The 106,408-nt window shown below is 38.7% G+C and overlaps 9 protein-coding genes across 13 annotated transcripts; 4 read left to right on the top strand and 5 right to left on the bottom strand.

Moving 5' to 3' along the window:
- Positions 1-600: 600 nt before the first annotated feature.
- On the bottom strand, positions 601-4,417 carry pym1 (PYM homolog 1, exon junction complex associated factor). The gene is made up of 3 exons (XM_041066293.1): positions 4,151-4,417; positions 2,252-2,345; positions 601-1,952 (listed from the first exon to the last, which is right to left on the bottom strand). Exons 1-3 carry the CDS (start codon positions 4,179-4,181, stop codon positions 1,439-1,441), a joined length of 639 nt encoding a protein of 212 aa, XP_040922227.1. The 5' UTR covers positions 4,182-4,417; the 3' UTR covers positions 601-1,438.
- Positions 4,418-5,867: 1,450 nt separating this feature from the next.
- Positions 5,868-20,697, top strand: spats2 (spermatogenesis associated serine rich 2). Its single transcript, XM_041060205.1, has 13 exons — positions 5,868-5,974; positions 8,209-8,478; positions 9,524-9,603; positions 10,508-10,616; positions 11,178-11,227; positions 11,512-11,734; positions 12,759-12,938; positions 13,089-13,224; positions 16,496-16,554; positions 18,269-18,378; positions 18,601-18,703; positions 19,483-19,631; positions 19,764-20,697. The coding sequence occupies exons 2-13, from the start codon at positions 8,457-8,459 to the stop codon at positions 20,013-20,015; spliced, it is 1,473 nt and encodes a 490-aa protein (XP_040916139.1). The 5' UTR covers positions 5,868-5,974; positions 8,209-8,456; the 3' UTR covers positions 20,016-20,697.
- A 3,371-nt stretch (positions 20,698-24,068) lies between these two features.
- pan2 (poly(A) specific ribonuclease subunit PAN2) lies at positions 24,069-50,840 on the bottom strand. Of its 4 annotated transcripts, none has more exons than XM_041060997.1 (26): positions 50,710-50,840; positions 49,834-50,139; positions 34,481-34,650; positions 34,236-34,356; positions 34,012-34,089; positions 33,661-33,931; positions 32,862-33,207; positions 31,342-31,438; positions 31,105-31,224; positions 30,864-30,983; positions 30,596-30,724; positions 30,283-30,482; positions 29,982-30,130; positions 29,737-29,843; positions 29,533-29,631; positions 29,346-29,434; positions 29,009-29,153; positions 28,785-28,922; positions 28,640-28,699; positions 28,461-28,551; positions 28,208-28,365; positions 27,902-28,045; positions 27,116-27,295; positions 26,891-26,984; positions 26,198-26,401; positions 24,069-26,077 (listed from the first exon to the last, which is right to left on the bottom strand). In XM_041060997.1, the coding sequence occupies exons 2-26, from the start codon at positions 50,119-50,121 to the stop codon at positions 26,043-26,045; spliced, it is 3,633 nt and encodes a 1,210-aa protein (XP_040916931.1). In that variant the 5' UTR covers positions 50,122-50,139; positions 50,710-50,840; the 3' UTR covers positions 24,069-26,042. The 4 variants fall into 4 exon arrangements, with proteins under 4 accessions (XP_040916931.1, XP_040916939.1, XP_040916924.1 ...); XM_041061005.1 differs by having other exon boundaries at positions 26,210-26,401; positions 50,689-50,763; XM_041060990.1 differs by having other exon boundaries at positions 50,689-50,763.
- A 6,990-nt stretch (positions 50,841-57,830) lies between these two features.
- On the top strand, positions 57,831-61,979 carry ormdl2 (ORMDL sphingolipid biosynthesis regulator 2). The gene is made up of 4 exons (XM_041066883.1): positions 57,831-57,961; positions 59,355-59,528; positions 60,451-60,602; positions 61,246-61,979. Exons 2-4 carry the CDS (start codon positions 59,355-59,357, stop codon positions 61,379-61,381), a joined length of 462 nt encoding a protein of 153 aa, XP_040922817.1. The 5' UTR covers positions 57,831-57,961; the 3' UTR covers positions 61,382-61,979.
- Positions 61,980-64,457: 2,478 nt separating this feature from the next.
- Positions 64,458-69,233, bottom strand: nemp1 (nuclear envelope integral membrane protein 1). Its single transcript, XM_041046131.1, has 9 exons — positions 69,108-69,233; positions 68,012-68,133; positions 67,498-67,714; positions 67,290-67,362; positions 67,113-67,206; positions 66,899-67,013; positions 66,045-66,270; positions 65,510-65,686; positions 64,458-64,647 (listed from the first exon to the last, which is right to left on the bottom strand). Exons 1-9 carry the CDS (start codon positions 69,214-69,216, stop codon positions 64,485-64,487), a joined length of 1,296 nt encoding a protein of 431 aa, XP_040902065.1. The 5' UTR covers positions 69,217-69,233; the 3' UTR covers positions 64,458-64,484.
- A 3,364-nt stretch (positions 69,234-72,597) lies between these two features.
- cd63 (CD63 molecule) lies at positions 72,598-79,270 on the top strand. Its single transcript, XM_041053631.1, has 8 exons — positions 72,598-72,721; positions 73,615-73,700; positions 76,990-77,172; positions 77,323-77,397; positions 77,492-77,590; positions 77,817-77,960; positions 78,223-78,306; positions 78,830-79,270. Exons 2-8 carry the CDS (start codon positions 73,635-73,637, stop codon positions 78,893-78,895), a joined length of 717 nt encoding a protein of 238 aa, XP_040909565.1. The 5' UTR covers positions 72,598-72,721; positions 73,615-73,634; the 3' UTR covers positions 78,896-79,270.
- A 1,228-nt stretch (positions 79,271-80,498) lies between these two features.
- On the bottom strand, positions 80,499-85,371 carry letmd1 (LETM1 domain containing 1). The gene is made up of 9 exons (XM_041053618.1): positions 85,221-85,371; positions 83,842-83,984; positions 83,384-83,499; positions 82,587-82,669; positions 82,160-82,346; positions 81,849-81,950; positions 81,559-81,711; positions 81,364-81,460; positions 80,499-80,845 (listed from the first exon to the last, which is right to left on the bottom strand). Exons 1-9 carry the CDS (start codon positions 85,334-85,336, stop codon positions 80,766-80,768), a joined length of 1,077 nt encoding a protein of 358 aa, XP_040909552.1. The 5' UTR covers positions 85,337-85,371; the 3' UTR covers positions 80,499-80,765.
- A 438-nt stretch (positions 85,372-85,809) lies between these two features.
- Positions 85,810-88,454, top strand: zgc:56699 (uncharacterized protein LOC405758 homolog). Its single transcript, XM_041059532.1, has 7 exons — positions 85,810-85,840; positions 86,551-86,675; positions 86,773-86,879; positions 87,401-87,527; positions 87,630-87,713; positions 87,910-87,967; positions 88,079-88,454. The coding sequence occupies exons 2-7, from the start codon at positions 86,591-86,593 to the stop codon at positions 88,158-88,160; spliced, it is 543 nt and encodes a 180-aa protein (XP_040915466.1). The 5' UTR covers positions 85,810-85,840; positions 86,551-86,590; the 3' UTR covers positions 88,161-88,454.
- Positions 88,455-92,721: 4,267 nt separating this feature from the next.
- Positions 92,722-98,317, bottom strand: nr4a1 (nuclear receptor subfamily 4, group A, member 1). 2 transcript variants are annotated; one of them, XR_005896462.1, is made up of 8 exons: positions 98,189-98,317; positions 96,547-97,345; positions 95,301-95,430; positions 95,053-95,216; positions 94,756-94,958; positions 94,458-94,636; positions 93,502-93,932; positions 92,722-93,418 (listed from the first exon to the last, which is right to left on the bottom strand). XR_005896462.1 is itself a non-coding variant. In XM_041064703.1 (7 exons), exons 1-7 carry the CDS (start codon positions 98,242-98,244, stop codon positions 93,676-93,678), a joined length of 1,788 nt encoding a protein of 595 aa, XP_040920637.1. In that variant the 5' UTR covers positions 98,245-98,317; the 3' UTR covers positions 92,722-93,675. The 2 variants fall into 2 exon arrangements, 1 of the variants encoding a protein (XP_040920637.1); XM_041064703.1 differs by having other exon boundaries at positions 92,722-93,932.
- Between the last annotated feature and the right edge of the window lie 8,091 nt (positions 98,318-106,408).

Genomic DNA, 106,408 nt, shown 5'->3' on the forward strand with positions numbered 1-106,408 from the left:
TTTTATTTATTTATTAATTTTGGGGGTCTCCTGCCCTGGGTTTTGCCTCTCAGGTGTAGCACAAACCTCTCCTCCTCAGCAAACTAAAACTGAAGCTGTGTTCTAAAGACACAGTGTGACTGACATCTGTCTGCATATGTATTATAAAACTTTCTCTTGGTATAAAACAGTAAAGTAGTATATGTAGTGTCAAATGAAGACATAGCATTAAATGGAAATTTCATCAAATTTCTAGCAAGACCCTCTTGTCATGAACAGAGTGTAGAGTTTTAAAGACATGGGTATTTAGCAGTTACCACTGTATTGCTTTATGGGATGGTGCTGTCCTTTGTTTTGGAGGCCTGACCCCTACAGGGAACTAAAACTCAGCATGTCTCAGGTTCTGCTGCTTCCATTCCAACTATTCTACTTTTGATCTGTCTTTTGTGAGTTCACCAACTTTATGAAAATGCAAGATTAATATGCCAATGCGCCCCTTTAAGTGGTGCCTGTGGCTCAACTCAGGCTAAAAATTCTCTAAAATTACTCTGTATGTGGGCTCAGCTCAGAGTAACTACATTACCCATGTTGGTCATAACAAAGGAACATGTGATTCAGTTCAACAGTGCGGGTCATTGATTTGTTTTTAATAATTTTTGGAAAACAATGGAGCTCCATGGCACAGAGGAACAAGCTATATCAGGCTTTGGCTGCACAGACAATATTTCATCCATTCATTGTTGGTTTTTTTGTCTTTTTGTGGGATTTACTGACAAAAAGTAAAACATACAACATCACCAGCCTCATCCTTTAAGTGCATAACTTGTTTCCAAAATATCCAATGACACCAAAATATAGTTGTTTTTCTACAAATTTACGTCCTGCCTTCCAAACGCTGCTACTAAAAAGCAATATGAGATAAACATTTATGCAGCATGTAGCTTTAATGTAATGACTGTATAGACTCAACATTAGTGTGACCACAAGAGGCCATCCAATGATTGACAAAACTGTTAAAGCAGAAAGGTCAACAAACTACATTCTCTTCAACAGAAAACATTTTTTTCAAGTGAAACCTGATGCTATGAAAGGTACAAAAATGGAGATGACAGACATGCACAAAACAATTCACAATGAAGTCCTTAAAGGATATTTATAAATGAATGACCTGGCCAATACAAGTATGTGAGCAGGAGTCGTAATGTTATTTAGAGATTTGAATCTAAAGAACAGGCTTGTCAGTTCTGAAGATGTGGTGCCTGCTACGCAGACATCCTGTTGTTCTCTGCTTGAAAGGCGCTGGGAGGATGTTCACTTCCAAAGTTCATAATGAATTTCAAACAGGTAGAATATGTTTAATGGAAGCTATGACCACAAAGCTGCAAATGTCCCTTCCCTGTGTTTCGGTGTGTAGTTTGTATGTTCAGTCTGTCTGACTCTGCTGCTGTCCTTTATTGCTTCAAGAATCACGCTCGAGCTGCTGTAACTCGTCTTGTAAGGCCTTTGCCCGACCCAGCTTATCCAGCTGATCCTTTGTCGGCTGTTTTATTTCCCCTGAGTCCACTTTCTGCTGCAGTTCCTCAACTTGACGCAGCTTCTTTTTCAGGTTTTTGATTTTCTTGGCCTTTTCAGCTGCTGCTGAGGAATCATCGGGAGACGAGACAGAGGGCGGCGCTGCCGTCTTGTTCGAGGACTCGCCGCCCTCCGAAATGGAGACGTTCTCTAGAGCATCGCTCACCAATTCTACATCCGCATCTCCATCCTGGCCCTGGTGCTGCTGCTGTTTTCGTTTTTCTTTCCGCTTCATGTTGCGTTTGGCTGACTTTGAGAGACCGGCTCCCTCACTGTCTGCACAACCGGGGATCTTTTGCTGCTGCTGCTGCTGCTGCTTTGGTGGAGCTGCCTCAGCCGGGTTCAGGCCGGGTGGCAGGTCTGGTTTGCTCTTGAAAAACTTCACGTACTTGTTTTCATAGCTAAAAGAGCAAGAAAGAGGAACTGAAGTGAGAGGACAGAAGTGGTCCCAGGATACGTCTTAAAATATTATTTTTTTGTTTGACCTTTAGTCCAAATCCCAAAGACTGGCATCAGCAAAAGTTTGGCATTTTTTGCTTAAAAATTACTAAAACAATTCTTCAGTCATAAAAATTGTTACCAATTCATCTTCTGTCGATTGACTAATCAACTAATCGTGGCATCTGTATTGATTTCTCAACAGAATTATGATTCATAGTGCGCTGTGTACAACTGGAGGGGAAAGCAGAAGTGCACTTACACTGGGACTTCCTCCTGTGGAACATAACCATCCTTCACCCGCCTCGGCTTCCTCCATGTTCCATCAGGTCGCTGAGTGGCAGCAATATATTTCCCTGAAGAACAGGTACAACACTTTAAAGAATACTGAAATATCTGCATGATGAGCACACCTGAAAATTTTCAGCAATTTTAATGTATTTTATCAACTGTGGGCTGGATTTGTTTGTTATCATGATGAAGAAATACAGTACAATTTTCATGGACATTCACTAATCACATAACATTGCGACTCATAACATAAATATCGACCAAAACATTAAAATACACGAGTCCACAGTGGACACTGGGCCAACCACACACCATGAAGGTACATTAATATTTCCTGTCAATAGAAATATATCATGTGTGGGCTTTTTGAACATTTTTTGTCATTTATTACTGATTTTACTGCAACATAGTGCACAATAATATGTGTATTTACTGCAGCAATTCTGAAGAAGATTTTTTTTTAGATTTAATAAATAACACATACAGCAGGTCTCTTGGACTTTTATTACACACAGGAGATTGAAACTATAAAGTCTGTGAGGTGTTGTAGTGCAGTCTTGAAGGGCTGCTATAAGTTTTACAAACCACCAGATGTCACTGTGCACGTTGAGATTAAAGCCCCAAAGCTTCAACCTGTGAGGCTTCATCACTGGTTTGACAAACTGTGCACTAAGTGTATGTGTTTGTTTGTTTGTTGTGTGTGTGTGTGTGTGTGTGTGTGTGTGTGTGTGTGTGTGTGTGTGTGTGTGTGTGTGTGTGTGTGAGAGAGAGAACACACATATTCAGTCCCACACTGAATCAATCTCACCCTAAGTCTAAAAACCCAGAACAAGAACAAAACAGTGATTATTAGACCCTGGAAATGTTCTAGTAAAATACTGACAATATTAGTAAGCAGGCTTCATATTTTGTATTTATTGTAATGTATTTACATACTGTAGTAAAGGTTTGCAATACATCAATATACATCATGAGACTGCCTATTAGTTAGACTGTTATACTGTCATACAGCTTGTGTTGTTACAACTAATATAAATCTGAAGGACCATGTTTTGATTGACAAGACAGGAGTGGGATGGACTTTTCTAAAATACTTCTTCTATTTCTTTCTTTTAACATCCTTCATAGTTTTGAGGAGTATCCAAATCAAACAAACTGAGAGGAGAGTCTTAGGTGAAACTACTCAAATGCTTTGTATGTATATACTAACCATGTTCTGAGTTCATCTTACGCTAGTATTCTTGTGAACAAACAGTGAATACCTGTTTGACCATCATGCAGTACAATAACCCACGCTGCCGGTTAATGTGAGTAATTTCTTTCTCTTCCAAGAGACTAAATAATCCTGAATGTTACATGAAAACACCATATTTTCACACGCAAACTTTTATCAATACAAAACAAAATAACTGGGTCTGTGAATTAAATATCGCGATGGTTGTGGGGGGTTTTTTTGTCAGTAAACTTTGATTGAACTTGACTACCAGCAGAAGAAGCTAATTAAACGTTAGCTGCTGGCTAATGTAGCAACTGTCAGCTCAATATGCATAAAAGTAATCAGGCTTTTTAAAACTCTACAAACCATAAAGTTAATCAAGTAAAACAGTAAATGTGTACCTGACAGGAGCATGTATATATACTATTTTCAGACTGATAACTACGGACGTGCGGTAGCTACAAGCTAAGCTAAAGCGTTAGCCATTTCAGCTACGATTAGCATCAGCTAGCTGCAAAACAACGTGGTTTATCACGTTATTATTGTTGACAACAGAACGGAAAAGAAAGACTCGGCCTCGATTGTAGTTTCTCTGTTTAATGCAGAGGGTTTTGTTTCAGTTAGACAAAGCTCTGCCACATGCAGCAGCCTTACCAGATTCGTCTGTCACATACGGAGTTGCCATTTTGGTGTAATGCGCGGCTCCGCTCCCCTCAATCGGACGGTGTCCTCAAACGTCCCCCCGCTCACTTAGACCCCACGCAGTAAAAACAGCTACAGCTTTTTAAACATTTGCTTTAAAGATGTATCTTCCCTCCATGTGAGAGCTGTCATGACAGCATCTACACACAGCTAATAGAGTGAAGACTGTGGCCCTGGATGCCAAACAACGATCCCTGAACCGTGCGTGTAATCGGGCGGTACAGGGTGATAAACCGAGCGAATCCAATTCTTCTACTTCGGAAATGACGACATGGATCGCGGGTTGCCAGGTTTGGAAATTTGGACGCTTATTTTTTTAACTCTTGATGCAGCGATGTGTGTGAAACACTGACCTGAAGTTTAGTACTATAGAGAGGCATAACATGTAAACAATCAAGTAAAGTGTACGTTCCTCAGAATGGTACTTAAGCACAGTACTTGTTACAAGAGCTTGTTGAAGTAAACACCATCGTCCTGCGTCCATTGTACACAATGGTCTCACTCATGTCGGTGACTGACAGCTTTTTCTGTCAGTTGTGTAAAACATCAGGCTACTTTTGAGACTCACTGGTTGAACACTTTGCTTGCTTTGTGTTCACAGAGGCTATGATTGTCTTTGATAAAAACACAAGACAGACAGACCAGTCATAAATTAGAACATCACCATCAAAGTAATACTGCTAAAAAATAAAACTACCTAATGTATAATAATGAGAAGACTGGTAACAATAAAAGTAATCATAAATGTATAGTAATACCACTAAAAAACTCTGAAAAGCTATGTATGATGTTTGAGGGAACTTAACTCATTTTGCAAACAGAAATTCCCCCAAATGGGCTGTTTTCAGTGTCTCAAATAAAAAGATTTTCTGTTTGGGTTTTGGACTGTTTCTTTAACAAAACTACACATTTGAAGACATCACCTTGGACTCAGATAAACTGATGGACACAAAAAAGCAGATTCTGAAAGTTTTCCTTTGCACAGTCTCTTTAAAAAGGAAAACATCAAACAGTTATTGACGTGTACATTGTTTTAATAATTGTCTTTCTTCAGAGGATAAACTAACAGGTAAAGATAATATTTAAATGGAGGCAAGCTCATAGAAAAAAGTGACTTAAACAAACTCTAGTAAAGATAATAATCAAATAAAACTGTGTGCAGAATTGCATTTTATTACTTTATGGAGGCAGAACTATATACAGTTCTTTATTTCCCATAAAAATGTTAAAACTGTAGGAGTTGAATGCAGCTGGTAGCAGCGGTTTGAAAGAAGAATACATCCTTTTGGCTTACAAAGTCACAAACAAAGTAACACTAATGGGAAAAGAACAAGAGGTGACATTGAAGTTTCACACTAAAAACAGCTGAAGTAGTAAGTCGAGGTGTGTATGTTCATGGTATAACAGCGATTGAGCAATTATTCATACATCTGAGTGAATTTTACCTCAGTGTGCATGTGCAAAATGGACTGTGAACTGACGGAGTTTGAAAGAATGCACTTTGTGTGAAAGCATTGAAAACTGAGCCACAGTTTAGTTCACGCTGACTGCTGCTGTGCCGACGAAGATTTTTATGAAAAAGTGAACAAGTTGTTTAGAAATGCTCGAAACCTATTAAAAGGAGGGGTTCTTTGAGCCCAACCTGGCAACCCTGAGGGAGTCTGGTGGAGGAAAATATTGCCCACAGCAGACTGCTTGGCATTAAAGACGGCTGGCGGTAGGAGCTGCGGTATCCCGTTTCCAGAATCTACTGTTCAGTTTTCTTGCCAACACCAAGTACGTATTTTATTCATGTTTAACTACTAAAAGGGTGAACTAATCACTGATACGAAAACTAAGGCTTTAGTAGTGTTTTCTCTGTTTGATTGTGGAGCTAAGTGGGGGTTAGCCTTACAGCAGAGCATTGAATAATAAAAGCCAAGCAGTGTGCTAGCTGCGCGCTAGCTGCGGCTTTATTCAAGGGTCCATCTATAAAAAAGACGTTTATACTTCATGCTGCATGGAGTCTGTGTCGCTGTTGTTTTGCTATTGTAACGTTAACGGCAAATTGTTGCGGACAGTCGCGCAGGGCTCTGCAAAGCTAATCATGTAACGTTAGGTAATGCTAGCAAGCTAACGTTAACGTAACCTCCGGAGTTGAGCCAAAAATGTGAAATGAGCTGCACTGAGATGAAGGAGAGACCCTATTGTGCAGGTAAATTTTAATTAGAATATGTTAGGGCTAGAAAAGCGAGCAATTTAAAGCATATATGTGTGAGAAGAAATCTAGTTCACACCGTTCAGCAAACAGGGTCAGTTAGCTAACATTAACACGAAGTTGGTTATTTAATGGTCAGGACGCAAAAAGCTAGCCTTATCATTTTTCTGAGATGTTGGGCAACCTTGTCTGTTTGGATGTGTGTGTGTGTGTGTGTGTGTGTGTGTGTGTGTGTGTGTGTGTGTGTGTGTGTGTATTTTACAGCTGTTTTGCAGTGAAATCCGAATTCAGATTTGACTTCTGCAGAAAACCAAGTGACATGGGCGACAGTAATTGAAATACATTATTATCTCAGATGATAGCAAGTGATGATAGGGATCTCCGTCTATCTTTCTACAGCTCAATGTTATATGGTTTTAATTAAGGATATTTTAGCCTGGATTAAGAAATGCACCATGTTCGACTGCACTACGAAGACATTTCATGCTTTTTATGTCAGGAGATTAAGTTATTTAGCAGTGGTTGTGAAAAAGATTTCCAGTTATGCTGAATCTCAGTGAAAACCTTGTTTGAGTTTGGCTTTATGTGGCTTGTTAGTGTGACAGAAGCCCCTCTAGTTTCCCACTTTGAGGTGCCACTCATATCCTCCTCGTTGAGACGGGCAAACTTCCTCACTTTAAATGCCTTTATTTGAGTGCTGAGTTAGCACTTCTCCTCGGTTGCATCACTCAACACAAGTGCACCTGGCTCTGTTGAAGATTCAAGCACCATCCCTCTTGATAAACACAATGCATCCTAGTGTGTGCATGACTAGCTGCTGCAGTGTCACTTGTTGTACGTGCGATCTTGACGTCTGTAAAAGGTGTGGCGGAACCAGGACTGTGGCATGCCAAGTCCTAATCAGAAGGGTGTGAGTTTGTACAGCTTCTAAGTTTCCCTTTCTAGAGAACCAGGGTCAGAAACTGAAACCTAAAAGAGGGAAACAGCTGGCTCATAAAAATGGGTTCAGATTACTGAGCGTCTGGCTCAAGCATTTTTAAGGCTAGAAGGGGACATAATTAAAGTAAACTCAGATATGGCAGCAGTCAGCGAGAGAGTCTGACGTACCAGTACAGTATTGATTGTTCAGCGTGCCGATGGCATCAATTCCAAGATGATACTGCTTTTTCAGGAACGAAATTGAATTGCGATAAAATTTAAACCACATGGAAAGGTGAAACAGGGTCCAAGAGCACATCAGCTTGCCTGTGGGAAAATCCAAAATATTTGAAGTCATTTTTGATCATTAAAAACAATTGTCATTGTGTTATATGCTTTAATTTACAATCATCGTTAGCCGATTCAAAGGGCCTAGACTGTGAATGCATGATAAATATTGTGTGTTGCCCTCATAACGTTATCACCAGCCACTCCTGCAGAGAGCTGAGAAAAAGGAAATACCCTTCAAAGATGTGTTGCTCTGAAGCCCTACTAACTTTTTCCCCCAAACTAAATTCAGCAGTATTGCCAAGGACAATATTAACTGCAGATTTTTTGGAAAATGCTCTGCCAGACAGACAATAATTTATTGAAATCTGTTTTTCATTCATGTTATATTGCCGGAGGAAATGGATTTCATCTGATTTGCATTCACAGTTTCAGATCTTACGAAAGTGGAGGTTTGCTCTCTGTGCATTTTTGCTTCATACAACATAGCTACAGTCACTTTCAAGGGTACATTAATTTTCTACATTTAAGAAGCTGGCATAAAAAACATTTTTGATCACTGTTTCTTACAGCACAGCTGAGTTTTTCCTCCATTTTCCTCCCACAGATTTGGATCAACAGATCAACGTGGTGAAGAAACAAGAAGAAAAATCTGAATCTTTGCTTAAATGTTGGAGGATTGATCTTGAACCTTGTTCTGCCAGTCCTCCTGCTAGTTGTGAGGCTCTTTGGCATCTCAAAGAAGAAAAACTCGAAGTGAAGGTTAACACACTTGGAGCCCTTATTTGAACACCAGTCTTGTAGTCTTGAAGGAGCATAAAACCAAGCATTTCTCGGATACGTCTGTATGACAACATGGCGAAGAAAAACCAAAAGGGTATGTATTTGTTATATAAACTCTTTTAAAAAAAGAATGGAGCTCAAATAAATCTGTATTTAATGTTTTGTATGCATTAAGTGCACAAAGGCACAGTGAAAATTTGTTTTAATGGCTACTGCGTTTAGCTGAAGAAGGTCCAATTTATAATTTATCTATCAAGCGAATGTGTGCATAATTGTTCTCGCATGCAATCTAAAGGAGTTCTCTCAAAATTGTGGCTGTGATGTAATGGACAGCAGTACTTTTTCACAGAAATTTTGGCTAGTTTCAAAAGGAAAAATGCTGTTGATACTTACGGTGACTTTAACCTACTTTCATGCACAGGAAAAACAACTTTTACAAGGGTCCAGCAGTGGGTTTTTTTTTCTGTCTTGTCTATAAATGGCCGTAGATTAACTTTGGACTTTACCCCGACTCATCATACTCAGCTGTTTCTCAGCCCGGTTTTTATTTCGCCTGTGATAGAAGGAACTCTGAGGTTGTTCCTCTTGCAAGAATGTCTTTTTGGAGGCCTTCAGTGGCTATTAGTCACTGAAATCAGACACAGATTCCAGACTGTTCAGGCACAGATGTGATGAGTTTTTGTCTCTTTGTATTTTCACAAGGGCTTGCTGATTGTGCTGGTAGCTGAAGTTGCTGTGCTTAAATGCCTCAGTAACATGTCTGTCCTCCTCCACATTGCACTGAGTAGTGATGCTGGCGCCCTCATTTCCTCATTGTGTGTCGTTTTAGACAAATAATTCTGACACATCAAATCAGTTTTCTACTTATTAAAGACAGTTGTTTTGTCTGATTTGTTCTTGTAGATAAACATGGCTGTTCATGTGTCTTTGTGCTTGAGATGAAGACAAATGACTTCACAAGCACAAACCTGCCAGTATAATATGATTAGGGTTAACAGACATGGCCGACAACCCTTTGCTGGAAATCTCTGAAGATGTTTAGCAGTTGTTTTGTTTTGCAAATAATGTTCTACAGTGGTTTGCAAATGCGATTCAAGGCCTGAACAGAAAATGGAGATTAGTATTCGTTATACTTCCAGATACTTCTGGGGTGGTGTTTGACACTCGCTCAAAAATGGTCATGTCCCAGGGAGGAACGGCTGAGAGGATGAAGGAGAAGGTAAGAAATATCCACACACTGCACGTGCACATCTTTTTTTTTTTTAATGTTAGTTAAAGGATAAATTTGAAACAAAAATGAAAGAAAACACTAAATTTGAGGAATATAATTGACTTCTCCCAAAGTTAGGCATTTCCACTCTGTGTTGGTGGACTATTTGACATTCAGCAATATTAGTTATGGGCTCTGCTCAACAGTTTTCCAGTGAGCTGGCTTTTGGCATCAGTAAACACGAGAGGGCAAGCTGTCAGAGTGTGAGCAACAGTTATAGTATGAGTGTTGACTCATGGATTATTCCTGTCTAAATGGGCAGTAATTTATCAGTGTCTCTAAATGTTACTGACATGGTCAATATCTCAGCACTTTCGATTACTTGAAATTCCTTGGAAACATGACTTTGCTTGAGGTAAATCCTTACGTAGTCTCACGGCCGGGAGCCTCTGTCCTCTTTTAAAGCTGTTAATCTATAATGGAACAACTTAAGGAAAATGGGACATTGCAGTTATATGGTGGTGTCATAATGTTTTACATTGAAAGTAGTCCCAAAACTGCTAACACACTTCTTGATTATCAGAAACGGTGATGTGAGTTAAGGATAGCAGTTCAAGAAATAACAACATAGAACAACTCAGCTGTTGATTTTTAAAATTTTTTTTTAAATATTTGCACTGGAGCTGCCTGTGTGTGTTTTTATTGGTTTGCAAAAAATAAGTGAGTGTTAAAATATTTGTATTTTCATATTTGTAGTATGTGAATAAGACCAAGAGTTCAGTGATGTGTTTATTGAAATGTTATGACACATTCAGTGTGAGTTTACAGTAAATTGAATTGAGAGTCATTTAAGATCGCTTTAAATCCTGTTTCTCTTACACTTTGTGTGTTTTTTTTTTTAATTGTTTCACAGATCAGTGCTGTCAGGGCAGTTGTCCCCAACAAAAGCAACAATGAGATTGTGCTGGTGTTGCAGCATTTTGAGAACTGTGTTGACAAGGCCGTTCAAGCTTTCCTAGAAGGTATGATGACGTCCATGTTTGACCCCAAGGCAGGGAAATAATTGGCCCTCAGAGCTTGCTTAGAAATGCTTTCACGTGAAACTAGTAGTATTGCATGTTTTAGGGCAGTTAGATGGTCATGATTACACCACACAAACAAAATCATTTTAGATAGCCTACTGTATATCATGTAAGCTAATATGTAATCCCTACTTCCACATATATTTCAAACACTTTGCAAACTTCTTTCCCCAATGCATTTATTGCATTTGAGTCAAACCTGTTGTCCTGTTGTTCTGACCGTAATGCCTGTGCTTCACCTTGAGCACAACTTTTTTTTACTGTCATGCATTCCATGCTTTGCATTCAGAGGCCGAGCGTCACATGCGTGCCTTTAGTTTCGCAGGTTTAATTTTAGAAACAGAAGGTTGTTCCCGTACGTCAGACTGCTTTGTTCCTCATTTAGCAGTGTCTAAACAACGCCTCAGGGCATTCTGATGTTGACATGTCTATTACAAGGTTTTTAACCTGAGTCATGTCACTACTGTACCTTCGTCATCATTGTTTGCTTTTACGCTTTAGGCAGTGCGGTTGAGATCCTGAAGGAGTGGAATGTCACAGGCAAAAAGAAGGTGGGAACCGGAACTTTTCTTTCTTGAGTTAGCAGAGTTATATCACCCTTAGTTATGAAATATTCGAAACTGATTGCTGTACTTCTTAAAACTTGATGTTTAAAGTTCCCTTCATTAATTGTAAACTGTGGTTTAAAGCAGTTTTGAATTGTGAACGCTGTTGTGGCACAAATGTCGTCTTTATCTGAGCCCAGCCAACCCTGGTGACTGCGCTGATTAGGAAAGAGATAATGAACAAAGATAACTTTAATAAAGGAGTCTGACACTGATATTTCTGTGTCCAGCCCAAGAAGAAAAAGAAGCCCAAGCCTCAGCCAGAGGCCTCAGCAGAGCCTGCTCCCCCTGAGGCCACATTGCATGAGGAGGGCAAAGATGAGATGAACGGCTTTCATGCCAACGGATCTGTAATGGATGGAGAGTCACTTGATTCTCTGAGTGAACAGTTGGACTCTGCCTCCCTGGATGCAGCTGAGCTGGACTCTGAACCCGCTACATCCGAAACCACCGGTAATAACAGCTCTTCATCCAAAATGTGGTCAATGATAAAAGCAAAAAGAGCAAAGGCTGAGGGATTTTAGGAAGGACTAATTCTTTTTTTTCTTATGCTGCCATGCTGAGGTGAAGATTACCTGCTTCACTGAGTGTAGTTAGTGTGGATATATACAAGTCTGCCCTTATCACCATTTAAAGAAAAAAGATTCCTGCACTAGTCTGGATGTTGGGCTGCAGTGTGGAAAGCTTACAGGGCACAGTGCTGAGAACTGTTTTCGCAAAGGTTCAGTGAACTGTGTTTAAATTTGGTAAAAATGGTCCATATCGCAAGAACCATTAGTATGAACAGATTATAGTACTTACATTTCAGGAACAAGTGATTAAAAGAACATGTTGCATTCACCAGTTGTCTGGCAATGTAATAATATTGGAAACTGTAATAATATCTGTCAAGTTTCCTTGACTGCCTCCCATTATGGACCACTTTACTTTTTGAAAACATTTTTTAAACATCTAACTTCATGTCAAACCGTTCCTTCTTTATTGTGGTTGCAGCACAGTGCTGCTCTAAAGACATGACATTGACGGCTGTATTACTATGTTTAAGGTATTCATAGGTCCCTTAATGCATCTACTGACAATTTTACATTTGTTATGTTTTCGTCTTCTGATTTCTGTCAACAGGACTTGGAAGCACTGTGCTGCTGAAATTTTTGTTTTTGCTCTTTTGATAACACATTTGCAAGTGAAAGTTTCCCACAAAGCACAGATCAGAACAGGAAGTCTTATATAGTAGTTTGTGGACCTTAATTATGTTAACAAAAAGATCTCATGAGTGCGCACATACTCACGTTTCCAGTAGTCCGAAGTAGTTTTTGATAATCCAGTAATTTTTTACAGTGTCAAAGATGTGATGATATGAATCTTGGGTATTTAAAAAAAAATTACCAAGTCAGGTAATTGTTGTCAGCTACTCTGGGGAGAGTTAGTTTTGAAATGACTTATTTTATTGGTGGTAAAGTTATCTGTCGTCCCACAGGTGCAGAAGCAGAAAGTCAAGGTAGCGCTCCAAGTCCCGCCTCTCAACAAGAGGGCAGGAATCACCAGGGTCCCAGAGGCAACAAGATCCGACGCAGGCCAGGCTCAAATTCACATCCCCCCACTTCCTCATTAGCACCCACCACTGATGAGCAAGGATCACCAGCAGTCAAGAAAATCGGTTAGACACCTTTAACTCCCAAATTAATATTAGTATATAAAATATTTAATTCAATAATTGATAAAGGACTGTGAGTGGTTACGAGGGCACAGGTCCAGCATGGTCTTCCTTCAACATGTCCATGAGTCTTTTTTAAAATCTGCCCCTCAGCTTCCAACATAGACCGCTCTGTGAAAGACCTGCAGAGATGCACTGCCTCGCTGACTCGATACAGGATGGTGGTCAAGGAGGAGATGGACTCTTCAATCAAGAGGATGAAGCAGACGTTTGCTGAGCTCCAGAGCTGGTACGTAAATTTCTTTTAAAATCTGTCTCTGGTCTTGGCTGCAGCTGAAATAAAATATTTAATGCGTGTTGATATCAGATATTTAGCATACGTTTAAGGTATTTAAGCCTCCACAGAATCGGTCCCATGGGACCAAGAACTTCCTTTAGGAACTCTTGAACTAAACCTGCCTCTCAACCGAAAAAGAACCAGGGACTAAATTTATCTCCTATACGAAAGTTCCAGATGTAGAAAGAGTCAGTGCTCTGGGGGTGGTGCTTTCTGATGGTTCAGGAACTTTAGGAGTGGGGTTTGCAGGGCTCGCCATCACCAGTTGTTATTGTTATCGGAAATCAGTTTCAGTGCCTTAAGGAGGAATTTAGTTTCTTTTGCTCTGCTAGAAAATCACTCGTGGCAGTATTAAGTTGAAATGTACGACTGAACCATGATTCCAGCTTAATTCAGAAATAAATAACCAGACTAGGGCTGCAGCAAACAATTATTTTCATTTCTTTATTAATCCTCTGATCATTTTCTCAGTTTAATTGATTAGTTATTTAGTCTATAAAGCCCATTTACACTTTCTCCAAACCCACAGTCATGTCTTAAGTTTACTTGTTTTCTCTGACCAATAGTCCCAAACCCAGAGGTATTTAGTGTACTCTCATTTATGACAAAGAAAAGCAGGAAATCCTCACATTTAAGAAACTGAAACCTGAGAATATTATGATTGACTAATCATTGCAGTTCTGCATCAGATATTTTTCACATTCAAGTTAATATATCTAGGTCCATAGTTCCTGGAACCACTGGGTTGAAAAGAGCTGTTTGTGTTCCATGATTTTTTTTTTCTTTGTGTTGCGTTTTGGTGACGTGGTGTAGGTTTTGCTTTAACATTATTGAGTCAAAGGGCATTTTCTTACCTTTGTCCTTCTTGATGACTCTGGGACAGAGTTTTGCATAATAGGAAACAGACGGTTTTATATGTTGAACCTTGGAAACAACACCAAGAAACAAGAAATGATCATTATAGGTCATTCGCTTTGATGGTCTGTCTTTAAACCTTGGATGAATTATTTTACATATAAATCTGTAGAATGTTTTTTATGGAGGTTTTAGTTTTACCCTTTTTTTTAGTAATATATTACAAGCAAGACTCTGTGGTGGGAGGCATGAAATGAAATAAAGACCATAATACAAAATAAATGAATTAATTTATTAAGACGGAAAAAAAAATCCAGATTCAGCTCCGTTTGGCATTAACCAGTTTAGGTCATGACAAGTCATTTGAATGAGAAACTTTATTAATTTTTCTTTAATGAATTTGGTAATTGCTGAGGATGCCAGTAGCAGATAAGTAGCTCACTGGCTAACTGATGGTAGTAGGTTAAAGATTAACTTTTAATCCTCATTAGAAAAGAAGCATCCAGCATACTTGACTCCAAAATCTGAAATATTGTAAGTATTTACTGCATTTCTCGTAGTGAGCTGCTCCGTCATTCTCTCTGCAGAGCTGAAACACGATGCCGTGGTTTCTGGTCGATATTCTAAGCTGAATGGGATATCCATTTAGCTCCTCTCTCAGCTCCCTGCCTCTGCTGCGCTGGCCTGTAAAAGTTAAGCACTCTGTCAGTTTAACAAATATAAAAGACAGATTGTTCTGGTTGTGTTCAACACCTTCAGTTCTCATGAGACTCTTAAAGCACTTCTGTGGCTAAGACTAACATTGCTGTTGATGTAATGGCAGCCAGCACAAAAGTAGATGCTCACTAACCGTGGAAAATAGACAGAGAACTCCACAGTAAGTCATAGATCTGCCTTTTAACAATTGGATATTCGACTGGAGGAAAATAGATAATGTCAGTTTAATTTTTCAGCCATAGAAAGTGTTTGATGACAGATGAAAAAGTAGGCCATGTGTGCAGCCTAATTCATGCTAATGGCTGTCAGCCAGCTGTCAAAAACACTGTATAGTTATCCACATAACTTGTGAATATCTACTTGTGAACTTGTGAAGCTTTAAAATGCTGCAAGGCAGAGAGAGAGATCATGACTGTAAAGAGATCGGTGTTCTCGAACTAGGTTGAACAATGTGTCATCCAACCGCCTGAAGGCAGAATTGTTTATCTTAGACCCCAAGGATCAGCGCAGGGCTGTATTGATATCCAACTGTCTTAAAACATCTATGTGTTATATCTGTTCGCAATGCCTCACTCAAAGGCTGTGCAAAAAGCCTGCCGTCATATTCTCTCCCTGGCTGCATCGTTCTTTTTCATGTCTTGTAGTCTCAACACAGTAGATTGCACAAAAATTGGGGGAAAATGGGGAATGGTGTTCATTTTTGGCCAGTCTATCCTTGAAGGCATCCATGGTGTTGTATTGGGAAATATTAGAGAGGAAAAGAAAAGAGCCTGAGGGAGCCCTGCATTCTTTCTCAGCTCCGCACACCTGGTTGATTGCTCTGTAAAGCGGCCATGATTGCCAGATTGTCCTTTTTTTTCCCATAAAATTATATAAATGTATAAAAAAAAATATCCCCAGTTCTGCATTCCCTGTCAGACGATCCAACAGGCTCTTTGTTTGAATCGCACTGAGGTGTTAAATGTACCCAAGTTATGTTTAAATGTGTTTTTCTTTGCCAAGACCCGTTGTGGGTATACTTGACACCTAACAACAAAGGTGAAGAATGAAACATGTTCCTCCTAAAATAAATCCTTCCTCATTTACATCCGTGTTCTCCTTCACTGCCACCATCAGAAAGCAAAAAGCAGCTGGAATGTGCGTGTGCAGTGTCGCCTGTGTGCGTCCTTAGGAGGACGCGCTGTGCTCCACGGTGCTACTAGTCATCCAAAACTCCACAGGGCACCTTTAAGTGGACTTGGATCTGAAACTAGTGCCAAGAAATGGAAGTTTTTCTTTGCATAATTTAAATGTGCTTTGTCTCCCAGCTTCTTGTGTCTTAGTTGTCTCTGCAGCTCGTCGTAGATACCAGAAATTAAACTGTGATATAATAGCAATAATAATTCAGCATCATGTGATTATGGTCTGAGTATGTACTAACTGTATTGCACTTGCTGTTTTACATTGTCATCCACTGACGCTGCTGTATTTCTGATCCCAAAGTGATGATGCAACCTCCTCTTTGTTTAATGTTATTGGAATTACTCTGCACTCTGAGTGCAAAGTCAGCGTGCACAATATTTCTCCTTATCTTGGACTGAGTAAAGAAAAATGACCCTTTTCTCTCTCTCTCTCTCTCTCTCTCTCTCTCTCTCTCTCTTTTTCTTTCTAGTTTAATGGACAGAGAAGTGACTCTACTGGCAGAAATGGATAAAGTGAAAGCAGACTCCAGTAAGTACTGCATTTTCCAGTATGTAGACTGCTTGTTACATACCACCCAGGAACTACTAGTATTCTTCACATAATACGATCACCTGACTCGAGGGCCTGGAGAATCTGACCTAAATCACTTCCAGAAAAGCAGTAAAAGAGATTGTTGTGGAACAGCAAGTCCCAGTTTCCTGAAACCTGCAGTGTTGCCCTTAGGGTCCAGATATACCTAGAGCATACCATTGTGGGTGTGTTTGTGTGTGTGTATGTATGTAACATGACAGAGCAAGACCACATATTTGTCCAAGTAGGCCATTCTCTCTCATTCTGTCCTCTCAGTGCAGAGTGTTGTGTGTTCCAGGCCTGGAAAAAGTGAATAGTGTCAGGTGTCAAGGGAGACTCAATGCTGCCTTTGTGCAAGGTGTGTGGGGAATTGAGAGGAGAGCGAAGAAACTGCAGCACGTCTTTGACATTACAAAAGCCAGATTTCCTCAAAATTTACCTTCCACTAATCTCCTTCCTGCATTACATTAATATTAACCGACAGGTTTCCTTAAACCATTTTGCTCTCCTGAAGGAAAAGATGTTACTGATAAACAGCACTGAATCCACACGCTTTAAAACATAAAAAGATGTTTGCTCTGTATAGTACACTCCAGGATATAATGATCCTTATTCATCCCCACTGTGGTACCGCAGGGACCAGTGGTACCAGACAGCGGTATTGAAGCTGATACTGCTTCGGGCTGCGGCTGTCACTTTTTATTATCTATTAATCTGCAAATTTATCAATTAATCGGCTAATCATTTGGTTTATAAGTGTCCATCTCATCACAGTTTCCTAAAGTCGAAGGTGATGGATCCACATTCCACAGATATTCAGTTTACTTTTTAAAAAAAATACGGCCATAAAGCAAAAAATAAAAAAGCAGCAAAAGAAGCAAAAATTCTTCAGTTAATAATGATATAAAACTGAGAAAAAAAGCTAATCAAAGCACTGGAGAAGTTAGGAGCAAAGAATAGTTGGTATTTTTGCTCAAAAAGTGACTGAAATAATTAATGGATTATGAGAATTGGCAAATAATTTTTGTTTGATCGACTCATAGCTTCAGGTCACCTGTGGTCCTGGTTTTGGACATTAAACAGCCTGTTGTTAAATCACTTGAACACCATTGCTAGAAACACGTGAAAAGCTGTTTATGCTGTTTATATTCATGATAACATTTCTTATATTTGCACTAAAAACACAAGATCAGAATCAAAACACAGCTAATACACGAAGGGTGCATGTTTTTTTCGTGTGACAGTCCGTCTGGATCAAAAGGAAAAAGCTTCTGTGTAGATTCAGTGTTTTTCACAGACGTTTGGCATCGTACAGGGCAACTTTACAGCTTTACCTTTGACCCTTGTTTACCTATAGATGCTGAGTCAGCTGCACTTTGTACTACTTATTTCAAAATAGCAGATAGAATTCAGGAAAACTGAAACTTACTGGTACCATGAGGAACATTGCTATTAAGGCTCAAGCATTTAATTGATTACCCCGTTATTCTGTCACTAGAAAATTATTAAAATTTTAAAATTATAATAATCAGTATCTGAGTCACTTTTTAAAGCATAAACAACATTCTGTACTTCCTGCTTCTCAGGTGGTTTTATGGTCTTTTTTTGTTGTTGGTTTCATTAAAACCAGCTTTGTATTTGTTAAAGATCACATTTTGTGTCTGTGTTTCAGTGATGATTTTGGACGCTCGACAGAAGAGAGCCGAGGAGCTCAGACGGCTGACAGATCAGTCGGCGTCCATGTCTGAGGAGCAGTTGACTGAACTGCGTGCAGACATCAAGGTACCTTCAACATACAGCTGCTCCAGTTTGGCCTGGTCTGTCTCTGTGTCACAGTGTGTTACTCAGTACTTTGCATCAGAGTTGACTAAATGTGAAATAGCTGTTAATTGTTCAGCCGCAATAGAAAGCAAGTTACAAAGCTCATTTGAAGTAAGTTGTCCTTTCCAAGTCTGTTAATTATTGCTGGTCGTTAATATAATTGATAATATCTTTTTTCCCCAGCACTTTGTGAGTGAACGTAAATACGACGAGGACCTTGGGAAAGCAGTAAGATTCACATTTGATCTTGAACCGCTGAAGACGAGCATCTTGGGGTTTGGATCAGGTACAGAATCCTGTTTGTCTCTTCTTTATCGCCCTCCTTATCAGTGTTCGAGTGAAACGTTCTGAAAACGCTCCCTTCCTGTGTTTCACATCCTGTGTTTCATTTTGACAAAATGGATTACCAGTCATGTCCAGGTCATGTTCAGAATCAGAAAAAAATTATCCCCGCAGGGAATTTTTCCAATTGCGGCAACATCTCTGTGAAACGCACAACTCTACACCCACAGAAGTCCCTCTAGTTCTGTAAGCACTAGGACCGTTAGCCTGTCCGTCTTAGAGTCCAGCGAGCTCACGTTGCCCATGACGATAGACGGGATACAGCTTAGTCTGTGTTGCCTGAACGTAGCTCTCTTCCCTCGTCGCCTCTGCATCCTCTGTGTGTTACCTCCTGATTTATATGTTAATGTTCGTTGCTCTGGTCTCCATGCTGACCAGTCCCGGGCGCAAACAATGCAGCTGTGGATTTGGTGCACAACAGTAAAATAATTCCACGGTGAAAAAAACCAGACAAGATCTCTCTCTGCTGACATGTTTATAGAGGATGCAGCTTAAATAAATAAACATTTAAACATTTAAGTGTCAAAATATGATTATAAATATTAGTAAATTCATGTTCTGTGATCTTTCAGTTGTTCTGGTTTGTTTTCTCGCCTCACATGCGTCTCGCAGTGACGTCACTAAGAACCTCAGATTTTCTCGGCTCAGTGACCAGGATTCAGTAATCCTGCTTCATAAGACCAGTCCCAGGATGGATGATGATTTACCTTGTTTCTTTTACAGTTTACCATCCACGTACAGGCTACTCAAATCGGTCCCGTTGTAGTTCCACGTCCTCCTCTGTCGCCAGCCCAAGCCTGCTGGAAACTCCTCCTCCTCCTGCCCAGACCCAAAGCACCCCCAGTGAAACCCGCCCCCCACCAACCAAACAGGTCAGCTGGAGCACTGCTTATATTTGTCAGACATTCAGATCATGAAGCTGCCACATGCTTCACAGATGTTGCAGATGCTGATGCGCAGATGTTTTTTGTAGATGCTGACTGACTTTTTAATTCTGTCCTCAGATTTTCCAAGGTAACAGGCGTACTTTCCAGGGACAGGGTTTTCACTCGGGTGGTCAGCGGTATAACGGCGGCTCCTACCACGACAGGAACGCTGGGCGTGCTAACCACCGCTACCAGAGTGATGGCGGTCACACTTCGCAGCACTCCAACAACTTGAGAGGTCCCTCCCATTCCTCCTCGTCATCCTACAACCAAGACCGACCCTCTCACAACGGGCTGCCCCAAAGGCCTCCGCGGACACACTGTCCTTGACATTGGAAATCTTCACCTTAATCAAACCTGTCTACTAACCCTTGCACTCTCCCCCCCTGTACCCACCCCATACCCCACACACTCTCCCACCCTACTAACTCCTTCCAATGAAGAATAGAATACAAGTTTACATATTTCCATCAGTTGAGCTGTAGTGCCACCTCTCTACGTCGATCCATTCATCCTTCAAACTTGAAAAGCTCTCTCTGTTCTCTCATTGCTCTTCCTTTTTGCATTTCTCCCATCCTGGTTAAGGTAACGGCTTCTATCTTTAGCCCCCCCTTTGAGAGATCTCATTGCTATGCTACTGTCAGGATCTGTTGTTAATTTCTGCAGTTAAGTGGTCTGCCAGAAACTGACAGGATTATCTGCAACACTTTGTGCACTATTGAAGTTGAACTCTTAGTACTATTTCTATTTTTGCTGTGGCTTATGTCAGCTCTCTGATTTGCACCTCAGATCTTTTATTTTTCTTGTCTCCTAGAACCATTTCAATGCCTTCACCGTGGAAAGCGTAGTGAAAGTGCACAACTAGTTCTAGCATGAACCGGGATTTTTTTTTTGTCATCAGGAGAATAGACATGCAATCAACACTACAGACTATCGTTAATCTTTGCAAGGTTTAAAAAAAAAAAAAAAAAAAAAACATGAAACATATCAAACTATAATCCAGAGCTTTTCGTATGGCTGCTACAAACAGTAGGGAACTTGTTAACGCTAGGACTTAGATGTGTTGGAGAGGAACGCAGAAGTTGCTCTCAGAGGAATAGTTCCCAGCATTTGGTAAATGTGCTCATTTGCTCTCTGGCTGAGAGTTGGAGAAGTTCGATACCAGTCGTGTCAGAACCCTTAGTATGAAGCTACAGGCAGCAGCTGGTTAGCTTAGCTTAGGAGAAAAACCAGAAACAGGGGAAACAGCCTCGTTACCTGTCTTATTGTAACAACATGACTCCTCCCAACACCTCTGCAGCTCACTAATTAACCCTTCCTGTCTTGTTTATTTTTGTACAAAAACTTAAGTGTAAAAACTACAAGTTGTGGTTTTACGGGGACTTATGTGCCAGGGAGAGCAAGGCTAGCTGTTTCCCCCTGTTTTCACTCTTTAAGCTAAGCTAAGCTAACTGCCTCCAGGCTCCAGCTTTACGTTTACCATAAAGACGTGAGAGTGGTATCTATCTTTTCATCTAACTCTCGGCAAGAAAGCGAATAATAGCATTTCCCGAAATGTTCAACTATTCCCTTAAATATTGCCTAAGGCAGTGATGTATCGCCCTCCCACTGGGCCACAGGGTTATCATTTGTGCTGTTGTTCTTGGCTTGCCGTCAGTTATTTTTTAACAAAGAGAGGGCTCATTACCTTTTGTAGAATAAAGTTAAACGTTGTGTTAAAACCCACAACAGCGGAAACTGTCCACGTGCTGTTTCATAGTTATTGACATTTATTCAGGTGGATTTTCTTCCACTCGTGCAGTTTGTTCTTTGTTTTGGATTTTTGTTTTTTTTGTGTGTTATATGCACATGAATGGCATACTAATGACATGCTTGCCTTCGGTCACAGAGAGACTTCACATTTGCCTTTCTAGAAACATGGATGTCTGCATCATGACAGCTTTCTAAACAGATGGTACTTGTACAGCAGACATGCGAAACGAGCGAGAATAAGGTGCAACATCTGCTCTTCCCCTTGTTATGTACTCACTTTATCCCATCTGTGAAAGTAAAATTGATCAAACTGATGAATGCATTGGAAGGTCGGTATTGGCTTCACAGATCTTTTTTATGGCTGCCAAGTCTCTTCGTAGTGTCCACAGTTTGTGAACAAAAATCTGGTGAATACCTCATCGCTGATCTTTTGACACGGCCTGTTCTCAGGCCGTTTTCTCGTAGTGGGCTCTTATCAAGGGACGAGGACCCCTGGTGTTTCCTCATCTCTTATTTTTTCTTGTACTTATATACTTAGGCGGAGCTGCAAGGCTGTAGAGTAAAAACGGTTGTTACACTATTGCTGCATCTTCTTCATGTGTTGTCTTCCCTCGAGCAGACGTTTGGAAGAAAAGAAATTGAAAAGAAAAATTTTGAAAAGAAATTAATTGAAAAGTTTTTCCCCCCTCCCCCATTTCTGTTTCTTCATGACTTTTGTTTTGGTTTTTTTGTCAGTTAGCCGAGCTTAATTATTTGTTATAAAGTTGTGTTTGCTTTTTATAACACATCACAGGAAGAAAAGGAAACAAAGCAAATATTTGAACCAAGTGAACTTTTGCTTACAAAAAATTACCTGAAAGATGAGTTAACACAATTATTGTCAGTGAATCAACTTATCGTTTCATCTTTAGAGTTCAGGTTCTGCCATTTACAGTGACGATCGACAGGCCCAGCAACAAATGTTTGCCCCTTAGGAGGTTAATCGGCTGTGCAGTGGCGTCATATGTGGTATCAGTCTTCTAATCTAACTCTAGGTAAGAAAGTGGAAAAAGTGCGTTTCCTATAATGTCTAACTATTCCTTTAAGTGCTTTAAGGGGCGGTAACTTGATTCTAATGTCACAGAGACTTTTGTTAAATTGTTGAGGAAACTTTACAGCTTTCCTCAGCCACTTTTCCTCTGCGTGTCGATGGTGAGCTGCGGTTTGAACTGATCAGAGTTGCAGGTCAGACGACAATTCAGCTTTTGTTCCAGCATCTCCACTGTCAGAGGTGCTGGACTCGTTCAGTCACGACTCAAACAGTAGTTTTCTCATGTGGGATTTTGTCTGTCACACTTTAACCACTTTTTTTTTTTGTTTTTTAACATTCCAAATCGGAGGAATATTAGGTTATCGCCAAAGAAATCATTTCTTCCTGTTTATAAAATTGCTGCCTTTTTTTTCCCTCCCTTCTTTCTTGGCCTGTAAAGAATTCCAAAGGGGATAAATCCAACACGTCACCTTTTATTCTTTCCACCCTACTTTATTTTCTGATTCCTTACTGTATATACATATATGTAGCTATATAATTTTTGTGCTCACGTGGGGCATTTTGTATGTGATATTCATATTAGACATAATGGAAGTGAAAAAATCTAGTTCATTCATTCTTCCAGTAGACCTTGTGTCCTTCTTCTCAAGACAACTTTTCTGAGACAACTGTAAACTCAAGTGCCTTTTCTTGTCTCCCACCGATTCATTGACATCCCCTCCACCAGAGTATGGACCAAAGACATCAACCGTCCCCGACACCCCTGCCCTCTCTTACCCAAACCCCCCCCCCCTCACTGAATGGCACACTTTTCATTTACTACAAATAAACAGTTTGCAATACTGACTGTGTATGTTTTGTTTTTTTGTAGTTATTTTCACATGTAATGGAGGGATTGACATCCATTGGACTGCATGTCAGCAGGAGCTGAAGCAGAGGTAACGAGTATCAAATTAAAATTTTAAATAGATGAAACACCAAATTTTCCAAGTCAGTGTTTTCAAATTCATCTCCCAAATATGTGCACAGTAGCAGGTGCAACCAGCAGAGGGCACAATTATACTTCAAAATGTTAAAATGGGAGTTTTGAGAGGGAGTTTTGGTGGAGGAAGAATTCAAAACTTTTACTTAAAAGTAATTCAACAATGTCAAAATATTCTCTTACAGGTAAAAGTCCTGTACTCAAATACTACTATAAAAAATATACTATATAAGTCTTAGGGGGTGAGAGATGATTAATGCACTATTAAAGAGGAAAAAAACAAATTCTGCTGCACACATTTGTTGTCATTTTTGGGATTTTCCCTAATCTTTGCTGTTTTTTGAATTATTGGTTAAAAACATCTGAGATGTTTAGAGGGGAAAAGTTTCTTTAGCAGAACTGATAACAACTCGTGGACACCTGAAACCTGTCAGCCCCCAGCGAGACACTGCTTTCTTTTTTTTGTAAGAGTTTACAAGTCAAATAGATTAGGAACCAAACAATGCAGTGTATTTTACAAGCATATCACCTTTATGTTAAATCCTCATCAGAAAAGTAAGAAATAACTGTCAAATAAATGTTATAGGGTAAAATATTTCCCTCTGAAATGTAGTGAACTATAAAATAACAGAAAATGGAAATACTCCAAGGATAAGTACCTAAAAACTGTACTATTGTACAATACTTAAGTAAATGTATTTTCCACCACTGTCAAACAGCAGTCAAAAGGTCACTGACCTTTTTTTTTTCTTTGGAACCTCAACAATGGCCACTCACTTCCACCCGACGCTCAGTGGCCACTTCAACAGATACAACTGTACAGTCTGTTGCAACGTCCCTGAAATAATATCTGTCTTTATTAAGGTCAGTTCAGTTTTTCTTCACGCCGTCAGAAATCTGTAAATTCAGCTGGCGTCGCTGTTAAAGTTGGTGTTGTACTGGACGACATTGCGCTGAAAGGTGAGTACAATTTTTTGTTCTTCCAACTTACACGCGAGGGGGTCAGAATATTAGAAACACCTCTGAATATAATGCAGTCCAGTGTAACACCGCCACTAACTATAACCTGAACGTCACAGGGATCTTAAAAATAGACGTTAAAGCAGAGCAGTTCTGAATTACATTAAACTGTGCAATTGTAAAAACAGCCACTGGGTTTAATCTAAATTATCATTTTTGGTTTAAGAAATGTCCTGTCCTCACTGTCAGAGGGAAAAGACCCATTAAGCATTTTCCTAACAGGAACAGTCCAACTGCGGGAAGTTCCATTGAGGCAACAACTGGAAACTTAAAAAATGTCTTTAAACCATCAATAATCCCTCTTTAGAGATTCACGCATATGTAGACTGATGCCAAGCAAAGAGTTGGTCATCTGCAGAGTGATCAGACCTCATGTCTGCACTCACTCTGCTCAGGCTACAACTGTCTACACGAGCAATGTCACCTGAACAAAACGACTCGTTCAGTGGTCCAGTCACCAGCAACATTCCTCCTGCTCCACTAGTCCTACAACAAGCCACTAACAGCAACGTCAGGTCACAGCCAACAAAAGAAACAAACAAAACAGAAAGAGAAAAGGTAGAAGAGGTTAAACTGTGGTTCATCTTCTCTGTGACATTTCTGATGCAAAAATTCATCAAAGATGCAAAAGTGCCAAAGAGGAAGTTTCTTCATGAGAACGGCTGCAAACACAAAGCACAGCAGGTCAAACAGAATCAGGAGGGGAATTCGAGGCTGGATGTACAGTTACAATCATTCACGGGAGATCTAGATTTTTCTGGATTCACTGGATACAAATTTATGAAAATCATGTTTGCCAAGAACCTGGATCCTTTTGTCTTTTAGAAAAACATCATGAGCAACATAAAAATGGTTAGGTTGAACCAAATGTTTTTACAATTTCACAATTAATAATTATTATTCGTTAAATGTATTTATTCATTTTTGTTTTGTATGTAATGTATGCATTTTAGTAAGTGAGTATCTATTTTGACAGTTGGAGCTTAATCCATTTGTCCTTAACTTGGTATTATTTCTTATGAGTAAAAAGACTGTTTAAAAATAACTGACTGTACTCAAATCCAGCAACAGCACTAAGACTTGTCAGGAAAAACAGCAAAATGTGAAACCCGAGGATGTAGAACGCTAAAAATTTCACAGAGGCCTAGGTTGTCACTGATAAATCTGAATAGACTTTTCTAAAAGACCAAAGAGTTCAGTCCGTTTTGATAAAAAGTCTCACTTATTCATGTAAAAAAATATTTTCCACTTCCTGGAATTAACATGAAGTATCTTATAGTGCTCATGATACATTTATTTATTTACATGCACCAAAAAACACAAACCTTTTTTTTTGTTCTTTTTTTGAAAAATCATAAAATATAAATTCATTCACTTTTTCTGAAAACCTCCATGAAAAGTACAAATTCTGACATGATTAAAACTGCACAGTCACCGAGCGGCAGTGGGTTACACAGGTAACTCCGTCGACACTGTACACAATGCAAAAATAAATTCAAATGAGTACAAAATACGACCAAACTAATCCAGATCAGTCAAAACCTTTCCAGGGGGGAATGCATCGTGGTGCGGCTCACAGCCCCATCACAGAGGGAAACGCAGCAGCACCTGTTGAAGGAAGGACAGTGCTCTGAATCCACTCAGACTTTTTCTCGTGATGCCCTCCCACCTAAGCTCATTATTGCTTCACTAACACCAGACTACGTCTAAGTCAACACTCTGTCGTACTTTTTGGGCTACCTTGACCATCTCCAGTGTCCGAGTCCGGGACTTTCCAGTCCAGCTGGCGACCTTTTTCATAGAGTCCCTTCAGGACCTTCCTCACTTCGTCGTTCCCACCTCCACGACTCAGCTCCAGGTACTTCCTGTACAGCTGCAAAGCGGTGCGTGCATCCTCTATGCTGTCGTGGGTTTCCCCCTGGATGTTGAGGTCTGTGAACAGAAGACACACGATGAAGATGACAATCAGGAGTCAGGAATGACTGGTCATCACGATGCCAACGGCTGCATTTCAGCCATTTAGCATCATATTACAATTTGGATACTGGGAATTAGCAGGGATTAAAACTGTGACGCTCCCATGCAAAAACACAAACACATTTAAATGATTCACAGGGACAGTTGAGGAAGTAAACAGACCATAGTATCACATTTCCAATTCCTTCCTATTTTCCTTTCTGTGATTTATTTGCTGGATAAATATAAGACAACAGTCATAGATTAGGACTGGATGGACTGAGACAGATATGGACGTGAGGTGAGCCCTACTTGATGCCCTGTTGGTGTTGTCTTTGTGTGCCTCTCTTTCTTCCTGCGACTACTGGTAAGCTAACCACTGATAACATCTGAGCTGTACTGTATTATCCCTGGTGACCTGTCTGTTCAGTTCTCCTGTGTTCTACGTTTTTCATCTTAACTCACCTAAAAAGTACCAGGCGAGAAATCTCAGAGAAATCATCCTCTTGCGGGGCAAATGGAACAGGTAGACAGTGTCGATGACTTGGTCTTTGAGAACCTTAAATTTTTTTTTTTTAAAAAAGCAAAGACAGAAACAGAAAGTTAAAATTCTGCCATGCAAATGAGAGAACTGCCTGCAAACCAGGCAACAAAACAAACCTGACTTACAGTAGATGTTAAATAACTTACCAATAAATTAATAACCCGAAAGTCCTTCTGTAAGCCGTGACCGACAAAGCGAACTCCTGTGTCAATAAGGAAGCGCAGCTTTAGGTAGGTGGACTTCAGAGTGGTCAAATGCTTTGAAGAAATCTTTGCATCCAGGTCTCCTGGTTTGATGCCAGAATATTGTGTCAGATAGTCGACCACCTGGAAGAAGAAGTGTTCACGAGTATTAGGGGTGTACATGCGAGCAGCCATTTCACAGGAGTAGTGCAGCTTTAATCTTTACGGTTAAACAGATTTTTCAATCACGTCAGCAGATAGTTCTCTGGCCTGGTTACGTAATAACTAAACAAACAAGGGATAAGTAATCAATCATCTTGATCTGGGCACAATAAAAGAAGCTTTAGAAATGTTCCTGCGATGCTTACTGTCTGCTTACTGCATCACAAAAAACACCACAGCTCATGTGCTACTCAAACTCTGCAGAGCAGCTTGAACCAAACTGTTCTTTAAATGTTTTGTTATTGAGTGAATTTGTGACAGCTCATCCTGCTTTCTTCTGTTTTGACTCATCAAGTGTATTATCACGCCTGTGAGTGTATTATCAACCCTTAACAAAAGGACACACTGTCTAATGACAATAGAGGTAACATAATAGAGGAAGTGTTGGGAAAAGGTGTCCCCCCCTGCACAACAGTTTGGTCAAATGTGTTCTATTTCTACAACAGCAAAAAAAATTCCTGTAACGTTATGTTACCAATGTATTTTCTGCTGTTAGGCCATCTCGGTGTTTACACTCTGCAGTCTCACCTGTTCCTGAGTAGAGATGTAGTCATCGATGAAGGGCACGCCCTCGTTGGGCCCCTGGCCCCTCACACAGGTGATCCTGGCTACGGACATCTGACTGGGCTTGATGGTCGACTTGGTGCCGTCACTGCGCAGCTCTGCCTCTTCCTGAAGACGAGTCAGGTTTGTTTAAAGTTTATTATCACGAGAGGATGATTTCACAATAAAAACAGCTATTAGTAAGAGCATCAACACAGGGAACTATATAGAAATATTTCCGTATTTAAGACCATCTGTTCAGGTCAACACCCTGTGACGGATCAGACTCACCTGATTGAGGGTGACAAACTCTGCGTCCAGCCCCACCAAGTCGCCAGCCTGCGGCATCTCACTGACCATGAGGGGGATGAAAGTGGCGTGACTCTTCCTCTGCTTCCGAGCCAGCGAAGCTTCCGTCAGCAGCACGCTGGCGTCTATGGGATTTTTGACTGAGACAAACGGCAAAACGAGAGCAGGTAAATGGATGCACTGAATGCAAAACTACAAGAAAAAAAACGGCAGATTTAAATGTCCTAAAACTTACTGCGGAGGTCGTATTTGGTATGGTAGTTCCTCTTGGCGTAATATAGAATAGCTGGCACTTTCCAGCTCACATCAAACTGTGCAGCTTCAGTCTTTGACAAAAAAAAGAAATGATACTTTCACATGTCTGAAAACACAACATTTCATTACCATAATTACAATAAGCGGTAAAATATTTACCTTGTCGATTGGCTCAATTAGGAAATCATTGAAAAGGTACCACTGCTGATGTGTGACTCCCTGAAACAAACACATGCATTACTTTAAAAGGTCGGTTTTGATGTGGCCCAGTGTAAAATACCAAATAACTTGAGGTCTCTCTCACCTCTTTCCTTTGATGGTAGGTCTCTCCCACTTTAATATGTGCAACCAAGTTTCCACCAGTGCGAGCGTCCAGGATGTGGGGCACCGTGACCACCAAGTCGTAGAGAGAAGCGCCCTCCGCCTCTTCAGCATCACTCAACTGGCGGGAGATGATATGACAAGTCATTAAAACCAATTAATGGTACAGCTCATAAAGTCAAAATCAAAATCAATGTTTTTCCCCACCTCCTCTCCTTCAGGCCAGCTGCTAATCTCCAGTCCCTGACTTTTGCTGATGGACATTTTGAGAGTGGCAGGGATCCAGACGTGTCGCAAGTCCTCAGCCCGAGTGTCAAACGTGAAGCCCTCCATACTGCATATCTCCTCCCCGCTGCGCAAGGATGTACAGCAAGAGGTGTTTAGACAAATTCAACATCTCAAATGTAAATATCAGCTGTTGTCCTCTCCTTCATACCACTGTAAATTGACTATCTTTGGGTCTGGGACACAATTCACTTCACTAAAATTCACTGAAAACATCTCTTCATACAACAAATTTCTTTGATATTACAAAGGATCTTACTCCAGGCACCACTCCGTGGGCATTGGTGGGGGTTCTTTAGGTTTTGCAGGTTCCATTGCCTCTTTTTGCATGGCCTTATTGAAGGCATACTGTGAAGACAACAAAAAAAAACAATTATGTAATTCATGTGACCAGAAACATGTCAAACTATATTTGAAACTGGTCAGAATGGACATTAAACCCAAACCTCTGCCTGAACCTTCCAGAACTCAGCCTCTTTAGCACTGTTCACCTCACAGTTTATAACCAGAACATCTGGCAAACAGCGGATGTTGCGTGTTTGCACCTGCAGTCGATCACAAAAACATTATCACACTGGAAAATGGACTTAAATCATCATGTTTTAGTTAACATGATCCGCTGATATGTCTGAACGATGGCTGTAACTCACTGTGGGCTGGTACTTCTCACAGTTTTCACACCACGCCTGAGTGCTCTGCTCCAGGCAGATGCTCTTCTTCAGGATCTCAGCAAAGTCATACTCCTTTATTGTCTTTTCTGATGAGATAAAGTGAAATGAATATTAGTTTCATGTCAACAAATACAGAACTATTTCACTGTCATTTTGCAGACTCTATGCTCAGCCTACACAAGAACATCCATGCACAGCAGCGGGACAGAGCACCTGGGACTCACCTTGGGAGTTCTGTTCAGGGTAATGCATGGTGAAGAGCAACGTGAGGGAGGAACGCACGGTCTCCTTGCCACAGCGACACAGGCTGCTGTTCTCAACTTCACACCCAAACAATTTTCCGATGACAGACTCACCAGACGAGCCCAGAGAACTACAAGAAATGCATCATCAAAACAACACAAACAGATAAGCGATCACATTTCCATGAACTAATTTCTGAAAAAGCTTTGTGCCTAAATACCTCCAGGCCGTGTACTGTGCATGTCAAACTAAGTGTGATGTGTTTTTGTTGGTTGCTCTGACCTGCTGCTGGCTCCCCTGTAGGCCTGTGGACCCTCCTGTTCCTGTGTCTCCTGGTGGAGCTGAGTGAGGATGAACCGGTTCCAGCTCTGGATTAAGCGACCGAGTCTGGCCTTCCCTGTTTGTTCGTCCGAGTCTGCGAGGATCAGGCCCAGCGCTGAAGCTTCAGGGATGGTGCGAAACGCTCGGAGGAAGTTACTGGCCTTGAGAAGAGGAGAAAGGGGAAGTGGCGTTGAGAAATCTACAATGTTCATCCACAACACAACGTGGACACACCTCTGCTTTGCCCCAGGGATCCACAATAACAGATAGTTACCTGACATGGATCTCCTCGTGACAAGTCCAACATGTGGAAGAGGAAGCCGAGCTCACAGGCCAAACAAAACTCCTTCTGGCACAAATGATTCTGCACTAAACACCGGATTGGCTCCAGGAAATATAATACCTGATGTGCCAACACAAAAACAGGAGAACAACAACTCAACATGAGTAAAGAACAACAACAACTTTTGAATTTTGTTTCAAAGATAAATTTCACTAAACAAAAAAGAAGAAAAAGACACCTAACCCTCCTAGCTGCTCACCTGGATCATGCAGTTACAGTAGGCATTGGGGATGTGAGGCTCCAGACCAGCGAACAAGGTTCTGTTGTAATGTTTGAAGTCAAAGTCCTCAAGTCCAAGTTTAGAATATTTAATTGTGACCTGGTACAGCACAAAGATGTCTTCATCACATATTTCAGAAATCAGAACATATTTTTGTTAAACAGCAACAAAAAACAAATTAAGATAACACAAAAATCCACCGATCGTGGGGAAATCATACCTTCCTGTACTTTTTGGGCACCATGTAGAGATGAGGCTCTTCATCACGTCCAATTGGCGATTCAGGGACCTGGTTGTAATTGTCATAATCAAGCTCCACATCTTTAATTTTATAAGGAACCTGAAACCAACAGAGAAAATATACTTTAAATGATTGATATTGATTTTGAGTTTTTTTTCTGTTTACTGTCCCTTCTAGGAATTGGCACAGTACTGCATGATACATGATTATACACGCCTGGTTTCGAGGGCGGGTACGAGGATTTGCGGCATATCCAATGAACCCGACAGTTTTCATTGTGCGCAGGATTTCTGGGTCCACAGGAGGAGCTCGTCTGTTGGAGAGAACCATTTGTTTAGGTGAAAATCCTTATTAAATGGCTGCAGGTCAGAAACGACATACAGAGAAACACGAGCCACTAGCCAAATATACACCCAAATGCCAGGTTATTATTCTATACACCTAGCTTTAACTAATGTACTCTAATTCAGCAGCCCAGCCCAAACACACTGACAGGTGTTTCTAATATTTTGTCAACCCCATTTATATCAATTAGGGATGCTAAGATTTATTGCACAGCTGTTGTATTAGACATTTTCAGCAGCCTAATAAAGATGTTAATTGATGTTAGTATTTCTTCTACTCTAAGAGCCACTCAAAAAAATAATAATCTGTTGGTCCTATTGCATGACTGTTAGTCTCTCAGACTGGGAAAAAATGTCAGCTGGTCAAAAGCGTCAGGTGGTTACTCAGTGTCCCACTCAGTGTCCCACTGAGTAACCACACTTTTCAAAAAACCGTAGTAAGAATTTACAATTCTTGGAACAGCAGCCCACATTCCACATATAACCACTCATGGTGAGGGACTTGTCACGTGTCTTTGAAATGTTTCCATGTACCACCTCCAACGTGACACAGAGTAAAGCACTGACATCACTTAAAGTATCACTTAAATAAGTTGACAGTGACAGAAGAAAACAGAAATTAATAAGTTCCACGTTGTGACTAAATCTTATTATTACATTATTATGGTGTGAGATCATACTTCCCCATTTTTAGTCAAGCTGCAGTTTGATTTGTTTTGGTTTCATATTTTTAAGCTGTGCCACCAGTTAAAAGGTAAGGTTGGTGATATTCTGTATTTCTGCTAGTGTCAACAAATCCCATTAAAAGAACAAAGCAAACAATGTGTGAGTCTGTCTCTAAATACTTTCCAACTTCCTTATCATGTCTGTGGCACTCTGTCCCAGACCTACTGGTTCCCACTGAAGACGTAAATCTTGAAAAACAAGTCACAATATATAGTTTCACTGTTAACAACGGCTCAATTATTCCCTAAAACAGCTAAAGTTACCATTAGTGTTTCAGTTACCATTACTCAAGCAGAAGTATATAAGAATACATGATGGGACTATTTTCAGTTGTATTTTAAGTGCACTCAAAATAAACTGCAATGGTCGTGTTCCGGGTAATGAAAAGGAACATGAAGTCACCCTGTGAAACAATCATGCTGACACTTATGTGTTTTTAATTAAGCTCTATGAAACAGAGGAATAAGATATGACCAGGCTTTGGCTACACAGATTTGTTACTAGGATCAAATAATTGTTGTTTTGGTGTTTTCAGGAGATTTGTTGACAATGTGGAATAAAAATGTGGAATATCACCAGATAGGTCGTTTAATGTGTATGTTAAGTACATTTTTACATTGTTCACGATCGCCAAAAGTGCAAATGTAACCCATATAACTGTGTTACCTGGGGCTGGGTGTAGCCAGGGCAGTGGGCCAGTCTGACAGCAGCGGCTCAGTGCTGGTCAGCGGCATGGGGATGAGCGAGAGGGGCAGCAGGTCGTGGTTCCAGTCCAGCTGAGGCAGCGTGTCCACAAGGCACGGAAGAGCAAACTCTGTCTCTCGAGAGTAGTCATTAAATGAAACCTCTGGAGCATCAGACCACAGGTGCACGCAGCCCCCGGAGTCCCCGAAGGCCAAGGCCTGTTTGCTGGATGAGACGTCAAAGCTCATGAGCAACTGGCCCACGGTGTTGACGTGAAAAATGTCCGCCACATTGGCGAGGCCAGTGGGTTCGCAGAACTGGCACTGACCTGAAGAAAGAAACAGGGGGAAGACAACTACAGCTGAACAACATATTCAGGAAACATCTCCACTCAGATATCATGCATCTTATCTATGGTGAAAATGGCTCCTAAACATTAGCACATGTAACCTGGACAATTATTTCCAAAGAAAATGTACTTGTACAGTATATGGAAAACATTTCCAATGTAATCACTTAGATATTTCTAGTGCAAAAAATTTCCACACAGCGGACATGTGCTGAAAAGCTGGTTAGCCACGGTGCTGCTCAATGCCCGCCTGCTAGCTGGCTGCAAACAGTGGAATGGATTCCCGAAATCTCCGCAGGTTGGATCGGAAATTTTCGATTCGTGAATTATGTCGGTATCTGAACCGATACCGATGCTGGATCGGATCGGCCCCATCCCAACTTACAAGTCAACGCAGACACACACAAGGAAACTGGTATGAATGACTGATACCTGTCTGTGAGATGATTGCCAGGCGTGACGTGTACGTAGGAATGAAGCGCAAGAAGAGGGGGTCCACATGCACCTGAAGTGGAGTTACTGCTCGCATCATGCGGAGGTCGTACACCATGAGAAAACGGTCACATGCCAATCCATTCAGTCCTCGGGTGGAGAACCCACACGCAGCCAGAAGATTTCCATGAACGTCAAAGTCTGAGAGGCTGCCAGAGAACGCATCAAACTCGTGCTCCATCTTGAAAGTACGCAAGTCCCGAAGCGTTATCTGGTTTTAAACAAAGGGATGACAGTGAGAGTTGTGTAAACCTGAAAAACATCTTTCACAAACTGATATGATGAACTTACCTTCCCAGAAGTGTGCCCACAGAAGAAAAAACGGTTGGTTTGACGCATTATTGCCACTCCTGGTACCTCAACAGTGAACTGTCAAGTAGACAACAAGGAAGTAAACAGCCAATCACTTGCTTCTAACTAAATTATTCTTACATTATTTGGCAAATGAGAAGCCATGAGGCCCTGTGCCATATACATGGGAGTGGATATTGATAAACTTAATCCCAATGTCTCACCTTTTGAGTTTCTTGAACAGTATTCAAGTCAACTTCAACCACATAGTTTTGTAATCCGCCCATGAGCAACATATTGTTGTCAGTCATGAGAAGACTATGCATATCAGCTCCTTCCTCCATCCTGGAATGAACACATGCATTAAACTTTAATCAATTAATTAAATGAGAGAATAAATCATTTTGCAGCTGTGGCTGTCTACAATCGACTTCAGAATTTGTTCCACTTAATCTTTAGTGACACGTACGGATAATCAAACATGACAAGGCCCCCACGAGTGTAGCATCTGAGGTTGCCCTTAGAGAGGAACAGCACGCCTGTTTCCAAACTCTGAATGTGTCGGATGTCATCTGTTGCATGCACTTGGAAAGAAGAATATCGGCCCATTGTAGGTCCAAAGAATGAGGTTACATGGCCCTGGAGAGAAGAATAAAAGGGATAATGCAAAATGACATAGATGAAAAGTAAATTCCACATTTACATTAAACTGGACACAACCTGTGTATGCTTCAGAAACAATATATACTTAATAATCAAGGGTTTCACTCTGTGGTTTCCCATCCAGAGCATTTCCTCCTGGAGATCAAAATGTGTTGTAGTGACTGGAATGCCAACTTCTGAAACTACACTGTGCAGCTCAGAGAACATCCTCTCCATAAGGCGCACTTTTAGCAGTAAGTGATTTTTTAGTAAGACCTCAAAATGTCATAAAACACGTCATACGGCCCTAAGAAGTGAAAAATATGACAAAAAAAGTCATTTTTAGTAAGACCTCAAAATGTCATAAAACACGTCATAGTATACTAAGGCGTGGAAATATGACAAAGAAGGTGATTTTTAGTAAGACCTAAAAATGTCAAAACACGTCATAGTATACTAAGACGTGAAAATATGACCAAAAAAGTGATTTTTTAGTAAGACCTCAAAATGTCATTAAACATGTCATACGGCCGTATGTCGTGAAAATATGATCAAAAAAGTGATTTTTTGATATGACCTCAAAATGTCATAAAACACGTCATACGGCCGTATGTCGTGAAAATATGACCAAAGAAGTGATTTTTTGGTATGACCTAAAAAATGTCATAAAACACGTCATAGTATACTAAGGCGTGAAAATATGACCAAAAAAGTGATTTTTTGGTATGACCTCAAAATGTCATAAAACACGTCATACGGCCGTATGTCGTGAAAATATGACCAAAAAAGTGATTTTTTAATATGACCTCAAAATGTCATAAAACACGTCATAGTCAAAATGTCATAAAACACGTCATAAGGCGTGAAAATATGACCAAAAAAGTGATTTTTTGATATGACCTCAAAATGTCATAAAACACGTCATAGTATACTAAGGTGTGAAAATATGACCAAGAAAGTGATTTCTTGGTATGACCTCAAAATGTCATAAAACACGTCATAGTATACTAAGGCGTGAAAATATGACCAAAAAAGTGATAATTTGGTATGACCTAAAAATGTCATAAAACACGTCAAAGTATACTAAGGCGTGAAAATATGACCAAAAAACTGATTTCTTGGTATGACCTCAAAATGTCATAAAACACGTCATACGGCCGTATGTCGTGAAAATATGACCAAAGATGTGATTTTTTGGTATGACCTCAAAATGACATAAAACAAGTCATACGGCCGTATGTCGTGAAAATATGACAAAAAAAGTGATTTTTTGATATGACCTCAAAATGTCATAAAACACGTCATACGGCCGCATGTCGTGAAAATATGACAAAAATAGTGATTTTTTGGTATGACCTCAAAATGTCATAAAACACGTCATACGGCCGTACGTCGTGAAAATATGACCAAAAAACTGATTTTTTGATATGACCTCAAAATGTCATAAAACACGTCATAGTACACTAAGGCATGAAAATATGACCAAAAAAGTGATTTTTTGGTATGACCTCAAAATGTCATAAAACACGTTATAGTATACTAAGGTGTGAAAATATGTCCAAAAAACTGATTTTTTGGTATGACCTCAAAATGTCATAAAACACGTCATACGGCCGTATGTCGTGAAAATATGACAAAAAAAGTGATTTTTTGGTATGACCTCAAAATGTCATAAAATACGTCATACGGCCGTATGTCGTGAAAATATGACAAAAAAAGTGATTTTTTGGTATGACCTCAAAATGTCATAAAACAAATCATACGGCCGTATGTCGTGAAAATATGACAAAAAAATTCATATTTTGGTATTACCTCAAAATGTCATAAAACACGTCATAGTATACTAAGGCGTGAAAATATGACAAAAAAAAATATTTTTTGGTATGACCTCAATATGTCATAAAACACATCATAGTGTACTAAGGCGTGAAAATATGTCCAAAAAAGTGATTTTTTGGTATGACCTCAAAATGTCATCAAACACGTCATACGGCCGTATGTCGTGAAAATATGACCAAAAAACTGATTTTTTGATATGACCTCAAAATGTCATAAAACACGTCATAGTATACTAAGGCTTGAAAATATGACCAAAAAACTGATTTTTTGGTATGACCTCAAAATGTCATAAAACACGTCATAGTATACTAAGGCGTGAAAATATGACCAAAAAAGTGATTTTTTGGTATGACCTCAAAATGTCATAAAACACGTCATAGTATACTAAGGAGTGAAAATATGACAAAAAAAGTGATTTTTTGGTATGACCTCAAAATGTCATAAAACATGTCATAGTATACTAAGGCATGAAAATATTATCAAAAAAGTGATTTTTTGGTATGACCTCAAAATGTCATAAAACACGTATGTCGTGAAAATATGACCAAAAAAGTGATTTTTTTGTATGACCTCAAAATGTCATAAAATACATCATAGTACACTAAGGCATGAAAATATGACCAAAAAAGTGATTTTTTGGTATGACCTCAAAATGTCATAAAACACGTTATAGTATACTAAGGCGTGAAAATATGTCCAAAAAAAGTGATTTTTTGGTATGACCTCAAAATGTCATAAAACACGTCATACGGCCGTATGTCGTGAAAATATGACCAAAAAAGTGATTTTTTGATATGACCTCAAAATGTCAGAAAACACGTCATACGGCCGTATGTCGTGAAAATATGACCAAAAAACTGATTTTTTGATATGACCTCAAAATTTCATTAAACACGTCATAGTATACTAAGGCGTGAAAATATGACCAAAAAAGTGATTTTTTGGTATGACCTAAAAATGTCATAAAACACGTCATAGTATACTAAGGCGTGAAAATATGACAAAAAAAAATATTTTTTGGTATGACCTCAAAATGTCATAAAACACGTCATAGTATACTAAGGCGTGAAAATATGTCCAAAAAAGTGATTTTTTGGTATGACCTCAAAATGTCATAAAACACGTCATAGTATACTAAGGCATGAAAATATGACCAAAAAAGTGATTTTTTGGTATGACCTCAAAATGTCATAAAATACGTCATACGGCCGTATGTCGTGAAAATATGACCAAAAAACTGATTTTTTGATATGACCTCAAAATGTCATAAAACACGTCATAGTAAACTGAGGCATGAAAATATGACGAAAAAAGTGATTTTTTGGTATGACCTCAAAATGTCATAAAATACGTCATACGGCCGTATGTCGTGAAAATATGACAAAAAAATTCATATTTTGGTATTACCTCAAAATGTCATAAAACACGTCATAGTATACTAAGGCGTGAAAATATGACAAAAAAAAAATATTTTTTGGTATGACCTCAAAATGTCATAAAACACGTCATAGTGTACTAAGGCGTGAAAATATGTCCAAAAAAGTGATTTTTTGGTATGACCTCAAAATGTCATAAAACACGTCATACGGCCGTATGTCGTAAAAATATGACCAAAAAACTGATTTTTTGATATGACCTCAAAATGTCATTAAACACGTCATAGTATACTAAGGCGTGAAAATATGACCAAAAAAGTGATTTTTTGGTATGACCTCAAAATGTCATAAAACACGTCATAGTATACTAAGGCGTGAAAATATGTCCAAAAAAGTGATTTTTTGGTATGACCTCAAAATGTCATAAAATACGTCATAGTATACTAAGGAGTGAAAATATGACAAAAAAAGTGATTTTTTGGTATGACCTCAAAATGGCATAAAACATGTCATAGTATACTAAGGCATGAAAATATTATCAAAAAAGTGATTTTTTGGTATGACCTCAAAATGTCATAAAACACGTCATACGGCCGTATGTCGTGAAAATATGACCAAAAAACGGATTTTTTGATATGACCTCAAAATGTCATAAAACACGTCATAGTACACTAAGGCATGAAAATATGACCAAAAAAGTGATTTTTTGGTATGACCTCAAAATGTCATAAAACACGTCATACGGCCGTATGTCGTGAAAATATGACCAAAAAAGTGATTTTTTGATATGACCTCAAAATGTCAGAAAACACGTCATACGGCCGTATGTCGTGAAAATATGACCAAAAAAGTGATTTTTTGATATGACCTCAAAATGTCATTAAACACGTCATAGTATACTAAGGCGTGAAAATATGACCAAAAAAGTGATTTTTTGGTATGACCTAAAAATGTCATAAAACACGTCAAAGTATACTAAGGTGTGAAAATATGACCAAAAAAGTGATTTTTTGGTATGACCTCAAAATGTCATAAAACACGTCATAGTATACTAAGGCGTGAAAATATGACAAAAAAAATTATTTTTTGGTATGACCTCAAAATGTCATAAAACAAGTCATACAGCCGTATGTCGTGAAAATATGACCAAAAAAGTGATTTTTTGATATGACCTCAAAATGTCATAAAATACGTCATAGTATACTAAGGTGTAAAAATATGACCAAAAAAGTGATTTCTTGGTATGACCTCAAAATGTCAGAAAACACGTCATACGGCCGTATGTCGTGAAAACATGACAAAAAAAGTGATTTTTTGGTATGATCGAAAAATGTCATAAAACACGTCATACGGCCGTATGTCGTGAAAATATGACCAAAAAACGGATTTTTTGATATGACCTCAAAATGTCATTAAACACGTCATAGTATACTAAGGCGTGAAAATATGACCAAAAAAGTGATTTTTTGGTATGACCTCAAAATGTCATAAAATACGTCATACGGCCGTATGTCGTGAAAATATGACCAAAAAACTGATTTTTTGATATGACCTCAAAATGTCATAAAACACGTCATAGTATACTAAGGCTTGAAAATATGACCAAAAAAGTGATTTTTTGGTATGACCTCAAAATGTCATAAAATACGTCATACGGCCGTTTGTCGTGAAAATATGACGAAAAAAGTGATTTTTTTGGTATGACCTCAAAATGTCATAAAATACGTCATTCGGCCGTATGTCGTGAAAATATGACCAAAAAACGGATTTTTTGATATGACCTCAAAATGTCATAAAATACGTCATACGGCCGTATGTCGTGAAAATATGACCAAAAAAGTGATTTTTTGGTATGACCTCAAAATGTCATAAAATATGTCATACGGCCGTATGTCGTGAAAATATGACAAAAAAAAGTGATTTTTTGGTATGACCTCAAAATGTCATTAAACATGTCATAGTATACTAAGGCATGAAAATATAACAAAAAAAGTGATTTTTTGGTATGACCTCAAAATGTCATAAAATACGTCATAGTATACAAAGGAGTGAAAATATGACAAAAAAAGTGATTTTTTGGTATCACCTCAAAATGTCATAAAGACGTCATAGTATACTAAGGCATGAAAATATTATCAAGAAAGTGATTTTTTGGTATGACCTCAAAATGTCATAAAACACGTCATAGTATACTAAGGTGTGAAAATATGACCAAAAAAGTGATTTTTTGGTATGACCTCAAAATGTCATAAAACACGTCATACGGCCGTATGTCGTGAAAATATGACCAAAAAAGTGATTTTTTGATATGACCTCAAAATGTCAAAAAATACGTCATAGTATACTAAGGCGTGAAAATATGACCAAAAAAGTGATTTTTTGGTATGACCTCAAAATGTCATAAAACACGTCATACGGCCGTATGTCGTGAAAATATGACCAAAGAAGTGATTTTTTGGTATGACCTCAAAATGTCATAAAACACATCATACGGCCGTATGTCGTGAAAATATGACAAAAAAATTGATATTTTGGTATTACCTCAAAATGTCATAAAACACGTCATAGTATACTAAGGCGTGAAAATATGACAAAAAAATTTATTTTTTGGTATGATCTCAAAATGTCATAAAACACGTCATAGTATACTAAGGCGTGAAAATATGACCAAAAAAGTGATTTTTTGGTATGACCTCAAAATGTCATAAAATACGTCATACGGCCGTATGTCGTGAAAATATGACCAAAAAACTGATTTTTTGATATGACCTCAAAATGTCATAAAACACGTCATAGTATACTAAGGCTTGAAAATATGACCAAAAAAGTGATTTTTTGGTATGACCTCAAAATGTCATAAAATACGTCATACGGCCGTTTGTCGTGAAAATATGACGAAAAAAGTGATTTTTTGGTATGACCTCAAAATGTCATAAAATACGTCATTCGGCCGTATGTCGTGAAAATATGACCAAAAAACGGATTTTTTGATATGACCTCAAAATGTCATAAAATACGTCATACGGCCGTATGTCGTGAAAATATGACAAAAAAGTGATTTTTTGGTATGACCTCAAAATGTCATTAAACACGTCATAGTATACTAAGGCGTGAAAATATGACAAAAAAGTGATTTTTTTGGTATGACCTCAAAATGTCATAAAACACATCATAGTATACTAAGGCGTGAAAATATGACCAAAAAAGTGATTTTTTGGTATGACCTCAAAATGTCATAAAACACGTCATAGTATACTAAGGCGTGAAAATATGTCCAAAAAAGTGATTTTTTGGTATGACCTCAAAATGTCATAAAATACGTCATAGTATACTAAGGAGTGAAAATATGACAAAAAAAGTGATTTTTTGGTATGACCTCAAAATGGCATAAAACACGTCATAGTATACTAAGGCATGAAAATATTATCAAAAAAGTGATTTTTTGGTATGACCTCAAAATGTCATAAAACACGTCATAGTATACTAAGGTGTGAAAATATGACCAAAAAAGTGATTTCTTGGTATGACCTCAAAATGTCATAAAACACGTCATAGTATACTAAGGCGTGAAAATATGACCAAAAAAGTGATAATTTGGTATGACCTAAAAATGTCATAAAACACGTCAAAGTATACTAAGGCATGAAAATATGACCAAAAAACTGATTTCTTGGTATGACCTCAAAATGTCATAAAACACGTCATACGGCCGTATGTCGTGAAAATATGACCAAAGATGTGATTTTTTGGTATGACCTCAAAATGACATAAAACAAGTCATACGGCCGTATGTCGTGAAAATATGACAAAAAAAGTGATTTTTTGATATGACCTCAAAATGTCATAAAACACGTCATACGGCCGCATGTCGTGAAAATATGACAAAAAAAGTGATTTTTTGGTATGACCTCAAAATGTCATAAAACACGTCATACGGCCGTATGTCCTGAAAATATGACCAAAAAACTGATTTTTTGATATGACCTCAAAATGTCATAAAACACGTCATAGTACACTAAGGCATGAAAATATGACCAAAAAAGTGATTTTTTGGTATGACCTCAAAATGTCATAAAACACGTTATAGTATACTAAGGCGTGAAAATATGTCCAAAAAACTGATTTTTTGGTATGACCTCAAAATGTCATAAAACACGTCATACGGCCGTATGCCGTGAAAATATGACAAAAAAAGTGATTTTTTGGTATGACCTCAAAATGTCATAAAATACGTCATACGCCGTATGTCGTGAAAATATGACAAAAAAAGTGATTTTTTGGTATGACCTTAAAATGTCATAAAACAAATCATACGGCCGTATGTCGTGAAAATATGACAAAAAAATTCATATTTTGGTATTACCTCAAAATGTCATAAAACACGTCATAGTATACTAAGGAGTGAAAATATGACCAAAAAAAAAATTTTTTGGTATGACCTCAATATGTCATAAAACACATCATAGTGTACTAAGGCGTGAAAACATGTCCAAAAAAGTGATTTTTTGGTATGACCTTAAAATGTCATAAAACAAATCATACGGCCGTATGTCGTGAAAATATGACCAAAAAACTGATTTTTTGATATGACCTCAAAATGTCATAAAACACGTCATAGTATACTAAGGCTTGAAAATATGACCAAAAAAGTGATTTTTTGGTATGACCTCAAAATGTCATAAAACACGTCATACGGCCGTGTGTCGTGAAAATATGACCAAAAAACTGTTTTTTTGATATGACCTCAAAATGTCATAAAACACGTCATAGTATACTAAGGCGTGAAAATATGACCAAAAAAGTGATTTTTTGGTATGACCTCAAAATGTCATAAAATACGTCATACGGCCGTATGTCGTGAAAATATGACAAAAAAAGTGATTTTTTGGTATGACCTCAAAATGTCATAAAACACGTCATACGGCCGTGTGTCGTGAAAATATGACCAAAAAACTGATTTTTTGATATGACCTCAAAATGTCATAAAACACGTCATAGTATACTAAGGCGTGAAAATATGACCAAAAAAGTGATTTTTTGGTATGACCTCAAAATGTCATAAAACACGTCATACGGCCGTATGTCGTGAAAATATGACCAAAAAACTGATTTTTTGGTATGACCTCAAAATGTCATAAAACACGTCATAGTATACTAAGGCATGAAAATATGACCAAAAAAGTGATTTTTTGGTATGACCTCAAAATGTCATAAAATACGTCATACGGCCGTATGTCGTGAAAACATGACCAAAAAACTGATTTTTTGATATGACCTCAAAATGTCATAAAACACGTCATAGTAAACTAAGGCATGAAAATATGACCAAAAAACTGATTTTTTGGTATGACCTCAAAATGTCATAAAACACGTCATAGTGTACTAAGGCGTGAAAATATGTCCAAAAAAGTGATTTTTTGGTATGACCTCAAAATGTCATAAAACACGTCATACGGCCGTATGTCGTGAAAATATGACCAAAAAACTGATTTTTTTATATGACCTCAAAATGTCATAAAACACGTCATAGTATACTAAGGAGTGAAAATATGACCAAAAAAGTGATTTTTTGGTATGACCTCAAAATGTCATAAAACACGTCATACGGCCGTGTGTCGTGAAAATATGACCAAAAAACTGATTTTTTGATATGACCTCAAAATGTCATAAAACACGTCATAGTATACTAAGGCGTGAAAATATGACCAAAAAAGTGATTTTTTGGTATGACCTCAAAATGTCATAAAATACGTCATACGGCCGTATGTCGTGAAAATATGACAAAAAAAGTGATTTTTTGGTATGACCTCAAAATGTCATTAAACACGTCATAGTATACTAAGGCGTGAAAATATGACAAAAAAGTGATTTTTTGGTATGACCTCAAAATGTCATAAAACACGTCATAGTATACTAAGGCGTGAAAATATGACCAAAAAAGTGATTTTTTGGTATGACCTCAAAATGTCATAAAACACGTCATAGTATACTAAGGCGTGAAAATATGTCCAAAAAAGTGATTTTTTGGTATGACCTCAAAATGTCATAAAATACGTCATAGTATACTAAGGAGTGAAAATATGACAAAAAAAGTGATTTTTTGGTATGACCTCAAAATGGCATAAAACATGTCATAGTATACTAAGGCATGAAAATATTATCAAAAAAGTGATTTTTTGGTATGACCTCAAAATGTCATAAAACACGTCATACGCCCGTATGTCGTGAAAATATGACCAAAAAAGTGATTTTTTTGTATGACCTCAAAATGTCATAAAACGCGTCATACGGCAGTATGTCGTGAAAATATGACCAAAAAACTGATTTTTTGATATGACCTCAAAATGTCATAAAACACGTCATAGTACACTAAGGCATGAAAATATGACTAAAAAAGTGATTTTTTGGTATGACCTCAAAATGTCATAAAACACGTTATAGTATACTAAGGCGTGAAAATATGTCCAAAAAAAGTGATTTTTTGGTATGACCTCAAAATGTCATAAAACACGTCATACGGCCATATGTCGTGAAAATATGACCAAAAAAGTGATTTTTTGATATGACCTCAAAATGTCATTAAACACGTCATAGTATACTAAGGCGTGAAAATATGACCAAAAAAGTGATTTTTTGGTATGACCTCAAAATGTCAGAAAACACGTCAAAGTATACTAAGGTGTGAAAATATGACCAAAAAAGTGATTTTTTGGTATGACCTCAAAATGTCATAAAACACGTCATAGTATACTAAGGCGTGAAAATATGACAAAAAAAATATTTTTTGGTATGACCTCAAAATGTCATAAAACACGTCATAGTATACTAAGGCATGAAAATATGACCAAAAAAGTGATTTTTTGGTATGACCTCAAAATGTCATAAAATACGTCATACGGCCGTATGTTGTGAAAATATGACCAAAAAACTGATTTTTTGATATGACCTCAAAATGTCATAAAACACGTCATAGTAAACTGAGGCATGAAAATATGACCAAAAAAGTGATTTTTTGGTATGACCTCAAAATGTCATAAAATACGTCATACGGCCGTATGTCGTGAAAATATGACGAAAAAAGTGATTTTTTGGTATGACCTCAAAATGTCATAAAATACGTCATACGGCCGTATGTCGTGAAAATATGACAAAAAAATTCATATTTTGGTATTACCTCAAAATGTCATAAAACACGTCATACGGCCGTATGTTGTGAAAATATGACCAAAAAACTGATTTTTTGGTATGACCTCAAAATGTCATAAAACACGTCATAGTAAACTAAGGCATGAAAATATGACCAAAAAAGTGATTTTTTGGTATGACCTCAAAATGTCATAAAACACGTCATAGTAAACTAAGGCATGAAAATATGACCAAAAAAGTGATTTTTTGGTATGACCTCAAAATGTCATAAAACACGTCATAGGGCCGTATGTCGTGAAAATATGACAAAAAAAAGTAATTTTTTGGTATGACCTCAAAATGTCATAAAACACGTCATAGTATACTAAGGCGTGAAAATATGTCCAAAAAAGTGATTTTTTGGTATGACCTCAAAATGTCATAAAATACGTCATAGTATACTAAGGAGTGAAAATATGACAAAAAAAGGGATTTTTTGGTATGACCTCAAAATGTCATAAAACACGTCATACGGCCGTATGTCGTGAAAATATGACCAAAAAAAGTGATTTTTTGGTATGACCTCAAAATGTCATAAAACACGTCATAGTATACTAAGGCATGAAAATATGACCAAAAAAGTGATATTTTGGTATGACCTAAAAATGTCATAAAACGCATCAAAGTATACTAAGGTGTGAAAATATGACCAAAAAAGTGATTTTTTGGTATGACCTCAAAATGTCATAAAACACGTCATAGTATACTAAGGCGTGAAAATATGTCAAAAAAAGTGATTTTTTGGTATGACCTCAAAATGTCATAAAATACGTCATAGTATACTAAGGAGTGAAAATATGACAAAAAAAGTGATTTTTTGGTATGACCTCAAAATGTCATAAAACACGTCATACGGCCGTATGTCGTGAAAATATGACCAAAAAAGTAATTTTTTGGTATGATCTCAAAATGTCATAAAACACGTCATACGGCCATATGTCGTGAAAATATAACCAAAAAAGTGATTTTTTGGTATGACCTCAAAATGTCATAAAATACGTCATATGGCCGTATGTCGTGAAAATATGACAAAAAAAGTGATTTTTTGGTATGACCTCAAAATGTCATAAAATACGTCATACGGCCGTATGTCGTGAAAATATGACAAAAAAAGTGATTTTTTGGTATGACCTCAAAATGTCATAAAACACGTCATAGTATACTAAGGCGTGAAAATATGTCCAAAAAAGTGATTTTTTGGTATGACCTCAAAATGTCATAAAATACGTCATACGGCCGTATGTCGTGAAAATATGACAAAAAAATTCATATTTTGGTATTACCTCAAAATGTCATAAAACACGTCATACGGCCGTATGTTGTGAAAATATGACCAAAAAACTGATTTTTTGGTATGACCTCAAAATGTCATAAAACACGTCATAGTAAACTAAGGCATGAAAATATGACCAAAAAAGTGATTTTTTGGTATGACCTCAAAATGTCATAAAACACGTCATAGTAAACTAAGGCATGAAAATATGACCAAAAAAGTGATTTTTTGGTATGACCTCAAAATGTCATAAAACACGTCATAGGGCCGTATGTCGTGAAAATATGACCAAAAAAGTAATTTTTTGGTATGACCTCAAAATGTCATAAAACACGTCATAGTATACTAAGGCGTGAAAATATGTCCAAAAAAGTGATTTTTTGGTATGACCTCAAAATGTCATAAAATACGTCATAGTATACTAAGGAGTGAAAATATGACAAAAAAAGGGATTTTTTGGTATGACCTCAAAATGTCATAAAACACGTCATACGGCCGTATGTCGTGAAAATATGACAAAAAAAAAGTGATTTTTTGGTATGACCTCAAAATGTCATAAAACACGTCATAGTATACTAAGGCATGAAAATATGACCAAAAAAGTGATATTTTGGTATGACCTAAAAATGTCATAAAACGCATCAAAGTATACTAAGGTGTGAAAATATGACCAAAAAAGTGATTTTTTGGTATGACCTCAAAATGTCATAAAACACGTCATAGTATACTAAGGCGTGAAAATATGTCAAAAAAAGTGATTTTTTGGTATGACCTCAAAATGTCATAAAATACGTCATAGTATACTAAGGAGTGAAAATATGACAAAAAAAGTGATTTTTTGGTATGACCTCAAAATGTCATAAAACACGTCATACGGCCATATGTCGTGAAAATATAACCAAAAAAGTGATTTTTTGGTATGACCTCAAAATGTCATAAAATACGTCATATGGCCGTATGTCGTGAAAATATGACAAAAAAAGTGATTTTTTGGTATGACCTCAAAATGTCATAAAATACGTCATACGGCCGTATGTCGTGAAAATATGACAAAAAAAGTGATTTTTTGGTATGACCTCAAAATGTCATAAAACACGTCATAGTATACTAAGGCGTGAAAATATGTCCAAAAAAGTGATTTTTTGGTATGACCTCAAAATGTCATAAAATACGTCATACGGCCGTATGTCGTGAAAATATGACCAAAAAAGTGATTTTTTGGTATGACCTCAAAATGTCATAAAACACGTCATACGGCCGTATGTCGTGAAAATATGACCAAAAAAAGTGATTTTTTGGTATGACCTCAAAATGTCATAAAATACGTCATACGGCCGTATGTCGTGAAAATATGACCAAAAAAGTGATTTTTTGGTATGACCTCAAAATGTCATAAAACACGTCATAGTATACTAAGGCGTGAAATTATGACCAAAAAAGTGATATTTTGGTATGACCTAAAAATGTCATAAAACACGTCAAAGTATACTAAGGCGTGAAAATATGACCAAAAAACTGATTTCTTGGTATGACCTCAAAATGTCATAAAACACGTCATACGGCCGTATGTCGTGAAAATATGACCAAAGAAGTGATTTTTTGGTATGACCTCAAAATGACATAAAACACGTCATACGGCCGTATGTCGTGAAAATATGACAAAAAAAGTGATTTTTTGATATGACCTCAAAATGTCATGAAACACGTCATACGGCCGCATGTCGTGAAAATATGACCAAAAAACTGATTTTTTGGTATGACCGCAAAATGTCATAAAACACGTCATACGGCCGTATGTCGTGAAAATATGACCAAAAAAGTGATTTTTTGATATGACCTCAAAATGTCATAAAACACGTCATAGTAAACTAAGGCATGAAAATATGACAAAAAAAGCGATTTTTTGGTATGACCTCAAAATGACATAAAACACGTCATACGGCCGTATGTCGTGAAAATATGACCAAAAAAGTGATTTTTTGGTATGACCTCAAAATGTCATAAAACACGTCATAGTATACTAAGGCGTGAAAATATGTCCAAAAAACTGATTTTTTGGTATGACCTCAAAATGTCATAAAACACGTCATACGGCCGTATGTCGTGAAAATATGACCAAAAAAGTGATTTTTTGGTATGACCTCAAAATGTCATAAAACACGTCATAGTAAACTAAGGCATGAAAATATGACCAAAAAAGTGATTTTTTGGTATGACCTCAAAATGTCATAAAACACGTCATAGTAAACTAAGGCATGAAAATATGACCAAAAAAGTGATTTTTTGGTATGACCTCAAAATGTCATAAAACACGTCATAGTATACTAAGGCGTTAAAATATGACAAAAAAATTAATTTTTTGGTATGACCTCAAAATGTCATAAAACACATCATAGTATACTAAGGCATGAAAATATAACCAAAAAAGTGATATTTCGGTATGACCTCAAAATGTCATAAAACACGTCATACGGCCGTATGTCGTGAAAATATGACAAAAAAAGTGATTTTTTGGTATGACCTCAAAATGTCATAAAACACGTTATAGTATACTAAGGCGTGAAAATATGTCCAAAAAAGTGATTTTTTGGTATGACCTCAAAATGTCATAAAACACGTCATACGGCCGTATGTCGTGAAAATATGACCAAAAAAGTGATTTTTTGGTATGACCTCAAAATGTCATAAAACACGTTATAAGGCCGTATGTCGTGAAAATATGACAAAAAAAGTGATTTTTTGGTATGACCTCAAAATGTCATAAAACACGTCATACGGCCATATGTCGTGAAAATATGACAAAAAAAGTGATTTTTTGGTATGACCTCAAAATGTCATAAAACACGTTATAGTATACTAAGGCGTGAAAATATGTCCAAAAAAGTGATTTTTTGGTATGACCTCAAAATGTCATAAAACACGTCATACGGCCATATGTCGTGAAAATATGACCAAAAAAGTGATTTTTTGGTATGACCTCAAAATGTCATAAAACACGTTATAAGGCCGTATGTCGTGAAAATATGACAAAAAAAGTGATTTTTTGGTATGACCTCAAAATGTCATAAAATACGTCATACGGCCGTATGTCGTGAAAATATGACAAAAAAAATGATTTTTTGGTATGACCTAAAAATGTCATAAAACACGTCAAAATATACTAAGGCGTGAAAATATGACAAAAAAATTGATTTTTTTGGTATGACCTCAAAATGTCATAAAACACATCATAGTATACTAAGGCGTGAAAATATGTCCAAAAAACTGATTTTTTGGTATGACCTCAAAATGTCATAAAACACGTCATATGGCCGTATGTCGTGAAAATATGACAAAAAAAAGTAATTTTTTAGTAAGACCTCAAAATGTCATATGGCCCTGGAGAGAAGAATAAAAGGGATAATGCAAAATGAAATAGATGAAAAGTAATTTCCACATTTACGTTAAACTGGACACAACCTGTGTATGCTTTAGAAACAATCTATACTTAATAATCAAGGGTCTCACTCTGTGGTTTCCCATCCAGAGCATTTCCTCCTGGAGATCAAAATGTGTTGCAGTGACTGGGATGCCAACTTCTGAAACTACACTGTGCAGCTCAGAGAACATCCCCTCCATAAGGTGCACTGGCTCAGGGACTGTCACGGCCAGCGCCTCTGGATCGAGCTCCACGCCCTGCAGCAAGCTGGGGTTCAGGTGGGGGTCCATGGAGGGCTCCATACCTGCCTCCAGAGTCCCGTGAAGGCTGGCGGGGTACTCACCCATCCCAGCGTCGAGACCGTCAAAGTTCATCATGGGTAGAGCTAAATTAATCTGCAGAGGAAAGGCAACTTCTGTGAACGCTAAAACCACCAAACAGTCAGCAGCAAACAGTTAGAGCTAACGACGTGACCCGAATGTATTCTAATGCATGAGGCTCAAGCTAGGGCTAGTATGGCTAATAAACATATTTAACTTAATATTTGTATTCACTTGTCAGCTCATACTTTCAGGCTCGGGTTTGGCTAGCAACAGTTAGCCCGGAAGCTAACGTTAGAGCTAAGTGCTAGCAGACGACTGCACAGCCAAACGTATAGAATCCATTCATGAATTATGACCTGAAAGCTAAGCAAATGGTTCTTCACTTACGACAGCTGTGTCTCACCATAGTGCACGGTCAGCTAGTTAACTGCCGTTTATGTTTGGCTAATTTGGTTAACGGTAGCATCGTTTCAAAGCAGACTGTTGTGGCTGAACTGGGCCGCAAAAACTCAATTTCCACACAGAAAATATCCGTATTATTTTAGTCTGTCACTGAGTTTTACAAAAAATAAAAAATAAACAAAAACAAAACAACAACGCAAAACCCGAGGGTCTTCATACCAATGTAAGGTTTACACCGACCTATTCTTGAAATACGGTTTGAAGCGCAGGGGTCCATGCTCACTTCATTCACAACAACAACACAGAGAAAGAAGAGAGCACACGGGTGCGTTCAAGAGCAGCTGCACTATTGTTGCTGTGAGAAATGCCAGATTACCAAACGACGAGAAGCGGGGCACCGGACCTATCCAGGCTTACTCCATATAATTTCTGTGCCCATAATGTGATTATTCGCTCATTTGTTAGAAATCTGTACAGTATCAACTCTGACAGGTCCTGTAACATATGGCCCCACTCTCGAAGAGGGACCCTAGGTCAAAATCTGGTTTTAAGATCTTCATTGCTTGAGTTTATGTTGAGCCCATTTGTTGTAAAGTTGTGTTTTACCAAATTGCTTTATTCTTATGTGTGTGTCACAAGTAATTAACACACTCAAAAAATTGAGCAACAGAAGAACTGAAAGGCATAAATCACAATAATGTGACTGTTCAGTAGGTCTGACAAAACATGAATGTAATAAAGGCCCATTTTTATTTTTCTCAAGCCCAAATTAAAATTGTTTTTTTTGTTTTGTTTTGTCTGATCAGCAGCCAAACAATCAAAAAAATGTTGAGTTTACCATCATAGAAAACTGGCAAATACATTTATGCTTAAAAAATGTGATTAATAAGTTAATACATTTGTTTACAATTAATTATGTCTCGATCAGCTGATCTATTGGTCAAGTAATCACTTCAACTTTGAAGTACTGGTTGTTTAAGTACTGTTTCAACTTTGAACTCATGTTCTCAAAAATCAGTGGGTTTTTTTTCTGTTTTATATCTTATCAAACTGATTAGATAAATCAAGATGTAAGGTTTGATCTTACATCTTGCTGTCTGGATTCTGGACTGTTGGTCAAACAAAAAAGACATTTGAAGATGTCACCTTTAGAAATTGTAAGTATTTTTCTGAGTTTTCTGACATTTTATTGGTGATAAAATTAATCGATTAATCAAGAAAATAGTCAGCTCATTAATCAATAATGAAAAGAATCATTAGATCCAGCCCTACAAATTAGTTTTGGGGATATGCACCATGAAATCACCATAGAAACTGAAATGATAAAGGCCTAATGGGGGGTCTTGTTTGAAAACCTTTCTTATTTCGGTTGAAACAGTGCATGGTTGTACATGGTGCATATTCTATTATATGATTTGATCAAAACACCACAAAGTGATACAAAAGATACCTGGTGCCTGATAAAATTCCAGGAGTGTTCGATGGTTTCTGTGGCTCTGAGCAAGATTTAAGGAATCTGTAAAGTTTGTTGTTCAGTGTCCTGAAATCATGTTCATATTGGAAATGATACCAAACATTCAGTTACAAGTGGTGTGGAGTAGGGCCGCGACTAACAATTATTTGATTAATGATTGATCTGCTGATGTCATATATAAGCAGCAGCTGACACATCTTTATTTAGTCCTTAGTTCTTGCTCAAAACCCCTGTGATTTTCCTGTAAAGACAACAAACCACACTCGAGAAGCAAATTTTGAAGCTACTCTTTTTTTTTTTTCATTTAACATACAAACATTTTCACATTGTACATGTTGTGTAGTGCCAATGAAGATCTAAGCAGAGAATAAAAGACATAAAAGACTGCAAATGTATAACAGGTGGTGGGGCATAAAAGCATTAAAATAAAGTCCAGCTGGTCAATAAATGTGATCATTACAAGCCCTTAGTTACAGGCATTTTTAAATTACCACTGTAAAATAATAACAGAACATAAATGGGTAGGTTTAGGAAGTATCTCATGCCTTCCCTTATCGGTTTCTTTCTCCGAAAAAAAATTTCGGTTGAAATGCAAAGGTTTTTCTCTGGTAGAGACGAGGGACAAATCGCGGACACAGACGGAAAGTTTGTCCAGCCTGTGCGCAGAATTCAATTCATTACCGCCCTGAAATGTAGATGTGAAACTCGATTAGACCACATTTTAGTTAATTGGTGTATCACTTTCACTAATATTGTCTATCACACAGAACTCTCGCTTAGTTATTAGAAATCATGGGCATAAATAATTCCAGATAAGAATATAGTGCGATTGTGTGATTAAAGCAGCTTCATATCGCTGCTAATTGATGACAGGTGATCAGATAAAAACTTTAAATTTAAAGAGTAAATGTATATTAAAATTTAACTAACCTTGTTTATAATAGTCCAATATAAGATCGTTTCCCGTACTGTGATTAAAACAGAGAGGACTTGTTTATTTTTCTTTCTTTCTTTCTTTCGTGTTCATTGACAATAACCGAATAAAATGTGGTCATCTCATCTTACATTACTCAAACACCCATTTCCGAGTCCTCCCGCCGGTGCGTTACGCGGATATTGATTTGCACTCGGCGTGAACTCACCTGAGGGATGCCCAGGAAAACCCTGTATTGAGTCACAGTCCGGTCTGGCGCCCATCGAAGACACTTTAAAAGCTCCCGGACTCTCAGCTCTTATCACTCACAGGGACGAGCGCTCAGCAGAAGGCACTGGACACACCTCACTGAAACCCACCATGAATTTTTCTTTCGCGACTTGCTCTTGCGCTCTCTTCTTGCTTTTTGCGGCCGCATCCTGCGCTCCAGCCGGGCCAAGTGGACAAGATGCATGTGCGGGTGTGCGGGGCAGCTCTCTGGAGCTTAATGACATCGCCAAAACTGTATCAGTAGAGGTAAGTATTATTATTATTATTTTTTTTTTTTTAATATGTCTGTAATTATTAATGCAAAATTCACCCAAGACATTTGAAATAACCTTACCATACAGCATCTGGAGTACTTTTGGTCACTCAAATTGTGTTTTGTATAGATGTACACTGGCATAATTCTGAATATTGGCTTTAAATTTTACTGTACATACCAGCCTTTATTGCTTTACATATATGTTGAATATAACATAGTGTACTGAACATTGTCTTGTTCCAAATGGTCTGTAGGCACGAAATGGATCTAAAGATGAGACCGATTTCTCCACCTCACTTGTTTGGATGGAGCCCAAAGACATGTGTGATCCTGGGACCCTCAAACACCAGTCAATGGTGAGCAACAAAAACCAACAATACACACAAGAAATACCACACTACTGACAGCAGATATGAATGTGGTTTATAAATATAAAATGCGGCAAGTCCAGAAGAAAATGAGCTCCTGATTTTTAAGTTCTTCTCCTTCTCCAGCCATGTATTGGGAAGATACTCAATGTCCTCACAAGCTACAAGTCTGCGGTGGAGAGGGTTGCTGGACTTCAAAGCTGCTCAGAGTTTGCCAGCAAAGTGAAGCCAGTGATGGAGAAACTGCACAAAGACATGAGCATGTGTGTGAAGTCGAGGGGAGGGACGGAAGGAGACGAAAACGTAAGATCAGTTTAAATTCTACATAAAGTCCAACAAGATTTAGGCAGAGACATAATTTAATGATCATGTTTTAGCCTCAGAAGTCTGTGCAGTAAAGAGTGTGTTTTGTCATTTATCCATCTTTAATGTTTTTTTCTTTTTTATGATTCTATAGGAGTCCCGCAGCAGTGAAGAAGAGACTCATCAAATTGGTCGCTGGCAGGAGGATCTGCTGTGCCACTACACCATGGACAGACTCTTCTCCTTCTCCATCCTCACAGCTCGTGTCTTTGCTGTTGGTGATCCGGCTCATCACGACGAAGGCTCAGCTCAGAAATGCGTGTAGAGCATCAAATGCTTCAGTGTTCACTGACATGCAGCTGTGAATTGCACAAGCCTCCTGTATTTGATCACATTGATCAAAGCATCTGGTACAGCATTTAATAGCTGACCATGTAGCTACAACAGTGTTTCCACAAGTTTCTGCCATATATGCATTTAATGTATTTCCAATGGAATTATGATCTAACATATTTATTCAAACTATATTTATTGTATTTATTTATTAATATTTATTGAAATCATTTTTTTCCTTATTTTTATCTTCTTTTATGCAGAAAAGATACAATGTCCATAATAAACAATCATTAATCTTATCATCAGATGTGTTGTTGTTTATAAATGATGTCATAGTCGGTTTTTGATGGTGATCATTCCTTCCACAGAAAACAATCAGAATAAATATTTCCACACTGAGGAAAGTCATGAAGTTACCTGCACTGACACATTCATCTTTCCTTTGAATGAATTTCCAAAACAGCAAACAAACAGATATGCTAGAGACAAGGAGGAAGCTGTGCTTTCCTGAAACACTCCTGCTGCTCTTCCGAGAGCCACAACTTCCAGCATACTTCCTCCCAGGCAGCGTGTGTGTCTATTATCCCAGATAGGCTCTGTAGAGCTTCCACCCTCTAATGATGCAACACTAGTGTAGTAGTAAAAAAAAAAAAAAAAAAAAAAGGGAAGGTGTCACGTTTAATGTGCAAGAGGAAGTAGTAGTGGGCTCAGTGTGAAGGTACTGCATTGCTCAACAAGGAAGTTTGTCCTCTGAGTGACTTAATAGCCAGAATTAATTCAACCTGTCATCGTTTTCTGCCCACAGAAATCCTGTGTTTGAAGATTAAAAAGTTCAGAGTTTAGTGTTTACATTGGCTTGTGAAGTGTCAGCCTGTATGTCATGGCCCTCAAGGACATTTCCACTCTGAGTGACTTAATATCCAGAATTAGTTTAACCTGTCATCATTTTCTGCCCACAGAAATCCTGTATTTGAAGATTAAAAACTCTAGAGTTTAGTGTTTACATCTGCTTGTGTCAGCCTGTGTGTCATGGCCCTCACAGTAAAGGAAAAAAATCATTTATTTAGCTCCTATCTAAAAACTGACTGTCCAAAGTGCTTGATGGATAATGATAATGATAAAGGAAATAAATGCATCTGTGAAATTTAAAAAGAAAAAGAAAAAGGGGACAATTCAGTTTTGAGTACAGGAGCAGTTTCAAAGTGAGCATGTACCAAGACACACAAGCTAATGTGTGAGGTTGAAATTCTCACTGACAATGCGACAGTTAAATTAGTGTGAATCATTTGTTTTATCATTTGCTTTGTTATGACTTTGTGCCTTTAGGGCAAAGTGTCTGCTTTGCTGCACTGATATGTGGGTCACTGAGGAAAGTGAAAATATTATGCTAACGCATTCCAGATGTTCTGTCCTGAGGCTTCTCTTTCCTGGCAACTGTAACTGGACCTGCGATCATCCTGATAGGTTACATTAGTGAGAGCCCAGCTCGTGGGCAATTTACAGCTTCTTTCCAGTTGGTTAATATTACGTTGTTTTTGGGCAAGTGGCCAATCACGGCCTTCAGCTTTGTCTTAAAGAAAACTATAAATTACACTTGGCCTTTTGTTCGAGAAAATCTCACCTTGGTTTTAAGAGTAAAGGTCCTTGGCAGCCTCTTTGAGAAAGGTTTTCTTTTGAAAATTGAAATGAAAAGTCACTATTACTGTACAGTTTATTTGTGTAGGAAGAGTCACCTATGAAAATTTATGATATCATTTCAAATCAGATTCTCATTTTTCATGCAATATCATCAGGGAGCTATTAGCAGGAAAAGAACAAGGTGACAAGAACAAGGAGTCCTGCAACAGATGGTCTGCCCCCCACAAAGCCCTGGTCTCAAACATGATGAAGTCATATAAGCATAAAACGCCCATATGAAAATGATGTTTCAAGAAATGACGGACTCAGCAAGCCTAAGTTCCTCCAGGCGTGACACACATGGGTCATTACTAATGTGAATTTGCATCACTTCCTTATTTAATTTAATTTACACACTACTAGTGTTACTGGGAAGCAATCTTCTCAGCGTGCCGTCAACAGTGTGTGTGTTTTTGTTTTCATTCCCTGTGCATGGCTGATTCAACCTGTCTGGTCAAAACTCATGTCCTAATTCAAGAATGAATTTCCTACGCTTGAGTTTAGTGTTTCATTCAACAGTTACTGCTCTTTAGTCAGATTTGAGCTTGGATTAAACATAGTTTAGTAAATAGTAAACACTACTACTGCAGGGCGACCAAAAGAGATTTTCACTGTTTACTCTTTATTTCAGCTTTTACACCAGAAAAACCTGTCCAGTTCTACTCTAGGATGAGTTTACTCAAAGGCTAACAAAGCAACCAACATCATTTTGTTTGTGAGGTCCACAATAATGATCTACACTTTCTTTACCGGTGGTGAGCTGCATTGTTCAAGAGTAGATTTCTTAGATATGTGAATTTGAGCCACTCAGTTAAAAGCTGGTGTCAAGGTTTCCTCATTCATCATCATTCCTCATTTCCTCCTGTTTATATTGGGCTTATTTTATTATTGGGCTAATTTGAGCAGTTCCTCTTTATAGCAATACTGGAGGACTGATACAGGAATGTTGAGTCAATGTGATGAAATATCCTGATCTACCAGGTGTAAATTTCTACCAGTAATGCGGTGCTGGAATGAATCTTAATTGTGTCAGTTTAATAATTTGATTTAGTTTGTGGTGGTCAAAAGCAACTTTATTTTGGAATATGAGCCATGTGAGCATTTTGTCCTATAATAATAAATCTATTTACACTAGATTTTGATCTACAAGAGATGTAATAATGTAGGACCCAACTTTGTTTTCTCTGTACTTCGGTGGTACAGATTGCTAAACAAATCTGCAAATAATCAGATGACTAAAACCATACTACTACTTGGAATGAAGTAGCACAAACATAAGTAAATAGTTCATTTGTTCAGGACTATTTTCAGGTGTGGATTTGGTGTTTTAGTACATATTTTCAGCAGCAAAAGAAAAAAAGTATACGTGGGATTTACTCAAAATTAAAACAAAAGCCCACCTTTATCCTAATTAAGGAGCCTATCACACCATAAACCCTTCAAACCACTGTTGTAGATACCAAATTAAATAGGTGTAATGTAATATGCTGTCATTGGAGGGGCAAAGAGAACTGAAAACTGAACTGAAAGCTTGGTGAAAGCTGTGAAACCTCAAAAGCAAAATCAAAACATTTGCTTTTATGCCTCCTGGTGTTGTGACATTTAAGGGAATTAACGGTGATATTAGAGTTTTGCGCACATCTACTGGGGCATATTGGGAATTTCTTGGAGGACTAACTACTAAGTGCAGTTTTCCCCGCTCATCTGTTTACTTGCCGTTGTTCTGGAAAGGAGGACAGAGGCTGGAGTTTTTTCTTTTCTTTTTGTTTGTTTACAAATGTCTGCCGTCGCACAGGGAACCAGCCCGAACCTAATGAAGGCGGGGTTAAAGAAAAAACAAGGAAATTCCTGGTGAGCTACGACAACGCAGGAAGGTAAAGTGTGCTCCTTTGAAATGTAAAGTTTTAAACCTCGAAGTGCTGCGTGGGACAAAACTAGTCACTCACAAGTTAATAGAAGCCTCTAGCCCCCTCAGTGTTAACTTGTCGACTGCAACCGTTACACCGCGACTAACTTTGAGCTAGCGTTAGCATATCAACTTGTGGATAGCAACTGTTAGCTAGCTGGCGAACGTTACATTACTTCATGTTAACTGTGAGGCTAAAGTTAAAAAGTCTGGGCATTGTGTGAGCAGCTATTGTCATGTCATAGTGGATTCTAGCCCACAATTAAACTTTAATCCTTCTCTTTAATTGTTTGCTTTTAGTTTTTCTTGCTCTGGCTACTGCCTGAGTGTTGAGGCTAGATGTCACCAAGTGATGTGAGAGGGGAAGCGCGTGTTTAAGGACCCAGTACATTTCAGGCGGGCGGAGTCATTACCTCAGTTGTTTTAAACATACTTAAAAAAAAAAAAATCAATTGTTAACATCGGTGGTACTCAAATAGTGGCCCATGGGCCACACCCGGTCCTCCAGCAATAATATGAGCCCCACCCCCACGAAAACATTTCTGTTTCACAGTATACATCAAAATCTTAGCACAATTTTTCACAAATCTACTGTAGGTGACATTTTAAACAGGCCAGTGTAAATACAAATAACCATGACATTGTCTCCAAAAATATAAAATATGATTTGTGTCTCAAACATAAATAGATAGTAGTCTAATCAGCACTGTAGCCAGCTGTCCACCACACTTTAACAAAGGCGATGAAGTTGACCAGACACACGAGTCAGGCCTCATCTTTAAAGATCTTTCTCTTGCAAAACTAAACAATACTGTTTGAAAACCCTTCTGAGGAAGCATAATTACCTTTCAGCCACAGAACAGGTCAAGATATTGATGGGTTGGTTTTTTTTGTTGTTGTTTTTTTTTTTGTTTTTTTACAAAAGTGCATAGAAAGTAAAACAGAAGTACAAACATGAAACAACTGTAATCTGATGGTTGTAGTCATTGTAAATGCTGCATTACCATCTCTGTAATGTTTAGCAATGTATAGTATGAAGCCTTTGATTCGTAAACAACAAGCCTCTGCGTTGTTGTTGACCCTACATCATGTGTGACCCTACATCATCATATGTTAATTTAAAGATCACTTCATTGCGTCAACATGACTATTATGAGTAGTTTTACCATAGGTCTAAGGTTCCCTAGTCAGCAAGTTTTCCCTTGTCAGGTTTAAGATTTAGCCTGCCCGCTACCTTGTTTTGGAAGCTAGATATCCAGTGTCACAGGGGATTAAAAGGTCTATGGGTGCCTCTTGAAACTGCAAACCTTTGTTTTTTCTGTCTGCTGAACTCTTACATTTTGTCCCTCTCTGTGATCAAGATGAATGTGGGCGTAGCTCACAGCGAGGTGAACCCCAACACACGGGTGATGAACAGCAGGGGGATTTGGCTCACCTACCTGCTCCTGACAGTTGTGTTGCATGTCGTCCTGCTCAGCATACCTTTCTTCACTGTGCCGCTCGTCTGGACCCTTACCAACGTCATCCACAACCTGGTCAGTCAAAATGATATAAAAACATGAACAACTGCACTGAATAACAATTACACTGCTACAGGTAGTGTGATTTAACATTTTTATCTTTATAAATTCTCACAACCTGAGCAGTTAGGCAGTTTGTCAGGTTGTCGCGTGAATTTAAGTTCTTCTTTCAAGAGCATTGTATGAATTGTATGAGTACATATCTGAAACATACAACATATATACATATAACTATATATGTGTATATAGAACTATACAGCAACTGTATAAACCATTACATTTGACCAAAAATTTGGCTGAGTTATCAGTCCCGTCAAGACTGAAAACATAAGGAAACAGCTAGCCTGGTTCTGGCTAAAGGTTACTAAATCTACGTACCAGCGCTTCTGAAGATAACTGATTAGCACGTTAGATCTTTCCCAAAATGTCAAACTAATTCCTTTAATTAAAAAATAGACATTCGTGCCTTTTTTTTTTTTTTAATCCATCAGCAATTTCTTGATTTGACTTTCACTTTTTTCATGTTACATTTTCCCACTTCACTATAAAAATGATCACTTCTGCTTGTAAAACAAACTGAGGAAGACTAGTTTCATAAGTTACTGGTATGTTCTATTTAAAATGATGTGAAATGCTTTGCTCTGTTATCATCAGAAATTTCAGTCATAAATTATTGAATTGCGGCATCTGCTTCTGTAAATCGGTATGTTGCAAACCAACATATAAGTACGACATATTTGTAGTTGATATATACAGGGAATTTGGGTAAACACCCTCCATCTTGTCAGGTGGAGCATGTTTTCGAGACAGCTAATGATTCAGGTGAATTTCTGTGGAGGGTTGCTTCTTCAAAAGTGTAATCTGTAAAAGAGAAACCTATCTCTCTTTGTGGCTAACAATGTTTGTGTCCCTCTGCTGTGCGGTTTCTCCTCCACAGGTGATGTACCTGTTTCTACACACAGTGAAGGGCACTCCCTTTGAGACACCAGACCAAGGGAAAGCTCGTCTGCTCACACACTGGGAACAAATGGACTACGGTGTCCAGTTCACGTCTTCACGCAAATTCCTCACCATCTCACCAATCGTTCTGTAAGTGGGTTTGGTGATCATACTTAAAGGTCAACTGCTGTTCTGTGAACTGTGAAGTGTCTCTTTCATTATGATGAAAGAGAAACTGTAGATAAATGTTGATAGATGCAGTTGAGCAGTTGGCTGGAATGGGTCTGTCTTGACTCACTCGTTCAGATGGCTGGTAATCTTCTGTGCCCTAGTTCTAGACCATCAGGGAACGATGCGAGGCTAACTTGTTAAGTTTTCCTGTTCTCACGCAGCTCATATGCAGTTTATAATGATAATAGTGGCTGATTTCCCACTGAAAATTCTCAGTAATTTCTGGGACAGTGGGTGCTTTAGTTCAGATAGTTGCATTTCAATCCCCACTGTTTTTGTGTTTAGTTTTAATTCTACCTAAATTGCCTTAAATCTGAAAGTGCACCAATAAATTCAAAGAGTTGTCACAGAAGGTGACATAAGACGCAGAACAAAATCTCAAACTCTGAGGTGTTTTGCTTGCATGGTATCAGTTCCTTGTGGACTGCGTTTTCACTTTTGATAACATGCTTTACAACCTCTGTGTCTGTCATTTATATTTTTGTACGGAAGCCTCAGTGTAAGTGTTGAGCATGATGTTGTTGGTGCTACATTTACACTCTTCTCCTCTGTGTCTCTGCAGGTATATTCTTGCCAGTTTCTACACCAAATATGATCCCACACATTTCCTGATCAACACAAGCTCCCTTCTTAGTGTCCTCCTCCCAAAGTTGCCTCAGTTTCATGGAGTGCGGATATTTGGGATCAACAAATATTGAAAGAACTGACTGAACACTGGATTTTAACTACCAACACTGGACTTGTAGTTTTTTTTTTTGTTTTGTTTCTGCTGAAGTATTTTATGTTTAGAATTTAAAGAAACAAGAACCAGTTTGATTCATCTTAACTGTACAGACTGTGTGGCGTAATATATGAAAGTTGCAGCTTCTGCTGCCTTTTGCAGCCTGAAAGAAGAGTAAATGCACTGCTGATGAAAGTTTTTTTCCTTACTGACATTCCTCATGTATGTTTGTCCAAAGCCACACACTTTGCTCGTCTTCAAGTAAGAGCAAAATTTGAACTGCACTGCTTTCGAATGTGATGTTTGTTCATTATTCTGTCTCAAACGTAGCTTCTCTGTTACAATACAGTGGAGTGTCCGGTTGTCATGTTCAGGATGATAGTTGCAAGTTTCCTTTTTTTTCATGCCTTTTTTTCCTGATTTACTATGAAGGATTTGCATGCCTCATGCATACACACGCCTACAATAAACACTGCACTCTTTGTTCTGTAGTGATACACATAATCGTGTAATCTTCTGTTTGATTTAAAAGCTGGATGTTTTTTTCCTACTTATAAAATGAGCGGTGGCAGCTACATGATGTGCACACGTGGTTGTCTTATCTTTATTTCGCACAGTCAAGAAGAAAAACTAAATTCTTTTAAAGGTTTAAAGAATGAATAGCGCAGTTGTGATCAGTTGTGATCCAGTTTGCGAGCAGTGGGGAACTCCAGACACTTTACATGAAGCCATTATCGGGGGGCTGTCACAGTGTTTACAATATGCTCGTGTATCCAAAGGGATTCCCCCCCTTCTGCATGCAATGTGGTCATGTTTGCATTGCAGTGAGGTTTCCCTGTTCGTGACGCATGTTTTAGGGAAGTAGCACACAGGAAATGCAGCAGCATGTGTATGTGATTACTCTTTGGAATACGCCAACCCAAGCCTGGGAAACACATGCAAATAATGCAAGTTGTATCAGCTGTTTCAAACATGTTGTGTAATCAAGTATAATCACTTGCAACAGTCGTGCTGGGGTGTTCCCTGCCTTCAAAGGCTGGTAGTACAGACACTTTAGTGTAAAGCGGTCAGAGAGGGGATGCAGAGGGTAGTTGGGCTAAATGTCACAGAGACATCAGATATGATTCACTGAAACTAGAGTGGGAGAGAAAGGATGGACGTGTTTTTTCTGTCCAACATAATACTGAAAGCTGTCTGATTTGAGATAACGCTATCTCCCGGTTCTGCTTCCACTTTTAATTAAGTGTGAACGCAGTATATCTTGATGAAAGGCACCAGATATATACAGTATATTTTACACTGTGGGCATGCACAATTCAGTGTGCAAGTTCAAGTGTAAATGTACGCCAGTCATCACTTTGTTTTGATTTTAATGTTTAGAGCAAAGATTTACGTGGATAGAAATACCAAAGGACATGTCAGAGGTAACTGCAGATATGAGAAAGGTCAGAAATTTCTACCGAGCCGCAGATGCTAGACCTTACTGAGATTTCTTAGAAGTTAAATTTATATTTTAATGGACGATTTAAGATGTAACAGAGACCCGAAATAGGAAACCAAGAAAAATCACTTGTGGGACCAGGGGTTTTCAAATTAAAATGCAGTTTCACTTAAGATTCTAGATAACTGAGGAAAAACAAAAGATGTCATTCATAATGCTGACTTTGAGTGATACATTTCCCAAACATGCAGATTCAAATCAAGTACTGTGGTAGTTAAAATCAAACGCAACTTCTGGAAGTACTGTGTTTGATACAGTTCAGTACTTCCACAGGTTTGTGGTCTTCCTCCCACTGGTTATGTTACCAAAAGGCACTATCTCTCACGCAATCTACCAATGAAACAGTGAGCAACTGAGCAAAAATACCCCTAAGTTGTTGTTCAGCTTCTTAAATGCAAGGATTTGCTGTTTTCTATCACTATAGATCAAGTATGCTGTATTTTTTCATCAGTCCGTTAAAAAAAAAAACAATTTGAAGACATCAACTAGTGTAGGAACCTCTCAATTTTTTTTGGACATATGGAGACTCAATGATTAATAGAAGATGAAAGAAACTAACATACCAATTCCTCCAATTAAAAACCTCAGCTAGAAGTCCTGCTTTCAGTATCTTACAGCAGTTTCAATAGCAAAATGTATTGATAATATCAAAAGTACTCATTAAGCCCATCAGTTATCAAGTATCTCAAAATTTCACCTAAGTTCAGTATTTGAGCAAATGTAGTTACTTTCCACCACTGAAGAAATCCTTTCTTTATTAAAGGATTTTGCTTTCAAATCCATTACATAACTAAGTCCTAGTTCTAATAGTTTTAATAAAATGATACCAACATGTTAGAATTCAAATATATAGATTTTTTTATTCAAAATACTTTGGGATGCCTCCACTGATTTATGTCCATTAAAATGAATTGAAACACGTCAAGAACAAATAGGACCTAACATTTTCTCCCCGAGCAGAAAGACGGAATAGTAACTACCACCGTTATCATGCTGCTGTTCAGAGAGGTGTGAACTCATCACAGTGATGCCCACACATGTAAACTGGATGCTCTCATTGCAGTGAGTCCGTTTAGAGCCTAAAGCTTGTAAACACAGTATGTTTTGAAAACTAAAACCTTTTGCAAGCCATGACTAAAGACAACACAACTCAAAACTACCATCACCCAGTATCATCACCAAGTTCTGCTTCCTTTGACCTTCAACCAGTAACAATCACAGAGTTTCAGCATGTTTTTAAGCTCAATTATAACACAAGCCTTTGTTCCCTAAAATGGCTTAGGTGCACATTCTTTGAAACTACATTACACTGAATTTTTTTTGGAAATGCTGATAACAGATCTGACCACACTGTTCTGTCTGTGGCTGTCTGTGAAAGGTGGGACACAAGATGGCTCTTGTGACTGAAATGACAATCAGGGGTTTTCTTAAACCATCCTCCACAGTACATCACTCGAAGTCAGTCTGGACGTTTGCACAGACGCTACAGAGAGCTGTTCTCTGACCACCTTTCTGAAAGGCAATAATAATAATTGTGTCTCTTTTTTTTTTAAATACATCTCCAACACTGTGCTCTCTCTCACTCTGGTTTCATCATGGGCTTTGTGTCCTCGACCTCGTCCTCGTCGTCAGTGTCAAAAAATTCATCCTCAAAAAACGATCCCCCAAAACCATATTCCTGAGCGTGGACGGACACCTCATTTGGCATCAAGTGAGGTGACCCTTCAATAAAATCAGCAAACCTGTGGATTACAGAGACACATGAGCAAAGCATTTTGTGTAACATGTTAAATATAACCATGTACAGTACCTAAATACCACACATACACTGCTATGTACAACAGAACAATAACATTTGGCTACACTTCAGTGAAAGAATATGACCTTACTGTTTATGAATAAATTGACTCTAACCTCTAAAGCCACCATAATTTTTGGGTTTCTAGTGTCTTAGCATAAGTTATATTTTATTTTGGAGAGATTCATATTCAACACGTACCTCAACACAAAATGGACACATGCAACTTACAGAAGTAGTTCACTGTAAAATCATTTTTTACACGTATTGTCTGTTCATTAGTGACTCAGACAGCCCCCACAAGTCAGTCACACTACCAATCAAACAAATATATTTTTAATGGACACACAATTAGCTAAATGGAGATCACCTGTGTGCAGTGACGGGATTTCAATTGATTGTAGTATTAATACAGCTGTACTGTACGAGGAAGGTCCAACCTTTGGTGAGTCAGTATTATGGTAAAATCTCAATACTCTAGTTTCATCTTTGTCGGTCAGTGTCCAAAAAAAAAAAAAAACCCCACATTGAATGATTCAATGATGTGTGACGATAAAACATGAAAACTTCCATTCGGGTCAATTCTTTTTAGAAGCACTTTATTAAATCACGACAACATTATCTCTTCATGGTAAGAGTCTAGTGGTTTATTAGCCAGCTCCAACTTTACGCACACATACGTACCTGATAGCATTGTTTCTCTGTTCCTGTTAGACCAAGGCTTGGGCTGAACTTAAAGCACATGTTAAAGACGTCATGTGTTTACATGTGTAGGAACTTAAGACAAAAATTTTTTTAAAAATCACCTTTTCGGGGACTGAAGCCTTGACACTGCCTTCCACGGGCTGAAGTCTGGGCTGTTACAGTACTTCCTCAGCTCTTCCAAAGCACGTCGAGTCTCTTCCTCCCCCTCCTTCTGATACTCCTCCTCAGTCAGCAGGCGACGTGGCTCTGGCCTCCAGTGAATATACTGTCTGATTTTCCTGCACAGCACAGCGAGCGCTCAAAATATTTTTTTTAATCAACTGAACTGAATATGGCAACTGATACTAAACGGAAATGCAATGTAACATGGGCTGTTAATTTATGTCACTGCTATGAGCTTCAGTTGTTCAGCAAATATCAATTTGGATAAATCTAAGGGGCTGAGATAAGAAGACATCATGTAAGACTTTTCAAAAAATGAATGACTCTTAAAATAAAGCTAAAATCCTCCAAAAAAAAATCAGTAACTCTTGTGCATACAATAGGAGTCAGGAACATTGTATAGTCTCAGTGGATTTTCATTTTAATATAGTACAGTACTCTTACGCCACCTTCTGTCAGCTTTAAAACACCCACCTCCACGCACTGACTACCATAGAGACTGGGTACTCCAGATTTTTGGAGAACAAAGCTGCCACGATGATAGCGAATGCAACTTGCTGAATCTGGATTCCGAAGTAAATCAGGAGCAGGCCAAACAGCTGCAGTGTCCACGACAAGATGTTAATGCTCTTCTCGTCCACCAGAGGACCGTAACGGTAACACACAGCAAAACTGATGAATCCCACCACCGCTACATAGCCTGACACACACACACAAAAAAAAAACACAGGAAAAACAGAAATATTGACTTAGACAGTGTTAAAAAGCTAAACTGTGAACTGTACAACACATAGTGTCCATAGATTGAAGCATGCATACTTAAGCAGAGCTAAAACGACTGGTCAAAAAATGAGTTGGTCAGTTGGCTCAATCAATTTGCTGTTTCTAGCTTCACAAATGTGAGGGTTTGGTGCTTTGCTTTGTCACACATGATAGTAAACTGAATATCTTTGGATTCTCGACTGTTGGTCTGACAAAACCAGATATGTGAAGATGTCACCTTGATCTGTAGGAAATTATGATGGTCAGTTTAAAAATTTTTCCTGACAAAATGATTCATCAAAAAAATTATCTGAACACCTTTATGTTTGGACTGATGATAGGTGAAAACGAGGAATTTGAAATTCTAATCGGCATTTTTCATTATTTTCTAACATTTAATTGACAAAATTAATGAATGAATTGTGAAAATAACTGGCAGATTAATAAATAATGAAAATAGTCATTAGTTGCACCACTATACTTAAACATTACATGGTACAGAAGAATGTTTCCAATTCCAGGAGGTTACAATCTCTATAAAGTTTGTGTTGGTGAAGCATCTGTACCTAAAACCATGTGCCAGTGTTCTCGCAGAATTGTGCTGAGGTTCCTGCAGACGAGCTGCATGGCGTACAAAGAGAATGAATAGCCGCCAACAATCAACAAATAAAAAGGGCTTTTCTGTGGAAGCAACAAACACAAAGTGATTAAGATATTTAAGGGACCAAAGTGATTTAACCTATAAAACCACAGATATGTGAGGACAATGAAACACTTTACCTTTGGCAAAAAGCGTGCCAGAATGAAGAAGAGGATGATGAGAGAGGCGATCATGCCTGAGCTCATACCAGCAGAGTAGTAGAAAACCTGACTCCTTCATGTAACGGAGAAAGAAATAGTTAATGGCACATAATAATCCTGTAAAATGATAACACTTAAACATTAAGTCAAAATTACCTGCTGAGTGAGTCTGCAAAGACAAACAACAATGCCCCAGAGAGGAAAACCAAAAACAGATAGATATCAAACTCTGCAAGGAAGAATAGGAGAATCGATTTTATCAACACAGCTCTAGTTCTAGTATATCAGACATTTAATATCGCAGTGTCACTGTGTTTAATATCACAATGTCAGTGATCAGAAAATGAATTTGTCTTTGACTTACTGCGAATGGGCTTGATAGTGTACTGAGTTTTTTCACTCGGATCGATCTTGAAGCATGTCTTCTTGCTAAACAGGCTGATGTTGATGGTGGTTTCATTGTGCCGCTCACGTAACATGCTCTGAAACCAGCCCCAGAAACTGAAGCGCTCCAGCTCCTGCAGCTCCTCCTCACCTTCCACAGTTTCCACCTTGAACACGTTTGAACTCGACACTTTGATCTGCCAGAAATCTTACGTTATAACAAGGAACTGCTAGAACAAAGCATGGTAACATATAACCAGTTTTAACAATAATTGTTGACACTCCCTGAAAAATGTATTGCAGAGGCCTCTTTACCCCCGATGTAAAACTTTAAACCACATTTTCTTATTTGTTACTGAGAAGGAGCTGTGATAACATCACTTTTTCTTTAACATTATCTCATATTTTTATCTCTCATTTTGTGATTTAGTGAGTGAATTAAACTTAAACACCTCGGGGTTTGGCTGGACATCAGTTATATTCATGTAACTTACCTGAATTCTTGTCCATGTTTGCCTCCAGGATGGCACAATGGAGTTTTTGTAACAGAACCGGTTGGGCCCTGACATAACATACTCTGCTCCATCACGCAGATCAGTTACTGGAAGTTTGTTACCTGGGTTTAATAAGCAGAGACACACATGAAACACTACACCTGTTACTTTCTAAGCTGGCCTATCACTAACAAGAGATATGTGACATGAAGAAAGATTTAAAAGATGATGCCCACTGTCTTTAATTTACTAAAGTCAAGCATTTAAAAGATAAGGCTGGTGTTGTTCTATATTTTTTGTACTGTCAATTAATCCAAGACCAAAACCAACAATGTGTTAGTTTGTCTCTCAATACTTAGCAACTTTCCTGCCTTGTCTGTGGCGATATCAGCCCCATGCCCATTGATTCCGACAGAAAATCGCAAATCGCAATAGTCTTTATTTCTTGGTTGTTCCTGTCACACTCAGTTTAATGTCCTGCAAGCTGCATATACACTCACTTGTCCGTTCATTAGGAACACCTAGCGAAAACTGAACCAGTCAATTGCACCAGTCCTATATTCCATTATACAAAGAGGTGTGTCTGTTGTCTAGCCAACCCATACTGATTTGAATGGGGTGGACGAAATAACAGAAACACCTGTCATCATAACGCAAAGCAGTTCAGCAGCACCAAAGACAATATTCTCCAAAATCAACATAGAGTTAAATAAAAACCTCTTTAACACAGTTTCAACACAAACACACGAACAATGAAGCCTTCACGAAGGAGGATTTATTGCAGGACTCGTATTAGACTGCATTAGTTTTAGCTGGTGCAAATAAAAGTCACTGATTAGTGAGGCGGTGTTTTCATTATAAGCACGTTGGGAATAACATAAGGCTGGGATTGTAGCAAATTAAGTGGTTAAATTACATTACGTTTCTTCTTTTAACAGAGACAAATATCAGAGGACAACATACAGCAAACTTCTGTTTCACCACAGCAAGGACCAAAAACAAGCTAACATGAGTTAGCTTGACCAACGATACCTGTTTTAAATACGTATCAAACACATTAAAGTCTCTGTTATTGCAGCGTAACACTGCTTCTTACCCGTATCCTGGTGTGAGGTTTGAGGGAAAGAGGTTAGCAGCACCACGAAAACCATTAATTTAGCGCTTATAGAGACGGAACCTTTTAGCATTTTCATGCATCCCGCCATGATGAGAGCACCGCTTCGTTTCTCTTACGTCTCGTCCCGCCCTTTCCTCCTCCGGCCTGTCCGTCGAGTGACAGGCCGTACAGCCAATCACAACTCCGGACTGGAGGTCGTCATTGAGAGGGCACGTTCAACGTCTCTACGTGTTTTGTGTTGGATTACTACATTTTCTAAATCACTACTAGATCAATATTTAGACTATGTCGGGAGAGATTTTAATATATATTATCTGTGACAACAAGGCTGCGGGGCTAAAAAACAGGAAACCCTGACAAGGTAGTATAATTCCACCACAGAGGTACTTTAAGGCTCCAGCCAACAATTATTTTCATTATTAATACATCAGACAATTATTTTCCTCAACAACTGATTGTTTGTCTGATCAACAGTCAAAAACCCAAACAAGTTCAGTTTACATGTTCAAACTGGATTGCGTACATCAACTGATAAGGTTGATGTGGGCAAATCTGATCGTATGTTTTAAAATAATTTAAAGTTTTTTGCAACTCATTTCAAAATACTGCTGGCCAAATTGAAACTCTTTTACTAAAACTGTGTACCTTTGGTGTAGACAAGATCACCTGTAGTTTGACTTTGGTGGAGTAAGTAAATACAAGGAGGGATAATGAGGCGGCGGAGGCTGAAGCTACTCTTATAAATAAAGGTTTACCAGTGGATTTGTCCTATGAAAACACTGTGATGGGTGTGAGCGTTAAGCTTAGTAGTAAATTTAAAGTTCCATGGAAAGAAAACAGTGGAACAGTGAGTGAACAGTGGAATAACAGAGAAATTGCATCTCTATATTATTACACCACTAGATAGCAGCAACCAACCCTTTCTTAGTTCCACATGTGAACCAGGACTTGATTCTGAAATAAGTACCAGGCTTTAGTCTTTTATTTAAAAGACAAATTGTCATCCACCTAGAAGCCAAAGTATTTATACAAAGACACAATTTCAGCAATCTTGGATTTAGGGAAAAAAATATTACTTTTGGATTTTTCTTTCCTTTTCTTCTTCTTTTTTTTGTCAACAGAAAGTAACTTTCAAATTGCAATGTGCAATGTAAAACAGGACCGAACACTGACTAAATGTATTGATGAAAAAACATTTTAGAAGGGAGTTCTTGTGAAACAGAAAGTAGCAACAGTTTTTTTTATTGGACTCCTGTAGCTGAATAGAAAAGATGTGCATGGGGCACTCTGGTGGCTGAATGGTTACAGTGCATGCCCCTTAACCTCAGTGTCTGTGGTTCAAATCTGGTCAGGGACCCTTGTCTATCTCTATCATACCCTTTCTAATAAACTAAAAAAGTAAAATACACAAAAAGGGAGATAATAAACATTAGAACTGGAAAAGTAAAACTTTGGGCTGATTAAAAAATTTCAAACAACATGTGACTTGGATGGAGCTCCAACAAAATGATTCAAGCATTCAACTATTGACAGCGTCATCATCTGACAGCCTTTTTACACACCCATTTAACTCAAATTCTAACACTGAGGTTAAAAAGGAATATGGCTCACTTGACCTGATAATCATTAACTCCATCTTATACACTGAATCAGCCCTCTCTGACATACAGGCCTACAACACTTCCTGTGGTCTAATGGCTGAACCACATGATGCTGCATTTCAGCTGTGTTACCACTGTGGACTCACAGCTTACAGCAGGGGACCATTTTCAAACCCGTCTGCCCCACTACAGCAGTCAGAGGTGCTGTATAACAGCCGAGCATTGGAGAGCAGTGAAGGTTAAACTGAACCCTTCTCCTAGATATGAGTCAAAGTGACCAAACATAAGATGCATACTTGTTTATTAACCAGTGAAATAAAAATCTTACTGCTTTATTTACACAAACCAAATTCAGTTTCTGAGCATGATTGGATTTTACAGTGAACCAGGTCAGGCTGATGTTATCAGCCCATTATGGTCTGCTCAGGTATGTGGGACACTCAGGAGTTTGTTTTTTGATACGCTTGTTTTATAATAAGCGTAGAGGTTACAGTGAGACCAAGTGAGGTCAACGATTTGATCCACTTCATTCACCTTAACAGGAGTAATGTGAATGAAGTACAAGAAAATAGCTCTGAAAATTCTCATCCTAAATATGATCAACCTTTTTTTGTCTAAAATGACCATTACTTGGAAATGGAACGTGTTTAAATATGACCTTTCAATACTGAATTTTTCCACAGCACTCACTAAAACTTGTGACTTTTACCACATGACCATAACTTTGAGCAACAAGTTCACTTTGTTCAGTCCCGCACACCAATCAGTCGTGGCTATTAAATACATTTGGACGCTCATGATGTTTACTTCATCCAAAAGATTTCTGGCTTAAAGGTAAAGCACAAACAATGTCAATTTATGGTCAAATTTAAACCCTTAAAAATGAGGTTATGGGTTGCTGTAACCTCATTTATAAGGGTTCCTGCATTTGACGAAAAGTTGAAAGGTCAGAACGTCATTTGAATTCTTTGAAAATGTTGCTTAATGAGACAGTTATTCAGAGGTCTGAGGATGTTTTTCAGTGTGTGAAAGAGGAAACATTTGAAGAGGCTAATTTTTTTTCAGGCAAACCTTTGACACATTCTCCTGTTGATGTAATAGACTTTGAATCAGCATTAATAACTGTTCTTTTTTAGGAGATGGGAGACTGTGACTGGAAATGGGCGGAGACAGTCTGATTCATATATTACACATCACCCTCCAATGCTGTTGTAATTTAGGATACATTGATCATTTATGCCTAAGAAATAGGCCATGGCATTAACTGGCACTGGTATTAACTGGCATTCCATCTACAATGATACTGGCAGTGTTGGCTCTTCTGGCAGCCATGATTTGATTTAGGTAGTGAATATATTATATAATGTATTGTATATAATACATGTACCATTCTTTTGATAGTAAGGTTAAGATTAATAGAGTGGGGCAAAAAATTGTTGTTGAGCCCCTTTTGACCCTTACACACAACCTCACACCCTCTGTGCATTAGGTATGTACCCTAGCAGACTACACATTCCCTTGCAATAAGTTCTGGTCTGGGATTTTGATTACTTACAAATGTGTTCAGTTACTGTCACATCTGAAGCAAATATCAATCAAGGTGGGTCCTGCTTTATTAGCTAATTTTCAGACAGATTGCAGATTAATTGAAAGATGGATTTAAATGTGGTAATCAAACACTGGACAACAAATACAAATGTATGGATTTGTTTGTAAAAAAAAAAAAGAAAGAAAGAAAGAAAGAAAGAAAGAAAGAAAAGAAAAGAAAAACAGACGTGTTTTTGTACGTTTTTGACAATAGACAAGAGATGTGTGTTTAACGAGGAGACGTGAAGGCAGCAGAAGAAGTTTATGTCGGTTTATGTAGAAGTTGTGGAGGAGGTGAGCAAAGAGAGGGAGGGACTATAAACAGAACGAGGTAGTCAGTCGAAACTTTCAACACATCGCCGTCTGAGCCCCTCACCGCAGGATTACTAAGACTTCTTCTCAAAGGTAGGCCTTAAAGAAAAATAAATAACGGCCGAAATAGCGAAGTTTTTTTTGTTTTGTTTTTTAAGAGTTAAGAGTTTTTGCTAACCCCCCCCCCCTTTTCCTCCATTTTTGGAACGGAGCGTTTAACGGTTTATTAACGACCCATTTCTCAACTAACGAAGTAGTAGTAGAAAAAGAAGACGGTATTTTTTTTTTTTTTTCACTCGACAGTCGAGAAAGAAGCAAAAACCTCCTATCTGTCTGTGTTTATCCAAGCCTAACGCAGTTGTAAAACTCTTAACAAATTCAATTAGAGGAGCCGCTGTGGTTGATGTCATTAGGCCTGTGACAAAGCTGGTATTGTTGTTAACGCAGTCGTGATTAACGGTCCCGGGGCTGGGCCCGGACCCCTCGGACTCTTACTTCTTCCTCAAAACTGTCGCACTTTTTTAAAAAAAAAATTCTTTTACATCCCATATGGTGTGTTATAAAGGCCTGTACGCATTTAATCACTTTAAACTTCCTTCATTTAATGGGTTTGAGGCGCAGCCGTGCCGTTTTTGAGGGCTCTTTTACTGTCGATGCAAATTCAGTGGTGGCTCTGAACTTTGATTAGTATTTTCATAAGTATATAGGTGGTATGTGTGGATGTGTGTCATTGTCTGGGCTGTAAAAAACAATGACAAACCACGACAGAGTTATGGTTCACTGATCCACATGTGTAATATAGAATAAATAATGCAGTTTGTCACAAGGCCCTTTTATAGCTGAAAACTTGTACCAGTTACTTTCCCTCTGAAAATGACTCAGATCTTCCACCGTGCTGCTGCTCATATTACAGCTGATGTAATGTTCATGTACAGCATTTGTGCCTTGGGAAATTTACCACAAGCTTGTTTATTTCTTTCCTCCAGGAAACTGATCCTCATCAGCCATGGGTGTAGAGGGGGGACTGAAATGCGTGAAGTACCTGCTTTTCTTTTTCAACTTCATTTTCTGGGTGAGTGTCAAGCCAGCCACACTTCTTCAACTGTTTACTGTCGAAACAGCAGCAGAGTGGGCGCGGACATCACCTAACCTCAGTGTTACTGGGAAGTGAAGGGGGCGTTAAAAGCAGCAAGGAAGCAAACGGAAAGTAAAGCCAGGTTATGTTTTCCAGTGTGATTTGTCTTATCCAGATAAATCAGCTTATCTTTATAGGCAGTCTGAAATATTTTCACTGCAGGACTCGTTTTGTGACATTTACGCTTCCTGCCAGCCCCATGACTGAGCAGGAATTATGGCTTTGCTACCCTACTTTAAGGTTAACATACAGTATGTAATCATCTGTAAAATCAGCTGATGAACACCCACGCTCCCATATCCTATGACAATCCCGCTTGGTTTTTTTCTTCACGAAGACTTGTAGACTGGCTCACATGTTGAATAAAAAGCTGAAAGCATGGAGGAACATGAACTTGAGAACCTTCGTCACAGATATATCCTGAACCTAACGCAACGTTTCCTGTTTGTAACCTGCAGTTTCTTCATGGTGTGTTCATGGTGTGTGAAAGAGGTGGTGGTGGAATGTGAATCTCATGACCAGATTTCAAAGTGTAGTAGTATCATGTGACTCATCCAGATCAACGTGTTTTTTTGGGTTTTTTTTTTTTTTTTTTTTTTTGACACAATGCCACTTACAGCTTTTAGCAGTGGTGTTTGCACAGTAAACTGCAGCACTGAGTTACAATCTGATAATCATTTCACACAGGGCAAGAGGAAGTACTGGATGACAAAGCTGTATTTATTGTCTCTTCACATGCACATTTGTAGACCTGCAACTAATAATTATTTTCCTTATTGATGGCTTAACTTTAACCCATGTACTTAGGTTTTATAAGCAATATATAAACAAATAATTGTTTATAACACATTCTAAAGTAGCTGTAAGCAAATCTGGATATTTTAAGTGTTTATGTACATGTACAGTATTTGTCAACAATTATAACTTCTCCCATGAAGTCGTATTTTCTACATTAACATCTGTGCTTAACTATGTCGCCATTCATTATCTTTTTATACACCAACATCCACAGATTAGAACTGTTGACAAGTACACTTATTTACATCTGCTTACCAATACATTATGGAGTGTCAAAGACCATTTATTAAATTATTCTATACCGTCTATAAATGCTAAACAGGGAGGCTTAAAGTATATGCTTGTATTTATTCTCTCTGCGCACATTTTTAGGACTTTGACGACAGCATTTTTAAGCACATTTAATATACGTTTAATGAAAACAGACTTAAATGTTTAATTGCATATCAAAATGGTTGCCTATTAATTTTCTAACAATCAATATTATATATTCCATTTTATTCTATTCTGGGATGGACGTGACCCTTACTGCTCTGTTTGCCTTCTCTTTTCACTCGTCTATGTTTTGCGACGTCAACCATTAGGCATCTATTTGACTCAAGTTCAAATATTGACACTGGCGGTGCCAACAAGGACAGGTCTTTGGCTGCAGTGAGGACTTAACACGGATAACATAAACTTGGCTGATAATGTGTCAGCTGACATGAACACTGCCGACTTCCACTGTAAAAGTGTAGATTTTTATTTAGAGCATTTCATTTGTTTTTTGAAAACATTGAAGAGCTGTAAGACCAGTTTGGCTGGGAGCTGTTGTTCCTGGGGCTTTCGTTCATTTGTGTACAGTGACTCAACAATACTGCTTTTATAGGAAGAAAAAAAACAATGCAGCTGCCTTATCACTGAATCATCTATATTAATGTGCAGATGAACATATGTCTCTATCCTTTACTACCACATGACGTCTTTGTATGTTTGTTTTTTCTGAGTGACGTTTATAGTACCAGTGATAAAAAGATAAATAAAAGAGCCCAGTCTGAGTGTTTATAATCTATGTGGTTATAACTTTAGAACCACACCTTTTAATTATTTATTAGTAGAGCGTAGTTGATATGTAAATCAACAGTGGAACAAGTTTATCACTCAGTTAATTAAGTCATATCTTAAAGTTATGATGCCAATAACCTACTAGCACTAGTCTCCCACATAAGAATATTTGCTAGTTTTCTTTCTTCTGTGGTAGTACAAGTAATGTTTTGGGCTTTGGACTGTTGGTCAAAAAAACACCATAAATATATATATTTATATTTATACATATTTATACATACGTGTGTGTGTGTGTGTCATTGCTTGTGAAGTCAGAAACAGTGACAAGTCCTGAGTACTTCTTGCCTTGTGATCAGTGTTTCCTGTTCTCTGTTCTGTGTGAATCTATCACCTGACCACTGATGTGCTCATACACGCACTGTCATCGATGCATCATCACACAGGCGTCTCTTTTAACACACATTTTAGTACAAATTCCAAAGAAATGTTGAATTCTCGTGCACATACTAGTCCACTGCACCACATGTACGCAAAAGGTGAGTTGTTCTCTATGGGAACTTAAATTCTTAAGTCTGATGTTTAGTGCTCCTGCTGCTGTCAGAGTTTGTCCTGGAAGGCCAATTTAATGTCGAGTGTTGAGTTTTAAGGCTGGCAGTGACTGACAGGTGTCATTATTACCTCCACCAAGAAGGCTGTGTTTTCACCCGTGTCTGTTTGTTGGCTTAATTATTTGTCAGCAGGATTACTCAAAAAGTACTCAGCCGATTTGCACCGACCCTTTTGGAGGGATGGTTTGGCGTATAATCTGAAAATCAGAAAATCCCATCACAATTGTCAAAACCCTAAGATATTTAGTTTGAGAAATAGGAGCTTGGAAATGTTTGTCATTTTTACTTGATGAATATCAAAATCGTGTCAGATTATTTCTGTCTCAAACACCTAATTAATGAATAATTATTTCAGCTGTGGTGGTTAAATTCCTCTCTGATCTCAGACTGAATCCCACCACAGCTGTGTCTGTCTTGACTGAACTCACTACACTCCGTTTGATAAAGTCACAGTCAGAGTAAAGGATATCGAGTCCTCTGTCATGTTTGCTTTGGAGCTCATTGATCCCAGATGATCATGGCCAAACAATTCACCCACACAATGTTTGTTAAAGATACAGCGAACTGCTCTTGTCACTCCACCCAGAAGAGTGACACATGAACGTCACAGATTATCATGATCATTTTACATCTGCTTTCAGGAACTGAACACTGTTGCTACTGCTTCCATTTTTTCAGCATTAGTGTTCACCAGATAATCATTTTCTACTATACACTCAGATCAAAGAAACACACGAATAACGCACTCTAAACTAGTCTTTACCTTTTCTGTGCAGTTATGCGGCCTAGCATTGATTGTGGTGGGAATCGTGGCTCAGGTGGGCCTGCAGTACCCCTACAAGATCCGTGATGCCTCAGGGGGTCCTATCATCCTCATTGTAGTCGGCGTGGTGATTTTCTTCATCGCATTCTTCGGCTGCTGTGGAGCCTGGAAAGAGAACTACTGCATGGTCACAATGGTAATTCATGTAGCTCTGTATCTGTAAATCTTAAAACAACAGTTGAACTAACTTTGCTCTGAGTACAAGTTAATGACTAACACGTCTGCAGAACGTGTAATGTAGCTTAGAGTGGTATTTAAGTGTTTTTCATTTCTCTCTTTCCTCCAGTTTGCTGTCCTCCTCTCCCTGATCATCATTGCTGAGATTGCCGCAGCAATTGCTGGATACATCTTCAGAAACAAAGTGAGTGTGTGAATTCACAGGAGTGTGTGTTACATAATACCCTGCAGAAGGTGTGGTGTTTAACTTTGGCTGCCATGTTGTGTCTCCCATTTAGCTCTCAGCTGTCGTCCAGGAAAACCTCACTGAGATGATTTCCGGTTACAACAGCAGCACACCTGAATTCAGAGCCAGCGTGGATAAACTGCAGGAGGATGTAGGTTCAGTGTAACCTTTCCTACTCACTGTTTACTTAGTCTGACAACACCTTCACATAACACTGCTGCATCCTGTTGGTGGGTGCTGCATGACACGACATTGCTTTTCTTTACACCATCTGTTGTCACGTTAACTTGTGTTCTCTCAGTGCACACGTCATGTGAAGCCCCATAGCTGGCACTTTCATATTAAATGTTTTTCATTTGACACATTTGCACTTGCAGTTGAAATGCTGTGGTGTGAACAGCTCTGCTGACTGGAGAAACTTCAGACCCGATAGAAACTCAGTGCCCGACTCATGCTGTGTGAATGTCACTACAAACTGTGGAGTCGGGACCATGACAGACCCTACCAAAGTGCACCAGCAGGTAAACCCCCAGTGACTAATGAAATGAGTGAAGACGAGATTTAGTTAACGTTATAGATTGATGTCGTCTGCCGCACAGACTGTAAAGCCGTATTAGGGTATTAGTAAAATGAACTTCAAACAATGAAGAAGTACAGATAATGTCAACAAAACACAAGCACCGAAAAGAAGTAAGTGTTATATTCCCAAGGCAAAGTGTCTCTCCAAATAACAGGCCAACCAGTGGAGTGTGCAGATTCTAACTAACCGTTTTTCTGATGAAGGGTTGTCATGATGCTGTGGTGGCTTTACTGAAGAAAAATATCCAGTGGGTGATAGTTGCAGCTCTGGTTATTGCTTTCCTGCAGGTATGTAACACCAAAAAACAAACTAAATTCTTAACCAGTTTGTCTTTAGTTAACACTCTCACACACAGAATATAATACAATAACACTATTTATTTTTCAGTGGCGTAAACATGTTTTTTTTTTACTTTGTCATTTTAACACATTACTTTTCAAGTTTGGTCTAAATTTATACAGTTCTGTTGTAAAACTTTGTGCTGTACTTTACTTTAAGTCCCCATATTCAGCAGTATACATTTAATAAATGGTTTATAACACCCTATAATGTAGTTGTAAGCCACAGTATTTGTCAACAACTTTAGCTTTGTAGCATTGTAGTCATTGACAAATACATTAACACATAAATCTGCTTAAAACTACATTACAGTGTGTTATGAACCATTTATGAAATCATATATGCTAAATGGGGGTGGGGGGCTAAACAGTTCCAGTAAAATCTAATTTCATTGCAGGCAGTTTAAGAAAAACTAAATATGTCAGAGATGCTAATGTCAGTGTTCTCTCTTTGTGATCGTTTTGCTTCCAGATTATGGGCATTGTGTTCGCCTGCTTGTTGATGAGAGGCATCCGCAGCGGCTACGAAGTCATGTGATTCGACTTCACATTTGAGTAGGAGCTGGCTGTTCAGGTCATGCTTATTGGGAGCTTCACTTTGAAACTTTAAATATGTTGATCTTAGAATTCAGATATAATGCACAGAACAATATATTTTCCCTTGTATTGATTTTGGATTATATTTTCATAGGTTACCAGTATCTGTGCTTCAATGCTTGTTCTACGCAAAATGGTAGAAAAGATTCATGTCCACTTTATTATCTATGTTCTTGCTGGTTTTGAGGAATTCTAACATCTTTTACTTTGCTTGTTCTGTTTGGGACTACGGATGTGTTTTGGATGAGTTTTTATTTTTTGATGGTTCCAGGCTGACTGCCAGTTTCTATTTTTATTAAAGACTCTTTAAATTACATATGAGTTTGTTGGGAATATGTGTAAATACAATCAGGGAAAATAAATGTACCATTTAGGTATTTATTTCAGACACAATTCCATGAAAATGTATATATTATTGGCACAGCAACACAATATTTAAAACCTGATCAAACAATATCACATTAAAAAAAAATCATAAACAGAACATAACATAACATGTACAACTCATATTTGTAGATGTATTGTGCCAGCTCTTGCGAAAGGCACAGGAAGCAAACGACAGTTCCTATTTCAAACTTTACAACACGAAACACCAGCACAAGGGAAGTGCAGTTCCTCTTTGTACCGTCACCCTGAACTAGGCAGAAAGCTTGAATGAAATGCTGTGTTCACGTGTGGTCTTACCAGGAAAAGTCATTCAGCCTCCAAAGCAAGAAAACATCAAGTAAACGATAAAGTGCCATCACAGCTTCTTTTTTTCCAGACAGCCTGTAACTCCTGTGCTGCATCCCAAAAAGGTGTAAGAGAATGATATTCATCTACAACAAGTTCAGCATCTCACCACACAAACAAGGCTGCATGTTTTTGCAACCGAGTCATTTCTGTCTATTCAGGAGCCTGTGTGTAATCTACTGCTTTTTGATGTCGACCAGTTGTTCCTTTTTTTGACCACGAGTTCTTTGCATCAAGACTGTTGCAATAAAACTCCTCTGTTACAGGTTATCTACAGCTAAGCCATGACCAGCATTATCCACACTAAAAAAAAAATGGTAGAGCAGAGCACAAAGTGAGGTATGAGGACATACAGTACGTTTAATGTGAACATGTAAAAACACGCTCACATAAAAGCTATCTTATCTGTATTTTTAGGAATGGAATGTGTCTGAACAATTGTACTACTACACAAGCAAAATATCAACAGGCCACAAAGTTCTGCTGAACTTTCACTTAATATCCTCATGTCTGCGTAGCTTTGTAAATGATGTGTGTTAGCTTAGAAGTAAACAGACGGCGAGTCAGCGCCTCGAAGTGGTAACAAGCTTAAGACACAGCGACAGGTAAACACATTACCTCTGTGTCAACATCTAATATAGTTCAGTGCATCACAATAAGTTTAACTGCACCAAGCAAGATTTTAAGCCAAAACACACCTGCCTTATTGTCCACATGTACAAAGTAGAATCCTGCACCACTCCAGAGAGTCAGCATATTTTTCCAAATGAAATTCTTTTAACTGTGCATGTACTTATTTGTCACTTCAGATGAGCAGAGATTTCATAGCTGAGACAAGAACTTTAACTGACAAGCAGAACATCGCTAAAGTGTTTAGAATGAACAGGATCATTTTCTTTATACTCTGATGAGTCGGCAGATTTTTTTTTTTTTTTTTTTAAGCCAAAAATCTTCCCAAGAACAGTTTTAAAATGTTTTTCCCTTGGCAAAGAGGAAATGATGACAACTCTTAGGATGTTGTGCTGCCCATTGCACGAACGCGAGCATAATCTCAAAAGCAGATTGCTTCCGGCTTCCTGTTAGCGGGACCATTTGAGACCATTTGGGTAGTTGGCAGAGAGAAATACAATGCTGTGCAAAAGCAGTGACACCTCAGAGTCTGCAAAAGATTAAACAAAAGCAGTGTAAAGATAACTTTTAGAGAAAATGGACATGTCAGTGGGACATGGTTAAAGGAACAGTTCGACATTTTGAGGTTATCTGCAGATCTCGGTAAGTCTTAAAAAGCACTGAATTTAGTTCCCTAAAAAAACGACAGAAATGCAAATAAATTCACAGACTTAATAAGAATTTTTCAGTAATGCCCTGCTGTATATAACAATAATTTGTAACAATAAAACAAACTAAATTGATTTCAGACAGAGGCTAACGGCTTCTCTGTTCCCAGTCTTGATGCTAAGCTAACCTGACCTGCTGCTGGCTGCAGCTTCATATTTAATGAGCATACAAGTGAGAGTGGCTTCAATCTTCTCATCTAACTCTTAAGAACAAAACCAAGTAAGCATATGTCCCAAAATTTTCAAGAATTCCTTTAAAGATTAGACAAAACAAACATACCAATAGGATATGGCGGAGGCCACAAAACTATTAAAATACTGTACATCAAAATGAAAATACCTTTCAATGAGCAGGACACCTGAAGCCACTGAGATAACCACTCACGGCACTGGTTTACACCAAGAATGTCAGAATTGAGTCCTCTTACATAACAAGCCTAGAATGAGGAAAACATTGTGTATTGATAACACACATCCTACAGAGCAATAAACAGTGTTCATCATGTAAATCGTGTTTGCATGCAGAGACACTGACCTGTCTGAGTTCAGAGTCACTGAGCTGGTGAGGGCCCAGTCTGCTGAGGGCCCGATCCAGCTGCAGCAGCTCCAGGGCGTGGCTGTTCAGCCGCCGGCCGATCAGGAAACCCGGGAGGCGAGGCGTCAGGAAGAGCAGGGGGCTGATGTGCCTCTGATTCACCATGGAGACAGACAGAAGAGATAGTCGGGTGCTGTTCAGGTTCATCAAGCCCTCTGCGTTCGATATCAACTGAGTGAGCAGTTTTGTTTGTGCGCGATGTGAGTGAAGACTGGAGCAGTTTCTCTCACCATGTGATCCACGCTCATCCTCTTTATGCCCAGAGGGGGTCCAGAAAACAGGCTTCGAACAGCAAGGATTTCAGACACTTTGGGGTTCGCTCCACTTTGCACCTGAAAATGCACCAAAAGTCAACCTATCCCACTGTCATGAAATACTGGATACGAGTTCAGGCTACATTTCACCATTTGATTTGACGTATTTTCACAGACAGAAAGTGACACTGCTGAAGCATTTTTATCATGATAAAGTATTGTTGAAAGGAATACTTTATCATGATAAAGTATTCCTTTCAACAGAAATTTCTCACACATTCACTTACTTTAGCACACAGGTCCTGAAGGCGACTCTGCAGGTGGCCATCTTTGATCCGATGGCTCGCATGCTCGAGCCCTTTGAGCACTGGCCAGTTGTGCTGGGCCCTGAGGGAATGATACACTCCCCGAAACTCTACCTGCTGCCTGGGAGTCCAGAAGTGACGGATCAGGAGCTGGCGGGGGAAAAAGTACCTGGCAGTGAACAGGTGGGGGATGACAGCAGAGAGAGAGGAGAGACACATGGAATGATGGGAGAATACATATCAACGGGGACAGAACAGGAAAGGAAAGATCCAATACATTGTACGACCCAGTGTTTTATTAAGAGAATGAATGAGCACTACTGTTAAAGGCAAGTTTAGAATGCTTTGCTGAATTTGAATCAAAGGATGCCAACTGAAATGAAAAGATGGTTATTTCAAAGTAACTCACATCAAGACAAAAACCAGGTAGTTGGCAAAGGGAGGGATAGATATCATCACCAGCGGGATGGCTTTGATCATGTCTCTGCGAAACTGTGAAACAAACGCCAAGTAAGTGAAGCTGCAACAAGATGATAAACGCTGCAGACCTCAAGTGAAACAAGGACAAACCATTCAATTAAAAACAACACTGACAGACTAAAAGGAGAACAAACTATTGTTCTCCTTCCTTGTTTTAAACATCACTACCTCTATAAAATGTATTATTATACCTTGCTATGGTTGCCATTAACACGCAAGACCATGTTTATCTCTCACCATATATAATGGAAATACTAGTATCTTGAGAAATCCTTATTTCCCATAATGCCTGTCGCATTGTGTCACAAAAAAGACATTTGATTATCTTGGTTTAAATAGTACTAAACAGTTTATTTGCCATTTTCTCTTTTAATATTCAATTTTCCTTATTTAATTTAAAAGGTATCCTGTGGAGATTTAGACCTCTGCTAGTGCTGTTGACCTGTTTTTGTGTGAGAATGGCAGGAATGAATGGACCAAGATACACAGTAATGCACCAGCAAAGGGAATAAGGGAATGAAAAGACTGACAGATAATCTCAGTGATGCTGGGTTTAAAATACTGCATTTGAAAATAGTTGCTGATTAATTTTTAATTTGTGATAATATAATGTATAATAATCACTGCAGCTGTAATTATATATACAGTAGCTACAACTCTCCAGTTTAATGGTCCAAATAGTTCAGTGTTTACATGTGGTGAAGTTCAACCAGTAAAGAGACCCACCTGTCTGAGTTTCTCCATCTCCCTGTAGGGCAAATCCTGGAACTTTACTCCATCAGAGGACATCTTTGCTTTTATCCTCCGCACCTCTTTGACATCTTGGAACAGTAACTTAAACCCTGGAATGACACAATGATAATGATCATGTTTATGATAAGAAAAATATGGCTGGAAATCGACTGCATTTATATTGCACTTTTCAACACACCCTCACGCAGACACAGTGCCACCTGGCCATAGGGTTTGGTGTCTTGTGTTGTGCCATAAATTTGACTTTTATGAAGCCTATAATGATCGATTTTTGTTGAAACTGTGACACGGCTGTAATGATTTCTCAATTGAGTCAAAATTAGTGATGGTGTTGTGCTGGACTGCATTATATTCAGAGGTGTTCAGAGGTGTTTCTAATGTTCTGACATTACAATATAGTACTGGACATCTCTGGACAACAGCAGGTTTACCTTCAATAAAAGTATGGTAGAGCTGATAAAAGCGGGGAATTCTCCTTTTAAGGAAGCCTTCATATTTGGTGTTTGCCCACTGGATATATCGACCAATACCTCGTCGAACTTTGGATGACGAGTAGTGTCGACACAGGGGCAACCTGGAAATTAGAAGAGGTTTACATGAATAACTGAAATCCTTACAAAAAGATCATCTATCAGACATTAATGCTCCATCCCATTTGTCTATCAGTTATCAATGAGCAGCTCCTCGGGATAGACAGAAGGGCAAGGAGATGCTCATATAACTGCAGGCTTTCACTGTTCATTTGTGAGAATGCAAAGTGTGTGTGCTTTGGAGATGTATGCCAGCAATCACAGTGTAGTTATTTTATGTTTTTGTCTGAGGTGTTTTATTGTGATGTTTGGTTTTATGCAACAGTTCCCTTAATCTGAGACACTTGCCAATAGAGGTAACCTTGAACATTGTATAATAACCAAACTGGTCAAAAGAAAGAAGGCAATTATTCTATGTTGATAAAGAAAGATAAGAAAAAGAGGTACTCTGTATATTCTATCTATTCTATCTTTCCAGCTTCCATGTTTTATACAAAACAGAAAGTGTTGCCAAGTGTCTGTGAATTTCTGTAGATCCTTTCATAGAATATCAGTTCTTCTCAACATGCACATAATATATTATGTCTCTAATCCAATGTCCTTATGTTTTAGGTGAAGAGTCTTTCCATTTAAATAAAATAACCTTTGGGGCAAGAAGGGAGCAAAAAGCTCTTCGTATTAATCCCTTAACAGGCAGATCTTCACACAGTCTTGTTAATTACACATGGTTTGAAAGCTTTAAGTCTCTTGTTTATTTCTGTGCAAAGTATTCTTGGATCCACGTATCACTGCAACAGCTTTTGACTCAGAATTCAGACTTATGGTCCCCAAAGACCTCTTTTTCCCTTTTATATGCCAAAACAGGCGAGGCTAAATCCATGTTTATGTTTATGGTTGGTTCAGTACCTCGTATACTTTTTCTGACTTTTTGGTAGTAAAATTCAAAGAAGTACCTTCCAAAGGAGAATAAAGTTTTGACTGTAATCAACACGGTTGAAGAACAGTAACCTTTTTATTTTGGGTACATTATGTCCGGGCTTGTGTACAGTAAGAGTCATGTCTGTTAACAGGTTATGGATTGATGGGTGCATCAAAGACTTAAAAACACAGGCTAGTTATATATAAACAACTCGATTTATTTAAATGTTTCTTATCAAACGTCAAAGCCGGCTGAGCTGTTATCCAGACAGGTAGCTAGCTTAGCGCGGGTTCAGGTGAGACGTGAGTAAAACAAAGAGAGAAGTCGAGGACGGACGGACCTTTAAGAGCTTCAGACATACCTGGACTGGCAGGACACGTAAGGAGGATAAAGGTAAGCTGTTGTCCTGTTTGTCCTGAGGCCACACAGTCGGACCAAAGACAAATGGCTACACACTCTCGCACAGGACAGCGCCATGTTTGATATGGTGCGGCGCCGCTGGCTTACCGTAATGACGCTCATATACAGCCAAGCCCAAAAGCCGCTGAGTTACCGTAATCTCGGCTGCGTTGCCAATCGAGCAAGAGAGGGCAACTTCGAAGATTAACTTGCCACCACGATAGTATAATCGAATTGTAAATTTGATAGAAAATTTCACCCCAGAAGTAGAATATCGACTTTGTAAAGTCACCCATCCTCCCTCTTTCAGAATCACCCTGTGTCAAAATCGAGTTTTGGGAACTCCATTGTTTTACTTTATATTGTTCTTGTTCTTGTAACAATGCAACCAACAATCATTTTCATCAACAACTGGTTTAACTGGTTTTGGTTTAACGTGACTGCAGTGTGAGCAAACTTTTTAAAAAAGTGAGATTATAAAGGAGGACGGAGTCACGTGATTTCGCGCTAATATAAAACAAAGGCGGAGGCGCTAACGGACTTTAGCTGGTCCATAGCTGGAGGCCGGACGACAAACGAAAGGTTGAGAAAATGTTAACTTTCGTGGTGATTTCTAATGCAGGCTGTATTTAAAGCACTCGTTAAAAACTGTACATGCGTAATATATCTTCGCTCTGTCGGGTAATATTGATAGTGATAATCGTTTTACAAACTAGGCAGCCTGCCAAGTTTGTTTTTTTTTTTTTTGCTAGCAAACCTGGCTGCGGGCCAACTTTATCCACATGCGCGGTTTTAGGACAATGTTTGACTAGCTGGTTGGCTCTGTATAACTTTCTGTTTCTAGATAATCTGCCGCTTGCTTGACTCGACCGACCTTTAAATATAGCATCCGTTTGAATATAGTTATAGTAGTTCATCCCCGGGGCCTAAGTTTAAAACATCCAGATCCACTAAGCGGTTAGTAGGAAGCTGTAAAGCTGGGATGCTGTGGGCCTCGTCCTAGAGTGAAACCCACCAACATTTGGTGGTGTGCTCAGATGTTTGGTTTGCGAGCAGACGCACTTTCACGTAATAGAAAATGTGGCACACCTGTTTGATTGCCTGCAGAGTTGGACAGAACCCTGCAGATTATTGATCTGATAGGTTGTCATGGTTCTGCATTTAAAAAAAAAAAAACACTGCATGTACATTTAACAACCTGTCAGTACTTTTGTTTAAATTGTTTTTGATGAGTTGGGTTTTTTTTTTTTTGCGTCCCTGGTTGTCCTTAATTGTGTCTTTGACCTTCCCAGTCGACCGATTTGGGTGTCCTCATTAAGTCCCAGCGTAGAGATGTCAACCACCATCAGATTTGGAACCTCTAGCGGCCCGTGCAGGACTGCTGCTGCTGAGAGAGCACAGGTGGCAGAGGAAACTGGTAAAACTAAAGATATTACTTCACATTTTCAGCAGCTTAAATTATTTAGTAAATATCAGTGGTGTTGAACGTGTTTGTTCTTCTTTGATTTTTAAAGATGAGAAAGGAAACTGTGACCCGGACCAACTCTTGCAGTGCCCTTTTGACAAGAACCACCAGATCCGGGCTTGCCGCTTCCCCTACCACCTTATAAAGTGCAGGAAGGTGAGTCGAGCACTCGTATTACTGCGACTAATGCTATAATTAACAGGTATGGAAAAGAGTGCAGATTTACATTGCATTAGAGTTCAGTTTAGGTACACTGGAAAAGTCTTCTCTTACAGTGTGCATTATTTTATACTCAGTTGTCAGTTTATTAGCTACATCCAGCTAAACCTAATATCCTAACAGCAGCCCTGCAATAAATTCTGCTCTCTAATAAATTCAAATAAATTATATTAAAGAGGGAAGACTAAATATTCGGTACAATTTTGAATGAGCACCTCCCTAAAACAGTTTGAGCAAAAACAAACATAATCATATAACCCTGTAATCTGCAAACAGCAGTTTGACAAGTTTGTCATGTCTAAAGTATTTACCAAAAAAAATCATAACTAGTAAAAGTCAATTTGCAGATCACCGATATGCAGTAGTTTCATTAACTCAACTGTAAAGTGTATCACACCCTGTATTGCATCCAGTTTGGAAAACACTGTTCAACTTACCTCTATTTCTTACTGATGCAGAATCATCCGAAACTGGCCAGTGAGCTGAAAACCTGCCCTTTTAATGCTCGCCACCTGGTCCCCAAGCATGAGCTGACACACCACACTGAGACCTGTGAGGACAGAATATCTGTGGACCCGGAACATGGTGAGATTTTCACTTAATAACCTCCTGTATCCTGCAGATTCACAGTCTGTGTGTGTGTATGTACACAGTGTTTCTGAGTTTGGAAGTCTACTTTATTTACAGCTGGAAGCACAAATGGACATTGTAAATGGCAGGTCCCAGTCAGTACCTGGATAAACCCAAACATGACTGAGGACTGGGACAAAGGTATGATTAATAACCAAAGCTTCATGTTTTTACACTTCGGTTTTTGTAGGTATTAAAAAAATGTATATTGTTAATTAGTGAGCTTTACAGGAGCTGATAGGTGCATTTTGTTACCTCTGCACAAAGCTAAGATAGATGAACACACCGATTTTCAGTGCAGTGTCTGTAAAAGGTAACAGTGTGTCATGTTTTGCAGAGGCTGATGATACTGCTACTCCGTTTGTGTGGGGTGAAAGCACCGCCTTGCATCGAGAGTAAGTGGCTTGCTCCCCAACTCCGCCTCACCTCTTATCACTCATTTGTGCATATTTTCTTTGCTCTTTAACTGTTGTTTTTTTTTTTTTTTTTGTCTTGTCTCTCTGCAGGCTGGAGATGACGCCTACCAACAATCTTGGCCCAAGTTTTAGAGTACCCAATACCCTCCCATGGTCGGCATTTAAGCCATAATTTGTGCTTACTGTATATCCAAATAGATATTTCATGTAGGCCTCTTATATGTATGCATGCATGCATGGATAATATACTTTTAAATTTGCTCTTAAGTCTTTGTCCACTGAAAGTTTTTAATTTGTGTTTGTACTGTATCTAAATTTTCTCATGTAGGATCTAGGTTCCAGAGACCTCATTTTCAGTCACATGATGTGGCAGTTTACCTAAATGCAGAGCATAGTTGCATGTACACACAAGTGCCTGATTTTTCTTTTCCTGCATTGCCTTGCATTAATCCCTGCATCAGTAACAAATGGCATTGTTGAAAACTGTGTTCTTGTTATATTAAAGGTATTTTGATTTAAAATAATTTTGGGTGGCTAATTATGAAAATGGTAAAGGAATTGAATCACGTGTTGCAATGTGCATGGCTTTAAAATATGAGCGGTTTGGCCATAATGTAGGATGACAACGACGAGGAGAAGAAGAAGTACCCAGATCCTTTACTTGAGTAAAATTATACATTCAATGTTAAAATATTCAGTTACAACACTGAAAAGAAGGTGTTTAGTTCAGCACTTTGTCCTCACAAAAAATACAGTTGGTCAAAGGCTTAAAACAACAGGTCATGTACTAATTGTTGATGACAGTTGTAAAAATAAAAAAAATCTGAATATACTGGAGCAACACACACAAATAATTATGAAAAGAGAATAAATATGAATAATAAAAAAAGACTATATCAAGAAGAAAGTTATATGATAAATTTCCATAAAAATATTGCAATTAAAAATAAAAGTTATAAAAGGAAAAAACATTTAAATGAAAAGCAGGTACACACACTGCACCTTCAGATTTTATGATCATTTATAGCAGAGAAGGGTTCAGTCCATCTTGAGGATGCTCTTTCCAAGCAGGGGAGCAACTGCTTAACTGTGTCGTTGCATGGCCACTGGATGGCGCTATGCGTCTGTTCTTTGCTTGAGAAGCATGCTGACTTAATCACTGTCTGGGCCTACTTCCCAGTCCTTTTGATACGTAATTATTATGATTTGATTATCTCCTTTTAATTCAAGTAGCTCCTCCTGATTATCAAACGTTTTTTTTTTTGTTTTTTTTAACGCGGACACCTTCCAGGCACAAAGTAAAAGATCTGGCTGTTGACATGAATTTTTATGTCGAGAAAATTCTCCAGGTGAAAGGAGAGAACTCAAAGTGACGAGTGAGTGTCAGGATAATCCCAGTGCGAGGGCCGCCTGCCAGCGCACTGTCATATCTAAGTGGCATTATTGATTTCATGTGATGACTGTCTATTTTAGTTGTGGCTATTATTGGAAGTGTTCAGACGGGCTCTGTGCTGCCCTGTCACCATCTGTAAGGATATGACTCCTCAGGACAGAGTACGTGCAGAACCTCTAGTCCATGCAGGACCCTTGTATCTATCGAGGAACCACTGCCTCCTCTTAGATGTTCTGTACATACACCGGGTGAGCTCGTTTTGAACTTTTGAACCTATCACTGACTGGGCTTAAATGTCATATCATCCCCATGCTTGCTGTCCAGCAGAGCTCACAGCCCCATGTAGGAACTGATGCTGCCAATTGAACATGACTTGATCTGTGACAGGAGTTAAAAAAATTAAATAAAAATCCGGACTGAGCCAGTGACATAAATAGCTCCTTAGAGGTTCTCAGATTTCTAAATACTGTGGGTGTTTATCTCTGATATTTTTTGAATATTTCTGGAATATGATTTTTTTTCTTGACATGGAAAAAACGGTCAGAAATGTAGTGGTATCCAATGCTCCGTCTGCTGGTCTCTCATCAGACATAAATCAGAAATTTTAAGGCCCCAAATCTATTTAAGTACATGAAAGGGAAGTATTTTATGTTTTACAATGTCCAGTTGTGGAAAAAGTATTCCAATAAATTATTTACTACGTAAAAAGGCAAGGCAAGGCAAGGCAAGTCTATTTGTAAAGCACCTTAAAACAACAAGGCAATTTTACTTGGTTTATATGGGGTTTGTTCAATGTCTAATGCTGTATTTTCTACCAAGATGCCAGAGCAGACCATTTTCCTCTAAAATCAACTGTGGCTATTAATCGGCAACAAAACATGACTGATTGAAACCCTTTCCCCCATTTTGGCAAGAACTCTAAATGCATATTTAAACCCCTGCCAACCAGCAGCATAAAATGAAACTGAATAGTCCTGGTACGTCCTGTTACAGACTGAGTGTCCAGTACACTAGCGAAGAAAAGAACTCGTCAAAGCTGATACTGACTCAAGAACAACTTCTTTCCTTCTCCCATTTATTTAAATACTTTTCCAAATATAGGTTTTTAAGGTGACATCAGCCTACAAGACACCAATATGCAATATCTACACTGGTTCTGAATGTCACTTCATATCTATCTCCACAGGAATCTCTTTATTTAAAACTTTATTTTAACAACAAATCTTGCAATCACGTCACACTGCTCTGATTTTGTTGGGTGAAGAGTCTGAAGTGTTTTAAAGGCTCATGTGTACGTTCAAGATAATACATTCTGGCTCATTTGCGACACAGCAATGAGAAAATATGAGGCTGCTGGTCTCATTGAGATGTGACCCCGGTGAAAATTGTCACACTGGACACTCTCTGCAAACAAGTTTCAGGCACGCACCCCAGGCTTGTCGCCTGCAAGTGAAACCAAAGCCTCTCTGCCCCTCTTGTTTTATAATTGTGACATTCTCATGTTCTCACAGACATAAGAGTCCTGCACAATGTGTGGTGGACAGTTTGAGTTCTGGAGCTGGCCTCTAATCCTGTAACTCTGTCTGAAGCTTGTGATCCTCTATTATCACTGGCATTTCATACTCCACTCAAAGAGCCGCCTTCAGGTTTCTCTCGCTTCCCTTAGTCTCCACTGTGGTAGGCTTTCACAAGAGAACTGTCTTATCTGCACTATTGTATATATTATATATATCGTATATATTATATCTATCATATATATTATATATATCGTATATATTCATATCAGAATAACATCACCCATATAAGTTCTGTAATCAGAGTGATGGTGACTTTATCCAACTGCTCTTGTTACATTAGAAAGGTTATCAAGTCTTCCAACTTAAATATTAAGTTACGTTACAACACCAGACGGATAATTTCAGAATCTGCAACTCAAGAGAAGCATGACACCAGCTGGTTTCTGCTTCAGATAATTTAGCTGTAAGTTACCTATAAATTTGAGAGCGAAAGTTTAATACGATATTGGATCAGATCAGGAACACCACAGTCTACAACTACAACAAATCTACAGGAATACAGGAAAAACAGAGGAAACACTTAACACTGCATATTATCTGTGCTGGTACCAGTTTACAACAAGGCGAGACAAAATTTTGAAGGATCTCTAAGGTGCAATTGTTCACAGCCAGGCAACCCAAACCTGTCCATATTAAACAAAAGTTAGCATAAGCATAACTTACTATTCACTGGGCAAAATGCATCGTGCACTGCATGACTGCTATCTTCAGACAAATACATTCAAGTGTAATTGACCCTTCACCCATTAAAAACAGCAAAAGATAAATGCTAGCAACCACCACCGCAGCTTCCTTGTCAACCACAGATCGATGGGCGAGTAATGTTGGTGGGATGGTCACATGACTTACTACTGTAAAAAAGCCTTGAAAACAAAAAATATGAACAAATGAAACTGACTGAAACTGAGCAGCTCAGTCTGATTATCAAGTCTTTTTCTTTGCCTTTGTGTTTTCTCAGATTATGCCTGATCCTCACTGCTCAGCAGGTGTCCCATGTTTTTAGGGATGGCAGTGTCGACTGTTCAGCCCACCACTTTGGTTCACTTTTCATCCAGAACCGCCATCAGGTCAAAACAATGTCTCCATAATGTCAGTGACAGATTGTCTTTTGTGCTCTTGTTTGATTCCAGCCTATGGTCCTTCATCCTATTGATTTAATCACTCTTGTTCATCAGTGATTGATCCTGAGCCTTTGTATTCTTGCTGACTTCATCTGTTTTGGACTATTATGGTGGATCATAGAGGCCCACATGCTCATCATCTATACATAATCTTTTATTGACCTGATTTGCAGCGGTTTTACCGTAACATTTACTTCAAGCAGAACAAGATGTGCATTCATGTTCTGACAAACATGCATGCATGAATGTGAGACTGTGGCACTTTACAATGATAAAGTAGTTGGGGTTACTTGAGACTGGACTGGGAATTTCACCGGCTTCTAAAATGAGACCAGTACATAACTGTGAGGGAGGTAGACGGGGGTCCATTTTTCAGACGAATGTTTTGATCCGTTGCCAAAAGAAGACTCAGGCTTACAGGCTGCTGGCACAGCAGGATACTCAGCACTGCTAAACAACTGAAGAATAAGCAGTAGACTAACTTAATTAATATAAAGTAATAAATATAGTTGGGTCATTGTTTATATTTGAAATTTGCAACAGTAAAAATCTGCTGTCAAACCTCAACTGTAGATACTTCAACTACAGGTATCAGTATCCTCTAAAAATTTCTGAGCAAAGATGAGCAGAGCAGTTGAAATATGCAGTTCCACATTTTATTTCATGTTCGGCTGCAGTAAAATATAACTCGTTATTATGTAAAAACAATAAGCCCAAAATAAAATTACACTTTCACAGACTGTAGAATACAGTTCATGTGGCAATAACACCTGTAGGCTTAAAACAGATTTAAAATATTTTACACACAAATCCAGTATATAAGACTGTACTGGATGATACACAGTATATTAGCTGCTCAATGTCTATTCATGATACATGAATGATACTGCTAAATAATTCTGTTGGTTTAACCTACCTTTTTTTTTTTTTTTTTTTTTTTTTAAATCACCAAATACATATGGTGGCATTAAACATAAACCAATCTGGAGCCCTGAGTGATTCACGCTTCAGATGTCGATGTGTGTGGACTCACAACAACAGTTTGGGGGCTGGAAAGCCTGTGATCCTGTGAAATAATTTGCTTGGCCATTTTTAATACTTTAGCAAAATATATTACAATAATGCTTTGAGCAATTTACAGTCATCCAAATCACAAAAAAAGGCTTTATATCCTCGAAATGAAGGTGCAGATATGATTTGTATTCAATTTTTAACTGTGTGGAACGTTCAGTCATGTTCCCTCCATCAGAAATGCTGCCATTCATGGCACCACGTATGTAAACAGTTTTTGGTCCATGAACTGGCCTGTCTAATTCCATCTAGAGAGTACACAATGTCCCTGAAAAACAAATAAGTGAGAGCATTATTTGATGCCCCCACATACATGTTGCTTCCACAAGTTTAATAACTCATTCATCTTACAATTCAGAAGAAGCCCTTTCCCTGTGGAGTTGCAGAATCCCTCTGGATTCTTCTTGTAGGCTTCTTGTAATTTCAGTTTATACTACCTGAAGTACGAGCACTCAGCCAGTCCTCTTTGGCTTTCAATCAAACTCCAGATTTTAAGTCACAGATAGTCAATCTCCCATCTCACACTCAAAATGGAAGCGTATCCATAAAGATTTTTTCCACGATCGGTGGTGGGGGAACAAGGTCTTCCAATTTAAGGTAAAAGATTCGCTGGCGGCCTTGAGTGCACAGAGTCCTGAGCTCAGGCAGCTTCCCGAGAAGTCTGGACAAATAATTGGGCCGCAAGGAGTCAGAGCCGCAGCCAGAGACGTGATCTTTAAGGCAGGTGATGAGCTGGTTCTGCATGTCCTCCACACGTTTTGGCTCCTTAAGACCATGTCGGTCTGCAGAGGAAAAATAAGAGACATGATGAGCTTCATTGTTATGACTTTGACCAAATAACACACATTGATATTAGTCTGTAAACTCTGAAAACAGGTTTATCTAATAATTGTTTCCTCTTTGCTCTTTTGATTTTAATCGGGTATAAAAAGACCAGCTATATCTGGAAAATCTTTATACAAAACATAAACTATATATGGTTGAATACTACACTGCTAAAGCCGACGTGTTGGCAGTGTTAATGCTGGCAAACTCCTTGGCTTTAAATTTTAACCTTCATTGTGGTTATGTTTAGTCTGCTGTGATATATGGCATCTTCTCCATCCTATATTGAGGTCGTGTTACATTTTGTTATACACCTGTTGTGTCAATCCTATGTTGTGTAACTGCATTATATTGTTCACACCAGTGAAACAAGATTCCCTGTGTGAACTGTTCTCCTTTCTGGATAAAAGTAACTGTGATCCTGATTTAAATCACAACATGGAAAAAAACTATTTAAAGCCTAATATGGGTGAGGCTCTTACCAGTGATTATGACCAGGGCTGTGAGACAGGAGAAGGAGGAAATGTCTAGTTTCATGCGATAGAGGCTTTGAGAAAACTCCAAGATGGAGTTGATCCAGTCCCCAAAGCTTCGGACACATTGTGTTTTGTGAAGCACAGCCCCATTGCAGAAGATGAGCTTGTCCGTTTCAGGATTGGATCTTTGAAAAAAAAAAGAAAGATAGTCTGGTTGTTATGTAATTGTATAAGAACCTTGTCAGAGATCCATATTGCTACTGTTTCAATCTGTTGTAAAGGTTTTGTGGGAGGCTGCACTCACCGATATGCAAGACGGAGGATGAAGAGTTCAACAAACGCGGACTCCAGCAGCAGTTCCTGGTCTTCTGAGCAGAACTCAGAGAAACCTGGGATGCTCTTCGCCCACTTCCTGATAACTTCCATGGAGGCCGTGAGAAGGTCGTAAAACTGTTTAATGTCGCTAGCATCCTCTTTCTGGTTCTGGCTGACTTCTGTCTCGTCATACTGAAATTACAGCAGAGAAGTTCAGACAGATGCCTAAATGAGCAATAAATTACTGCAATTAAGAATGGGAAAGATGTTTCTTCTTTTTTCTTACCTTGGAATAATCCAGTTTCCCAATGCTAGGGTTTGAGTTAATGTGCGCCCTCACAAGTGAAGCAATCATGCTCACAGGAGATACAGTGGTCGCCACATCCTGGACAACTTTAGGCTTGGAAGGCAGGCGACCTCTTCGTCCTTTCAGACTGTCCGTTCTAACAACTGGAAAAAATGGTCGCGTATATGTTAATATCATTTCATTCCAATAATTCCACACTGAATCTTCTGGGTTTGTACTGAACTCACCTCCCCTGACCATGCCTACAGCTAGGCACTTCTGGAAACGGCAGAACTGGCATCGATTCCGCCTTTTTTTGTCCACAGGACAGTCCTTGTTGGCGAGGCAAACATACTTGGAATTTTTTTGCACTGTGCGCTGTAAAATAAAAAAAAAAAGAGGAACTATTGTAAAACTTGCCCTTCTCCTCCTCTACTAACCTAATCACCTGAGGAGTACCTCAAGGTCACATTTTAGAGCCCACTGTATTTGCTCCATTCATGTTCCCTTTAGGCTTCATCCTCCACAAGCACAACGCCTCCTTCTACTGCTACGCTGATGACATGCAAATATATTTCTCATGAAATCCAGGGGGTACCAAATCTACTACACAAGGAGTATAGTTAGTCAAACAGGGCCACTGAAACTGAACCTTCATGCCCATCCCAGGAATCTAGGTGCCATCTTTGACTCATCAAATGAAATTTGGCAAACAGATCAACTCTGTGGTGAAAAGTTTCTATCTTCAGCTGAGGAATGTTGCAACACTGACGTTCATCCTCTCTGTCAGTTATATGAAGACTGTTATCACAACATTAATCTCCTCAAGACCAGATTACTGCAACTCACTGTACCTTGAGTATTGGACAGTATCTTTGTCTTACCTGCAGCTGGTACAGAATGCTGCAGCAAGACTCCTAACTGGTACCAGAAATAGAGACGAGCACTAGGATCAACTAGCAGCAGTACAGTGGCCAAACAGTCAGCTCCAAATCTTTGGAATAGTCTTCCACTTTAAATCAAACACTCCCCCTCTATTGACACTTTTAATTCAGTACTCAAGATGTGAGTACTCATGTGTTTTCAGCGGCCTTTGGCTGCTTTTAGGGGTCTCAGTATTTTGTATTTCTTCTAGTTTAGAAATTGATTTCAAAAGTTTTATTCTGTTTTTCATTTTACATTTTTGCACCTATTTTATATTTCCTTGCATCTTCTTATTGCTATTCATTGTTTTTTTCTATTATTGTTGCTTTTACTACTGATGTCATGTTACTCATTACGCTATTGTTGCGCCTTTAACTAAAATGTGTAAAGCATTTTGGTCAACTACAATTGTTTTAAATGTGCTTGAAAAATAAACTTGATTTGATTTTAAACAGTCTCAAAGTCATAAAACACTGAGCTAGATTATACATTTTCCCCCGTCTTCTTATTGAAAATGTGTGTTTTTCTAAATAGAGGAGTTGTCTGTATAGAGAAGTCTGATTTTATTACCTTGAAAAATCCTTTGCATCCCTCACAGGTGCGAACCCCGTAGTGCTGACAGGAGGCGTGGTCCCCACACACAGCACAGCAGCTCTCATTTCCATTTGGGCTTTTTAATTTGGGCGATAATCTTCCATCCAGCTGGTCATTGCCATCAAGGCTACATGCATGCTCCATCGACAAGCCAGGAAAGGACAGTGCAGATTGGTGAGGATGGGTCAAAGTGAAAGGGTCCTGGTCTCGTAAGTGTGGTTGACCCAAATGAGACATGTCCTCCACAGACCCTGTACCAAATGTGAAGAAAGAGGGCACGTGTGGCACTGAGGTCTCCTCAGATGCCCAGTATCCTGGACTGGGTGAGTATGGACCAAAGGCTGAATCCCAGGTGGATGTATGCTGACTCTGGAACCCGGGAGTTGAAGGAGACGAGGCTGATGCGGGGCTGCCAAAATAATCTGACCCACCAGGGGACACAGCCTCATCCGGGTAACTTAGCGTGAATGTTCCAGGGTAGCAGCTGTAAACCTGGAAGTCATCCAGCTTGAATGGGGTCTCCTGGCCTGATGATGGAGCAACGTGGGCAGGAGCTGCAGTGAACTGGCATGAGTATGCGTCAAAGTCGCCCACGTTAGTGCCCACCAGAGAGCTGATGCTTGGCAGGGGTGGAGTGGCGAGGTGGTCCCGTGGGCTGTTTGTATCCACAGCCAACCTGGAGATAAAGTCTGTGCTTTGAAGCTCTGAGCTGCCAAGGCTGTTCTCATAGGGCTGAGATCCATGCTGGGGGTGTATGCAAGTCATGGCTGCAAGACTGAAAAAGACGCAATGAAAAATATTAGAACCAAACAAGCTTGTTTTTCAGGTCTTCATCTTACAACTTCAAGCCATGACCAGTTAGCCTGCAAAGGGTCCATAGAGTGAAAATGAATGAAGTGAAATGAATACCATTTACAGTATTTCTGTGTAGGAATATTATATAGAGACAGGTTAGCCATGTGGTAGTCCAAACTTTGATATTATAATAATGCAATAATGCAAGACCCTCCTAAAGGCCCTTATAATGCCAGTTGATATTGTGCATCCTCACTTTATTTATTATTTTTCCCCACAAGCATCTAAAACTTTTGCACAGGACTGTACACCTAAGCCTTCAGACTCATCACCCAACAAAATTACATAATGTATGTGAAGTGACTGCAAGGTTTTGTTATTTAAAAAAAAATATTTATAGATTTTTGTGGGTTCTCCACCATGCTTGGAATAACCTAGCTGCCAAGCTTGAAAAACTGTGGTCACACTTACTATTGATTGGATTTTGTTTTTTTTCCCCCTTGTATTACTGCACTTTGTATGAAGTTATTTTAAAAAAACAAAAACTATTCATGGCATTATTTTTGAAAACATCTTCACTTTACTTTCAGTACTTAAACTTTCTTTTCCAGTATGAATGGATGACAAAGCACAACACTATGTAGTTTACTGTTGTAAAAACAGTTTTTTCTCGCATACCCACTGAGCACTAAGACATACAGGAGCAGTGGATAAAAACACATCTAAATATAACTTCTGCCCTTTTTAAAGTAATTTCAATGCCCAGGTGTCAGTATCACTTTAAGAATAAGTCACGTGTATTAAAATCACAAAAAAGTCTTACCTCTTAAGGCCGTCTACAAGTGTTTTGAACTGTGTGTGTGCTCCACGAACGACCATCAGTCATCTTCAGTGTTCCCCAGCTGAAGAGCGGTCCCTCCGCGTCTCACCTCGAAAGCGCTTTTATACTAACAACGTGTGCTGTATCCATGACGTCAGAGAAAGCGTTCCATACAAGGCTACGCGGTGGGCGGGGAGATTTCCAGCCTCCGGCCAATCAGGCGTGCGAACAAGAGAACAGTCGCTAGAATGACGCACTACGGGATTCCGTTGACGCGCGTACGGCAAAGAACCGCCGACACGCGCACGCACACGCGCGCGCGCATACACGCTACACAACCAGACGGCTAAATAAAACTCGATAAAACCGAATTAAATGTGATATTTTTAGCAGGCAGAGGCCAGTTTGCGCAGAAGTCACTAAATTACATAACTTCACACAAATATCTCTTTGTTGTAGTTTAGTGAGTTTTGCTGATAAAATGGAAAAACATGATTTCATCATTTATAAACAGGAAGCCACAGATGTTTTTCTGTTTCTGGGAGTTGCCTGTTGTCTTATGGTAGAAGTGAGGAGAAATACTGTGAAACTGCATTTTTAAAGAAAAAAAAACTATATTTGGTCTGTGCCAAACAAAAAATGACAATGATAAAAAAAAGAAGAAAAAAAGTACCTGTTCTTGTTTAGTGCTGTTTTCTTTTGGGTCTACCCTCCAAATATGTGCCTCCTCTCTCTGATGTCTGATGAGCAACTAATTGCTTTCAGCAAGAACATGTTTTGTTTTTTTTAATGAACAGAACTATCCTCCCACTGTATGAGATCTTTAATTTTATTTCCAAATTAGAGGGTCAGCACAGTGCTTGAAGGTAATTAATTTATTGTCAGAAGAACTTTATTTCTTGACCTGGAAACCTCCAGGACAGATTACTGGTACTGGACACACTCACTCTAAAGCAAGGTCAAAGGTGATGGACCTGCACTGAATGTGATCTATATGTGAGAGAAACAGAGTGTTTTGTTTCAGGGTTTGTTTGTTTTTTCACTGAAAATAATAAAATGATGCTCACACGTTGATTGGATTGCCATAAAAACACAAGGAGAGCTTACAACCTAGCATGATAGCTCATTTTGCTTTTCAAGCCAAAGATTACTGATATTTTGACTAACGGTGAGAGATCAGTTGGTTTGCATGTAAGCTTCACTTAAACATTGCTTGTGACCTATCTCTGAGTGATAGGGTTAACCACCGCAAGGCTCCAGGGGTCCCAAAAGCTCCAAGTTTACTGTGTATGAACTGATTTATGTTAATCTAATTGAATATTTATTGGGGAATATGCACCAAAAAGCATAGCATCCACTGACATGAAGGCTTTAGGGTGGGTCCTGTTGTGAGGCCTTGTCCTGATGAGGCTCCACTTGTCAAAATCTAGTTGTATCAATTCAGTTGTGTGGTTTTACTTTGCACATTCTCAGATTAATGTGCTACATCAAATTACCACATAACAAATTTGGGCCAAGTAATATTTAGAATAGAAAAAAACTGTACACATTTCACAGAGAGTTGCAAGAACAACATGGCACAATCAAATCCAGAGTGTGAGACCCTCTAATTCAAGGTCAGTGCTAGTGTAATATTTCTTGGTGTGGTCTTGATCATACACTCACCAAGCTCTTCAGTAGGAACACCATACGAATTCTGGGTAGTTCCGCTCTTTGCTCTCAACACGCTCTCAGTTCTCCGCGCCACTGATTCCACAAGATGTTGGAAATGTCCCTTTGAGATTCTGCTCCATGTTGACACAATTCCATCGGAATTATTTCTGCAGATTTGCCAGCTGCTCATTCATCTCCTGCTCTGCCACATCCCAAAGGTGTTCTGCTGGTTTCTGATCTGGTGACTGGGGAGGCCGCTGAAGTAAACTGAACTCACTGTTGTGTTTGATAAACCAGTTTGAGACAACTTTTGCTTTGTGACATGGAGCATTATCATAACCACGCTACGTTTTTTCCAGTCTTCAGCTGTCCAGTTTTGAGCCTGTGCCCACTGCTGTCTCAGGTTTCTGTTCTTGACTGACAGAACTGGAACCCAAACGTGGTCTTCTGCTGTTGAAGTCATTGAGAGCACATTTCCCCCCATTCTGATGTGTGATGTGGACATTAACTGAAGCTCCTAACCTGAACCTGCAGGATTTTATGCATTGCACTGCTGCCACGTGATTGGCTGACTGGATAATTGCATGAATAAGCAGGTGCACAGGTGTTCCCAATAAAGTACTTGGTGAGTGTATGGTGTTCCTATTATTGTGTCTATCCCCTACACTGTCACATGTTCCTGAAGTCGATGAGATCCAGTCAGAAAAGACAATAAAACAGATTCAGAAATTCTTGACAGCTACAAAATTTATTTGCATACACATTCTATTCAGACCTTTTCCGAGAACCAGACATGTGCTTCTCTTTCCTCCTGGATTTTCTCAGGGCATTTCTGAGCTCTCATACGCTCACTTTTTCTTCTGTCTGCCTCTGAATGTCATTGATAAATCCAGCATGGCCCCATGGAAGGATGAGCTTTTCTCAACAGAGGAAACAGTCTCACACACACACTTCAAGACATAATTGTAATTACTAAAATTACAATTATTTTAATAAAGGGAACAGTTCAGCTGTGATCCTCATTCTTTCTGTCTGTTCAAGGTCATTCTATCAATTAGCTTCCAGAGAAAATTTCCTGGACGGTTCACATTTTTGGCTTGTGAGCCAGTGGTTGCAGTCAGCTGTGGAAACTAATCGTCCGTCCTTTTTTTTTTTTTTCCCTGTGAATGACTGGGCATTTGTGATGTCATGCAGGCACTAACTGGGCCTCCCTGCTGCACATACATTGATTTCACTTTGTGTCTACAGTATACATATATATACATATACAGTTTATCAGACGCAATGTCTTCCTGTCAGTCGTTTTGTGTCATCAACAGGATCCTTTCTTTGGTCGCATGTTCAAATAATTTGGTGGAATGACATGAAGTTGTTGTCCATATGATAACAGTTGTTGGTCATTTGCAATGTTTACTTCACTGTGTATTTTTGTGTGTGTGCAAAGGCAGATGCAAGAATCCATATATTATAATGTAAAGTGCAAGAAATGTGGCCTTTTAGGTGAAACTGTTCTCACACACATTCACACCCACACACGTGTACTTGTTATGTATTATCACATGTGCATGGCCAAAGCTCCACCCACCACCTGTTGCTCCTCCAGAGTGCTATTTTTATGTCGAGAAGATGTTTGTCATTGTGAAGAAATACTTCAGTTCTTCTTGCTTGTCATACCCCCGAAACACGTCTGTGTTCGATTCCGGTGAGATTTCACCGTCATCTTCGGGTGCACGCAAAGTGTTTTATTTATATAGATAGACTGACTCAATTTCAGGTATGGGTGGAAAAAGCTGTGACAGCAGTTGAAGTCAGTTGTCTATTAGATCCCTGGTAGTTTGCATACAGATGTAAATGAGGCAGAGATGATGCTATCAGTAGTGCTTTGTGTCTTTTTCCGAACTGCTTGAATACGGTTGTTAATTGTTGATTGCCCTGAATTTAAGACTTGTACACTGGTTTTTAGCTTAAAGTTAAACTCTTTATTGTTTAGTGTTAGCCTATAATTCATTCCTGACCAGTTGTACACAACAACTCAGTGTATGAACACACTCCAGGGAGGTGTCAACACTCCTGTGCTTTTCAGATTGTATAATCATGAGTGTCATCACATGAACTCTGATAAAAATGTCAGTAAGTTCTCTAGTATCACTGCTATTTTTGGTTTAATGGAGACAATCTGCCAGGACACTAGCCTGAAAGAAAGAGGTTCTTATCTTACATGTAAATCAGGAAAAAGAAAAACTTTGTGGTTGCTCAATAAATCCATTACTCAGCTCTCTTCTAACACTCTGCGAGTAAAGCAACACCAGCCCCTTTGGTCCATCTAAGAGTCTGTTTTAGGACTTGGAGATGAATTTGTGTCTGACACAGTTCATATGCTGCCCCCAAAATATCAGCTTCTCCCAGTGGACAGAACATCCCAAACAAGGTCACTGGGTTCAGACATTCCTTTGTGCCCCCAGGATTCCTCATGCTAAGCTGTCACATTGATGGTTTTATGGGCAGTGCAAGGTGGGGATTTTTTGCATGCAACACGATATGAAGTCATGATTGTGCACGTGTGAATCTTTATGTATACCTTTGTGTGTTTTATTCATGCCTGCACTTGATCTAATATTTACTGTTTATAGAGCTGTCCATCTGCCTGAAATATAGAAACACCTGTATAATGTAATGCAATGCAATATAATGCAATGCAATGCAATGCAATGCAATGCAGCAGTCCTGTAAATAAATGCTGCCTTATTTTAAAAGTTCAGTTTTTGTTAAGGCTACTTACACTAGTTCAGTGGTAGTATTTTATGTTCCACTGGACATCAAGGTGTTTCTTTTCACCTTATGTACATAATATCATTGGTATGTAATTGGGGTGGCACAATATGGCCTTGAAAATTACCATAATGGTGCACTGATTCATCCAGCCAATGGTTATTAAGATATCCCACTTAATATAGAACCATTAATATCAATATCATGGTGACAGTAGAGGAAAAGTGAGGGGATCACCAAAGTTGTTATGATTCATCATCTGGGGACCATGAATGAATGACCATGAAATTCCACAGCAATTCATCTGATAGCTTTCGAGATACAGTACATTAACCTGCCACCATTAAAGGGGTGCGTTGCTAAACTAAACACTGACAGTAAATGTCCTGTAAGTAACTCTACTGGAGGCATCAACACCATTCTTCCAAAAAATATTTGCTTATTTGGTGTTTTGATGATGGTGGAGACAGCGCTGTCTAACAAACCAAAATCTCCCGTAGGTTTTCAGTGGGGCTGAGATCTGGTCACTGTGGAAGCCATAGAACATGATTCAGAAAAATGTCTCGACCATTGCATTTCTTGCATGCAAAGATCAGCATTTATTCTGTTCGTCTACACATTTATTCAGGTTTTTTTCCTTTAAGTTTTTTTTAAACAGAAAATGAAAGAAGTGATAGAAAGTCTGCAAGAAGTGTCAGACATACACTGTATGTCCCCTTCAATACCACAACATGGAATGTGTTGCAATTTCATGGAATTTACAGACCATGAAATTGACATATTTGGAGAAGCTGCTGGACCCATGACGAAAACATGACTAGGCTTCCTTGTGACTCTTCCCCTTTTTTTGAACAAACTCCACGAGGCTTAAGTCACCAATGTCCTTATCACGTTCCACTTTCCAGTCTCAAATGAAAAGCAGATCACCCATCACACGTAAAAGACATCTCATATTTTACATTCATTTCACATGAATTACGACCCCCCCCCCCCCCCCCCCCCCCCGCAAAAAAAAAAAAAAAAAAAAAAACTGTCGCTTTCATTTTTTTATTTTATTTGTCATTTCGGTGAACTTGTGTGTGACAGAGTCACTATGTTTTCAATAGCTGTGTCATGTTGTATGACTTTGTACTTTACTATCAAACACTTCAGTCCAGGAACAAGTGACACCTTATCCATTATGTCTGTGGTAACTTCAGAGTTCTCAACTTTTGCTGATGTTTGCACCAACAGGAGGATATGTCACATACTGTTCATGCTCCATCTGCTGGCACAACGCGGGAGCTTGACATTCAAGCATAATTCTAAATATACACTCAGTTGGCAGTTTATTTGCCACACCTTGCTAAAAATAACGTAGTCTAGTACAACCCAGCCCTGCAATAAATTCCACCTTCCTGAAGGTTATGATGTTCTTTGAAATGTAATGTCGACCTTGACTGCGTGCTTGCTGCAAAAATAAAGGCATGAGGAGATGTTCGCTTAAAGAAGGTGTATAATATATCCGAGCTAAATCATGTGATTTGAATAAAATGGTGCAACACAAATTGAGATCAGAAGTCTGTGTTGGCTGTGGAGACAGCTGCTGAGAAAATAATGACAAATAAAAACAATGTGACATGAAAACTGGGCAAAGTCAGGTGATGAAGTGAAAAACTCCAGAACGGATCCTAAATGGACCTTGTGGAGAAGTTGTCCTGTCACTGCTGCTTCCAAGGCTCCTGTCTTATGCTCTGCTTTTTTGTAGGGGCTCATGGGCCAAAAATGTTGATGCACGTATTATAGATCACAGGTTTTTTTCTTTGTTTGTTTTTGTTTTTTTTAAAAATAGCAGTCAGAGAAATGTATGAGAGTAAAAAGTACAACATTCTTCTCTGAAATGTTGTGGAGTAGAAATATAGTGGCATGAAATGGAAACTTGTATTTTAGAAGAGAACCAGAGTAAAAGTACTTTAGTTCCGCGTGTTTCCATTACGGAGCACAAAACAGAATGATCATAGTGACTCATCGTTTCTGATGAAATTATCGCAGAAGTCACACCAATAAAGAGTCACAACATTTCTCTGTCTGCACTGTGACATCTTGTTAGCAGATGAGTTTAAACCAACCCTTTGAGTAAGATTTTTTTTAAAAAAGTGTTGCTCACACTTTTCTAGTCCTGCAGTGCTGATCTTATACTGTGATACTGTGTGGCTGAAACTCATTTTGTAAGCCGGATGTCTGTAAGTCTTATTTGTGCTGGGCCTGAACACATCTCTGCCCTGAACCGCTGACTTTGAGAGGCCTGAAATTTCTCCTCTCTTTGTATTTAATCACAAAGTTCCCTGATTTTTAATTTGGTAAAAGCAGTTGCTCCTCTGCTGATTTCCTCTGCAGCACCAAACCTCACAAAGACATCACACACAGTTCAGATATGATCAGATACTAATCAACCATTCATCAGAGACAGTGGAGGTTCTCATTAACCAGCATGCTTTGTTGAGACTTTCATGAATTCACCTGAAGGATCATGAGAATCTGTTGAAGGTGCTTTACATGTTAATGAGTCATTGCTGCCAGTTGTGAATCTCCTGTGTCTGTTCAAACAGCTTATATTTCTTTAAATATTATTTGAACATTTCTATTGATATTTTTAATCCAACATTGTGTAAACTATAAAAGCAGACAGGTACCTGAATCATGTGCTTTTTTCAGGGTCCTGGTGTCGTGCATCTTGGCTCACTGGGACACTTGATTACAACACAGCCGTCGTTAACAACACCTGTGCTTTTCCTGATTTGACAAGTCAACAAGTCTGGCTGCCAGTCAATTGCAGAGCTGACACACAAAGACAGACAACCACACACACTCACACCTACGGCCAATTAACCATTGCTGAGAGAACCCACACAAGCAAAGGGAGAACATGCAAACTCCACACAGAAGAGCCCAGACCGGGCTTTGAACCTAGAACCCTCTTGCTGTGAACCTGGAACCCTCTTGCTGTGAGGCAACAGTGCTAACCACTGCACCACCATGCCACCCACATTGTTGACATTGCTCAGGAAATTTACTCCATAGTAAAAAAACAAAACAAAACACTCCTCTTCATGACTGATTGGTAAACATAGGCCATTTTCACATATCTGTTTATGAATGTGAAAATAATAGGACTAAGACTGTACATGTGTACATATCTGAGTACCTCGTATTGTGTGTTACTTCATACTACTACTGCTACTACTGCTGCATTTCTGCTCGTATGTTACTTACATGTTACAGTTAGTACACCTCTGGAGCCACAGGTCATCGCCCAGGTGATCCAGATGGTGAACTCTGACCTTTGTAAACCTTCAGCCTTGTCTGGTGTCCTCTGTGAAACCTTTTCTCCGCCCTGCGCATTTGCACGTTTACTATTTTACAGACTTTTAATGTCCAGCTGTGACGTAGGTACCTCAAATTTTTTTTTAGTTTAGTTTTAGCTTAGTTTTAGTTTTCTTCCTTCATGTCTCTTTCAATAATTTTTATTTTACCTCTATTCAAACTTCATTACCCACGATTATGTGCACAGGAACTACTGTATCACTGACACATTTATGAACTGATTTACCACTGGAGGGCAGCATCCACGCATGGCTGACTTCACCGCTGACTTCACCTCATCTCATTTCATCGGGGCTGACAGGACAGTAATAGTTGTCTCATAAGTAAAATTGGTCTTTCAAGGTTGAAAACTTCCAAAGACTGATTGTCGTCTTGGTTTTGGCTGGTTAATCAACCGTTGAGGAGCATCAGCAATATCTGCACTGTGAGATCACTGCA

Source organism: Toxotes jaculatrix, chromosome 2, assembly GCF_017976425.1.
Source record: "Toxotes jaculatrix isolate fToxJac2 chromosome 2, fToxJac2.pri, whole genome shotgun sequence".
NCBI lineage: Eukaryota > Metazoa > Chordata > Actinopteri > Toxotidae > Toxotes > Toxotes jaculatrix.

Excerpts from the sequence above, each read along its gene's own strand:
- cd63 (XM_041053631.1), top strand. The coding sequence starts at position 73,635 with ATGGGTGTAGAGGGGGGACTGAAATGCGTGAAGTACCTGCTTTTCTTT. Across the intron at positions 77,398-77,491 it reads GATACATCTTCAGAAACAAA|CTCTCAGCTGTCGTCCAGGA; the intron begins GTGAGTGTGTGA and ends TCTCCCATTTAG. Across the intron at positions 78,307-78,829 it reads TGGTTATTGCTTTCCTGCAG|ATTATGGGCATTGTGTTCGC; the intron begins GTATGTAACACC and ends TTTTGCTTCCAG.
- zgc:56699 (XM_041059532.1), top strand. The coding sequence starts at position 86,591 with ATGTCAACCACCATCAGATTTGGAACCTCTAGCGGCCCGTGCAGGACT. Across the intron at positions 87,714-87,909 it reads GACTGAGGACTGGGACAAAG|AGGCTGATGATACTGCTACT; the intron begins GTATGATTAATA and ends CATGTTTTGCAG. Across the intron at positions 87,968-88,078 it reads AGCACCGCCTTGCATCGAGA|GCTGGAGATGACGCCTACCA; the intron begins GTAAGTGGCTTG and ends GTCTCTCTGCAG.
- ormdl2 (XM_041066883.1), top strand. The coding sequence starts at position 59,355 with ATGAATGTGGGCGTAGCTCACAGCGAGGTGAACCCCAACACACGGGTG. Across the intron at positions 59,529-60,450 it reads CCAACGTCATCCACAACCTG|GTGATGTACCTGTTTCTACA; the intron begins GTCAGTCAAAAT and ends TCTCCTCCACAG. Across the intron at positions 60,603-61,245 it reads ACCATCTCACCAATCGTTCT|GTATATTCTTGCCAGTTTCT; the intron begins GTAAGTGGGTTT and ends GTGTCTCTGCAG.
- pan2 (XM_041060997.1), bottom strand. The coding sequence starts at position 50,121 with ATGATGAACTTTGACGGTCTCGACGCTGGGATGGGTGAGTACCCCGCC. Across the intron at positions 33,208-33,660 it reads GGCAATCATCTCACAGACAG|GTCAGTGCCAGTTCTGCGAA; the intron begins GTATCAGTCATT and ends TTCTTTCTTCAG. Across the intron at positions 29,632-29,736 it reads GTGAGAAGTACCAGCCCACA|GTGCAAACACGCAACATCCG; the intron begins GTGAGTTACAGC and ends GATCGACTGCAG.
- pym1 (XM_041066293.1), bottom strand. The coding sequence starts at position 4,181 with ATGGCAACTCCGTATGTGACAGACGAATCTG. Across the intron at positions 2,346-4,150 it reads GTATGTGACAGACGAATCTG|GGAAATATATTGCTGCCACT; the intron begins GTAAGGCTGCTG and ends CCTGTTCTTCAG. Across the intron at positions 1,953-2,251 it reads CCACAGGAGGAAGTCCCAGT|CTATGAAAACAAGTACGTGA; the intron begins GTAAGTGCACTT and ends TTGCTCTTTTAG.
- spats2 (XM_041060205.1), top strand. The coding sequence starts at position 8,457 with ATGGCGAAGAAAAACCAAAAGG. Across the intron at positions 10,617-11,177 it reads CGTTCAAGCTTTCCTAGAAG|GCAGTGCGGTTGAGATCCTG; the intron begins GTATGATGACGT and ends TTTACGCTTTAG. Across the intron at positions 11,228-11,511 it reads ATGTCACAGGCAAAAAGAAG|CCCAAGAAGAAAAAGAAGCC; the intron begins GTGGGAACCGGA and ends TTCTGTGTCCAG.
- nemp1 (XM_041046131.1), bottom strand. The coding sequence starts at position 69,216 with ATGGCGGGATGCATGAAAATGCTAAAAGGTTCCGTCTCTATAAGCGCT. Across the intron at positions 68,134-69,107 it reads AACCTCACACCAGGATACGG|GTAACAAACTTCCAGTAACT; the intron begins GTAAGAAGCAGT and ends TATTAAACCCAG. Across the intron at positions 67,207-67,289 it reads TTTGCAGACTCACTCAGCAG|GAGTCAGGTTTTCTACTACT; the intron begins GTAATTTTGACT and ends CGTTACATGAAG.
- letmd1 (XM_041053618.1), bottom strand. The coding sequence starts at position 85,336 with ATGGCGCTGTCCTGTGCGAGAGTGTGTAGCCATTTGTCTTTGGTCCGA. Across the intron at positions 83,985-85,220 it reads TACGTGTCCTGCCAGTCCAG|GTTGCCCCTGTGTCGACACT; the intron begins GTATGTCTGAAG and ends TCTAATTTCCAG. Across the intron at positions 81,461-81,558 it reads GTGACTCTGAACTCAGACAG|GCTTGTTATGTAAGAGGACT; the intron begins GTCAGTGTCTCT and ends TCCTCATTCTAG.
- nr4a1 (XM_041064703.1), bottom strand. The coding sequence starts at position 98,244 with ATGGTCGTTCGTGGAGCACACACACAGTTCAAAACACTTGTAGACGGC. Across the intron at positions 97,346-98,188 it reads CTTGTAGACGGCCTTAAGAG|TCTTGCAGCCATGACTTGCA; the intron begins GTAAGACTTTTT and ends CGTCTTTTTCAG. Across the intron at positions 94,637-94,755 it reads ATCCTCCGTCTTGCATATCG|ATCCAATCCTGAAACGGACA; the intron begins GTGAGTGCAGCC and ends TTTTTTTCAAAG.